Genomic DNA, 144,179 nt, shown 5'->3' on the forward strand with positions numbered 1-144,179 from the left:
AATTTTAGAGAAGACACAGAGAGCTCTAACCAAAAATGGAGAACAAAGGGGAAGAGGAGGAGAAAGAGAAGAAAAATGGGATTTCAAAACTTTGAAAACTTTAGTTCATCAAAATACACCTTTAAAAGAATGCACAGCAAAGCCTGAGATTGAAAGAAAATGTAAGTTGAGCTTTTACATAATAATGCATATTGGACGTATAATGAAAACAATACTCCATTCAAGCATAACATATACAAATCTGAAAAATACTCTTCATCTAGAGTAAAACGTTGTGTCATGTAGAATCGTATCTTGCTAAATTTCAAAGATCGAAACATTTCTGCACTTGGAAACAGCTATGTACACTACTTAGGAGGTACATGATGTATAGAAGCACTACCGAAAACCTGCACTCGGGGTTTGTGACAAAAGGGCCAAAATATTCTCCCGAGCATCAGAAACAGTCTTTCTCTGCTGGAATCCATTTTTGAAAACTCAGAAAGACGCAACAGCTAAAATTGGACTCTTTCCTTCTGAAATGGTAGATTAGAAAAATAGTAGATACTTTTTCCACTAGATGCCAAAATTACGTAGTGATTAAGGAGAAGTGATTGCTAGTTCATAGCATTTTAGGTTCAAATGTATATGCAACTTAAAAGCACAAAAACCTAATAGTAGCCTTAACGTGTTGTAATGTAAGGGTTTCATCCCAAGAAAGTTGTCAAAGCTATTATTGGTTTATCCTTGATTTTTAGCTATAATCTTCCATGATTTATTTCTAATGATTTATATATTTTCTTTAATTTGTTTCACTTGACGTAAGGATGTTTCTCAGACTGTCTAATGATGTCTAGGTTTAATAACTGTATTATGTCTGTATGATCTATGCTTCTGGGTATTGGTAAATTCATTTTTATATTTCCTACTGTTTTATAAGGACAAAAAGATGATTAAATACTCAAATATTGGCAAAATCATTGTACAGACAAGTGTCGTGACACTGCCAAAAATGAACAGTCAGCAGTGTGGTTAGTTATGAACCGATTAACTTAATGCGAACTCACGTTTGGAAAGACAGTTGAAGGATTTAAGTGACAAATTTAAGGTGGGTTTTTAAAAAAGTGTTTGAAAATCAAACATCGGCTATAATACTACTGGTCCAGTTGTCACAAATTGACAAGTGAATATAATACCAACTAAAAGGATTGGAAAGGTGGATCTTTTCTGGCCATTCTAGACTGAATAAATTGGTGAAATCCTGAGGCAAAAGGAGCAAATTTCCTTTCTTTCTTGACATATATACTGAAAAGAGAAAGAGATTTCTAGTTCCACAGGCCTTATTCACAAAGCAGATAAGTACAAAGTATACCCCAATTTTTTAAAGTAGATTTTTGGGTCTAAGGTGATAGATATTGAGGTTGAAAGTAAAACATTTCAAAATACAGAAGAGTTATCTCTGGGAATCAAGCTTTTAAATGCTTGTCTGTTTTATAAATCGAGATTATTAGATTTCAGTTTAGGGTACATAAAGTTGTTTTTTTCCCTTCTCTCATTTATGGTTTTTGCTTCTCCCAAGTTCTCTGCCTGTTACATCTCTGCTTTCTTAATTCAGGAAATGAAATGTCCTATTTCATTTTGCTCAGACCACCCAGCAAAAGACTGGGCCAACGCCCACCAAGGTCAGAATGGAACTCAGCGCTGCCCACGAGCAATCTCTGAAACTTGAGACACCTGGGCCTTGCACGAGTGCTCTGGGTACCCTTGACCTCAGCCACGGGGCTTCTGTGCGCATGCGCAGTGACATCAGTCTCTGACCTGTGCACCGTTGCTTGGTTACAGCCATTCTCTGGGCTGAGAGATTCCAAACTTCCTAACTGCCCTGCTGGGATAGTGTGGCGACAGGGAGTTGGCTGCTCTAGAGTCTGCTGTTGGTTGGGCTCGGGAGAAAAAAAGCGTAAGAAGTGCTGAGGAGGTTCTGAAGCCCTTAGGCTTGGCCATGAAGAAGGTTATTGGCTTCGGGCTTCGGAAGGTTTTCGGAAAGAGATCACAGAGCGATGGTCTTGGCAGGCAGCCTTGGACTGGAGATGGTGTCTCCTTGCGGTCCGGGTACCACATCCAAGACAGAGATCTCCCCCAAATCCACAAAGCTGCCTGCAGGGGCGACGTATCAGAAGTGAAGAGGCTTCTCTCGCGCCATCCAGAGAGATTGAATGACAGAGACAAGCAGAAGAGGTGAGAGGGCCTGCGAGGCCAGTGGGCACGGGCGGGCCTGGAGGAGGCTGGGGGACCTGGCAGAAGGGCTCAGCGGCCCGGGCTCATCCAGGTGGAGCTCAGCCCTCCTGTCACCTAGGGCGCTGTGCTGTGTTCCCTCGCGGGTGGGGACCTTACCCGGGTGCCAGTGCCCAGGCCGACTTTGTGAGCACCAGGAACAAAATCTCAAGGACCCGTCACTCATAATTCCCCTTATAGAGCACTTTACTGACAATGTTAAAGCGATTTAACTAAATATCAATAATAGAAATGAAAAGAAGTATATGCAGCATTTTATTTTTGATGTCCACAGTTTTAGACCATATTGTTAAATACTATAGAAAAGTGCTTAATGAGAAAACGAATTCCCATAGTAGATCAACTTGTGGGCTAAAAATTCTTCAGCTAAAACCCAGTATCCGTTTTCCATCAGTGTCCACCCAGGTATGTACGGTGTTCACTGAGGGGCCTTAGAAGGGAAGCTTCCAGGGGCACATGCTGTGGGCTTGCCTAGGAAGACTCGTTTTCTCCCCGTGTGTGCTCTTCCTCTAGGTATCAGTTTTACATAAGCCGGCTAAACTCAGGGCTTTACAAGTTTGGGTTGCACGTGCTGTCTCTTTGATTGTGGTGATGACATTAAGAATCGTTTTGCACAGTAGACAAAGATTTGCCCTTCTAGGTGTCAACAGGTGCTCTATTGCCACAATTTCTTTACTAAGAGCTGAAAAGAGAGATAAATGATTGGAATATAGCTGAAAATGCCCAAACACCCTAATATAGGTAGGATGTTAGAGCTTGATAGTGACGGCATTTCACGTTAGTAGAAAAGATGAATTACTCATGAATGATGGAGAAATACCTGTTAAGTATTTGGAGAAAATTCGTTAGATTTTCATATCACAAAAATAAGTTCCAGATGTACTATAGATAAAAACTTATAAATATACGAAATGAGGAACGTACCAGAAGAAAACAGAAATGCCTATTTATACATTTTTTTATGTTGGCGAAGACTTCAAAAGCAAGAGTTCAGAAGGTTGGTTGAGCAATATAAGAAATCAGTAGTCTCTGTATATCAGAAAATAATATTAACAAAATAAAAGAAAATGTACTTGCAAATTATGTACGGCATAAGTATATCAGGGAAAAGTGTATCTTCGTTTTATAGAGAAGTGTCTGAAATCAACAGAAAAAACGCACTCGAATTTTGAATGGGACCAAGTTCTTTCTGTGTATCTATAAGTGACCAATACTTAGTGTCCCAGGTGAAAAAAGGAATTCAAGTTGAAAGAGAGATGACAACTTCTTTTCCATCCTCAAAGGTTGAGAAGATGAGGAGCCATGGTACTTGTACTGCTGCTTCAAGTTTAAGTTGCTTCTGACTTTTCAAACGGGCAGTTGGTGATAAGTACCACATTTAAAAATGTGTGTTCCCTTTACGCATCAATTCCAAGTACTAAAATATCTTTATGAAATAATTAGATAAATCACATACAATTTGTTTTTCTCAGCACTGCTTACAATATCAATGTATTGTGAAGAACTCACATCAAGGGATTTCGTAAATAAATTGCAGTGCATCCGTAGGATGGAATTACCTGAGACCGTTGAAGGTGGTATGGATGATACATACATGCTCACATGCAAAGATGTACTCTGGTAGATCGGAAAAGGAGAAAAGCATTCCTTTGATTATAGACACACACAGACTACGATATTATTTTAGCCAAAAATATGTGCAAACTTGATATCTGAGTATTTGTACTGTGACATTTTCTTTTTAAAAAAATCTGATCTCTACACTGAACATATACAGAAATTCTAGTAATGGTTTATTATTAATAAAGTAATCCCAGGTAATATTTCATTATTCCCAGGTATATGAATCTTGTTCAGATTAAAACAATTTCTCACTTCTATTTTTTAATATATATTTTTTAAAGATTGGTATTTTTGGCAACTTTTAGCCTCTTCAGAAGTAAAGGCAGTCTTTTTATCTGTGTCTGTAGAAGTTCATGTATCTATATTTCTGTACACACTTAGTTTTTTTTTTATTATATAGTGCTTCATTACCTATAATATTAAATGATTTTTGATTAATCATTTTGGTTCTGTCTTTGTGGAGATCAAAAAAGCACATATAAGTGATTATTACTATTGCAGAAGTACTGCTTTACTATAAAAATGTTGTTTACAAATGTTGAAATCTCCAGCTATAGTTATCCATTCTTTCAATCCATTTATTCATCAAATATACACTGAATAACTGTTACGGAGCAGACACAGTCTACCCAGGACTCTCAGAATCTATCTCTCAGGCCCTTTTCATCCTTAAAAACTTTATGTTGCCCAGTAGGAGTGAAATGAAAAATTGTAAATGGAAGTATTTGTACCTAATCTCAATTGAAGCTTTTCCTCCCCCATTTCAAACAAAAGGATTTCTACAGTTAGGACGTTGTGAACAGTGACCAAATTTGCTGTTCAGCTAGTGTGCAATAGTATTAAATATGAATATTGATCATTGGAAATCATCTGATTTTCATATAATCTTTGAATCTCCACAGTCAATGAAATGAGCCATCCCTAGTCACTTGACTCCTGAGTCTCCTTTGGCGTCAAGTTTCTTGAAAATCAAAACAAGAATTACTTTGTGATTTTAGTCCTCTTTCCCCGTGATGCTCTTAAGAACGAACATTTATTTAGATGCCAACTTACGAGGAGAACTGCGGAAGGTCTGGTGTGTTTCCATTATTTCACTTCACGTCAGGCACCACGGGTGGTAGGATGCCCGTTCTTGTAAGTACCAGTAAGAAATTATTTAAATGCTGCCAACTATACTTTCAAGGCATTCTGAATTATGCATTGCCTTCCAGTGTCAGAGGTGTTAAAATATGAGAAAAGAAGCATCTTAGAACCACTGCAATGCAGTGTTCTTTCTTAATCCTTAAAACACAGCTGCAAAGTAGGTAGAATGATATCATTTTACTTAATTGAAATGTTGTCTTGTAAAGTAGTAGTGATGGTAATAATTCGGATAATATTACCAAACAGTTATTGAGTGTGTGTTTTGTGCTAGGAACCTAAGTAAACACTTTGCATAGATTCCCATTTAAGCCAACAACAGTGCCCTGTGATGTTAAGTACTATTTTTATCCCCATTTGTTGATGAGGAAATGGAGGCACACAAAGGCTAAGGGACAGCTATTAAGTGGTAGAGTTAAGTTAGGATCAAACCCGAGTTGAGCTGATTCCCCAGGGCATGCTCTCTGTAGTCGCTTAGGCTGCTCTTTCATTAGTGTGGCGAGTAACAAGAGCTCGTGAATGTTGTCCTTTGTGCAGAAGAAAACTCTGTGTTGGTTCTGAAGGCATTGGAGTAGTGTGTCATGTTTACAATTGCATGCAGAACTGCATGTTTGAGACGGTGCCCTGTAATGTCCTAAATGTCCTCTCACCCTCATAGGACTGCTCTCCATTTGGCCTGCGCCTTTGGCCGTCTGGAAGTGGTGACTCTTCTAGCAGAGAAGAAATGCCAGATGAATGTCGGTGACAACAGAAACAAGACAGCTCTCATGAAGGTATGTGGTAGCCAGCTCTGTCAACAGGAGATGGATTTGGTTTAATTATTTAGAATAAAAATGAATTTCTCTCAATTAACTATACCTAATTTTGGAAACTTGTGGAATGCTTACTTTGAATTCCCATAATTTACCGTTTATTTAATGACGTAATCCTGACAGGCCGTGGAGAGCCAGGAAGAGGAGTGTGCAACAATCCTACTAAAACACGGAGCGGACCCACATATGAAGGACTTCCTTAGCAACACGGCTCTCCACTATGCGGCCATGGGGCACAACACGGCGATAGCTGAACAGCTCCTGCAACACCAGGCAGATATGGAAGCAACCAATGAGGTATAGATCCACAGATGTATGTATTTATACACTATTTATAATACATGTGTTTCAGCCACAAGCATTTTATTTCTAGTCGATATATACTGCATGCTGTACATCAGGCCCTGTCGCCACAGAAACAAGTCAAAGCCAAGTCAGGAAGGGGAAATGGGTTGGCCACAGAAAGGGCCCAGCTCTGGCCTGTAACAGTCCTGTTACTGCGTGGGAGTGGGTGCAAGGCTCAGAGCCCACCGAGGACTGAAGACCTGGTGGGCTGGAAGTATGTGGGGGTGGCTGCTACAGGGCAGGGCCTAGGAGATGGGTGCTCCTGGGGGTGGGTGGGAGGAAGGGTGGAACTTGGGTCCCGGCCGGGGAGCTGGCGATATGCAGGTGGGGAGGGGAAGCAGCAGGACACAGGCCCTGAGCAGCCCAGGCCTCGGGGGTTCTGAAGATTGGGGCAGGAGGGCCAGTCACGTTTGGACATCCAGCCGGGGCATCCACCTGTGCTCCTAGCCACTCTGCCAGCCATGGCCCCCCTTGGGGTCTCTACCTCGGAGTGGGGCTCCTGCTCAGCCTCGTGGAGACGCTGGGCGGGTTGTCGTACAGAGGGAGCAGGTGATGGGGTTGCATTCACCCCTTTTTGTTCCTGGACGTACATCACCGCTCGCCAATGCAACCCCAGCAGGAATGCCCTTGGTTGACACAGGAAGGGTCAATTTTACATCTTTGGAAGCTCAAGCGTCCCCTGAATGCAAACAGTTGGAACTCAATTTTCTAAAATTTTACTTTACATGATCATACCTCTAAAGTAGCAGTAGAGGGCACAGCTCTCCTTTATGCACTTGTGACAAATTACTTGTGAAAACACAACTTGTTAGAGGCAACACTTCCTTTTTTAAGTGTTTTTTCACGTCCGAGTTGTTTTCCAATTAATGCAAAACAATGCAGGAAAGCACAATTTGCCTTTGAAATCGGCTTCTCCTTAAAACTCAAACGAACAAAAGCATTTTACAATATCATTGAAATCTTCCTGCTGTTGACAAGTTGCTATTTATAAACAAGTGATTTATATAAAGCTATTTAGCTCCCATTGGCCAAAGCCTGAGAGGGAAAAAGGAAAGGGAAAGGAAATAACTGTGAGAAATACGCAGGGGAATTTGGAAATTGAACTATTGAGAGGAAATAACAAGAAGAGATTTTTCAAAAACTCATGGACACAGACAACAGTTCGATATTTTCCAGAGGGTAGAGAGGGGAGGGGTGATAGATGAGGAAAAAGGGTCAAATATATGGTGATGGAAGGGGAACTGACTCTGGTGGTGAACACACAATGCAATATACAGATGATGTATTATAGAAATGACACTTGCAACCAACTACTAACCAATGTCACCCCAATAAATTTAATTAATAAAAGTGTTTTTTTATTTTTGTTTTCCTTCAGTTTATATGCTTAGTCAAGGTCCTCTGCAGTTTTGGGGGATAATAATCCTTAGCTTGGGAGAGAGAGTCAGTGAGTTTTAAACTCCCCCGAGACCACTTCTAGGAAGGCTCCGAATCCTCCAAATTACAGTGAACAGGTGGCAATTAAGTGGGAAACGAGGGAAGGACAGATAATTAAGTGACATATCATCCTGTTCTGGCAGAAAGAGCCACCTAGGTAAGAGTCTAAACTCTGCTGTGAAATCTAGACTGTCCCATGAGAAGAAAGGAGTTTAGCTTTAACGAAATCAAGTTGCATTTTGAGTTATTAATCCCGTTTCCTCTCCTACCCAGGAAATTAAGTGTGCTTTTCATAAGTGACATGTCTCTTCCACTTTTATTTGGCCTAATCCTCAATGTCAGAGGAAATTGGTGACATAGGCGAGAGAAGACACTGAAGTGATCGTCTACTGGACTAGTTCTCGGCTAGAATTGTGCTGGCAAATCAAAGTCACCCTAGGAACTTTAAAAACATTTACAATCATTCACAAGCTAGGCTCTTCCCTGAAGGTTTTGACTGAGTAAAGCTAATAAGGCCTGGACATGTGTTATTTAGAAATATTTCCCTGAGATTCGGATACAACTCTTGGTGAAGAACTACTAGTGCAATATATCAATTCGCAGATCTCAGATACTTAAATATCTCTAGAAGAGGTGGAGTTTGGGAGGTGATTACCCTCCAGCTCTCTCCTTCCCAACACTCTTCGCCTGACTTTTGAACTGTCTGTACCTCTGGGCTCGAGAAGTGGAAGGAAATATCATTGGCGGTATCTACTGGCTTAAAGAAGAACACCTTTTTCCTTTCAGCCATCAGTCATTCACTGGCGCTCAGAGAATCTTCAGAAATTTGCTGATGGGTGGTCTCCTAATGCGCAGAATCGGGCCCTTTAAGAATTTTGCATGTTTGTTTGTGCTCCGCTTGTTAGATCAACAAATGCTTACTGCAAGCAGGGTTTCCTGCAGTAATAGGAAATTGTGAGCCTACTTTTTTGCCTGTTGTTCTGTAAATCTCCAGTTTTCTTTTCTTTGTTTTTTAGTTAAATTTATTGGGATGACAGTGGTTATTGTATTTAAATAGGTTTCAAGTGTACATTTCTTTTCTTTTTTTTTTTTTTATTAAATTTATTGGGGTGACAATTGTTAGTAAAATTACATAGATTTCAGGTGTACAATTCTGTATTACATCATCTATAAATCCCATTGTGTGTTCATCACCCAGAGTCAGTTCTCCTTCCATCACCATATATTCGATCCCCCTTACCCTCATCTCCCACCCCCCACCCCCCACCCCCCTTATACTCTGGCAACCACCAAACCATTGTCTGTGTCTATGAGATTCTGTTTCTCATTTGTTTGTCTTGTTCTTTTTGGTTTATATACCACATATCAGTGAAATCACATGGTTCTCTGCTTTTTCTGTCTGACTTATTTCGCTCAGCATTACACTCTCAAGATCCATCCATGTTGTCACAGATGTTCCTATATCATCTTTTCTTACTGCCGAATAGTATTCCATTGTGTATATATACCACAACTTCTTCATCCATTCATCTATCGAAGGACATTTTGGTTGTTTGCATGTCTTGGCCACCGTAAACAAAGCTGCAATGAACATTTCTATAATGCGTCATCTATATGTCATATTATGTGCTCACCACCCAGAGTCAGTTCTCCTGCCTTCACAGTATATTTGACCCCCCTTACCCTCCTCTACTATCCACCGTCCCCCCTTACGTTCTGGTAAGCACTCAACTGTTGTCTGTGTCTATGAGTTTTTGTTTCTTTGTCTTGTTCATCTGTTGCTTTCAGTTTCCTATCCCTCATATGAGTGAAGTCGTATGGTCCTCGACTTTCTCTGTCCGATTTGTGTTGCACAGCATAATAATGTCATGATCCATGCGTGTTGTCCCAAATGGCAGTATTTCATTTGTTCTATGGCACAGCAGTATGCCATAGTGTATACATACCACATCTTCTTTATCCAGCCATCTATTGAAGGACAGTTTGGTTGTTTCCGTTTCTTGGCCACCGTAAATGATGCTGCAATGATCGAAAGTATGTGATAAACTCTCCCAGTATGTCTGGGAAATTCATAGAGCCGTGGCATAATCACAATGGTAGGTTTAAACATGAAATCCCATGAAGTTAGTAGCAATACAGATGGGAAGTGTCAATAATTTAGTGTCAGCAGTCCTCTAATGTAATTATCCATTGGATTAACAATCTGAAAAATGAATACAGATAGATTATGGTTTGAATAAGAATGGGAAAAATTCTTGAAGTGGGTGTAATGAGTCTAAATGACAGTTTTGTTGCATGTTGGGGCCCAGGTTTTTAATGAAGCTTATGATACTAAAAAACGGAAAGATTTTACATACAAATATTCACATTATACACAAACATTTGGAAAAGGCAGATAAAAAATCCCAAGTGGGCCATAGACTAGTTGTGGCTCCTCGATATGTTTAGTTTGCCCCCCTATGTTGAGCCAACATCGAGAGTTTGGGGACCGATGAAGAAACAACGATGTCAAGCTTCTCTTAACGAATCCAGCCTGGTCCCCTTGAGCCCTGACTACAGTGGGTGTCCTGTGGCGAGGCTGCGCCTCTTCTATGAGACATGTGTTCCCCAGAGTGCTGCTGTCCCCACCTGGGTTCTTCACTTACTTGGGTCCCCTTCTTTGCCTCCAGAAGCACTGGAGTGTGCGATTCCTCTTGTACAGAGTATTTTGATAAACATTTCAAGATTTTCAAGACAGTCCATGTTGATTTATTATATGTGTTCTATGTTAATCTCCTTAGAATGAGAGTAAGTTTTTCAAGCTAGAATTCCTAAGTTGTTTTTCTTTTAAAAAAAGAAAAAGAAAAAGAAAAAAAACTTCCTTTTTCATTATACGTCCTATAAATGATCATACCCATGGAAATGGCTTTAAGTCTTATGAGGTCAGTGATGGCTATAGTTGTAGGTGTCATGCATATTCCAGTCAGCATTCTATCTTCCTCCTCAACAGGGTTCCTTAAAACTGCAAGTGATTTAGTCGCTTTCATGATGCTAAAAGATCAGTATTAAAACGTTAACTGATAAGCCATGATATTTTATTTCGGAGTTATATTTTGCCTGAGCCGTAAAATAATTTTAAGTAGCAATTAAAATAGACCCAGAATAAAAACAGATTTTTTTCAAAAATTAGATTGGCATTGGGGTCCCAAGATTATCATTGTAACTGAGAATGAAATTTCACATTGAGCTTACCAACAGCCCAGATAAAAACCCATCATCTTATAATGGGAGAAAACCCATGGACCATTTAGCGATAAACAATCAAAGGTCATTTGAAGCCTAACTCTTTTTAATTTAGAGTCCATTTCTTTAGTGACCCTTTTGGAGCAGGAGAGCCTGAAGTTGACATCTGGGATCCTGAGAACATGGATAGAAGTGAAGCAAGCATGTTTGCATAAGCTGCAGAAAACCTTCACCTCTGTTGGAAAGCTCTCCAAACTATATCCCTGAAATTCCATGATATTTCAAACGTTAATGTTTGCCACAGAAAAGTATTGTCAAATCGGGAATAAGCAACCTGAAACACTTCTTTAGTAATAGCCATATAAAGCACAGTTTTATAATACTTCTCAAACACAGGTGCTCTTTCTGGAATCTTCCTACTGGGCCACAGTAGTTAATTTCTGGTAAAGTACATATTCTTTGGAATACAATGTAACAAACACTGCCCCAGAAACAATTATTTAGGTTTTCAATTCAATAAAACGACTTAAAGCATTTACGTCTATGATTTCGAACTTGGAGACACAGGGATGAAGAATAGCCCCTGCCCTCCAAAAGCTCCGGGTTCAGACGGGAACGATGAAATCACTGCAGTGCAGTGCGGTAGAGACTGTGATAGGAGCAAAGATTTTGGAACCAGGGCTGTCAGTGTTTGAGGGGAGTTCTGGAGAATGAGGTGGAAGTTCATCCGTTGGAGAGGAAGAAGGAGGATATTTTAAAGGGAAGAGCAGCAGATGACAGCACAGAGGGCTACTTTGTATTTACTTTCTCTAGTGTATGTTCAAGTTTAGAGGATCTTTTATGAGTTTTCAAATTCGATGTAGAACTATGTAGTTTTTAAGCTGTAAAATGTTTTCTGTTTTACAGTTTGATTTTACACCACTTTTATTTGCTGTGCATCGGAAGAGCCAGGAAATGGTGGAGTTTTTACTCGAGAGACATGCAAACATACATGCAGTTGATAAGTGGAAAAGGTACAGTGGTTTGTTCTGTTGTTTTTAAACTTAGAACTGTTTTAGAGCGGTAACAGTTACTCAAGTCAGAAAGATTAATAAGAAGAGGATTAACCTATGATTACAAAGTGAAAAATATCAGCACATCGTCCGTTAGGTAGAAAAGCAATTATTCTGACTGGTGAACAGGAAGAACCGTATCCTGCAGGATTCATATTCCTTTATGATATCGACTGATGTCATTTGTCATTGCAGTTTGGGGTCACATGGTAGTATATTAGCTAAAGGGTTTTCACTGTAATTTTACTAGTTTTGTATAGTATGGAGTCTAACTTAGTTTATGATACAATATGGGATTTAGTCTCTCTGACAGTTTTTTTAAGCTCTGCCGTGTATTCAGTTTTCCTTAAAAGATGCACGTTAAAGGTAAATAGGATTTGATTTTGTTGTTTGGATGACTCTGCTTGAAATTGTTTTCTTCAAGGAATGCTGATGTCATAGGGATTTCCCTAAGTGACTGTGAATTACTACTACCAGATATTCCTCCGTTTTTATCCTTTTTCATTTCTAGTCTATTTTGATGTGTTTTTGTTTTATCATTTTTAATTGGTATGAGTAGAAGGGAGAAAGACAACATTAACTGAATAAACTTCTTCTTTAATGAAGCAAGTCATGGATGGGTGATAAAAAAAGAGATGGGCTTTCAGTTCACTCAGGACTGGGTTCAATGCTCAGCTTTCCTACGTGTCACGTGTGTGACCATGGGAACATTACTGTCATCACCACACATGTTTCCCGATGTGGAAACGAGGAAAATCATATCTCCTTCGAGGATGGTCGTGTGTCACGACCTGGCGTGTAATTCGGTGCCCAGCACGTGCTTATGCGCACCATTAACTTCAATGATGACAATGATTGCTAGAATTATTATTAATACTATTGTTTTGAGCCTGCCAACTAGCTTTAATTTACCTGACTTCTAGCTGACTTTGGATGTAACGTATATAAGACTAAGGAAGAAACGGGAAATTCTTCATTGAAATCTTCACCTACTTCAGATAAGTGACCTCAGCAGAGTTACTTGTCTATTAAAGAACTTTAAATTAGCAACTTCTAGGTAGTACCCAAGTGGGGCAAGAGGCTTTTTGTTTTTGTTGTTTTCATGTGCCTTCATTTTAGCTTTGGACATAATTTACAAAGATGAACACTTAAGCATGTAAATGGTCAATTCTATACAGATAAGCAATATATTGAACTCGGTAGAGTCTCTCAATGTTGCTGTTTAGGTAACTTACAGTTCCTAAGGGTGAAGTTGTCTGTCTGTTATTTCAGAACAGCCCTCATGCTTGCTGTAAAGGCTAAATCCTCAAATACAGTCCGGCTGCTGCTTCAGGCAGGTGCAGATGTCTTTGCTCAAGATGACAGTGGATTCACTGCAGAAGAATATGCTTTATCTAAAGGTTTGAAGGAGTAAGTGTTTACATTGACATGCTAATTATCACAAAACTGAACTTCCAAATACTTTAACTGTTACTTCTTAGGTAACAGGTGAGACTTCATAACTGGGTTCAGGCAGTGGGGGCATGGCAGTGAGTTAGTAGACATCCTCAGCCAGAAACCAAACAAACGGTCAGACGTGGAAGACGTAGCAAAGGGACAGATTCCTTATCCCAGAACTTTGAAGACCTTTATCTCTAGGGATCCCAACATTCTCCATTTCATTCCAAGCATAACCCCTGTGTGTCAGGTACCAATAATGTCTCTTCTCTGACTTTTTCAACTAGTTATTTGGGGGTGTAAAATGTACAGTTTAGCAGGAAATTCTCTATTTTCTGGAGGCTATCGGCTATGCTCTCCCCCTTGAAATTTTCAAGAAGCCAAAGTGTTCCCTAAGTCCAAGGGGGACCATCCTCTTTCACAAGTCAGATGGAGAGGGAACGAAGGTCATTCTGGTGATTCATTGGTTTCCATTGATTGTGTTGCTGCAGGCTTGCTGTAGCAACGGGTCCTGTCGTCATGACTACCTGTGCTCCCAGGTGCCCTTGCTGATCCCGAGTCCTCGGTGTTCGTGGTTTTCCACACTTGGACTTCCAAGTGACGATATTTTTTACTTGACACGCATGTGTTTGTTTACATTCTCAGCCCCTATTCCAGAGCACCAGCACCCTGTCCCGGGAGCTTGGACTTCTAGCTTTAGCCACACACACCCTTCCCCAACACTGAAAAACAAAACTATGCGGGGCCCACATCTTAGCCCAGACCTCATGATGACTTACCCTTTTGAGTGTCTTGTTTTGTCTTCTGCTAGCACATGTTAGTTGGAACATTCTGAGCTGTCAGAGAGGTGCCAGTAATGCTGCAGGAAAAGATCAGACTTTCCTTTCTCCTTTGTTACCAGATCTGTACGCCAAGGCCACTTGCTATCCCATGGAGTATCTTTCCTTAGGTCCTGGAAGGTCCCATAACGCCTTTCCCACAGTAGCAGGCACTAACTTGCCTGTGATTCCTTAGTTAAGATGAGGCTCAGTGATCTGTTTTCCAAAATAATGAAAATCTGTCAAGTGACTTGACTCTCCCTCAAGTATCAGAATATTTAAAGTTTTGCCTGACATGGAAGCCAGTAAACAGGAAGCTCTGGATCTAAAGGAGGTTACTTGGTGTTAGACTAGCTGCACCCCTTCCATGCCTCATGAATGTGCATGTGTTATATCTTCCAAGTCAACTGGGGATGCCTAGGAAGGTTAGAAAGATCTGATAGTTCAGAGTTTCAGGAGGTAGTCATGAGACAGAAGTAGTCCAAGCCAGGTCTTGACTTCTATACGTTTTCTGCCACTGGTGTGATTAGCTACGATAATAGGGGGCAACTACGTTATCTGACTTATTGAGGTAACATATTTCTAAATGCCTTTAATTACAAATTACATAATAGCTGAGATGTACTGAATTACAAACCACAAAGAAAGAATAGCTAATAACCAACATTTAAAACTTTTTCTGTAAACTGCAGCATTTGAATGTTAAATAGAACCTATGAAAAGCACACATTAGATTTATTTGGAATTCCAAAACAATTTCAAAAACTAAAGCTCAAAAAAACTTATTCCATTGCCTTCCATTTTGTTGTATTATCTATTTGATCCTCTGACAACCTGTAAAATAAGGCAGTGAGCTGCTTGGTTTGTAGAGGAAAACTCTGAGCCTAACAGCAGTGACTTCTCCGACAATGGATCTTGTGGACTATGGAACTAGGATTTCTCAGTTCTCGCCACTTGCCCCTGCTAATTCTAATTAACTGACTGAACTATTCTGCCCTCACCATGACTGGTTCACCTTGCTTTTTTGTCTTCTTTAATCACATGCTTAAGAAAAATTTTGTACAACTTACCATGTTGTTGTTTTTTTAACTTAAGTTGATAGGGGTGACAACGGTTAGTAAAATTACATAGGTTTCAAATGTCCAATTCTTTAATATATTGTCTGTATATCACATTGTGTGTTGACCACCCAGAGTCAGTTCTCCTTCTGTCACCATGTATTTGACCCCCTTTACCCTTTTCTACTATCTATCCCCTCTTCCACTTACTCTCTGACAGCCACTGAACTGTTGTCTGTGTCTATGAGTTGTTTTTTCTTTGTTTGTCTGTAGAACTTACAAAATTGAAGCGTATGGGATAATTCAAGTTTTTATATTAGCTCAGACATTACCTGAAATACTCTAAGAATTCCATGTTTTGATAAATGTGTTCCTGTCAGTTATACCACAGTAATATTATCACCTCTTTTACACATAGCGACGCCAAACTAATTTCTGATTGTAAAAAAGAGAGGAGATGGAAAAAGTCTTCTGACAATAACAGTCGAGGTAAGACTCCTAATAGTGAAGTATACTTTGTGGTCCTACCAGACATACAGTAAGACTAAGAAAGTTTTGCTATTGAAAGAGCTGTTAAAGCAAAATGTGTATATTGCATGTATATTTTTTCTTTCTTAGTTAATGTCTTTCTTAATAGTCTAGTATTCAGAATTATTATAAAAGTGAATTGTCGGTATTTAAAATCTGAGAGCGTATTGTGTGAAAAGAAAGTCATTTATCTAGTCATGACCCCTACAATCCCATATGATATTTGTGTAAATACGAAAAATGATTTTTAAATCAGTATGTTGTATGTTTCTTCTATAATCACCTTGCAACAAGTTGGACTTGTTCTAAAAATGGACCTTTGTTTAAATTTTACATCAAATGGCTTACAGGTAGTGAATGAATTCTTGTGATTACATTGTGGTTTGTCTCACCATAATGTAACTAAAACTAGGAACTCAACAATACCTTCCTAGTCCCATAAACAAATGGCAAACAGTAAGAACTGCAAAACTTAGCCAGTGTGAAGGAATCGCAGTGAGACTGTTTTTGAAAGGTATCTCCTGATGCAAGTCAGTAAAGCTGTGCCTTGCTGAGAATCATGGGTTATTTTCCATGTGGCTATGCCAACAAGTTCTCACTAGTATCACCTTTTTTCCTCATAAGTCAAAACAGAGTGAGACATGTTGACCTCATTAGAAGAAGCTGTTTTCTTCTGTTCGTTGGATAGTTGTCATGACAGTGTAATTTCTCTAGAACAAGATGCTCTGTAGCCATTAGTCAAAAGATAATCACAATAAATGTTCCCATAGCCCAACTTAGGACTCGAAAGATGATAATAAAAGTACAGAAAAGTTTCACAATGACAAAAACGCTATTCTACTCACTGGATGTGGCACCTTGTGCATTGTACAACATGAAATGCCCGAGGACCCCTTAAACATAGTAGACCTCTATCAAAGCACTTGTGTCGGTGGTTTTGCAAGTTATAGGAAACACAGAGATGAGACGGAATTTGATCTTTAATGTGCCCCTAATACTTTAGAGCTGTCCCTGGTTTATTTCTGGGGTTTCTTAAAACAGAATTTTCAAGGGCAATCTTTTCATTCATTTATTTATTTGCCTCTGCAGCCGTTTGCTATGTAAGCATCAGGTGTCTTTTAGGTACTAAGTATTATTTTGATGTTGCAGAAGACAAGCGTTTTAAAACCACAGTCCCTACCCTCCAAGAGCTTGTTCTTATCGTTGTCATTTCTATTATTTACTATACGTTACACAGTGCTTACTAGGTGCCAGAGCCCACTGAGAGCTTATCATTATCATTATTGTTTTTCATTGGGTGTGTAGTATGAGATCTGACAATTAAGTTCGAGAACTTGCCAGCGTGCACTTACATTATTAGCAGCACTGTACAAACAGCTCAGTAAGGTTTCATAACCTTGGTATATCAGTGTCTCAGAGCTGTGTTCGTGTTGACGTGTGGCAGTGTCTTGCTGAGTGGCACTCGTTATTGTTGTTGCATGTTTTTGTGTGCCATTGCGAGGCTGTCTGAGCTTGAATTAGAGCTATGATCAAACATTAAATTTCTTGTTAATCTTGGCAAGAGTGGAAGTCAAATCAGAAACATGTGAGTCCAGGTTCATGGGGATAATGTCGTGAAGAAAACGGCCATGTACAAATGGATTAAACGTTTTTCTGAGGGGAAAGATTGCGTCACTGATGAAGAGACGTCAGGGTGGCCAATAACGACCAGAACTGAGGAAAACATTGCAAAAGTTCATCGAATTGTGAGTCAAATGCATCGGCTGACTGTGAGAAGCATAGCAGACCAAGTACACATCGATAGAGAAACAGGAAAATTTTAACTGAAAATCTTGGCATGAGAAAGGTGTGTGCAAAAATGGCTCCAAAGGAGCTCACTGATGAACAAAAGCAAAGGAGAGTCAAAGGTTGCCAAGACCTTTTGGATAGTCAAGACAATGTTTTGAGCCGTGTTTTCGCTGGTGATGAAACATGGGTGTACCATTATGATTCTGAAACAAAGCATCAAAGTGCACAATGGAAGTCAGCCAATTCTCCACGACCAAAAAAGTTCTGTCAGTCCAAATCAAGAGTCAAAACAATTTTACTAACCTGTTTTGATATCAGAGGGATTATTCATGATAAATTTGTACCAACTGGACAAACAGATACCAATGTTTAGTTTTGGGAAGTTCTGAAAAGACTGCATGAAAATGTTAGAAGAAAACAACCTCAACATTTGGCCCACTATTCATGGCTGTTGCATGACGGCAACGCATCAGCTCACACGGTACCGTCTGTGAGAGAGTTTTTAGCCAGTAAACAAATAACTGTATTGACACACCCACCCTACTCATCTGATCTGGCCCCCAATGACTTCTTTCTTTACCCGAAGATAAAGGAAATATGGAAAGAAAGACATTTTGAAGACATTCAGGACATCAAGAGTAACACGACAACAGCTCTGATGGCCATTCCAGAAAAAGAGTTCCAAAATTGCTTCGCAGAGTAGACTAGGTGCTGGCGTCAGTGCACAGCTTCCCCAGGGGTGTCCTTCGAAGGTGGCCATAGTGATACTCAGCAGTGAGGTATGCAGCACTTTTTCTAGGGTGAGTTCGTGAACGTAATTGTCACACCTTGTGGGCCAGACACTCGATGTCCATGCTGACGATTTCGGTTGTAAAAATCTGGGTAGGATTTTAGGGAAGTGTGCAGCGTGAGTGGCAGTTGGCCAGATAAAGAGCAGAAGGACCGTGTTGGGCAAGGGAAGAATAATCAAGATCACAGGTTTGGCAGAAGGAACTGCAGACATAGGCTAAGACACACAGTGACCTTTGCAGATTTACGAGCAGTTCAGTTTTGATGGTATGAAAAGCGTGCTGTGGGAATGATTGAGAAGGTGGTGAATACCTAGGTAAGGCAAGCTTAGGAAAGTCTTTAGTTCTAGACAAAGGAGTTGCTCTTATCCTGTAGGCCTTGGGAAGTATATCAGTTAGAATGTTTTAGCCGCAGGTAATAGGTGACCTAATTAACAGTGGTTACCACAGGAGGAACCAGGATGGTTTTGGTGGGTCTGTGATGCCATCAGGATCCCTGTTGTTCTCCCTGTTTCAGTTGTGAGGTCGTCAGTGTTTTGTTTAGGTCCCATTTGCTGGCTGGTTAATTAGCAACGGCTCCAAGCATCATATTCTCACATGACGATATCCAAAGACTGAGGACTGCGTTTCTGCAGGGGTTTCTATTTTCCTTTTATGTTTTATGAAAATATAGTTGGCATACGATATTATATCAGTTCAGGTGTAGAACATAGTGATTTGACATTGCTATAACTCGTGACGTGATCACCACAGTATGTCTAGTAAGCATCTATCACCCTTCAAAGTGACTGCGATATTTTTGACATGTTCCCTGTGCCGTTAACTGCATCCCTGTGGCTTAGATATTTCATCACTGGAGTTTGTACTTCTCATTCACTTTCCTTTTCATTCATCTCTTCAACTCCCTCTCATCTGGGAACAGTCAAGGTGCTTTTTCTAGCTATCGGTCTGTTTCTGTTTTGTTTGTTTTGCTTTTTTAGGTTCCACATGTAAATGAGATCATAAGGTATTTGTCTTTCTCTGTCTTCTTTCACTTCACATAATACCTCTAGGAACGTCCATATTGTTACAAAGGGCAAGATTTCATCTTTTATGGATGAGTTATTATTATATCAGTTATATTATGGATGAGTTAATTATTCTAATATCAGTCATAGTATTACTGTATACACACACACACACACACACACACACACACACACACACACACACACCTCCCACAGACACACATATCAAATCCTCTTCATCCAGTCATCTATTGAAGGACACCTATGTTGCTTCCATATCCTGGCTACTATATATACTGCTGCAATGAGCATAGAGGTGGAGATATCTTTTCAACTTAGTGTTTTGGTTTTCTTTGGACAAATACCCAGATGTAGAATTGCAAGATCTCATGGCAGTTCTATTTCTAACTTTTTGAGGCATCTCCTTACTGTTTCCCACAGTGGCTATAACAATTTACAAATCCAAAAACAGTGCAGGCTCGGTTTTCCCTTTCCTCCACTTCCTCGCCACCATTTGTTATATGGGACCATTTTGATGATAGCCATCTGACAGTCATGAGGAGGTATTGCACTGTGGTTTTGATTTGCCACAAGCCATGATAAACAGTGATGTCCAGCTGTGTGATTCTTTTAATAGAAAGAAAACTGAGAGGCTGCCAGTAGACCCACGTGACATTTACAGGCTGGGGTCTGGCACATGCTGGTACCCACACCAGTTAGTGGTAAAGCAGTCACTGATTAGCTTAGTATCATCATTTTTCTCTGTGGAGCTGGAGAGAGGCCATGCTCTTTGTGTATTGGGACAGGAAATATCCACAGAGCATTGTGGTTCTCCAGTGAGAATGAAGACGAAGAAATGGCAAGTGGGCAGGGACTCAGCAGTGGTTACTGCAGGGATCATGGGAGAGTTTAGAGCAGACTAGGAAAAAGATGAGATGGCATTCGGACACTCTGGTTGTGGTATAAAGCAGGGACCAGCAAGCCTATTCTGTAAAGGGCCTGATTTTAGGCCATGTGGTCTCCGTCATACCTACTCACGTCTGCCATTATGGTGTGAAAGCAGTCGTGGGCCAACTGAATGGGCAAGACTGTGCTACAGTAAAGCTTTATCTACAAAAGCTGACGGCAGGATGAAGTTTGCTGGCCCCCTCACATAGAGGCTAGTTTGTAGAAAAGCGCCTACAAATAACTGGCAGACAAAGGAGGCTTTTACTTCCTTGAACTAGTATCAGTGCGCTATGATGTTTTCAGCCATCCATTTTGAGAGAAAAAAAGTCAGGAAGGTTAATTTATTCCATTTAACATGTTGGTGTTTGCTGGCTTATATCTTTCTCATTTGTTTTGCTGACAATAAATCCTATTCATTTAGGAAGTAACCATAACACTAGGTGGTGTTTCATTTTTTCCCCCCCTGTGAAAGCCATCTGCTCAGAGCCCCTGTTTGACTAGGGCAGTGGCTGTGGCAAAACAAAGCAGAGCCTGGAGAGTGTTATGGTTAATACGATTTAGTGATGATTGAATGTAAAAAGATAGTGGAGAGAGAGAAAGTCAGATGATTCCTAGGTTTCCAGATTGTGCACTAGCATTTCAATGGGACATGAGAAGAGTGACTAGGACATTATCAGATGGAGAGCGAAGAGCAGCAGGTCAATAGGGAAGCACGTTTTTTTCTCTGAATGTTGAGTTTCTTGGTATATCCATGGGTAACTCATCCTACATGTTGGATATAATTTTTTGTTTCATTTTCACTTACTCTGTTAACCACTGCCTTTTCATACGAGAGCTATGTTTTTAGTTTTAGAAGAAATGAAGAAATTTAGAAACCAAAGGAACTCTGTAATCAGTGTACATTATTATACTACAAGTGATAGTTATTTGTTTTGGGGGGGTTTTGTTTGTTTGCTGTTATTCATTGGCTTAGGATCTGATGATATATGACTTACAAGGTAAAAAACCATGATTTCTATACGCATTTGCCACTATGGTGAGGGATGAGAAAAATGGCATCACACGCTGCTATACAGCAATGACTCTTTGGACCTTCCTGCTCTATGAGGTGAGTCCGGATAGACTCTCAAGCAATGAGGGAAACAGTCTCAGGGGTTGTACTTGATAAAACTGGAATCACAAAGTCTTTCATACTTGCCCTACATTGGAGAGATGGCCGGAAAGAGTCTGTTTCCATGTTTTGCCGTGCTGCAAATTAGACTGCCTCTTGACTAAGCTGCTAATAACAGGGTGTTTCATCCTAAGCTGAACACCCTTGACCGAAGAGCGGCACCAGTGGTACTGTGTAAGAGCAAAAAAGGGTTCAAACTGCTCTTCATGACGGAAGTCCAGAAACATCATGCTATTTAAATTTCACCTTGTTAGCTTATGATACTAATTTTTCTACTGATACCATTTTCGTTCATTCTGATGAGTCTGGTTAGGATTACAATCATTGTAAGTAGCACTTGACTTGTAGCTATCAAATTTTTGCACATCCCGTTTATTTTTCTTTCATTTGATATAAATATATAATACAGACAAACATACATAAGGACATACATATACATATATATGTGTGTGTATATATGTATGAACATATAAATATAAATATATATACACACATATAAATAGGAGAAATGTAAAGGATCTGCATGTATTAATTGCCGACCAATAGTATCATTACTATTCATTCTACTATAGCCTTCAGGGGTTGTCCCAAAGAAATGTTTTTACATCACTTCAATCTGACGCTTTCAAAATTCTGTGTTTTTCTGTTGTGTATTTACACTTTATTTGAATTTTTTCTTTAACAGTGGATGAGTGTTCTACATGCAACAATGCGAGGAGGTAGGATTTTATGGATTTCTAAAATTGCATGTTAACTAAGAGACTGCAGAGAGAAGCCAGTAAGCTTTAATGAGTGTTCTGCTCTGGATTAGGCCCTGTACTATGTGCCTAACATTGGTTCTCTCAGGTCGTCGGCACAGTAACTTCGCAAAGGAGCTGTGCTGTTCGGCCTGGTTTTTATTCATTAGACGTGTGTGTTCCGGGAGGTGGATTAGTTGACCCCTGTACCATAGTTACAAGTGGCTGACCCGTGATGTGACCTTCGGCCTGCTTGGCTTCCCAAGTCCCTTCTCTTGTCCCTCAGCCTGTACTGAGAAGTGTCTGGACAGGTCTGGATTCAAGGTACAGGTGCAAGTCAGGTGGACTCAGAGAGTCCCGTTTAGTGACGTGTTAACACTGATTGAGAAGTGTCCTCCCAAGCCCAGTGAGCGCAAGCTCTTGTGTTAATGTACTCCACAATTGCAGCAGTCACGAGAACCTTGTTTTCACCATCAGTGTTTAAGGCAGATCTCAGTTCGCTGTGGCCACAGAACCACAGGTTGTGCATAAGCAAGACCTAATCAGGCAAGTGTTTTCAGGTATAATGCGATGCAGCCTTCTTGGGACGAATCGTTGTTCTGTAAGTGAAGAACATGTGTGTATAGATCATGTTGTGTTACTGCAGCACAAATTGAGATGATATTTCCAATTGATTTCTCTACTTACTCACTCCCCAGCCTGTGTTTCTCTTCTGGCTGATACCTTTCCCTTGTTCTTGGAAGTTCTTTCCTTTTTTCCAGAGTCTTTCTTCCTTCTTCCATGACTTTTCTTGATTTTTTACCTGTGTCTCTGCTTTTCTCGGGGTTTTTGTTTTTTTCTGTTCTGTTACTTTTTTCCACTTCTGCCAGCTAAGTGTTCTCCATTTTTCTAGACAGAATCAAAAGTCCATAGAATTCCAGGTGTTGAAGGGATGTTAGCAATTAATTATTCAAACACCCCCTAGTACTTCATGCTGCCGTTAATGTTTTGGTCAAGTGGTTGATCACGAGTTTGAACTCAAAGAGATTATGTGACTTATTTGAGTACAGTGAGTGATGAAATGAGATGAAGTGTAGGTGTCTAAGCCCAGTACGCGTCCTTCTTTATCATCATTTGGGTGAGTGTTTTAATTATGGAAAGGTCTAGTGACTGCAGTGGAAGAGGATAAGAATGGAATTAGCAGTTGAATCCAAGTTTCAAGAGGAACAACACAGGTTGGGATAGGAATAAGGCTTTTAGAGCAGAGATTAGAGATCAGATAAGGGAAAAGAGATCAGAATAGTAGGGTATGACAAGGTAAAGAGAAATTACAAGAAGGAAGGACACAGGATGTTGGTAATCGTCTGAAAAAGCAGATTAAAATAAGGGGTGCAAGAGCGTCCTGAAAATCTTGCTGCTTTTGTTTGCTAAATTGGAAAAGTAGCAAAATGTAAGTTTTGTATCAAAACACATTATACTAATTTGAGCCCTTGGAAACATTCTCTTAATAGCAAGTAGGAATGTGGAATCATCCACCTGCACCCCAGCTTACTTAGGGGGCTTATGTCCCTCGAGTGCTAAGGCACTGGAGATTGCTGAACTACATAGATCACTCGCCCAAGGCAGGTGTCTCGTCACCTCCACCTCTTTTCCCAATGTGCTAATGTCCTTCCCATGGATATGGAGGGTTGGGCAGAGATAGGACTGATTGTGAAAACAGTAATGGAGTTGGGTCGGTGGTAACATGCCTGTGTTAGGACTGGATGACCGAGGCTCCATTTAGCTTATTTTCCAGGAACAGGGAAATGGAGAACTCCTACTGTGGGTCATTTGAGCCCATCCTTGTTTCAGGAGTCTGTGCTTTCGTAGGCTGAAGTTTTGGAGGTTGGAGATTGCCAGGAAGCTGTGAGGACAAGTGGTCTGGGAGTGGGGAGGCTAAGAACATACATATTTGTTCTTTGACTTTTGTACGTGTGACTTGCAAACATTTCACACATTTCAGGGAACTGACTGTAGTGTTTCAGGGTGAAAGGAAGGAATGGCGCGATTTAATAACTGCTTTCTACGTTAAAGCAAGACTGCCATTTTTGACTGACGCAGATTAATCTTTGAACCAGGGACAGACCATGGAGAAGGGTCAGTGTATCTTTCTACCTTGATTTAGGTCCTCGCTTTTGTCCCAGTTCAGGTTCCAGTTATGTCAGCTATTAGTTGCGTTTCAATTCAGCCTTCAGGACTTTTGGTGAAAACAAGGTACTCTCAGGTGTTGCCAACATATTGGCTGTCATTCTTTGTTACGGAAACTTAGAGTGTATCTTCATTAAATATTGCATGAGTTGGGAGTGGTGGAGGCAGAAATAGGTAACTAATAGCTTTTCTAGCACATCATACAAATTTTAATCATATCAAGAAACTTCATTTCATATGCAGATAGCTGACCTTTTACGCCCTTTGTTGTTGTTGCTTTTGTCAAGAAATGAACTCACTTGTTTTTGTTGTGTGTCTTGACCCTAAAGTGTTTCCCGCGAAACTTGCAAGAATGATTCCTGGTCTGTATCAGCGGAACGGCTAGTCGATGTTGATACCAAGGTAAAGTGCTCCTTTGTGAAATTAACTTTTTTACTCTGAATTTAGTTTTTGTAGCACTTACTTGTAAAATTTAGTAGTGTTCCAACTATCATTGTTTTATGTTTGTAATGGAAAATTTGTCACTGTGAACCATTTTATAAAATATCACCATTCGAGGGTTGTTGTTTTTTTCCTTTAAATTAAAATTTATTGGGGCGCAATTGTTAGTAAAGTTACATGGATTTCAGATGTACAATTCTGTAATACATTATCTATATCTCACATTGTGTGTTCACCAGCCAGAGTCAGTTCTCTTTCCATCACCACATATTAAACCCCATTTACCAATGGTCCTATTTCATCTTTTCTTACCACCCAATAGCATTCCATTATTTATATGTACCACAACTTCTTTATCCATTCATCTATCGAAGGACATTTTGGTTGTTTCCATGTCTTGGCCACCATAAGTAAAGCTGCAATGAACATTGGAGCACACTTGTCTTTATGGATAAATGCTTGCAGATTTTTGGCGTAGATACCCAGGAGAGGGATTGCTGGGCCATATGGTAATTCTATTCGTAACTTTTTGCGGAACCTCCACACTGCCTTCCATAGCGGCTGCACCAGTCTGCATTCCCACCAACAGTGTATGAGGGTTCCTTTTTCTCCACAGCCTCTCCAACACTTGTTACTATTTGTCTTGTTGAACATAACCATTCAAACTAGGTGAGGTGATATCTCATTGTGGTTTTTATTTGCATTTCTCTGATGATTAGTAATGTTGAGCATTTTTTTCATATGTCTATTTGCGATTTGTATGTCCTCTTGGGCGAAATGTCTCTTCAGGTCCTCTACCCATTTTTCAATTGGGTTGTTTGTTTTTTTGTTGTTGAGTTGCATGAGTTCTTTGTATATTTTGGATATTAGCCCCTTATCAGAGGTACTGTTGGCAAAAATCTTCTCCCATTCAGTTGGTTGCCTCTTTATTTTGTCGATGGTTTCTTTTGCTGTTCAGAAGCTTTTAAGTTTGATATAGTCCCATTTGTTTATTTTAGCTTTTACTTCCCTTGCCTATGGAGTCAAATTCATAAAATGCTCTTTGGACCCAAGGTCCACAAGTTTAGTAACTATGTTTTCTTCTATGCAGTGTATTATTTCAGGTTTTATGCTTAAGTCTTTGATCCATTTTGAGTTAATTGTGGTACATGGTGACAGATAGCAGCCCCGTTTCATTCTTTTGCACGTGGTTTTCCAATTCTACCAGCACCATTTGTTGAAGGGGCTGTCTTTTCTCCATTGTATGCTTTTTTGCTTCTTTGTCAAAAATTATCTGTCCATGTTTATGTGGGTTTATTTCTGGGATCTCAATTCTATTCCATTGGTCTATGTGTCTTTTTCTGCCCATACCATGCCGTTTTGATTATTGTTGCCCTGTAGTACGAGCTCAAGTCAGGGAGTGTGATACCTCCGGCGTTGGTCTTTTTGCTTAGGATTCCTTTGGCCATTTATGTCTTTTGTGGTTCCATACAAATCTGATGATTTTTTTGTTCTATTTCTTTAAAAGGTGCTATGGGGATTTTGATGGAGATTGCATTAAATCTGTATATTGCTTTGGTAATACGGCCATTTTTAATTATGTAGATTGTTCCAATCCATGAGCATGGAATGTCTTTCCATTTCTTTGTGTCTTCTTCAATTTCTTTTAAAAATGTCTTATAGTTTTCAGCATGTAGGTCTTTCACTTCCTTGGTTAAGTTTATTCGTAGGTATTTGATTCCTTTTGTTGCAATTGCAAAAGGAATTGGTTCTTTTCCTTTCTTTTTCTGAGGTTTCATTGTTAGTATATAGGAATGCAATGGACTTTTGTACGTTGATTTTGTAGCCGGCAACTTTATTTACTGTATTCGTTGATTGTTTTTAATAGCTTTTTGGTGGAGTTTTAGGCTTTTCTATATCTACATCTGCAAAGATTGACAATTTAACTTCTTCTTTCCCAATTTGGATGCCTTTTATTTATTTGTCTTGCCTGATCGCTCTGGCGAGGACTTCCAACACTGTTGAAAAGCAGAGGTGATAGGGTACAGCTCTGTTGTGTTCCTGAACGTAGAGAAAAGGGCTTCAGTTTTTCACCATTAATTATGAGATTAGCTGAGGGTTTGTCATATATAGCCTGTATTATGTTAAGGTAGTGTCCCTCTATACCTATTTATTAAGTGTTCTAATCACAAATGGATGTTGCAGCTTGTCAAACGCTTTTTCTGCATCAATTGATATAATCATGTGATTTTTGTCCTTTATTTTGTTTACGGGATGAATCACATTGATGGATTTCCGAACGTTTAACCATCGTTGTGCACCTGGGATGAATCTGCTTGGTCATGATGACTAATCTTTTTAACACATTGTTGCATTCGATTGGCCGAAATTATTGATTTCATTCCCCAAATTGACTCTCGTATCCCCGTGGCACTCTTGTGGTTACCAACTGTGCATTCTAATCCCCTCACTTTCCCCCTTATCCCCACCCCCCATCTAGCAACCCTCAGTTTTTCCTCTATGTGTTTGAGACCGTTTCTGATTAGTTCATTCATTTATTCTTTTCTTTAGATTCCACATATAAGTGAGATCATATGGTATTTGTCTTTCTCTGTCTGACTTATTTCACTTAACATAATGTTCTCTGGGTCCATCCATATTGTCGCATGGTAAGATTTCATTCTTCTTTATGGCTGTATACTACTCCATTGTATAACTGTACCACAGTTTCTTAATCCAGTCGTCTACCGATGGGCATTTCGGTTGTTTCCATGTCTTGGTTATAGTGTATAGTGCTGCAGTAAACATAAGGGTGTATAAATTTTTTTGAATTAGAGTTTTAGATTTCTCCGGGTAGATACCTAGGAGTGGAATTGCTGGATCATATGGTAGTTCCGTTCTCAGATTTTTGAGATACCTCCGTACTGTTTTCCATAGTGGCCGCACCAATCTGCAATCCCACCAACAAAGCACGAGGGTTTCCTATTCTCCACGTCCGCGCCAGCACTTGTTCTTTGTTGATTTGTTGATGACGGCCATTTTGACTTGGGTGAGGTGGTATCTCATTGCAGTTTTTATTTGCATTTCTCTAATGATTGGTGAAGTGGAGCATTTTTTCATATGTCTGTTTCCCATCTTATGTCCTTTTTAGAAAAATGACTTTTCATGTGCTCTGACCATGTTTTAATTGGGTTGTTTGTTTTTTTGGAGTTGAGTTGAGAGAGTTTTTTATAAATTTGAGATATTAACCCCTATGGGATATGTCATTGGCAAATATCTTCTCCATTCAGTAGGATCCCTTTTTGTTTTAGTGATGGTTTCCTTTGCTGTGAAAAAAACTTTTTAGTTTGATGTGATCCCACATGTTTATTTTTTCTCTTACTTCCCTTGCCCGAGGGGATATATCAGTAAAAATCTTACTCCAGGTAACGTCTGTAAAGTTTCTTCCTATGTTTTCTTCTAGGAATTTTATGGTTTCAGATCTTACACTTATGTCTTTAATGCGTTTTGAATTTATTCTTGTATATGGTGTAAGGAAGTGGTCAAGCTTCATTTTTTTGCACGTGCCTGTCCAGGTTTCGCCAACACCATTTATCGAATAGACTGTCTTTACCCCACCGTAAATTCTTGCTTCCATTGCCGTAGATTGAATGGCCATATAGGCATGGATTTATTGCTGGGCTCTCTATTGTGTTCCATTGATCAATGTGTCTGTTTTTACACCAGAACCACGCTGTTTCGATTACTGTAGCCTTGTAGTATAATTTGATGTCAGGTATCGTAATACCTCCCACTTTGTTTTTATTTCTCAAGATTGCCGAGGCTATCCGGGATCTTTTGTGGTGCCATATAAATTTTAGGATTATATGCTCCATTCCTGTGGAAACCATCCTTGGTAATTTGATAGAAATCGCATTGAATCCGTATATTGCCTTAGGCAGTATGGACATTTTAACTCTATTAATTCTTCCTATCCATGAGCATGGTATGTGCTTCCATCTATTTGTATCCTCTTTCATTTCTTTCTTCAGTGTCTTATAATTTCCTGAGTACAGATCTTTTACTTCTTTCGTTAAATTTATTCCCAGGTATTTTATAGTCTTTGAAGCAATTGTAAATGGGATTCTTTTCTTAATTTCTCCTCCTGATATTTTATTATTGGTATATACACACGCAACTGATTTCTGAATATTAATTTTGTATCCTGCTGCTTTACTAAATTCGTTTATCAGTTCTAATAGTTTTCTGGTGGATTCTTTAGGGTTCTCTATATATTGTATCATGTCATCTGCATATAATGACAATTTTACTTCCTCCTTACCAATTTGGATGCCTTTTGTTTCTTTTTCTTGTCTGATTGCTGTGGCTAGAATTTCCAGCACTATGTTGAATAGAAGTGGAGAAAGTGGGCAACCTTGCCTTGTTCCTGATCTTAAGGGGAATGTTTTAGCTTTTCCCCATTGAGTGTGATGTTAGCTGTGGGCTTATCATATATGGCCTTTATTATGCTGAGATCTGGTCTCTCTATTCCCATTTTCTTAAACGTTTTTATTGTAAATGACTGCTGGATTTTGTCAAATGCTTTTTCTGCATCTAATCGATATGATCATATGATTTTTATTTTTCATTTTGTTAATGTGGTGTATCACATTAATTGATTTGCAGATGTCGAACCATCCTTGCATGCCAGGAATGAATCCCCCTTGATCATGGTGTATAATGTTTTTAATGTATTGCTTAATTCTGTTCAGTGATATTGCTTAATTCTGTGTAGAGGGTTTTTGCATCTATGTTCATTAGAGATATCGGCCTATAGTTTTTTTGTTTCTTTTTTGTAGTGTCTTTGTCTGATTTGGGGATCAGAGTGATAGTGGCCTCGTAAAAAGTGTTTGGGAGCCTTCCCTCCTTCTGAATTTTTTGGAATAGCTTGAGGAGAATGGGGGATAATTCTTTTTTGCATGTTGTGTAAAATTCACCTGTAAAGCCATCTGGTCCAGAGCTTTTGTTTGTTGGGAACTTGTTGATTCCTGACTCAACTTCTGTGGTGGTAATCAGTCTCTTCAGGTTTTCCGTTTCTTCTTGAGTTAGCCTTAGAAGGTTGTATGCTTCTAGAAAATTTTCCGTTTCTAACAGACTGTCTAATTTGTTGGCATATAGATGCTTATAGTAATTTCTTAAATAGTTTTGTATTTCTATGTGTCTGTTGTCACTTTTCCTCTTTCATTTCTGATTTTATTAATTTGGGTTCTCTCTCTCTCTCTCTCTCTCTCTCTCTCTCTCTCTCTCTCTCTCTCTCTGATGAGCCTGGCTAAAGGTTTGTTGACTTTGTTTATTTTCTCAAAAACAAACTCTTGGCTTCATTGATGTTTTTTATTGTTTTCTGGTGTCTATTTCATTGATTTCTGCTCTGACCTTTATTATCTCCCTCCTTATACTCCCTTTGTGGTTATTTTGCTGTTCTTTTTCCAGATCCCTTAAGTGTGAAGGTAAACTGTTGGTTAGTGATTTTTTTTGTTTCTCTATGTAGGCCTGCAATGCTGTGAATTTCCGTCTTAGGACTGCTTTCGCTGGATCCCATAGATTTGGTTTGTCGTGTTTTGATTTTCGTTTGTCTCGAGACATGTTTTGGTTTCTTCCTTGATCTCATAGTTAACCCATTCATTATTTAGTAACATGTTAATTCAGGCTCCATGAATTTGTGTGTCTTCCAGCTTTTTTTCCTGTAGTTGATTTCTGATTTTATAGCACTGTTGTCAGAGAAGGCAATTGGTATGATGACTCCTCTGTAATCTGACACTACTCTTCAGTTCAGGGGCCAGCTTGAGTGTCTGGAAAGGCAGGGGTAGGATTGGGAGAGTGGGCAGAGGGGCCCAGGTGTTGTGATCAGGTCCTTTGTCTGACCTAGGGCCCAGCTGGAGGTCTCAGCTGAGGTTACTGCCTCAAATGCTGGATATGCTGGTCTCTCGGCAGGAGAGACCACCTTCACGTAATCCTCGAACGAGTCTCTTAGCTGTTCTATGTGATGAGCAGAGTCCTTTGATGGGTTCAATTTGTGGTAAGTTCCGGAGGAGAACTCAAGGAGACCACCTCGCTGCTGCCATTCCTATGATGTCACTCTTCTATGTATCCTTTGATCTATCCTCTTATTTCTTCTTTGACCAGGTCGTTCTTTAAAAGTATGTTGTTCAGTCTCTATGTATTTGTGGTTTTTCCTGCTTCCTTTTTGCAGTTGATATCCAATTTCAAAGCCTTGTGATCAGAGAATGTGTTTGGTATGATTTCAATCTTCTTAAATTTGCTGAGGCTAGTTTTATGTCCCAATAGATGATCTATCCTTGAGAATGTTCCATACACTAGAAAAGAAATGTATAGTGTGATGTTTTAGGATAAAGTGCTCTATAAATGTCAATTATGTCTATTTCATGTAATGTGTCATTTAGGGCTGCTATTTCTTTCTTTATTTTCTGTTTGGATGATCTATCCATAGCTGTCAATGATGGATTTGGGTCCCCTAGTATAATTGTGTTTTGGTCAATTTCTCCCTTTAGTTCTGTTAGTAGTTGCTTGGTATATTTCGGTGCTCCCTGATTGGGGGCATAAATATCGATGACTGTTTTGTCTTCTTGTTGTATAGTCCCCTTTATCAATATGAAATGTTCATCTTTGTCTCTTGTTACCTTTTTTATCCTGAAGTCTGTTTCATCTGATATCAGTATGGATACACCTGATTTTCTCTGGATAGCATTTGCTTGGCGTATCAATTTCCACCCTTTCACTTTGAGTCTACGTTTGTCCTTGTAGCTGAGATGTGCCTCTTGGAGGCAGATATGATTTGGTTTAGTTTTTTGATCCAATCAGCTGCTCTGTGCCTTTCTGTTGGTGAGTTCAGTCCATTTACATTTAGGGTGATTATTGATATGTGAGGATTTCCTATCATTCTATCTCTACTTTTCTGGTAAGACTGTGTCTCCATTGTTTCTTTGCCTTTTTGTTGTTGTCTCTTATTTCTATGTGGTGGTAGTCTATGATTTTTCCCTCCTCTTCTTTCATTACATTATATATTTCAGTTCTGAATTCCTTTTGAGTGGTTACCATTAAGTTTATGTGAAAGAAAGTTTGATATTTAGAGTATTCCATTTTCTCAGCATGCTTACTTTCTCCATTCGCATATTCCGGTTGAGGCCTTTACTTTCCCCCCTTTTATGTTTTGGTTGCCACAAATTGTCCCTGTTGATCTGGTCGAATAGCTTCCTTCGGTATTTCTTGTAGTGCTTGTCATGTGTTAGAAAATTCCCTCAGCTTCTGTATGTCTGGAAAGGTCTTTATTCCTCCTTCATACCGAAAAGATACCGTTACTGCATATATTATTCTTGTCTCATAATTTCTCTCTGTCTATTGTTTGCATATTTGGTTCCACTCCCTCCTGACTTGTAGGTTACCGTCTTCTTTTTCCTGGCTGCCTTGAGGATTCTTTTTTGTCATTGATTTTTGACAGCTTCAATACAATGTGCGTTGGAGAAGGCCTGTTGGAGTTGAGGTCATTAGATGTTCTATTTGTTTCTTGGATTCAAGGATCCAGTTCTTTCCACAAATTTGGGAAGTTCTTATCGACTATTTGTTTGAATATATTCTCTGTTCCCTTCTCTCTTTCTTCCCCTTCTGGTATGCCCATTATTCTTATATTGCTCTTTCTGATGGAGTCACAAAGTTCTTGTAGTCTCACGTCTCAGGTCTCTTTCTCCTTCCATCCTTGTCATTTCCAGATTTCTAGCTTCGATGTCACTGATTCTTTCCTCCACCTGGTCAACTCTACTACCTAAACTGTCTCTTTCATTCGTCATTTCTTTTGATTATGTTTCTGAGTTCATTAAACTGCCTGTCTGTGTTTTCTTGCATCTCGTTGAGTTTTTCAAGAACTGCAGTCTTGACTTCTCTGTCATTTAAGTCACATATTTCCATATCTTTAAGTTTATTTTCTGGAGACTTTTCATTTTCTTTCTGAGCTGTCTTGTTGCTTTGGTTATTCATGGCAATTGATGATTTATTATGTGTCTTCCTAGATATCTACAGGAGTGAGTTCTGCAACAGGTTGATAGAAAGAGGTCTTTCTTTTGTTTTCCAGTCGGTGTTGGGATAATGTTTTATTTTCTCTCCGACTGCAGCCTTTTATTGTCTCTCACACTGTAGTGTTATGTTTCCTCTGCACTATTCCGGCTTCTCACATAGTGGTGGGATTCCCTGGAAGGCGGGCGTTTCCTCTGTGAACAGTTCACTGGGGTCATAAGGCACTGCCTCCGTGGGGGGATGTGGGGAACTTCTGAAGTTCCAAAGCTCTTTCTGCACCAGATTCAGAGCCCGTGCATTTCAGCAGTTGTGTTCACTCCTGCAGGGATCCGCCCAGATAGGTGGGGACAGGGGTGGGGTGGGTTGTGAAAGGTGGCCCAGAGCAATGGCGGTGACGACCACCTCAGCCAGTCCTGTTTCCACAGCTCCCTGCCCTTTGCTGGAAGTACTTGGGCTGTGAGTCCTTGACTGCCAACCGCAGTTCTCAGAACTGCAAATATTCTGTTCGTTTGATCTGACACTGCTACTGTTCTGCTTCTAGCACTGGACAGGTGGGGACGGGGCGAGCTCTGGGAGGGTAGGGAGGAAGCAGCTAGTCTCTGTGCCTAAGGCTTCCATTCTTTACTCGGCAGTGAGGGCTTAAACCACTGTTTTCAGCCTTCTTCCCTCAGTCTTTGCTCTGACGTCCCTGCTGTTAGCAGTGGGTTCAGCTGTGTTGTATGCTTTCCCCTCAGCCCTGTGGGCCATAATCAGAGCCCTAGCAGTCCAAGTTCTTCCCACTCCTGCAGCTGCACTAGTTCCGGGATGAAGGGAGCTCGGAGCACCGAGCTAGGTCTGCGTCCTGAGCCCACACGGCCCCGTGTGCCCACTTCTCCCCTCCCTCCTCCACCGCTCGAGCAATTTGTCCACCTTTAGGCTATTGCAGTAGTGCGGCCCTTAGTCTCGCCGGTCTTCTGCGCAGGGAGTCCTTTGTGAAATTATAGTTGTTCAACTTGTTGTAAATTCCAGGGAAGATATCAAAAGGCTCACCTCACACTGCCGTTTTTACGACGTCACTCTTTCTTTTTTCCCCTTCACTTTAGGAAGTATTGAACATGGGGAATGAAAAAAAGAAGAGGCTGGGAAATATAGAGTGATAGTAAAATTTTATTGGGAGGTTTCCCACAGTGATGGAGATATGCAATTTGGTTAAGGGTAAGGAATCTTAATGTGATTTTACATTACATCAGCGGGACTTTTAGAATACTCGTGCGTACACGAAATCTGTAATGGATTCATTTACTTATTGTAATAGTCATGAAATCTTCCTGGTACATTTCAATTTTAAAACTATGTGGCATATAATATATAGTTCTATTTTATTACACTTTGTATTTTGGTATCACATAGTTGGTAGGCGTGAGTGTCTTCTCTATACTTTTTTCTTTTTCTTTTTTTTTCAGTTATATTCAACTGACATTCAATATTATTTTATATTAGTTTCAGGTATCCTGGGTTCATCATTTTGACTTAAACAATGGTAATTTTGAAAATTGAGAATTCAAGTTCTCTATCTCAAAACCCGTATTACAAACGGATTCCACTATGTCCTCAATCAGTACATTATGAATATATTTAAATGTCTTCATCTAATTGAAGAGTACATGTTTTGCATAAAATAATAACCAATTTTAGAAGCAGAGATTCTTAAACCATATGGTGAAATGTCAAATTTCAGAAAGTTTTCAGTTTTCTTTATAAATGTAAAATGTTTCATTTCTGTTACAGTTGACATTCAATATGATGTCAGCCTCAGGTGTACAGCATAGTGGTTAGGCATTTATATAATGTGTAAACTGGTACTCCGATTAGTGTGGAATCCCTGACACCATACTTAGTTATTACAATGTTATTTCCTGTATTCTGCGTGCTGTCCTTGACAGCTACATGACTGTTTTATAACTGCCAGTGTGTACTTCTTAATCCTTTTACCTTTTCAAGCATCCCCCAACACTCCTCGAATCATGCCACGATCAGTTAGTTCTCTGCATCTATGAGTTTGTTTCTCTTTTCTACGTTTATTTATTTATTTTTTTACGTATCACCAATAAGTGAAATCATGTGGTGTTTGTGTTTCTCTATCTGACTTATTTCACTTGGAAAAATACCCTCTAGGTCCACCCACGTTGTCATAAATGGTAAGATTTTATTCTTTGTTACAGCCAAGTCGTATTTTGTTGTATCTATGTACCACTTCTTCTTTATACAAGATGATGGATACTTCGGTTGCTTCCTTATCTGGATTAATGTAAATAATGTGTCAATGACCATAGAAATGCATATGTCTTCTCAAATGAGTGTTTTGGATTTCTGTGGAGGAAAACCCAACGTGGGATTGCTTCCCCACATGGTAGTTCTATTTTTAAAGTTTTGAGGAACTTACATATTGTTTCCATTGCGGCTGGCCGGATTTACAGTCTCAGCAACAGTGCACAAGGGCTCCGTTTTCTTCACATCCTCACCAACACTTGTTATTTGTTGAATTATTGATGATGGCCATTTTGATAGGTGTGAGGTGATAGCTCATTGTGCTTTTAATTTGCATTGCTCTAATGATTAGTGACGCTGAGAATCTTTTCTTATGTCTCTTGGCTATCTGTGTGACCCCTTTGGAGAAAAGTCTATTCAAGTGCTCTTCTCATTTTGTAATTGCATTGTTTGTCTTTTGGTGCCGAGCTTTATGACTTCCTTATATATTCTTGATATCAACCCTTTCTCAGATATATCATTGGCAAATATCTTCTCCATTCATCCGGTCGTGATTTCATATTGTAAATGGTTTCCTTTGCTGTGCAAAAATTTTTTAGTTTGATGTCATATATATATGGGTCTTGTATTCTTAACTATTCAGCCACCTTATGTCTTGACTGGAGCATTTAACTTATTTACATTTGCACTAACTATTTGTAGGTATGTACAAATAGTACATTTTATTATTAGTATTTCGTCTCCTCCTCCTCCTCCTCGTTCTGCTTCTGTTTTTTCTTCTTCTTCTTCTTCAAGTTGTGGTTTTACATTTCTTGTAATACTGGTTTGCTGGTGCTCAACTGCATTACCCTCTTTTTCTTGGCAAGTTCTTTACGTCTCCTTTGATTCTAAATGAGAGCCTTGCTGGATACAGTCATCTTGGTTGTCGATTATCGCTTTTCATCACTTTCACTATTTCTTGCCAATCCCTTCTGACCTGCAAATTTTCTGTTGAGAGATCACCTGACAATCTTATGGACGCTCCCTTGTTCATAACTAACTGCTCTTTTCTTGTCGGTTTTAATATTCTCTGTGCGTCTTTCCCCTTTGGCATTTTAATTATGACATGTCTTGGTGTGGGCACATTTAGGTTCATTTTGTTTGGAACGCTCTGTATTTCCTAGGCTTGTGTGTCTATTTCCTTCTCAGGTTGGGGAAGGTTTCTGTCACTATTTATTACAAGAGGAGTTCAATTCCTTGATCTCTCTTCTTCTGATAGATTTACAAATGTTACTACATTTGATGTTGTACGAGAGGTCTCTTAAAGGATTCTCTGTCTTTATTTTATTTTGCTTATTATTCATTTTTTTCTTTTTGTGTTCTATTTGGGTGCTTTCTGCTACCGTTTCTTCCAAATCACTGATTTGAACCTCTACTTCACCAAATGTGGTGCTGATTCCATCTATAAATTATTCATTTCAGACTTTTTTTTAATGATTTGTATGTCTTCTTTATGTATGCTGTCTCTTTGTTGAAGTTTTACTGAGTCTATTTATTCTTCCCCTAATTTCATTGAGCATCCTCATAACTAGTATTTTGAGCAGTGTATCTCATAGATTATTTGTCTCCATTTGGTTTAGTTCTTTTTCTGGAGATTTTTCCTGGTTTTTCATTACATAAATGTTTCTTTCTCTCTTCTTTTTTCACTGCCTCTCTGTGTGTGTTTCTATGTATTATGTAGATCTGCTAATTCTCCTCATCTTGGCAGCATTGGCTCATATAACAGGTGTCCTGTGGGTCCAGTGGTACAGTCTCCCTGGTCACCTTAGCCAGGTTCTCCAGAAGCTCGTGTGGGTGGTGTGTGCCCTCCTGTTGTACTTGAGCCTTGATTGTTGTTGGCGCATCAGTGTGTGGAATTGACCCTCAGGACGACTGGCTGTGACTACAGTAGATGAGCTGATGTGTGTGGGCTGACGTCACAGAGTGGGATCGGCTGTAGCACGGCTCCGGTGTCTGCTCAGTCCATGGCTTGGGCGTGTCATTTGTGGAGCTAATTGGGTGTTGTTCTGGTGTTGCTGAAGCTGATCACCAGGTGTGTTGGATTTGGGGCCTCTTGGGAGGGGCTGTGGGGCAGGCCCAGGTCAGCTGCTGCTTGTGCCCAACCCGGAGCCGCCTAGTAGAAGCCAGAAAGTGACCTACTCTTGGTAGCTGCCTTTGTGGGTTTGGAGGCCCCTGGGAGAGGCTATGCTGTGACGCAAGACAGGATGATGCATAGGATACTAGAAAGAAACGGAGGTCCTCAATAGCAGCCTTAGTGACTGTCTTAAATTGCGGCCTTAGTGACTGTCTTAAAACAGAATTGTGATGATGCAACACCTCTGCTTACTGGGTGACTCCCCAGTATGTGAGGGTAAAATTCATATGCTAGCATGACACGTGCCTTCTTTGATTTGGTTCTGAAGTTGCAGCAGTATCTCCATCCCATTCTCAGTGTTCCAGGCTTACCCCATCCCTTTGCGGCCCTCACTTGCAACATGTTGTTTCATCCTCAGGCTTTTGCTCCCTCTGCCCTTCTGGATTCCCCTTCATGGTTTCTGTCAGCACCTCGTATATCTTTCAAGATGCAGCCCTATCTTTGCCGCATCTGCTGAGCTTCCCTGGTACAACTGATTGTTGTCTCTTTTATGATCTAACTGTACTTTATTCATTTGGGGTGTTGAAGTGGAGAGCAGTACTTTTCTGTTCTTGTTGTTTTTATTTATTATATCTACCCCTACTAGAGTATAGGACCAAGTCTTTCATTTACATTCCCAGCTTCCACTGGGTCTATGCCTATGATATGATGGCTACAGTAAAGTTTTGTTATCTTACTGACTGATGATTGAGTGAGTGAACGAGTAAATGAATATGATGTTTTCTGAAGTTGGGTTTTTGTTGTTGATTTTTATTTGTAGTAATAGAAGTACAGTGTAATGATGAGCTAATGTGAGGTGACAGCTGTGGAAAGATATAAGAAAGGTGTGATCTTCTGATATAGGCAACTGCTGCCTACTGGTATAGACGCTGTCCTTGCAGAGTAGCACAGATTAGAATCCTGGATGGTCAGTTACTAGCTATGGGGTCTTGGGGAAACTTCTTTTTAAGCTGTCGGATGTAAGTGGCCTCATTCGTCATAATGGTGCTAATGCCTACCTTTCATGTATGTGGAATGCACAAATATGGTAACAAATGTGAAAACACTTCGTAAACTGTAAAGGGAGCTATAGAATGTAAAACACCATGATCACAGTGGGATGTAGTGACTTACTAAATATCGGGACAATTTTTGTAAACCTGTAGGACAATCAAATGGCAATACTGTCAAGAACAGAAAGGAAAAGTTAGATGGGCCATGTGGATTTCTAATCTTAGGGATGTTAAGTTGCAGGAGACTATGATTGGCGATACACTATAGATGTGTACCGTTTTGGTACTTGAGGCTTTGTTGGTGCGATCTCAATGTTTCGACCTGAAGTAAATGTCTGTGTTGGATACCAACTGTGTGCTGGGCAGATAGACAGTGAATGGAGAAGTTCAGGGCTTCAGCTGTAGCTTTAGAAGCAGAAATACAAGTTAACAAGAGTCCGTTATAAGTCACTATGAGTGCTTCATTTAAAGAGAATGGAGAATGCTGGGGGGAGGGACATGGTTGTAGTTGGAATAGGAGTGGGAGTGGAATTTCGGTGGTCAGGAAAGATCTTTGTGAGTGTGACAAAAACTGCCAAGTGAAGCATGAGAAGGAGCCAGTCGTGTGAATATCTAGGAGCAAAACCTCCTGGACAGAGACAATACTGGATCGCATCTGTTCATCATTTTATTCTAATGTCTTGGAATGGCCACCAAGCAGGAAGTGGGGTAACCATCATCAAACTGTTTTCACATTTGTCGTTTTGGGTGGAAAACAAATGAAATTTGGATAGTAAGTTCCCCGGGACATTTTAGTTGGTTAATAAATAAATGTTCTTATTTAGCCTGATTAGAAATTATTATACTTTTTTGAAAATTTGCATAATTATATATAATATTTTTCCTATGATTTATTAAAACAAAATTTAATGAAAAGATTTTCTTATCACTTCGCTATGTTATTCCATCATTTTTCCTATCAAAATTTTTATCAAACTAGAGTTCGGTTTTTCTAAGCTCTTGCTGACCTACATGAAGCGGGTTCTAAAATGTTTTGTTTAGACTCAACAGGACATACACCAAGGTTTCTTACCATATCAAGCAAGTAGCTTGTTTTAACACTAAAAAAAAAAAAAAAAAAAAAAAGAATGTGTCATTAGAAATATTTCAATGGTATATGAAGTACACTTTTCAAGGTGTTAGGTCAGTTCAAAAGTAATCGCGGTTTAAAAGGTTAAAAAAAATGCACAAACTGCAATATAATTTATACCAACCTAATATTTGCTTAAATACCTATTTTTCAAAAAGTCCTTTTCTTGGAGGTTATAACGTTAATATTGTTATCCTGAATTGTTAACTAGAGATTGCATGAAATGTCCAATAGTTACTAATCATCTTGTTTCCTAACCCCTTCAGCCGACAATTGAAGAGAAAGATCCTGTTCCTGACGAAGCTGTAGGAATGGACGAAGTGCAACCCTTCAGACCAGGTACACTTTGTAACACCAATTTAATTTTGGGAAGGAGTACGCGAGGACTTTTGGCATGCGTGCAGTCTTCTCTTCCTCATTCCTTTTTTTTTGTTACAAATTTAATTGAAGGATTTGACATAAATAACATGATGTCACTGTTGGTATCGATGTTTGACAAAAGGTATTTACAGGAATAAGAAAATGAGATTTAAAAACTGTGACTCCACTAAGCTGTTCCTCCATTTGTTCGATACCCTAAATGTCCCAGTGTGGAATCCCGGTACTTAATAGTGGTTACCAGAGGTCAATTATCACACTGGAAGATATTCCCAGTGTTTTCAAATGGTTATTTGAATTTTTATGTTTACCCAAGTAAGCCTCAATTGCTACCATGTCAATTGTTTCTTAACTTTACTTCTCCTCTTAGTGTTTTAACACTGATGGTCTTAAGACATCCAGATATTCTACCGAGCAAACACTGGCTGTGTGTGTACGTGCGCCTATGGTGTCTTCGATTATTAAAAATGGGAGAAGTAATTAATGTTAATGAGTATTTGACAGACACAATCTTTGCAAACAGGAATTCTGAAGCTTTTGTGCCTTGGGATGCTTTGATGCTATTAAAAATTTTTGAGAATTCCAAAGAACATTTTTAAGTCAGTAGTCTCCATAGATAGTTACAATCTTAGAAATAAAAACCGAACAAATTAAAATACGAGCACACACAGGCATGCATTCCTTGAGCCATTAGAGCTACGAGCCAGTCACCATCAGACCTATGATGTTACCATCAGAGCTGTGATATCACGGCTGTGGAGAACTCTACTGTACACTTAGAAGAGAATGAGAGTGAAAATAGCAAATGACAGTCAGTGTTTCTGTGAATATAGTTTTGACCTTTTCGGGCCCCTCGACTGACAGACTTTGGGATTTCACACATTCTCACATGACATTGGAAACCACTATTTTAAATGATGTACGAGCTTCCAGGATGTGAAGTGATAAGAGGCTTTAAAGCTTCACTTCTACAGTTGTGGTTTTCTTTCACTTGTCTTAAACGTTTAAGCTGAGATTTTGTTTAAAAAGCAAAAGGATTCTTTTGCTGTGCAGAAGCTTTTAAGTTTCATATAGTCCCATTCGTTTATTTTAGCTTTTACTTCCATTGCCTTTGGAGTCAAGTTCATAAAATGCTCTTTGAACCCAAGGTCCATAAATTTAGTACCTATGTTTTCTTCTATGCAGTTTATTGTGTCAGGTCTTATGCTTAAGTCTTTGATCCATTTTGAATTAACTTTGGTACATGGTGACAAATAGCAGTCCAGTTTCATTCTACTTATAGACACAGATAATAGTTTAGTGGTTGCCAGAGGGTAAGTGGGGTGGGGGGTGGGGGGTGGGAGATGAGGGTAAGGGAGATCAAATATATGGTGATGGAAGGAGAACTGACTCTGGGTCATGAATACACAATGGGATTTATAGATGATGTAATACAGAATTGTACACCTGAAATCTATGTAATTTTACTAACAATTGTCACCCCAATAAATTTAATAAAATTAAATTAAAAAAAAAAAAGATAAAAAGCAAAAGGAAAATATTCGTTTTCTGTCTCATGGTGCCCTGTACTCTTTGGAGCTGACGTGGACCTAGTTTGTTCGTATTTTTACTTGGAAACAATAAGGTCACCCAAGTCTGTCATTTGTCATTTGAATTTCAATTATCTAAAGCTTACAAAATGAATTCTGAAGATATTGAAGCATTCAGAAAAGACCATTTTCTTGTAATAAGTAGCTTCTTCTTTGAAATAGTATGATTCATTAAAAGTTGTTTTAAACCCATGTTTGTCACGCATATTTAAACGTCAGCGATTAGACATAACTTTTGATATTGACAAAAAAATTCACACCCCACACCATTTTAACTATTGAGAAGGAAAGCTTTAATCGGGAACACATTATATAACAGAAATTGCTGAGTGACAATAGTTAATTAAACTTACCTATGTGAATGGCAAGTATAGGACACCTAAAATAATATGTACTCTGAAGGAGTAGTGTGTTTGGGAGAAAGAGGGTGTGGGGCTGCTTCTCTGAAGAAGGAAGTTTTACACGATGGTCGACTTTGTGTTATTTTTACCTCCTAATAAATGAAAACTGTATTTTCAGATTCTTCCAGCTGGAATGCTACTTCTTTGACTTTCAATCATGGAACTTCTCAAAGATCCGGGGATTCGAAATTTGGTGATAAACGGCCATTTGCCACACACTCAAGGAGCAAACCTCTGTCAGCATCCACAGAGTTTGGACAGATGACCGTAATAGACAAACGAAAGACTCAGATTGGAGGTGTGTTTTTCTTACGTACTTCTACGCTCCATGAATTGCGTGAATCATAGCTACAAGAAAACAGAGAAAGCAAAGAAGGAAATGAAAAAACAAAGAGTTCAACCCTAGCCTACCTCTGTGTAGGTTGATCGTAGTTCTGAATTTCCCACAGTCATTTTGTAGCAAAATGTGCTTTATCTTTACTCTGTTTAGGCAAGTTACAGCCAAATAGAATAACTTTTAGCAAGACATTAGCTTTCTTCCTCAATCTCAGTAACATAAGGAAATAAGAAAGGGAATAAGGAGAAAGTGTGGTTCCATTTAGACTAGTATTTAGCATACACTGGGGAGTGTATATGCATACATACACACATATATAGGTACATAAATATATGTGTATATATATATATATATATATATATATATATATATATGTCTGTGTATGTGTGTATGTGTACGTATATACCTGAATATATAAATAAAATATATATATGTATGTATAGATATATAGATATATAGATATGTATTTATATACACACACACACACAAATATATAGCAGGGGAAGTAAAAGTTCTTTATGTATTAATTGCCAACCACTTGTATCATTAATATTCATTCTACTATAGTCTTCAGGGGTTGTCCCAAAGAAATGTTTTTACATCACTTCAATCTGCGCTTTCAAAGTTCTGCGTTTTTCTGTTGTGTATTTACACTTTATTTCAATTTTTTCTTTAACAGTGGATGAGTGTTCTAAATGCAACCCTGCGAGCAGGTAGGATTTTATGGATTTCTAAAATTGCATGTTAACTAAGAGACTTCAGAGAGAAGCCAGTAAGCTTTAATGAGTGTTCTGCTCTGGAATAGACCCTATACTGTGTGCCTAACATTGGTTCTCTCAGGTCATCAGCACAGTAACTTTGCAAAGTAGCTGTGCTGTTCGGCCTAGTTTTTATTCATTAGACATGTGTGGTTCCGGGAGGTGGATTAATTGACCCCTGGTACCATAGTTACCAAGTGGCTGACCCGTGATGTGACCTTCGGCCTGCTTGGCTTCCGAAGTCCCTTCTCTTATCCCTCAGCCTGTACAGAGAAGTGCCTGGACAGGTCTGGATTCAAGGTTCAGGTGCAAGTCAGGTGGACTCAGAGAGTCCCGTTTAGTGACGTGTTAACACTGATTGAGAAGTGTCCTCCCAAGCCCAGTGAGCGCAAGCTCTTGTGTTAATGTACTCCACAATTGCAGCAGTCACGAGAACCTTGTTTTCACCATCAGTGTTTAAGGCAGATCTCAGTTCGCTGTGGCCACAGAACCACAGGTTGTGCATAAGCAAGACCCAATCAGGCAAGTGTTTTCAGGTATAAGGCGATGTAGCCTTCTTGGGACGAATCGTTGTTCTGTAAGTGAAGAACATCTATGTATAGATCATGTTGTGTTAATGCAGCACATATTCAGAGATATTTCTTATTGATTTCTCTACTCACTAACTCCACAGCCTGTGTTTTCCTTCTGGCTAGTACCTTTCCCTTGTCCAAGGAAGTTTTTTTCTTTTTTTCCAGAGTCTTTCTTCCTTCTTCCATGACTTTTCTTGATTTTTTACCATTGTCTCTGCTTTTTGGGGGGTTTTTGTTGCTGTTCTGTTACTGTTTTCCACTTCTGCCAGCTAAGTGTTCTCCATGTTTCTAGACAGAATCAAAAGTCCATAGAATTCCAGGTGTTGAAGGGATGTTAGCAATTAATTATTCAAAACACCCCCTGGTACTTCATATTGCCATTAATGTTTTGGTCAAGTGGTTGATCACATGAGGAGTATTAATTCCAAGAGATTAAAGTGACTTAGTTGATGCAGTGAGTAATGAAATGAGATTAAGTGTAGGTTTCTAAGCCCTGTACACTTCCTTCTTTATCATCCTATGGCTGAGTGTTTTAATTATGGAAAGGTCTAGTGACTGCAGTGGAAGAGGATAAGAATGGAATTAGCAGGGGAATCCAAGTTTCAATAGGACCAACACTGGGATGGAGTAGGAGTAAGGCTTTTAGAATAGAGATCAGAGATCAGATAAGGGAAAAGATCAGAATAGTAGGGTATGACAAGATAAAGAGAAATTACAAGAAAGAAGGAAAGAGGATGTTGGTAGTTGTCTAAAAAAGCAGATTAAAGTAAGGGGTTCTAGGGTGTCCTGAACAGGTTGCTGCTTTTTTGTTTGTTGACTTGGAGGAACCAGCATTCTTTAAGATTTGTATGAAAACATATTAAACCTTTGAGCCTCTGGAAACATTCTCTTTATAGCAAGTAGGAATATGGTATCATCCACCAGCACCCGAAATTACAGAGCGGGTCCCCTCGAGTCCAAAGGCACTGCAGATTGCTGAACTATATAGACCCATGGCCCACAGCAGGTGTTTCGTCACCTCCACCTCTTTTCCCGATGCACTGATGTTCCTTCCCATGGATATGGAGGGTTGGGCAGAGGGAGGACTGATTGTGAAAACAGTAATGGAGTTGGGTAGGTGGTAACATGACTATGTTGGGAGTGGATGACTGAGGCTCCACTTAGCTTATTTTCCAGGAACAGGGAAATGGAGAACTCCTAGTGTGGGTCATTTGAGCCCATCCATGTTTCAGGAGTCTGTGCTTTCGTAGGCTGAAGTTTTCAAGGTTGGAGATTGCCAGGAATGTGAGGACAAGTGGTCTGGGAGTGGGGAGGCTAAGAACATACATATTTGTTCTTTGACTTTTGTACGTGTGACTTGCAAACATTTCACACATTTCAGGGAACTGACTGTACTGTTTCTGGGTGAAAGGAAGGAATGGGGTAAGTTTAGTATGTGCATCCTACGTTAAAGAAGTAAGACTGCCATTTTTGACTCACACAGATTAATCTTTGAACCAGGGACAGACCATGAAGAAGGGTCAGTGTATCTTTCTACCTTGATTTAGGTCACTGGTTTTGTCCCAGTTCAGGTTCCATTTATGTCTGCTATTAATTGAGTTTTGAATTCAGCCTTCAGGACTTTTGGTGAAAACAACATACTCTCAGGTGTTGCCAACATATTGGCTGTCATTCTTTGTTACGGAAACTTAGAGTGTATCTTCATTAAATATTGCATGAGTTGGGAGTGGTGGAGGCAGAAATAGGTAGCTAATAGCTTTTCTAGCACATCATCTAATTTTTTATTATATCAAGAGACTTTATTTCAAATGCAGATAGCTGACCTTTTACTCCTTTTGTTGTTGTTGTTGCTTTTGTCAAGAAATGAATTCACTTGTTTTTGTTATCTTTACCCTAAAGTGTTTCCCGCGAAACTGGCAATAATGATTCATGGCCTATATCAGAGGAATGGCTCGTGGATGTTGATACCAAGGTAAAAGGCTCCTGTGTGAAATTAACTGTTTTGCTCTGAATTTAGTTTTGTGTATCACTGACTTGTAAAATTTTGTTGTCGTCTACCTATCATTGTTCTATGTTTGTCATGGAAAATTCCTCAGCATGAACCATTTTAAACATATGACCCTTTGATGCTGCATTGTTTTGTTGTTGTTTTTTTAACTTCAGTAAGTATCAAAGATGGGGGCTGAGAAAAAGAAGGGCTGGGAAATGTATAGTGATAGTAAAATTCGATAGGGAGTTTTCCCACAGTGACGGAGCTATGCAATTTGGGTAACGGTAAGGATTCTCAATGTGACTTTTACGTTATACCAGCATGAGTTTTATCATACTTGTGCCTGAATGAAATCTTGAATGGATTCAGGTACTCATTGTAATAGTCATGAACTCTTCCTGGTACCTTTCAGTTTTAAAACTAGATAGCATATGACATATAGTTTTATTTTATTACACTTTGTATGTTGGTATGGTATGCTTGTTAGGAAGGAGTGTTTTCTCCATTTTGTTTGTTTTTTTCACTTACATTCCGTTGACATTCCATATTATTTTATATTAGTTTCCGGTATCCTATGTTCATCATTTAGACTAAAATAGTAGTAGAATTTTTGAAAGTTTAGAATTCACGTTCTCTATCTCAAAACCCGTATTACAAAGCGATTCCACTGTGTTCTCAATCATTGTTTTGTGAATATATTTACATGTCTTCATCTAATTGAAGAGTAAATGTTTTGCATAAAATAATAACCAATTTGAAATGCAGAGATTCTTTTTTCTTTTTTTTCTTGTTTGGGGTTTTAATGGCCTGTGTGATTACATGGTATTTGATAACGTGGGCTCCTGGGCCCATATAAGCAAGAGCAACACAGATTTTCTTTCAACTGATATTCTGACATACTGCATCGTGAAATCAACACTTGTTGAGTACCTATTCTGTAACAAGCACGATCTCATTTACTTCTCAGAATAGCCTTGGCAAGGAAGGGAATCCTCATCTTCAGAGATAAGGAAGTGGAGACCAAGTCAGTCTAGGTAGCATGTGTTGCAGTAGCCAGGGAGAAGGTTGAGGGTTTGATCCAAATGCACTTGGCTCCAAAGCTGATGATGCTCTCGTCTGTTCCCTATAAAAACATGTCCGTGAGATTCTATGCCCATTGTCCATGATGCATTGACCAAAGTAAAGAAAGGATCCGTGTCTGCAAAAGACAGGATGCTTTCTTTACTCTGGTCAAAAGCAGAGATTCTTAAAAACGAAATAATTAAATGTCAAATTTCAGAATGTTTTTAGTTTTGTTTTTTAAATGTAAAGTTTTTCTTTTTTTTTCAATTTATTGGGGTGACAATTGTTAGTAAAATTACATAGATTTCAGGTGTACAATTCTGTATTACATCATCTATAAATCCCATTTTGTGTTCACCACCCAGAGTCAGTTCTCCTTCCATCACCATATATTTGATCCCCCTTACCCTCATCTCCCACCCCCACCCCCCTTTCCCTCTGGTAACCACTAAACTATTGTCTGTGTATATGAGTTTCTGTTTCTCATTTGTTTATCTTGTTCTTTTGTTGTTTTTGATTTATATACCACATATCAGTGAAATCATATGGTTGTCTGCTTTTTCTGTCTGAATTATTTCGCTCAGCATTACACTCTCAAGATCCATCCATGTTGTCACAAATGTTCCTATATCATCTTTTCTTATGCCGAATAGTATTCCATTTTGTATATATACCACAACTTCTTTATGCATTTATCTATCGAAGGACATTTTGGTTGTTTCCATGTCTTGGCCACCGTAAGCAAAGCTGCAATGAACATTGGAGCACACGTGTCTTTATGTATAAATGTTTTCAGATTATTTGCGTGGATACCCAGGAGAGGGATTGCTGGGTCATATGGCAATTCTATTCGTAATTTTTTAAGGAACCTCCACACTGCCTTCCATAACGGCTGCACCAGTCTGCATTCCCACCAGTTGGAGAGGCTGTGGAGAAAATAAATGTAAAATGTTTCATTTCTGTTACAGTTGACATTCAATATGATGTCAGCCTCAGGTGTACAGCATAGTGGTTAGGCATTTATATAATGCATATACTGGTACCCCGATTAGTGTGGTATCCCTGATACCATATTTAGTTATTACAATGTTATTTACTGTATTCTTTGCGCTGTACTTGACATCTTCATGACAGTTTTAGAACTCCCAATTTGTACTTCTTTCCTTAATCCTTTAACTTTTCAAGCATTCCCCCAACAATTCTCGAACCTGGCAACGATCAGTTCGTTCTCTGCACCTATGAATTTGTTTCCCATCTATGTTCATTTTTTTTTTTTTCATATCACCAATAAGTGAATTCAGGTGTGTTTTTCTCTTTGTCTGACTTTTTTCACTTAGAATAATACCCTCTAGGTCCACACACTTTGTCACAAGCGGTAAGTATTTATTCTTCGTTACAGACAAGTAGCATTTTGTTATATATATGTCCCACTGCTTCTTTATCCAAGACGATGGATCCTTTGGTTACTTTGTTATCTGGACTATTGAAAATAATGTGGCAACGACCATAGACATGCATATTGCTTTTCAAATTAGTGTTTTGATTTCTGTGGAGGAAAACCCAGAAGTGGGACTGCTGTGCCACGTGGTAGTTCTGTTTTTAAATTTTTGAGGAACTTCCATGTTCTTTTCCATTGTGTCTGGTCGGATTTGCAGTCTCACCAACAGTGCACGAGGACTCTGTTTTTTTTCACAGCCTCACCGACACCTGTTGCTTATTGATTCATGGATGATGACCATTCTGACAGTTGTGAGGTCGTATTTCATAGCGTTTTTAATTTGCATTGCTCTGATGATTAGTGACACTGAGCATGTTTTCGTATGTCTCTTGGCTATCTGTGTGACCTCTCTGGAGAAAAGTCTATTCAGGTACTCTTCTCGTTTTGTAATGGCATTGTTTGTCTTTTGGTGTTAAGATTTATGATTTCCTTATGTGTTTTGGATGTCAACCCTTCATCAAATATATCCTTGACAAATATCTTCTCCGTTCATCCGGTCGTGACTGCATGTTGTTGTTGGTTTCCTTTGCCGTGCAGAAATTTTGTAGTTTGATTTTCGTGTATATGGGTCTTGTATTCTTAACCATTCAGGTACCTTATGTCTTTTCTGGAGCATTTAATCTATTTCCATTTAAAGTAATTATTTGTAGGTATGTAGTTCTTGGCATTTTATTGTTCATTTTCCTTCTCCTCTTCCTGCTCTTCCTCCTGCTCTTTTTCCTCCTCCTCCTCCTCCTCCTCCTCCTCCTCCTCCTCCTCCTTTTTTTTCTTCTTGTCGTGGTTTTACATTTCTTGTGCTAGTGGTTTGCTGGTGCTGAACTGCATCACCTTCTTTTTCTCTGGCAAACTCTTCACCTCTCATTTGATTCTAAATGAGAGCCTTGCTGGATACAGTCATCTGGGTTGCACATTATTGCATTTCATCACATTTCAATATTTCTTGCCCATTCCTCTGGCCTTCAGATTTACTGTTAAGTGATCACCTGCCAGTCTTATGCGAGCTCCCTTGTATATAACTAAGTGCTTTTCTCTTGCTGGTTTTAATATTCTCTCTGTGTCTTTCCCCTTTGGCGTTTTAATTATGGTATGTCTTGGTGTGGGCCTGTTCGGCTTTCTTTTGTTTGGAACGCTCTGTGTTTCCTACGCTTGTGTTTCCTTCAACAGGTTAGGGAAGATTTCCGTCATTATTTATTCAAATAGGTTTTCAATTCCTTTCTCTCTCTTCTCTTTTTGATAGCCCTACAAGTGTTGTTACACTTTATCTTGTCCAAGAAGTCCTTTATAGTATTCTCTCTCTCTCTATCTTTTTATTTTTTATTCATAATCATTTTTCATTTCTTTTTTTCTGTTCTGATTGGGTGTTTTCTGCTACCTTGTCTTCCAAATCACTGATTTGATCCTCTGCCTCAACCAAGTCTGGTGCTGATTCCATCTATTGATTACTCATTTCAGATGTTGTATTTTTCATATTTGACTTTTGTTAATGATTTCTATGTCCACTTTTTATGTTTGCTGTCTCTGTTGAAGTGTTACAGCGTTTATCTATTTTTCGCCAAAGTTCATTGAGCATCCTTAGAAGTAGTGTTTTGAACTCTGTATCTGGTAGATTGCCTGTGTCCATTTGGTTTACCTCTTTTTCTAGAGTTTTGTCCTGTTCTTTCATTAGGGAAATGTTTCTTTCTCCCTTGTTTGTTCACTGCCTCTCTGTGTGTGTTTCTATGTATTATGTAGATCTGCTAATTCTCCTCATCTTGGCAGCATTGGCTCATATAACAGGTGTCCTGTGTGTCGGGTGGGACAACCTCCCTGGTCACCGGAGCCAGGAGTTCCAGAAGCTCGTGTGGGTGGTGTGTGCCCTCCTGTTGTACTTGAGCCTTATTGCTGTTGGCGCATCAGTGTGTGGAATGGACGCTCAGGACGACTGGCTGTGACTACGGTAGATGAGCTGATGTGTGTGGGCTGATGTCACAGAGTGGGATCGGCTGTAGCAGGGCTCCGGTGTCTGCTCAGTCCATGGCTTGGGCGTGTCATTTGTGGAGCTAATTGGGTGTTGTTCTGGTGTTGCTGAAGCTGATCACCAGGTGTGTTGGATTTGGGGCCTCTTGGGAGGGGCTGTGGGCAGGCCCAGGTCAGCTGCTGCTTGTGCCCAACCCGGAGCCACCCAGTAGAAGCTACAATGTGACCTACTCTTGGTAGCTGCCTTTGTGAGTATGCACCTGCGAGGCCCTATGTTGTGAAGCAAGACAGGCTGATGGGTAGGATCCTAAAAAAAAATGGAACTCCTCTGTATCATAAATTGCAGCCTGAGTGACTGTTGTAAACTATGATCGTGATGGTGCAACACCTCTGTTTACTGAGTGACTCCCCATTACGTGAGGGTAAAAGTCATATGCTAGCATGACACGTGCCTTCTTTGATTTGGTTCTGGTTCTGCAGTTGTCTCCCCATTCCATTTTCAGTGTTCCAGGCTTACCCCATTCTTCTTCTGCCCTCACTATGATATGTTGCTTCATACCTTAGGCTTTTGCGCCTGCTGCTCTTTCTGGACTCCCCTTCCTGGTTTCCCTCAGCACCTCGTGTGTCTTTTAAGATGCAGTCCTCTTTTCTCAGCATCTGGTACGACTGATTGTTGTTTCTTTTGTGCCGTGCTATACTTGATTCATGTGAGGTGTAGAAATGGAGAGCGGTACTTTTCTGTTCTTACTGTTTTGATGAATCAGAATACATCGAGCCCTAGTAGAATATAGGACAAAATCTTTCATTTATATTTCCAGCTTCCCCTGGGTCTATGCCTATGATTTGATGGTTACGATAGCAGTTTGTCGTCTTACTTACTTGAAGGACTGAGCGAGTGAGTGAACGAGTCAATGACTATGATGTTTTCTGAAGTTGGGTTTTTATTTTCTTTTTTCTTTCTTTTTTTTTAATAGAAAGAAGCAACCAAGCCGGCAATTGGAAAAAGAGAAAATGGTGTGGATATTATTGAAAGTGCTCCACAAGAGCAAACAAAAACTGATATTTTCACTTGTGTTGATGGAGCACACCAAAATAATACAAGTGATAACTTAGTGACTATCTATGAATTCTTTCTAGCTTGGGTGCTGCTATAAGCAAATCTAACATGTGTAGATCCAACTGTGATTTTCATTTCTTATAAGCATTTTTTCCTATCTTTTTTGCAAAAGTACTACTAACAACTTCTTCTTGCAAATGATTTGACCCCCTGAAATTCTTTTCTGCTATTACTTTTATTGAAATGTTCATGACTTGAATGTGTATTTAAAATGCATAGTAATATATGTTCACATTAATGTTCTGTGACTACATTTTATAGTTAAAACATCCGCATTAAGATTAGAAGAAGCAGCTGTAAAATCATGTTGGGATTCTGAGGTACTGTCATTCACTACTATTATTTTTATCATTATTATTTTAAATATCACCATTCAGTGATGTTGAAACTTAAAAGGTATGCTTTGACTGTACTTTCTCACCTCTGCGTTTCCCCACACAAATTATTTTCTTACGGTTTAGCCTATAATTAATAAAAGACATGCGTGCTTAGTATAATGAGGCAGCGTAGTAGAATTCTGCTAACTTGCGAGGTTCACTTAAGGCGGTCGGTGTAGAATAGTATAAAACAAGAAGGCTTCCAAGTCATAAGGAATCAGTTGGGTTCTGAAGTGAAGTTTACCTAAAAGCTAAAGAATTATTCCAGCTTGAAGTATGCCCAAATGCATGATTCTGTGGTTTTTATGGTTGTGTAAATGTCCTAATGAGATTCAGAAAGAAAGAATTTGGAAGTTAGGGTTTTTTATACCTTGGAACTTGAAAAGATAATGCCTGATACATGAAAGTATTATTACATTTGTATTCTCAAATAGATCTGCAAGGAACTTTTCCCAGGAAGGAAGAGCATTGTTAATAGAAATAATATGTAGAATTATACTAACAGCAATCCCCTGAGCGCTGCTTTAATGCATAACAACTGTCTTGTTCAGTTAAAACAGCATGCATTGAGTATCTTGATGGCAACCGTACTTGTAGTAATAGAAGTACAAAGTAATGATGAGCCAATGTGAGATGACAGCTGTGGAAAGAGACAGGAGGAGTGTGATCTTCTGATATAGGCAACTGCTGCCTACCGGTATATACACTGCGTTTGACGATAAGAACACACTAGAATCCTGGATGGGTCACTTACTAGCTATGGGATGTTGGGGAAACTTCTTTTTAATCTGTCGCATGTCAGTGACCTCATTCATCATAAAGGTACTTATGCCTACCTTTCAGGTATGTGGACTGAACTAATGAGGTAACAAATGGAAAACACTTTGTGAAGTGTAAAGGGAGCTGTAGAAATGTAAAATCTATGATCACAGTGGGCTGTAGTGACTTACTAAATGGTGGGGACACTTTTTGTAAACCTAAAGGACAATCAACTGGCAGTAGTGTCAAGAACAGAGTGGAAAAGTTAGAAGGGGCACGTGGATTTCTTATCTGGGGGATGCTAAATTTCAGGAGACTGTGATTGGCGATACCCCATAGATGTGTAGTGTTTCGGTACTTGAGGCTTTGTTGGTGCGAGCTGAATGTTTTGACCTGAAGTAAATGTCTGTGTGGGATACTGCCAAGTGAAGCATGAGAAGGAGCCAGTCATGTGGAGATCTAGGAGCAAAACCTGCTGGGCAGAGACAACAATGGATCGTACAGGTTCCTCATTTTATTCTAGTGTCTTGGAATGGTCAGGAAGTAGGAAGAGGGTTAACCACCATCAAACCATTTCTATATTTGTCATTTGTGTGGAAAACAAATAAAATGTGCATAGCAGAGGCCTGGTACATTTGAGACAGTTAATAAATAAATGTTCTTATTTTTTCCCTGATTAGAACTTATTATACTTTTTTGAAAAGTTGCATAACTATATATAACATTTTTCCTATTATTTTTAAGTATATTTTAAAGAAAAGCTTTTCTTACAACTTTGCCATTTTATTTAATCATTTTTCCCATCAAAATTTTTATCAAATACGAGTTTGTTTTTTCCAACCTCTTGTTGACCTAGATGAAGTAGGTTCTAAAATGTTCTGTTTAGACTCAACACGACATACACCAAGGTTTCTTACCATGTCAAGCAAGTATCTTGTTTTAACACTAACAAAAGAATAAAAAAAAAAAAGAATGTGTCATTAGAAATATTTGAAAGTTATATGAAGTACACTTTTCAAGGTCTTAGTTCGGTGCAAAAGTAATTGCAGTTTCAAAGGTTAAAAAAGTTGCACACACTGCAGTATCATTTGTACCAACCTAATATTTGCTTAAATACCTATTTTTCAAAAAGTCCTTTTCTTGGAGGTTATAACGTTAATATTGCTAGCCTGAATTGTTAACTAGAGATTGCATAAAGTGTCCATTAGTTACTAATCATCTTGTTTCCTAACCCCTTCAGCCGACAATTGAAGAGAAAGATCCTGTTCCTGACGAAGCTGTAGGAATGGACGAAGTGCAACCCTTCAGACCAGGTGCACTTTGTAACACCAATTTAATTTTGGGAAGGAGTATGCGAGGACATTTGACATGCGTGCAGTCTTCTCTTCCTCATTCCTTTTTTTCTTTGCTACAAATTTAATTGAAGGATTTGACATAACGTGATGTCATTGTTTGTATCGATGTTTGAGAAGAGGTATTTACAGGAATCAGGAAATGAGATTTTAAAACTGACTTCACTAAGATGTTTCTTCCATTTGTTCGATACCCTAATTGTCCCAGTTTGGAATCCCTGTACTTAATAGTGGTTACCACAGGTCAGTTATCACCCTGGAAGATTTTTCCAGCATTTTCAAATGGTTCTTTGACTTTTTATGTTAACGCCAGTAAGCCTCAATTGCTACCATGTCAATTGTTTTCTAACTTCACTTCTTCTCTTAGTGTTGTAACACTGATGGTCTTAAGACAACCAGATGTTCTGCTGAGCAGACACTGGCTGTGTGCGTACCTGCGCCTCTGGTGTCTTCGAGTATTAAAAATGGGAGACGTAATTAATAGTAATGAATATTTGACAGACACAATCTTTGCAAACAGGAATTCTGAAGCTTTTGTGCCTTGGGATGCTTTGATGGTATTAAAAATTTTTGAGAATTCCAAAGAACATTTTTAAGTCAGTAGTCTCCACAGATAGTTACAATCTTAGAAATAAAAACCGAACAATTTAAAATACATAACTTTTGATATTGACAAAAAAATTCACACCCCACACCATTTTAACTATTGAGAAGGGAAGCTTTAATCGGAAACACATTATATAGCAGAAATTGCTGAGTGACAATAGTTAATTAAACTTACCTATGTGAATGGCAAGTATAGGACACCTAAAATAACATGTACTCTGAAGGAGTAGTGTGTTTGGGAGAAAGAGGGTGTGGGGCTGCTTCTCTGAAGAAGGAAGTTTTACACGATGGTCGACTTTGTGTTATTTTTACCTCCTAATAAATGAAAACTGTATTTTCAGATTCTTCCAGCTGGAATGCTACTTCTTTGACTTTCAATCATGGAACTTCTCAAAGATCCGGGGATTCGAAATTTGGTGATAAACGGCCATTTGCCACACACTCAAGGAGCAAACCTCTGTCAGCATCCACAGAGTTTGGACAGATGACCGTAATAGACAAACGAAAGACTCAGATTGGAGGTGTGTTTTTCTTACGTACTTCTACGCTCCATGAATTGCGTGAATCACAGCTACAAGATAACAGAGAAAGCAAAGAAGGAAATACAAAAACAGAGAGTTCAACCCTAGCCTACCTCTGTGTAGGTTGATCGTAGTTCTGAATTTCCTACAGTCATTTTGTAGCAAAATCTGCTTTATGTTTACTCTGTTTAGGCAAGTTACAGCCAAATAGAATACCTTTTAGCGAGACATTGGCATTCTTCCTCAATCACGGTAACATAAGGAAATAAGAAAGGGAATAAGGAGAAAGTATGATTCCATTTAGACTAGTATTTAGCGTACACTGGGGAGTATGTATGTATACATATACACATATATAGGAACATACATACATATACGTGTATATGTGTATGTATGTATGTGTGTGTGTGTGTATATATATATATATATATATATATATATATATATATATGTATTTTTATATACACACAGATGTATAGCAGGGGAAGTAAAAGCGCTTCACGTATAAATTGCCCACCACTTGTATCATTAATATTCACCCTACTATAGCCTTCAGGGGTTGCCCCAAAGAAGTATTTTTATATCACTTCAATCTGACGCTTTCAAAGTTCTGTGTTTTTCTGTTGTGTATTTACAATGTATTTGAATTTTTTCTTTAACAGTGGATGAGTGTTCTAAATGTGACCCTGCGAGCAGGTAGGATTTTATGGATTTCTAAAATTGCATGTTAACTAAGAGACTTCAGAGAGAAGCCAGTAAGCTTTAATGAGTGTTCTTTCTGCTCTGGATTAGGCCCTATACTATGTGCCTAACATTGGTTCTCTCAGGTCGTCGGCACAGTAACTTTGCAAAGTAGCTGTGCTGTTCGGCCTAGTTTGTATTCATTACACGTGTGTGGTTCCGGGAGGTGGATTAATTGACCCCTGGTACCATAGTTACCAAGTGGCTGACCCGTGATGTGACCTTCGGCCTGCTTGGCTTCCCAAGTCCCTTCTCTTGTCCCTCAGCCTGTACTGAGAAGTGCCTGGACGGGTCTGGATTCAAGGTTCAGGTGCAAGTCAGGTGGACTCAGAGAGTCCCGTTTAGTGACGTGTTAACACTGATTGAGAAGTGTCCTCCCAAGCCCAGTGAGCGCAAGCTCTTGTGTTAATGTACTCCACAATTGCAGCAGTCACGAGAACCTTGTTTTCACCATCAGTGTTTAAGGCAGATCTCAGTTCGCTGTGGCCACAGAACCACAGGTTGTGCATAAGCAAGACCTAATCAGGCAAGTGTTTTCAGGTATAATGCGATGTAGCCTTCTTGGGACGAATCGTTGTTCTGTAAGTGAAGAACATCTATGTATAGATCATGTTGTGTTACTGCAGCACAAATTGAGATGATATTTCCAGTTGATTTCTCTACTTACTGATGTCTCAGCCTGTGTTTCTCTTCTGGCTAATACCTTTCCCTTGTTCTAGGAAGTTTTTTTCTTTTTTTCCAGAGTCTCTCTTCTTTCTTCGATGACTTTCCATGATTTTTTTATCTTTTTCACTGCTTTTCTCAGGGTTTTTTGTTGCTGTTGTTCTGTTGTTGTTTTTCCACTTCTGCCAGCTAAGTGTTCTCCGTTTTTCTAGAGAGAATCAAAAGTCCATAGAATTCCAGGTGTTGAAGGAATGTTAGCAATTAATTAATTCAAAACACCCCCTAGTACTTCATGCTGCCATTAATGTTTTGGTCAAGTGGTTGATCTCATGAGGAGTTTGAACTCAAAGAGATTATGTGACTTACTTGAGTACAGTGAGTGATGAAATGAGATGAAGTGTAGGTTTCTAAGTCCAGTACGCTTCCTTCTTTATCATCCTTTGGGTGAGTGTTTTAATTATGGAAAGGAATGGAATTAGCAGCGGAATCCAAGTTTCAATAGGACCAACACTGGGTTGGAGTAGGAATAAGGATTTTAGAATAGAGATCAGAGATCAGATAGGGGAAAAGAGATCAGAATGGTAGGGTATGACAAGATAAAGAGAAATTACAAGAAAGAAGGAAAGAGGATGTTGGTAGTTGTCTAAAAAAGCAGATTAAAGTAAGGGGTTCAAGGGCGTCCTGAACAGGTTGCTGCTTTTTTGTTTGTTGAATTGGAGGAACCAGCATTCTTTAAGATTTGTATGAAAACATATTAAACCTTTGAGCCTCTGGAAACATTCTCTTTATAGCAAGTAGGAATATGGTATCATCCACCAGCACCCGAAATTACAGAGCGGGTCCCCTCGAGTCCAAAGGCACTGCAGATTGCTGAACTATATAGACCCATGGCCCACCGCAGGTGTTTCGTCACCTCCACCTCTTTTCCCGATGCACTGATGTCCTTCCCATGGATATGGAGGGTTGGGCAGAGATAGGACTGATTGTGAAAACAGTAATGGAGTTGGGTAGGTGGTAACATGACTATGTTGGGAGTGGATGACTGAGGCTCCACTTAGCTTATTTTCTAGGAACAGGGAAATGGACAACTCCTACTGTGGGTCATTTGAGCCCATCCTTGTTTCAGGAGTCTATGCCTTCTTAGGCTGAAGTTTTCAAGGTTGGAGTTTGCCAGGAAGCTGTGAGGACAAGTGGTCTGGGAGTGGGGAGGCTAAGAACATACTTATTTGTTCTTTGACTGTTGTACGTGTAACTTGCAAACATTTCACACATTTCAGGGAACTGATTGTAGTGTTTCAGGGTGAAAGGAATGAATGGCGCGATTTAATAACTGCTTTCTACGTTAAAGAAGCAAGACTGCCATTTTTCTCACACAGATTAATCTTTGAACCAGGGACAGACCATGGAGAAGGGTCAGTGTATCTTTCTAACTTGATTTAGCTCACTGCGTTTGTCCCAGTTCAGGTTCCATTTATGTCAGCTATTATTTGCGTTTTGAATTCAGCCTTCAGGACTTTTGGTGAAAACAACATACTCTCAGGTGTCGCCAACATATTGGCTGTCATTCTTTGTTATGGAAACTTAGAGTGTATCTTCATTAAATATTGCATGAGTTGGGAGTGGTGGAGGCAGAAATAGGTAGCTAATAGCTTTTCTAGCATATCATCTAATTTTTAATTATATCAAGAGACTATATTTCATATGCAGATAGCTGACCTTTTACTCCTTTTGTTGTTGTTGTTGCTTTTGTCAAGAAATGAATTCACTTGTTTTTGTTATCTTTACCCTAAAGTCTTTCCCGCGAAACTGGCAATAATGATTCATGGCCTATATCAGAGGAATGGCTCTTCGATGTTAATACCAAGGTAAAAGGCTCCTGTGTGAAATTAACTGTTTTGCTCTGAATTTAGTTTTGTGTAGCAATGACTTGTAAAATTTAGTTGTGGTCTACCTATCATTGTTCTATGTTTGTCATGGAAAATTCCTCAGCATGAACCATTTTATAACATGTGACCATTTGCTGCTGCATTGTTTTGTTGTTGTTTTTTTAACTTCAGTAAGTATCAAAGATGGGGGCTGAGAAAAAGAAGGGCTGGGAAATGTATAGTGATAGTAAAATTCGATAGGAAGTTTTCCCACCGTGACGGAGCTATGCAATTTGGGTAACGGTAAGGATTCTTAATGTGACTTTTACGTTATACCAGCATGACTTTTATCATACTCGTGCCTGAATGAAATCTTGAATGGATTCAGGTACTCATTGTAATAGTCATGAACTCTTCCTGGTACCTTTCAGTTTTAAAATTAGATAGTATATGACATATGGTTTTATTTTATTACGCTTTGTATGTTGGTATGGTATACTTGTTAGGAGGGAGTGTTTTCTTCATTTCATTTTTTTTTCACTTACATCCCGTTGACAATCCGTATTATTTTATATTAGTTTCCGGTATACTAGGTTCCTCATTTAGACTTAATAATTGTAGAATTTTTGAAAGTTTAGAATTCATGTTCTCTATCTCAAAACTCGTATAACAAAAGGATTCCACTATATTCTAAATCATTGCTTTGGGAATATATTTAAATATCTTCATCTAATTGAAGAGTACATGTTTTGCATAAAATAATAACCAATTTGAAAAACAGAGATCTTTTTTTTTTCAAGTTTTGTGTTTTAATGGCGTATTTGATTACATGGTATTTGATCCGTGGGCTCCTCGGCCCATATATGCAATAGTGACACAGATTTTCATTCAACTGATATTCTGACATACTCCATCGTCAAATCAACACTTGTTGAGTACCTATTCTGTAACAAGCACGATCTCATTTACTTCTCAGAATAGCCTTGGCAAGGAAGGGAATCCTCATCTTCAGAGATAAGGAAGTGGAGACCAAGTCAGTCTAGGTAGCATGTGTTGCAGTAGCCAGGGAGAAGGTTGAGGGTTTGATCCAAAATGCACTTGGCTCCAAAGCTCATGATGCTCTCGTCTGCTCCCTATAAAACATGTCCGTGAGGTCCTATGCCCATTGTCCATGATGCATTGACCAAAGTAAAGAAAGGATCCGTGTCTGCAAAAGACAGGGTGCTTTCTTTACTCTGGTCAAAAGCAGAGATTCTTAAAAACCGTGTAATAGAATATCAAGCTTCAGAAAGTTTTTAGTTTTCTTTATAGATGTAAAATGTTTCATTTCTGTTACAGTTGACATTCAATATGATGTCAGCCTCAGGCGTACAGCATAGTGGTTAGGCATTTATATAATGTGTAAACTGGTGCTCCGATTAGTGTGGAATCCCTGATACCCTACTTAGTTATTACAATGTTATTTCCTGTATTCTGTGTGCTGTCCTTGACAGCTACATGACTGTTTTATAACTGCCAGTGTGTACTTCTTAATCCTTTTACCTTTTCAAGTTGCTCCCCAACACTCTTCCCTCTGGGCAATGATCAGTTAGTTCTCTGCATCTATGAGTTTGTTTCTTTTTTCTATGTTCATTTATGTTTTTATTTATTTTTACATATCACCGATAAGTGAAACCATGTGGTATTTGCGTTTCTCTGTCTAACTTATTTCACTTCGAATAATACCCTGTAGGTGCACGCACGTTGTCACAAATGGTAAGATTTTATTCTTTGTTACAGCCAAGTAGTATGTTGTTGTATATATGTAGCACTTCTTGTTTATCCAAGACGATGGATACTTCGGTTGCTTCTTTATCTGGAGTATTGTAAATAATGCGACAAGGACCATACAGATGCATACATGTTTTCAAAGGAGTGTTTTGGATTTCTGCGGAGAAAAACTCAGAAGTGGGATTGCTGTGCCACATGGTAGTTCTATTTTCAAATTCTTGAGGAACTTCCATATTGTTTTCCATTGTGGCTGGCCGGATTTGCGGTCATACCAACAGTGCACGGGGGGTTCCCTTCATATCCTCACCAACACTTGTTGTTTGTTGATTTATTGATGATGGCGATTCAGACAGTTGTGAGGTGATAGCTGATTGTGTATTTAATTTGCATTGCTCTAATGATTAGTGCACTGAGCATGGTGTCGTATGTCTCTTGGCTATCTGTGTGAGCTCTTTGGAGAAAAGTCTATTCAGGTACTCTTCTGATTTTGTAATTGCATTGTTTGTCTTTCGGTGTTACGTTTTCTGAGTTCCTTATATGTTTTGGATATCAACCCTTCCTCTGATATATGATTGGCAAATATCTTCTCCCATTCGTCCGGTCGTGTTTTCATTTTGTTGATGGTTTCTATTGCTGTGCAAAACTGTTTCAGTTTGATGTCATATATATGGGTCTTGAAGTCCTATCCATTCAGCCACGTTAGGTCGTCTCTGGAGCATGTAACGTATTTGTATTTAAAGTAATTGTTATACGTATGTAATTATTGCCATTTTATTATCCATATTTCTTCTCCTCCTCTTCGTCCTCATTCTCCTGTTCCTCCTCCTCCTCCTCTTTCTTTTCTTCCTTCTTCTCCTTCTTCTCTTTCTCTTCCTCCTCTTTCTCCTCCTCCTCCTCCTTCTCCTTCTTCTTCTTCTGTGTCTTGTTCTTTTTTCAAGTTGTCGTTTCACATTTCTTGTAATATTGGTTTGTTGGTGCTGAACGCCATCATCTTTTTCTCTGGCAAGTTTTTACCTCTCCATTGATTCTAAATGAGAGCCTTGCCAGATACAGTAATAGTAATCTTGGTTGTAGATTATAGCTTTTCATCACTTTGAATATTTCTTGCCAATCTCTTCTGACTTGCAGATTTTCTCTTGAGAGATCACCTGACAATCTTATGCGATCTCCATTGTACATGACTAACTACTTTTCTCTTGACGGTTTTAATATTCTCTCCGTGTCCTAACCCTTTGGAATTTTAATTATGATATGTTTTGGTGTGGGCCTATTTGGGTTCATTTTGTTTGGAACTTTTGTGTTTCCTACGCTTGTGTGTCTATTTCCTTCTCCAGGTTAGGAAAGGTTTCCATCATTATGTATTCTGATAGGTTTTCTTTCTTTTTTAAATTTATTGCGGTGACAATTGTTAGTAAAATTACATGGATTTCAGGAGTACAATTCCGTATTACATCATGTATAAATCCCATTGTGTGTTCACCACCCAGAGTCAGTTCTCCTTCCATCAGCATATATTTGATCCCCCTTACCCTCTCCTCCCAACCCCCACCCCCTTACCCTCTGGTAACCACTAAACTATTGTCTGTGTCTATGAGTTTTTGTTTCTCATTTGTTTTTCTTGTTCTTTTGTTGTTTTTGGTTTATATACCACATATCAGTGAAATCATATGGTTCTCTGCTTTTTCTGTCTGACTTATTCGCTTAACATTATACTCTCAAGATCCATCCATGTTGTCACAAATGTTCCTATATCATCTTTTCTTACCGCTGAATAGTATTCCATTGTGTATATATACCACAACTTCTTTATCCATTCATCGATCGAAGGACATTTTGGTTGTTTCCATGCCTTAGCCACCGTAAACAAAGCTGCAGTGAACACTGGGGCACACGTGTCTTTATGTATAAATGTTCTCAGATTTTTGGGGTAGATACCCAGGAGAGGGATTCCTGGGTCGTACGGTAATTCTGTTCATAATTTTTTGAGGAACCTCCACACTGCCTTCCATAACGGCTGCACCAGTCTGCATTCCCACCAACAGTGTATGAGGGTTCCTTTTTCTCCACAGCCTCTCCAACACTTGTTAGTGTTTGACTTGCTGATGATAGCCATTCGGACTGAAAGAAATTGAAGAAGGCACAAAGAAATGGAAAGACATTCCGTGCTCATGGATTGGAAGAATCAACATAGTTAAAATGGCCATATTACCCAAAGCAATATACAGATTTAATGCAATCCCCATCAAAATCCCAATGGCATTTTTAAAGAAATAGAACAAAAATATCATCAGATTTGTTTGGAACCACAAAAGACCCCGAATAGCCAAAGCAATCTTAAGAAAAAAGAACAATACTAGAGGTAAGACACGCCCTGACTTTAGCTTGTACTACAGGGCTACAATCATCAAAACAGCATGGTCTTGGCAGGAAAACAGACACAGAGACCAACGGAATAGACTTGAGAACGCAGAAATAAAACCACTTAAATGTGGACAGACAATTTTGACAAAGAAGCTAAAAACATACAATAGAGGAAAGACAGCCTCTTCAATAAGTGGTGCTGGGAGAATTGGATAGCCACGTGCGAAAGAATGAAACTGCACTGCTATCTGTCACCATGTACCAAAATTAATTCAAAATGGATCAAAGACTTAAGCATAAGACCTGACACAATAAACTGCATAGAAAAAAGCATAGGTACTAAACTTATGGACCTTGGGTTCAAAGAGCATTTTATGAATTTGACTCCAAAGGCAAGGGAAGTAAAAGCTAAAATAAACGAATGGCACTATATGAAACTTAAAAGCTTCTGCACAGCAAAAGAAACCATCGACAAAATAAAGAGGCAACGAACTGAATGGCAGCAGATTTCTGCAAACAGTGCCTCCGATAAGGGACTAATCTCCAAAATATTCAAAGAACTCATGAAACTCAACAACCACTAGGTTTTCAATTCGTGCTCTCTCTCCTTCTTCTCCTTTCGATAGCCTTACGAATGTTGTCACACTTGATATTGTCCCAGACATCCCTGAAAGTATTTTCTGTTTTATTTATTTTTTATTTATGTTCATTTTTTTTCTGTTCTGATTGGGTGTTTTCTGCTACCTTGTCTACCAAATCACTATTGGAACCTCTGCTTCACCAAATGTGCTGCTGATTCCATCTATAAATTATTCATTTTAATACTGTATTTTTCATTTCAGACTTTTTTTTTTAAGGATTTCTATGTCTTTTTTATATTTGCTGTCTCTCTGTTGAAGTTTTACCTACTTTATGGATTCTTCCCCTTATTTCATCTTGCATCCTTATAACTAGTATTTTGAACTCTGTATCTGGTATATTGCTTGTGTCCATTTGGTTTACCTCTTTTTCTAGAGTTTTATCCTGTTCTTTCATTAGGGAAATGTTTCTTTCTCTCTTGTTTTTTCACTGCCTCTCTGTGTGTGTTTCTATGTATTATGTAGATCTGCTAATTCTCCTCATCTTGGCAGCATTGGCTCATATAACAGGTGTCCTGTGTGTCCAGTGGTACAGTCTCCCTGGTCACCGGAGCCAGGAGTTCCAGAAGCTCGTGTGGGTGGTGTGTGCCCTCCTGTTGTACTTGAGCCTTATTGCTGTTGGCGCATCAGTGTGTGGAATGGACGCTCAGGACGACTGGCTGTGACTACAGTAGATGAGCTGATGTGTGTGGGCTGACGTCACAGAGTGGGATCGGCTGTAGCAGGGCTCCGGTGTCTGCTCAGTCCATGGCTTGGGCGTGCCATTTGTGGAGCTAATTGGGTGTCGTTCTGGTGTTGCTGAAGCTGATCACCAGGTGTGTTGGATTTGGGGCCTCTTGGGAGGGGCTGTGGGGCAGGCCCAGGTCAGCTGCTGCTTGTGCCCAACCCGGAGCACCCAGTGGAAGCCAGAAAGTGACCTACTTTTGGTAGCTGCCTTTGTGGGTTTGGAGGCCCCTGGGAGAGGCTATGCTGTGACGCAAGACAGGATGATGCATAGGATACTAGAAAGAAACGGAGGTCCTCAATAGCATAAGTTGCGGCCTTATTGACTGTCTTAAAACAGAATTGTGATGATGCAACACCTCTGCTTACTGGGTGACTCCCCAGTATGTGAGGGTAAAATTCATATGCTAGCATGACACGTGCCTTCTTTGATTTGGTTCTGAAATGGCAGCGGTATCTCCATCCCATTCTCAGTGTTCCAGGCTTACCCCATCCCTTTGCGGCCCTCACTTGCAACATGTTGTTTTCATCCTCAGGCTTTTGCTCCCTCTGCCCTTCTGGATTCCCCTTCACGCCTTCCCTCAGCCCTCGTATAACTGTCGAGATGCAGCCCTATCTTTGCCGCATCTGCTGAGCTTGCCGGGTACAACTGATTGTTCTCTCTTTTATGTTATGTCCTTACGATACTTTATTCACTTCAGGTGTACAAGCAGCGAGCGGTACTTTTCTGTTCTTATTTTTTCATGTATTATAATATCTCTACTCCTACTAGAATGTAGGACAAAATGTTTCATTTGTATTTCCAGCTTCCCCTGGGTCTGTGCCTATGATTTGTTGCCTACAGTAAAGTTTTCTTGTCCCAGCGATGGATGGACTGAGTGAGTGAGTGAACGAGTAAATGAATATGATGTTTTCTGAAGTTGGGTTTTTCTTTCTTTTTTTTTTTTTACTAGAAAGAAGCAACCAAGCCGGCAATTGGCAAAAGAGAAAATCGTGTGGCTATTATTGAAAGTGCTCCACAAGACCAAACAAACAATGATAATTTGACTTGTGTTGACAGTGCACACCAGGATAATATACGTGGTAATTTAGTGACTATCTATGAATTCTTTCTAGCTTAAGCTCTGCTATAAACAAATCTAACATGTGTCGACCCAAATGTGATATTCACTTCTTTTAAGCATTCTTTCCTATCTTTTTTTGCAAAAGTATCCCCACTATTAACAACTGCTTCTTCTTGCAAACGCTTCGACCCCCTGAAATTCTTTTCTGCTATTACTTTTATGGAAATAAGCATGACTGAATGTGTATTTAAAATGCACAGTAATATACGTTCACATTAATGTACCTGTGACTCCATTTTATAGTTAAAAAGTCATCATTAGGATTAGGACAAGATGAAGATGAAGAATCACCTTGGGATTCTGAGGTACTGTCTTTCAGAATTATTATTATTATCAATGTTATTTACAAAATCACCATTCTGTGATGTTAAAACGAAAAGGGTGTGCTTTGACTTTACTTTCTCACCTCTGCATTTCCCCATACAAATCATTTTTTGATGGTTTATCCTATAATTAATAAACTAGCTATGTGGTTAATCTAATAAGACAGCGTAGTACAATTCTGCTAACTTGCAAGTTTCACTTTAGGAAGTCGGTGTAGAATAGTATAAAACACTAAGGCTTCCAAGTCTTAAGGAGTCAGTTTGGGATCTGAAGTGAAGTTTACCTAAAAGGTAAAGAATTATCCCCGGTCGACCTATACCCAAATGCATGACTCTGCGGTTTTTGTAGATGTGGAAATGTCCTAATGAGTTTCAGAAAGAAAGAGTTTGGATTGTAGGGTGTTTTTATAATTTGGAACTTGAGAAGATAATGCCTGGGACTCCAAAGTATTATTATATTTGTAATGTCAGATAGATCTGCAAGAAACCGTTGCAATGAAGGAAGAGCATACTGAATAGTACTAATACGTAGGATTATACTAACAGTAATCAGCTGAGCGCTGTTTTAATACAGGACAACTGTCTTGTTCAATTAAAACAGCATGCATTGAGTATCTTGCTAGGAACCATACTTGTAGTAGTACAAGTACAAAGTAATGGTGAGCTGATGCGAGGTGACCGCTGTTGAAAGAGATAAGAAAGGTGTGATCTTCTGATATAGGCAACTGCAGCCTAATGGTATATGCACTGTGTTTGAGGAAAGAACAGAATGGAATCCTGGATGGGTAACTCAATAGCTACAGAATCTTGGGAATAGTATAAAACACGTAGGCTTCCAAGTCATAAGGAATCAGTTTGGGTTCTGAAGTGAAGTTTACCTAAAAGCTAAAGAATTATTCCAGCTCGAACTATGCCCAAATGCATGATATTGTGCGTTCTGTGGATGTGTAAGTATCCTAATGAAATTCAGAAAGGAAGAATTTGGATTGTAGGGTTTGTTTGTAACTCGGAACTTTTAAGCATAATGTCTGGGACATCAAAGTATGATTATATTTGTATTGTCAAATAGATCTGCAAGGAACTTTTCTATGGTAGGAAAAGCATGGTGAATACTAATAATATGTTGGATTACACTAACAACAATTTGGCTGAGCGCTGCTTTACTATGTAACAACTGTCTTGTTCAGTTAAAATAGCATGCATTGAGTAACTTGATGGCAACTGTACTTGTAGTAATAGAAGTACAATGCAATGATGAGCCAATGTGAGGTGACAGCTTTGGAAAGAGACAGGAGGAGTGTGATCTTCTGATATAGGCAACTGCTGCCTACTGGCATAGACACTGCGTTTGACGATAAGAACACAGTAGAATCCTGCATGGGTCACTTACTAGCTGTGGGATCTTGGGGCAACTCCTTCTTAACCTGTCGGATGTCAGTGCCCTCATTTGTCATAATGGTACTAATGACTACCTTTGAGGTACGTGGAATGCACAAATGTGGTAACAAATGTGAAAACACTTCGAAAACTGTAAAGGGTGCTATAGAATGTAAAACACAATGATCACAGTGAGATGCAGCGACTTATTAAATATCGGGGACACTTTTTGTAAACCTGTAGGACAATCAAATGGCAGTAGTGTCAAGAACAGAGTGGAAAAGTTAGAAGGGGCATGTGGATTTCTAACCTGGGGGATGTTAACTTTCAGAGACTGTGATTGGCAATACCCTGTAGATGTGTAGTGTTTTGGTACTTGAGGCTTTGTTGGTGCGAGCTCAATGTTTTCACCTGGAGTAAATTTCTAGTTGGATACCAGCTGTGTGCTGGGCAGTTAGACACTGACTGGAGAAGTTCAGGGGACAGCTGTAGCTGTACAAGCAGAAAAACAAGTGAACGACAGTCCATTATAAGTCACTATATCTGCGTCATTTAAGGAGAATGGAGAATGCTGGGTTAAAGAATATTGTCGGGGGTCGGGCATGGTTGTAGTTGGAATAGGAGTGGGAGTGGAATATCAGTGGTCAGGAAAGATCTTTGTGAGTGTGACAAAAACTGCCAAGTGAAGCATGAGAAGGAGCCAGTCGTGTGAAGATCTAGAAGCAAAACCTGCTGGACAGAGACTGCAATGGATCGCACCTGTCCATCATTGTATTCTAACGTCTTGGAATGGCCAGGAAGAGGAAGTGGGGTAACCATCATCAACCCATTTTTATACTTGTTGTTCTGTGTGGGAAAGAAGTAAAATGTGCATGGTAAGTGTCTGGTACATTTTAGATGATTATAATAAGTAAATGTTCTTATTTTTCCCTGATTACAAATTATTATACTTTTTTGAAAAGTTGCATAACTATATATATCATTTTTCCTATTATTTATTGACACATAATATAATGAAAAGTTTTTCTTATCTCTTTGCCACTTGGGTCAATGATTTTTTCTATCAAAATTTTTGTCAAATAACAGTTCGGTTTCTCCTAGCTCTTGTGGACCTAGATGAAGTAGGTTCTAAAATGTTCTGTTTAGACTCAGCTGGACATACACCAAGGTTTCTTACCATGTCAAGCAAGTATCTTGTTTTAGCACTAAAAAACAGAGCTGTGATTAGAAATATGTAACGGTTATATCAAGTGCACTTATCAAAGTATTAGGTTGTTGCGAAAGTAATTGGGGTTTCAAAGGTGAAGAACAAATTGCAAAATTGCAATTACATTTGCACCAACCTAATATTTCCTTAGATACATATTTTTCAAAAAATGCTTTTCTTGGAGGTAAGAACTTTTTAACATTTTCATCCTGAATTATTAACTAGAGATGGTATGAAGTGTCCATGAGTTACTAATCATCTTGTTTCCTAACCCCTTCAGACCAGCATTGAAGTGGAAGATCCTGTTCCTGAGGAAGCTGTAGGAAAGTACGGTGCGCAACCCTGCAGACCAGGTGCACTTTGTAACACCAATTTAATTTTGGGAAGCAGTACGCGCGGACATTTGGCATGCGTGCAATCTTCTCTTCCTCATTCCTTTTTTTTGTTACAAATTTAATTGAAGGATTTGACATAAGTAACGTGATGTCATTGTTGCTATCGAAGTTTGAGAGAAAAGACATCGACAGGAATAAGAAAATGAGATTTTAAAAGTGTGACTTCACTAAAATGTTTCTCCTCTTGTTTCGATACCCCAAAAAGTCCCAGTTTGGAACCCCTGTGCTTATTAGGGGTTCTCAGGGGTTAATTATCACACTGGAAGATATTTCCAGGGTTTCCAAATGGTTATTTGAATTTTGACGTTTGCCCAGAGTAAGCCTCAGTCGCTACCATGTCAATTGCGTTTTAACTTTACTTCCTCTTAGTGTTGTAACACTGATGCTCTTAAGCCAACCAGATGTTCTGATGAGCAGACACTGGCTGTGCGTGTACATGAACTTATGGAGTCTTTGATTATTAAAAATGAGAGAAGTAATTAATAGTAATGAATATCTGGTAGACACAGTCTTTGAAAACAGTATTTCTGAATCTTTTGTGCCCCGGGATTCTTTTATGCTATTAAAACTTATTGAGAATTCCAAAGTATTTTCTTTTGTCGGTGGTCTCCATTGATAGTTACAATATTAGACTTAAAACCTGAAAATTTTAAAATACGAGCACACACAGGCATGCATTCCTTGAGCCATTAGAGCTACGAGCCAGTCACCATCAGACCTATGATGTTACCATCAGAGCTGTGATATCACGGCTGTGGAGAACTCTACTGTACACTTAGAAGAGAATGAGAGTGAAAATGGCCAATGACAGTCAGTGTTTCTTTGAAATAGTTTTGACCTTTTCGGGCCCCTCGACTGACTGATCTTGGGACTTTAGGGATTCTCACAGGACATTGGAAACTACTGTTTTAAATGATATACGGGCTCCCTGGTTGTGAAGTGATAAAACAGTTTTAAAGCTTCTCTTCTACAGTTGTGGTTTTCTTTCACTTGTCTTTAAGATTTAAGGTGAGAATTTTGTTTAAAAAGCAAAAGGAAAATAAGTTTGCTATATATTCATTTTCTGTCTCATAGTTCACTGTACTCCTTGGAGCTAGTGTGGACCTAGTTTGATCGTATTTTTACTTGGAAACAACAAAGTCACCCAAGTCTGTCATTTGTCATATGAATTTCTGTTTATGGAAGGGTTAAAAAATGAATTCTGAAGATCTTGAAGCATTTAGAAAAGACTATTTTCTTATAATAAGTAGTTTCTAATTTGTAATAGTACCACGCTTTAAAAGCTTTTTTTCTAATCCCATGTTTGTCACACATATTTGAACTTAAGATAAGTGGTTAGACATGACTTTTGAGAACGACAAAAAAATTCACATCCGGCACCATGTTAACTATTAAGGAAAGCTTTAATTGGAAACACATTACATAATAGAAATTGCTGAGTGACAATAATGAATTAAACTTGCCTATGAGAATGGCAATATAGGACACTTAAATAAAATGTGCTCGGAAGGAGTAGTGTGTTCGGGGAAAAGGAGGACGTGGGACCGCTTCTCTGAAAAAGGAAGTTTTTCAAGATGGTCAACTTTGTGTTATTTTTACCTCCTAATAAATGAAAACTTTATTTTCAGCTTCTTCCAAATGGAATGCTACTTCTTTGACTTTCGATCATGGAACTTCTCAAAGATCCGGGGATTGGAAAGTTGGTGATAAAAGGCCGTTTGCATCACACTCAATGAGCAAACCTCTGTCAGCATCCACAGAGTTTGGACAGATGACCGTAATAGACAAACGAAAGAGTCAGATTGTAGGTGTGTTTCTGTTAGGTAATCATAGGCTCCATGACTTGTGTGAATCACCGCTGCCAGAAAACAGAGAAAGCAAAGAAGGAACTAAAGATACAGAAAGTGTTCAACCCCAGCCCACCTCTATGTAGCCCCATCATAGTTCTGACTTTCCAACAGTCATTTTGTGGCAAAATCTACTTGACGTTTACTCTGTTTATGCAACTTACAACCAAACAGAATGACTTTTAGCAAGACATTGGCATTCTTCCTGAAGCACAGTAACATATGGAAATAAGAAAGAGAATGAGGTGAAAGGGTGATTTCCTTTAGACTAGTATTTAGCATACACTGGGGAGTGGGCAGCAGGATTATATGTACCACATAGGGACCAGATGGGCAAACTTCAGAAAGATCTAAAGATTGCCTAGTGAAACAAAACAGTTTTTTAGCTTTAGTTTTATAGCTCGGCATTCACAAGTATTGGTTATAACTTTATTCGATGTAACTGAAAAAGCACCTTTGAAACCAACAACCAAATATTTCTTGGATTTTCTATGGCATTATATAGTTTAGAATTGACTTTTGCAGCAGTATTGGGATTCATTGAGAATTTAGTGCATAGCACTTCCTTCTCAGCTGTGTCCGCAGTCTGTCTCCTCTTCTCTCCCTTCTTCCTTAAACCCCAGTGCTGAATCCTCAATGGTGAAAAGAAATTTTCAGAATAGTAGAGGAAAACATTTCAGCTATAAGGAAGGGTGTACACAGATAAATGCATCAGAAGTAACAGTCATTGTGGAAACAATGAATGACGTTGCAGTTGAATCTTAGGGTGTTGTTCAAAAGGTACAATTACGAGGTAGAGAACAGAGTATATAGTGCGATTCGATATGTTTGTCCTGTATTTCTAAATTGCGTTTTGTTTCTGATTGTTTTTCCATCGATGTTCAATGAATGAATTGGTGGATTCATTTTTGACACGTTTGTATGCCTTTTACTTTGTGACGTATTACCCAAATGGTTTGTTGAAGTGTGAGCTAATTAGAAGTATTTCTTAAGTAAAGTAAAGTATTCAGGAAAAGATTACGCTTAATTTGAACTCTCAATTGATAAGATGTTATTTTCTGTATCTATAAAGATGATAGCTTTTATCTGACTGTTCTAAGTAGTTCGTTTTAACTAATATGTAGACTTGTCAGCAGGACAACACCTAGGAATGACATCGGAGGAAGGGCAAGCGAGGCTTGATGGAAATGAAAAGAACTACACACGTGTATGTAAAAATTAAGCTTAAATTTCTAGTATAATATGGTTTTCTGTGCTTTAATAATATAATAGAGTCCAATTGAAATTACCTTTCAAGCTAGCCTTTTCGAGTCACACGGTCATAATTGAATGATATGTATAACATTTGAACTAGTTAGAAAACTTAAAATATTGTTAGCATCTATACATATTCACAGCTCAACTTTATCCTTGAATTGAGGCAAAAAATAATAATAATAAAGTCCTGAATATTGTTTGCTCCTTTAATTTTTATAACTCCCTTACATAACAAAGAAAGTAACATCAAATATTGAATCACGTGATGAGACAGTTGAAATTATGAACCATGTGAAAATGATGGCCACTGATTCGGGCTCACGTGAAAGGAGTCAGTGGTTCAAAATGTGCAGTTCCCTATGGCTTGTCACTAAGGCCAAGGTTAGAGATGGATTCTTCCTTGTGACCTCTGTGTAATGGACGTCTGAGTCTACATTCAGAGAGAGAATGGGGTCATGCAATCAACTCAACTGACTTTTAAGAGAATCACGCTTTCCAGGATGGGACCTTTGGTTATTAGGGCACAAACAATAACTTTCTAATTTCTTTCATTTCAGTGTAGGAAATCAGTAAATGTGACTTAATTTTTGATCTGCTCTTATTAGTGGGTGTTGAATAAGTTAGAATTGGATGCAACAGATAACTATGTCAATGTATAACACTATCATAGTGTATAATTTGTATTAATATGTAGGAATTTACTTCTCTTACTGATTGATGTTAATGATGTGGGCTCCTAATTAAAGTTTGCCTATTCTCCAGTTATTAATCTTTAAAAGATATTCTTAAATTCACTATAGGGGCTCACTATTTAAGATGTGGTGTGGTGAACTATTTTAAGTGAGGAAGCCTCTGTGACATTAAAAATCATTTATTATTTCATTTTTGGGGTGGGTTTAACATATAAGCGATTGTTTAGTGCAAACGGTGACAAAATTAGTTTTGCGGGTTCATGTTTTTCTTCTAATTTAGACTAAGGCAACTTATTTTTCACTCTCTACTTACAGTCCAATAATTTAGGAATAAGTAAACGTAGATTAAGATTTTTAACAGTTAAATTTTAGTTACATTCTAATTTTTCTTTGTTCCTATTCGATTCTCTAGGTTGTACAAAAGGAAAACGACACGCAGAGGCCACTTTCTCAAGAACAGGACAACAGAATATTAGAAGATGCAATTCTGACCAATTGCCTTCAACAACAAAAGGAGACAAAAATAAATCTTAAGAAAATGAATTCTGAGGTATTTTGTTTAGTTATTTTCAAATACGTGTGTGCGTATTTGTGTATGGACATATTTTGAAAACCAATGTTGTACCTATGGGAATTCTAGAGGATGTTAAAGGTGTGTGTGTGTGTGTGTGTGTGTGTATTTTAGGGGAAGTGAGATTTTCCGTCCATTGCAATAAATGATATTCTTGACTGAAATCCATTTATGTCCAACAATCAAGTAGTGACGTTCCCAATGTCTCATCTATAGGGGAGGCTTTCAATACTTTTTACGTGGTTCAATGAGCTTTTTACAATCTCAAATCTATTGCTACTGAGAACAGAAGTTTCAGTTTGAGGCAGGGATTTCATCCCCTTGCTGTGTTAGCAGAGAGGTTAGTTTTCACTTCCACTGATTGTAAGGAGTAGAAGCATAGCCAGGTCAGAGACCGTCTTTTAGATCTCCTTGTCCTGCTTTTGAGAAAAGGAACAATTTGCTCCCAGTAGAGTCCTACTTCAGTACTAGGAACTTTTGAAGATATTGGATGCCACGATACATACTTAGTGATAATTTAGCGGTGAGTATTTTATTCAAAGAAGTCAGTGTATTTTCCCCTATTTCACATTTATTTCTCCTTTCAACATCATGAAAGGGAAATAACACTTATTGCAGCAGCAAATAATCTCACTATTTTCTAAGAAGAGCTCTATAATTTTTAGCTTATTTTCCCTGAGTATTTTGAAATCTAAGGCGTCTTTTGAATTTATATGTTTACACTAGAAGAGCAGCAAGCATACTATTGTAGAGTCCAAAGTCCTGGGGAAAATCCTGACTTGCTCATCTTTTTAATCATTCTGTTCGAGATTGTGATAACGAAATGAGTTCATTGATGTATAAAGAAGTGCTTAGCGCAATGCCTAGATTTATCAGTGATTAGTAGATTTAATCTCATAGGTGACTCTGAAAATATTAGAAAGGTAAAATATATTTTGAGTATTCTTGGAAAAAGAATTCTAGGAAATGTAATCAGTCCAAATATATGCAGAGTGAATACTCTTACTGTGGGATAGGTGTATATTCAGACGGTAACCTCTATTTTAAAATGTAGTCAAACTTCTTACTCTTTTATTTCATGCCTTCTGGGTTTGCTGCCTTTCCAGTTCTGAGACTCTTAAAATTCTCTTATGATTTTAAAATTCTCTTTTTCACTTTCATGGATTCAGCATCTTACATTAAATTTTTTTTAACTTTGGGGAATTTATGCTTGTATAAAGTTGGAGGTTTGCATTCAATGTTGCACAAACTGCAGTATCATTTGTACCAACCTAATATTCGCTTAAATACCTATTTTTCAAAAAGTCCTTTTCTTGGAGGTTATAACGTTAATATTGCTAGCCTGAATTGTTAACTAGAGATTGCATAAAGTGTCCATTAGTTACTAATCATCTTGTTTCCTAACCCCTTCAGCCGACAATTGAAGAGAAAGATCCTGTTCCTGACGAAGCTGTAGGAATGGACGAAGTGCAACCCTTCAGACCAGGTGCACTTTGTAACACCAATTTAATTTTGGGAAGGAGTACGCGAGGACATTTGACATGCGTGCAGTCTTCTCTTCCTCATTCCTTTTTTTCTTTGCTACAAATTTAATTGAAGGATTTGACATAACGTGATGTCATTGTTTGTATCGATGTTTGAGAAGAGGTATTTACAGGAATAAGGAAATGAGATTTTAAAACTGACTTCACTAAGATGTTTCTCCATTTGTTCGATACCCTAATTGTCCCAGTTTGGAATCCCTGTACTTAATAGTGGTTACCACAGGTCAGTTATCACCCTGGAAGATTTTTCCAGCATTTTCAAATGGTTCTTTGACTTTTTATGTTAACGCCAGGAAGCCTCAATTGCTACCATGTCAATTGTTTTCTTACTTCACTTCTTCTCTTAGTGTTGTAACACTGATGGTCTTAAGACAACCAGATGTTCTGCTGAGCAGACACTGGCTGTGTGCGTACCTGCGCCTCTGGTGTCTTCGAGTATTAAAAATGGGAGACGTAATTAATAGTAATGAATATTTGACAGACACAATCTTTGCAAACAGGAATTCTGAAGCTTTTGTGCCTTGGGATGCTTTGATGGTATTAAAAATTTTTGAGAATTCCAAAGAACATTTTTAAGTCAGTAGTCTCCACAGATAGTTACAATCTTAGAAATAAAAACCGAACAATTTAAAATACATAACTTTTGATATTGACAAAAAAATTCACACCCCACACCATTTTAACTATTGAGAAGGGAAGCTTTAATCGGAAACACATTATATAGCAGAAATTGCTGAGTGACAATAGTTAATTAAACTTACCTATGTGAATGGCAAGTATAGGACACCTAAAATAACATGTACTCTGAAGGAGTAGTGTGTTTGGGAGAAAGAGGGTGTGGGGCTGCTTCTCTGAAGAAGGAAGTTTTACACGATGGTCGACTTTGTGTTATTTTTACCTCCTAATAAATGAAAACTGTATTTTCAGATTCTTCCAGCTGGAATGCTACTTCTTTGACTTTCAATCATGGAACTTCTCAAAGATCCGGGGATTCGAAATTTGGTGATAAACGGCCATTTGCCACACACTCAAGGAGCAAACCTCTGTCAGCATCCACAGAGTTTGGACAGATGACCGTAATAGACAAACGAAAGACTCAGATTGGAGGTGTGTTTTTCTTACGTACTTCTACGCTCCATGAATTGCGTGAATCACAGCTACAAGATAACAGAGAAAGCAAAGAAGGAAATACAAAAACAGAGAGTTCAACCCTAGCCTACCTCTGTGTAGGTTGATCGTAGTTCTGAATTTCCTACAGTCATTTTGTAGCAAAATCTGCTTTATGTTTACTCTGTTTAGGCAAGTTACAGCCAAATAGAATACCTTTTAGCGAGACATTGGCATTCTTCCTCAATCACGGTAACATAAGGAAATAAGAAAGGGAATAAGGAGAAAGTATGATTCCATTTAGACTAGTATTTAGCGTACACTGGGGAGTATGTATGTATACATATACACATATATAGGAACATACATACATATACGTGTATATGTGTATGTATGTATGTGTGTGTGTGTGTATATATATATACATATATATATATATATATATATATATATATATGTATTTTTATATACACACAGATGTATAGCAGGGGAAGTAAAAGCGCTTCACGTATAAATTGCCCACCACTTGTATCATTAATATTCACCCTACTATAGCCTTCAGGGGTTGCCCCAAAGAAGTATTTTTATATCACTTCAATCTGACGCTTTCAAAGTTCTGTGTTTTTCTGTTGTGTATTTACAATGTATTTGAATTTTTTCTTTAACAGTGGATGAGTGTTCTAAATGTGACCCTGCGAGCAGGTAGGATTTTATGGATTTCTAAAATTGCATGTTAACTAAGAGACTTCAGAGAGAAGCCAGTAAGCTTTAATGAGTGTTCTTTCTGCTCTGGATTAGGCCCTATACTATGTGCCTAACATTGGTTCTCTCAGGTCGTCGGCACAGTAACTTTGCAAAGTAGCTGTGCTGTTCGGCCTAGTTTGTATTCATTACACGTGTGTGGTTCCGGGAGGTGGATTAATTGACCCCTGGTACCATAGTTACCAAGTGGCTGACCCGTGATGTGACCTTCGGCCTGCTTGGCTTCCCAAGTCCCTTCTCTTGTCCCTCAGCCTGTACTGAGAAGTGCCTGGACGGGTCTGGATTCAAGGTTCAGGTGCAAGTCAGGTGGACTCAGAGAGTCCCGTTTAGTGACGTGTTAACACTGATTGAGAAGTGTCCTCCCAAGCCCAGTGAGCGCAAGCTCTTGTGTTAATGTACTCCACAATTGCAGCAGTCACGAGAACCTTGTTTTCACCATCAGTGTTTAAGGCAGATCTCAGTTCGCTGTGGCCACAGAACCACAGGTTGTGCATAAGCAAGACCTAATCAGGCAAGTGTTTTCAGGTATAATGCGATGTAGCCTTCTTGGGACGAATCGTTGTTCTGTAAGTGAAGAACATCTATGTATAGATCATGTTGTGTTACTGCAGCACAAATTGAGATGATATTTCCAATTGATTTCTCTACTTACTGATGTCTCAGCCTGTGTTTCTCTTCTGGCTAATACCTTTCCCTTGTTCTAGGAAGTTTTTTTCTTTTTTTCCAGAGTCTCTCTTCTTTCTTCGATGACTTTCCATGATTTTTTTATCTTTTTCACTGCTTTTCTCAGGGTTTTTTGTTGCTGTTGTTCTGTTGTTGTTTTTCCACTTCTGCCAGCTAAGTGTTCTCCGTTTTTCTAGAGAGAATCAAAAGTCCATAGAATTCCAGGTGTTGAAGGAATGTTAGCAATTAATTAATTCAAAACACCCCCTAGTACTTCATGCTGCCATTAATGTTTTGGTCAAGTGGTTGATCTCATGAGGAGTTTGAACTCAAAGAGATTATGTGACTTACTTGAGTACAGTGAGTGATGAAATGAGATGAAGTGTAGGTTTCTAAGTCCAGTACGCTTCCTTCTTTATCATCCTTTGGGTGAGTGTTTTAATTATGGAAAGGAATGGAATTAGCAGCGGAATCCAAGTTTCAATAGGACCAACACTGGGTTGGAGTAGGAATAAGGATTTTAGAATAGAGATCAGAGATCAGATAGGGGAAAAGAGATCAGAATGGTAGGGTATGACAAGATAAAGAGAAATTACAAGAAAGAAGGAAAGAGGATGTTGGTAGTTGTCTAAAAAAGCAGATTAAAGTAAGGGGTTCAAGGGCGTCCTGAACAGGTTGCTGCTTTTTTGTTTGTTGAATTGGAGGAACCAGCATTCTTTAAGATTTGTATGAAAACATATTAAACCTTTGAGCCTCTGGAAACATTCTCTTTATAGCAAGTAGGAATATGGTATCATCCACCAGCACCCGAAATTACAGAGCGGGTCCCCTCGAGTCCAAAGGCACTGCAGATTGCTGAACTATATAGACCCATGGCCCACCGCAGGTGTTTCGTCACCTCCACCTCTTTTCCCGATGCACTGATGTCCTTCCCATGGATATGGAGGGTTGGGCAGAGATAGGACTGATTGTGAAAACAGTAATGGAGTTGGGTAGGTGGTAACATGACTATGTTGGGAGTGGATGACTGAGGCTCCACTTAGCTTATTTTCCAGGAACAGGGAAATGGACAACTCCTACTGTGGGTCATTTGAGCCCATCCTTGTTTCAGGAGTCTATGCCTTCTTAGGCTGAAGTTTTCAAGGTTGGAGATTGCCAGGAAGCTGTGAGGACAAGTGGTCTGGGAGTGGGGAGGCTAAGAACATACTTATTTGTTCTTTGACTGTTGTACGTGTAACTTGCAAACATTTCACACATTTCAGGGAACTGATTGTAGTGTTTCAGGGTGAAAGGAATGAATGGCGCGATTTAATAACTGCTTTCTACGTTAAAGAAGCAAGACTGCCATTTTTCTCACACAGATTAATCTTTGAACCAGGGACAGACCATGGAGAAGGGTCAGTGTATCTTTCTAACTTGATTTAGCTCACTGTGTTTGTCCCAGTTCAGGTTCCATTTATGTCAGCTATTATTTGCGTTTTGAATTCAGCCTTCAGGACTTTTGGTGAAAACAACATACTCTCAGGTGTCGCCAACATATTGGCTGTCATTCTTTGTTATGGAAACTTAGAGTGTATCTTCATTAAATATTGCATGAGTTGGGAGTGGTGGAGGCAGAAATAGGTAGCTAATAGCTTTTCTAGCATATCATCTAATTTTTAATTATATCAAGAGACTATATTTCATATGCAGATAGCTGACCTTTTACTCCTTTTGTTGTTGTTGTTGCTTTTGTCAAGAAATGAATTCACTTGTTTTTGTTATCTTTACCCTAAAGTCTTTCCCGCGAAACTGGCAATAATGATTCATGGCCTATATCAGAGGAATGGCTCTTCGATGTTAATACCAAGGTAAAAGGCTCCTGTGTGAAATTAACTGTTTTGCTCTGAATTTAGTTTTGTGTAGCAATGACTTGTAAAATTTAGTTGTGGTCTACCTATCATTGTTCTATGTTTGTCATGGAAAATTCCTCAGCATGAACCATTTTATAACATGTGACCATTTGCTGCTGCATTGTTTTGTTGTTGTTTTTTTAACTTCAGTAAGTATCAAAGATGGGGGCTGAGAAAAAGAAGGGCTGGGAAATGTATAGTGATAGTAAAATTCGATAGGAAGTTTTCCCACCGTGACGGAGCTATGCAATTTGGGTAACGGTAAGGATTCTTAATGTGACTTTTACGTTATACCAGCATGACTTTTATCATACTCGTGCCTGAATGAAATCTTGAATGGATTCAGGTACTCATTGTAATAGTCATGAACTCTTCCTGGTACCTTTCAGTTTTAAAATTAGATAGTATATGACATATGGTTTTATTTTATTACGCTTTGTATGTTGGTATGGTATACTTGTTAGGAGGGAGTGTTTTCTTCATTTCATTTTTTTTTCACTTACATCCCGTTGACAATCCGTATTATTTTATATTAGTTTCCGGTATACTAGGTTCCTCATTTAGATTTAATAATTGTAGAATTTTTGAAAGTTTAGAATTCATGTTCTCTATCTCAAAACTCGTATAACAAAAGGATTCCACTATATTCTAAATCATTGCTTTGGGAATATATTTAAATATCTTCATCTAATTGAAGAGTACATGTTTTGCATAAAATAATAACCAATTTGAAAAACAGAGATCTTTTTTTTTTCAAGTTTTGTGTTTTAATGGCGTATTTGATTACATGGTATTTGATCCGTGGGCTCCTCGGCCCATATATGCAATAGTGACACAGATTTTCATTCAACTGATATTCTGACATACTCCATCGTCAAATCAACACTTGTTGAGTACCTATTCTGTAACAAGCACGATCTCATTTACTTCTCAGAATAGCCTTGGCAAGGAAGGGAATCCTCATCTTCAGAGATAAGGAAGTGGAGACCAAGTCAGTCTAGGTAGCATGTGTTGCAGTAGCCAGGGAGAAGGTTGAGGGTTTGATCCAAAATGCACTTGGCTCCAAAGCTCATGATGCTCTCGTCTGCTCCCTATAAAACATGTCCGTGAGGTCCTATGCCCATTGTCCATGATGCATTGACCAAAGTAAAGAAAGGATCCGTGTCTGCAAAAGACAGGGTGCTTTCTTTACTCTGGTCAAAAGCAGAGATTCTTAAAAACCGTGTAATAGAATATCAAGCTTCAGAAAGTTTTTAGTTTTCTTTATAGATGTAAAATGTTTCATTTCTGTTACAGTTGACATTCAATATGATGTCAGCCTCAGGCGTACAGCATAGTGGTTAGGCATTTATATAATGTGTAAACTGGTGCTCCGATTAGTGTGGAATCCCTGATACCCTACTTAGTTATTACAATGTTATTTCCTGTATTCTGTGTGCTGTCCTTGACAGCTACATGACTGTTTTATAACTGCCAGTGTGTACTTCTTAATCCTTTTACCTTTTCAAGTTGCTCCCCAACACTCTTCCCTCTGGGCAATGATCAGTTAGTTCTCTGCATCTATGAGTTTGTTTCTTTTTTCTATGTTCATTTATGTTTTTATTTATTTTTACATATCACCGATAAGTGAAACCATGTGGTATTTGCGTTTCTCTGTCTAACTTATTTCACTTCGAATAATACCCTGTAGGTGCACGCACGTTGTCACAAATGGTAAGATTTTATTCTTTGTTACAGCCAAGTAGTATGTTGTTGTATATATGTAGCACTTCTTGTTTATCCAAGACGATGGATACTTCGGTTGCTTCTTTATCTGGAGTATTGTAAATAATGCGACAAGGACCATACAGATGCATACATGTTTTCAAAGGAGTGTTTTGGATTTCTGCGGAGAAAAACTCAGAAGTGGGATTGCTGTGCCACATGGTAGTTCTATTTTCAAATTCTTGAGGAACTTCCATATTGTTTTCCATTGTGGCTGGCCGGATTTGCGGTCATACCAACAGTGCACGGGGGGTTCCCTTCATATCCTCACCAACACTTGTTGTTTGTTGATTTATTGATGATGGCGATTCAGACAGTTGTGAGGTGATAGCTGATTGTGTATTTAATTTGCATTGCTCTAATGATTAGTGCACTGAGCATGGTGTCGTATGTCTCTTGGCTATCTGTGTGAGCTCTTTGGAGAAAAGTCTATTCAGGTACTCTTCTGATTTTGTAATTGCATTGTTTGTCTTTCGGTGTTACGTTTTCTGAGTTCCTTATATGTTTTGGATATCAACCCTTCCTCTGATATATGATTGGCAAATATCTTCTCCCATTCGTCCGGTCGTGTTTTCATTTTGTTGATGGTTTCTATTGCTGTGCAAAACTGTTTCAGTTTGATGTCATATATATGGGTCTTGAAGTCCTATCCATTCAGCCACGTTAGGTCGTCTCTGGAGCATGTAACGTATTTGTATTTAAAGTAATTGTTATACGTATGTAATTATTGCCATTTTATTATCCATATTTCTTCTCCTCCTCTTCGTCCTCATTCTCCTGTTCCTCCTCCTCCTCCTCTTTCTTTTCTTCCTTCTTCTCCTTCTTCTCTTTCTCTTCCTCCTCTTTCTCCTCCTCCTCCTCCTTCTCCTTCTTCTTCTTCTGTGTCTTGTTCTTTTTTCAAGTTGTCGTTTCACATTTCTTGTAATATTGGTTTGTTGGTGCTGAACGCCATCATCTTTTTCTCTGGCAAGTTTTTACCTCTCCATTGATTCTAAATGAGAGCCTTGCCAGATACAGTAATAGTAATCTTGGTTGTAGATTATAGCTTTTCATCACTTTGAATATTTCTTGCCAATCTCTTCTGACTTGCAGATTTTCTCTTGAGAGATCACCTGACAATCTTATGCGATCTCCATTGTACATGACTAACTACTTTTCTCTTGACGGTTTTAATATTCTCTCCGTGTCCTAACCCTTTGGAATTTTAATTATGATATGTTTTGGTGTGGGCCTATTTGGGTTCATTTTGTTTGGAACTTTTGTGTTTCCTACGCTTGTGTGTCTATTTCCTTCTCCAGGTTAGGAAAGGTTTCCATCATTATGTATTCTGATAGGTTTTCTTTCTTTTTTAAATTTATTGCGGTGACAATTGTTAGTAAAATTACATGGATTTCAGGAGTACAATTCCGTATTACATCATGTATAAATCCCATTGTGTGTTCACCACCCAGAGTCAGTTCTCCTTCCATCAGCATATATTTGATCCCCCTTACCCTCTCCTCCCAACCCCCACCCCCTTACCCTCTGGTAACCACTAAACTATTGTCTGTGTCTATGAGTTTTTGTTTCTCATTTGTTTTTCTTGTTCTTTTGTTGTTTTTGGTTTATATACCACATATCAGTGAAATCATATGGTTCTCTGCTTTTTCTGTCTGACTTATTCGCTTAACATTATACTCTCAAGATCCATCCATGTTGTCACAAATGTTCCTATATCATCTTTTCTTACCGCTGAATAGTATTCCATTGTGTATATATACCACAACTTCTTTATCCATTCATCGATCGAAGGACATTTTGGTTGTTTCCATGCCTTAGCCACCGTAAACAAAGCTGCAGTGAACACTGGGGCACACGTGTCTTTATGTATAAATGTTCTCAGATTTTTGGGGTAGATACCCAGGAGAGGGATTCCTGGGTCGTACGGTAATTCTGTTCATAATTTTTTGAGGAACCTCCACACTGCCTTCCATAACGGCTGCACCAGTCTGCATTCCCACCAACAGTGTATGAGGGTTCCTTTTTCTCCACAGCCTCTCCAACACTTGTTAGTGTTTGACTTGCTGATGATAGCCATTCGGACTGAAAGAAATTGAAGAAGGCACAAAGAAATGGAAAGACATTCCGTGCTCATGGATTGGAAGAATCAACATAGTTAAAATGGCCATATTACCCAAAGCAATATACAGATTTAATGCAATCCCCATCAAAATCCCAATGGCATTTTTAAAGAAATAGAACAAAAATATCATCAGATTTGTTTGGAACCACAAAAGACCCCGAATAGCCAAAGCAATCTTAAGAAAAAAGAACAATACTAGAGGTAAGACACGCCCTGACTTTAGCTTGTACTACAGGGCTACAATCATCAAAACAGCATGGTCTTGGCAGGAAAACAGACACAGAGACCAACGGAATAGACTTGAGAACGCAGAAATAAAACCACTTAAATGTGGACAGACAATTTTGACAAAGAAGCTAAAAACATACAATAGAGGAAAGACAGCCTCTTCAATAAGTGGTGCTGGGAGAATTGGATAGCCACGTGCGAAAGAATGAAACTGCACTGCTATCTGTCACCATGTACCAAAATTAATTCAAAATGGATCAAAGACTTAAGCATAAGACCTGACACAATAAACTGCATAGAAAAAAGCATAGGTACTAAACTTATGGACCTTGGGTTCAAAGAGCATTTTATGAATTTGACTCCAAAGGCAAGGGAAGTAAAAGCTAAAATAAACGAATGGCACTATATGAAACTTAAAAGCTTCTGCACAGCAAAAGAAACCATCGACAAAATAAAGAGGCCACCAACTGAATGGCAGAAGATTTCTGCAAACAGTGCCTCCGATAAGGGACTAATCTCCAAAATATTCAAAGAACTCATGAAACTCAACAACCACTAGGTTTTCAATTCGTGCTCTCTCTCCTTCTTCTCCTTTCGATAGCCTTACGAATGTTGTCACACTTGATGTTGTCCCAGACATCCCTGAAAGTATTTTCTGTTTTATTTATTTTTTATTTATGTTCATTTTTTTTCTGTTCTGATTGGGTGTTTTCTGCTACCTTGTCTTCCAAATCACTATTGGAACCTCTGCTTCACCAAATGTGCTGCTGATTCCATCTATAAATTATTCATTTTAATACTGTATTTTTCATTTCAGACTTTTTTTTTTAAGGATTTCTATGTCTTTTTTATATTTGCTGTCTCTCTGTTGAAGTTTTACCTACTTTATGGATTCTTCCCCTTATTTCATCTTGCATCCTTATAACTAGTATTTTGAACTCTGTATCTGGTATATTGCTTGTGTCCATTTGGTTTACCTCTTTTTCTAGAGTTTTATCCTGTTCTTTCATTAGGGAAATGTTTCTTTCTCTCTTGTTTTTTCACTGCCTCTCTGTGTGTGTTTCTATGTATTATGTAGATCTGCTAATTCTCCTCATCTTGGCAGCATTGGCTCATATAACAGGTGTCCTGTGTGTCCAGTGGTACAGTCTCCCTGGTCACCGGAGCCAGGAGTTCCAGAAGCTCGTGTGGGTGGTGTGTGCCCTCCTGTTGTACTTGAGCCTTATTGCTGTTGGCGCATCAGTGTGTGGAATGGACGCTCAGGACGACTGGCTGTGACTACAGTAGATGAGCTGATGTGTGTGGGCTGACGTCACAGAGTGGGATCGGCTGTAGCAGGGCTCCGGTGTCTGCTCAGTCCATGGCTTGGGCGTGCCATTTGTGGAGCTAATTGGGTGTTGTTCTGGTGTTGCTGAAGCTGATCACCAGGTGTGTTGGATTTGGGGCCTCTTGGGAGGGGCTGTGGGGCAGGCCCAGGTCAGCTGCTGCTTGTGCCCAACCCGGAGCCACCCAGTAGAAGCCAGAAAGTGACCTACTTTTGGTAGCTGCCTTTGTGGGTTTGGAGGCCCCTGGGAGAGGCTATGCTGTGACGCAAGACAGGATGATACATAGGATACTAGAAAGAAACGGAGGTCCTCAATAGCATAAGTTGCGGCCTTATTGACTGTCTTAAAACAGAATTGTGATGATGCAACACCTCTGCTTACTGGGTGACTCCCCAGTATGTGAGGGTAAAATTCATATGCTAGCATGACACGTGCCTTCTTTGATTTGGTTCTGAAATGGCAGCGGTATCTCCATCCCATTCTCAGTGTTCCAGGCTTACCCCATCCCTTTGCGGCCCTCACTTGCAACATGTTGTTTCATCCTCAGGCTTTTGCTCCCTCTGCCCTTCTGGATTCCCCTTCATGCCTTCCCTTAGCCCTCGTATAACTGTCGAGATGCAGCCCTATCTTTGCCGCATCTGCTGAGCTTGCCGGGTACAACTGATTGTTCTCTCTTTTATGTTATGTCCTTACGATACTTTATTCACTTCAGGTGTACAAGCAGCGAGCGGTACTTTTCTGTTCTTATTTTTTCATGTATTATAATATCTCTACTCCTACTAGAATGTAGGACAAAATGTTTCATTTGTATTTCCAGCTTCCCCTGGGTCTGTGCCTATGATTTGTTGCCTACAGTAAAGTTTTCTTGTCCCAGCGATGGATGGACTGAGTGAGTGAGTGAACGAGTAAATGAATATGATGTTTTCTGAAGTTGGGTTTTTCTTTCTTTTTTTTTTTTTACTAGAAAGAAGCAACCAAACCGGCAATTGGCAAAAGAGAAAATCGTGTGGCTATTATTGAAAGTGCTCCACAAGACCAAACAAACAATGATAATTTGACTTGTGTTGACAGTGCACACCAGGATAATATACGTGGTAATTTAGTGACTATCTATGAATTCTTTCTAGCTTAAGCTCTGCTATAAACAAATCTAACATGTGTCGACCCAAATGTGATATTCACTTCTTTTAAGCATTCTTTCCTATCTTTTTTTGCAAAAGTATCCCCACTATTAACAACTGCTTCTTCTTGCAAACGCTTCGACCCCCTGAAATTCTTTTCTGCTATTACTTTTATGGAAATAAGCATGACTGAATGTGTATTTAAAATGCACAGTAATATACGTTCACATTAATGTACCTGTGACTCCATTTTATAGTTAAAAAGTCATCATTAGGATTAGGACAAGATGAAGATGAAGAATCACCTTGGGATTCTGAGGTACTGTCTTTCAGAATTATTATTATTATCAATGTTATTTACAAAATCACCATTCTGTGATGTTAAAACGAAAAGGGTGTGCTTTGACTTTACTTTCTCACCTCTGCATTTCCCCATACAAATCATTTTTTGATGGTTTATCCTATAATTAATAAACTAGCTATGTGGTTAATCTAATAAGACAGCGTAGTACAATTCTGCTAACTTGCAAGTTTCACTTTAGGAAGTCGGTGTAGAATAGTATAAAACACTAAGGCTTCCAAGTCTTAAGGAGTCAGTTTGGGATCTGAAGTGAAGTTTACCTAAAAGGTAAAGAATTATCCCCGGTCGACCTATACCCAAATGCATGACTCTGCGGTTTTTGTAGATGTGGAAATGTCCTAATGAGTTTCAGAAAGAAAGAGTTTGGATTGTAGGGTGTTTTTATAATTTGGAACTTGAGAAGATAATGCCTGGGACTCCAAAGTATTATTATATTTGTAATGTCAGATAGATCTGCAAGAAACCGTTGCAATGAAGGAAGAGCATACTGAATAGTACTAATACGTAGGATTCTACTAACAGTAATCAGCTGAGCGCTGTTTTAATACAGGACAACTGTCTTGTTCAATTAAAACAGCATGCATTGAGTATCTTGCTAGGAACCATACTTGTAGTAGTACAAGTACAAAGTAATGGTGAGCTGATGCGAGGTGACAGCTGTTGAAAGAGATAAGAAAGGTGTGATCTTCTGATATAGGCAACTGCAGCCTAATGGTATATGCACTGTGTTTGAGGAAAGAACAGAATGGAATCCTGGATGGGTAACTCAATAGCTACAGAATCTTGGGAATAGTATAAAACACGTAGGCTTCCAAGTCATAAGGAATCAGTTTGGGTTCTGAAGTGAAGTTTACCTAAAAGCTAAAGAATTATTCCAGCTCGAACTATGCCCAAATGCATGATATTTTGCGTTCTGTGGATGTGTAAGTATCCTAATGAAATTCAGAAAGGAAGAATTTGGATTGTAGGGTTTGTTTGTAACTCGGAACTTTTAAGCATAATGTCTGGGACATCAAAGTATGATTATATTTGTATTGTCAAATAGATCTGCAAGGAACTTTTCTATGGTAGGAAAAGCATGGTGAATACTAATAATATGTTGGATTACACTAACAACAATTTGGCTGAGCGCTGCTTTACTATGTAACAACTGTCTTGTTCAGTTAAAATAGCATGCATTGAGTAACTTGATGGCAACTGTACTTGTAGTAATAGAAGTACAATGCAATGATGAGCTAATGTGAGGTGACAGCTTTGGAAAGAGACAGGAGGAGTGTGATCTTCTGATATAGGCAACTGCTGCCTACTGGCATAGACACTGCGTTTGACGATAAGAACACAGTAGAATCCTGCATGGGTCACTTGCTAGCTGTGGGATCTTGGGGCAACTCCTTCTTAACCTGTCGGATGTCAGTGCCCTCATTTGTCATAATGGTACTAATGACTACCTTTGAGGTACGTGGAGTGCACAAATGTGGTAACAAATGTGAAAACACTTCGAAAACTGTAAAGGGTGCTATAGAATGTAAAACACAATGATCACAGTGAGATGCAGCGACTTATTAAATATCGGGGACACTTTTTGTAAACCTGTAGGACAATCAAATGGCAGTAGTGTCAAGAACAGAGTGGAAAAGTTAGAAGGGGCATGTGGATTTCTAACCTGGGGGATGTTAACTTTCAGAGACTGTGATTGGCAATACCCTGTAGATGTGTAGTGTTTTGGTACTTGAGGCTTTGTTGGTGCGAGCTCAATGTTTTCACCTGGAGTAAATTTCTAGTTGGATACCAGCTGTGTGCTGGGCAGTTAGACACTGACTGGAGAAGTTCAGGGGACAGCTGTAGCTGTACAAGCAGAAAAACAAGTGAACGACAGTCCATTATAAGTCACTATATCTGCGTCATTTAAGGAGAATGGAGAATGCTGGGTTAAAGAATATTGTCGGGGGTCGGGCATGGTTGTAGTTGGAATAGGAGTGGGAGTGGAATATCAGTGGTCAGGAAAGATCTTTGTGAGTGTGACAAAAACTGCCAAGTGAAGCATGAGAAGGAGCCAGTCGTGTGAAGATCTAGAAGCAAAACCTGCTGGACAGAGACTGCAATGGATCGCACCTGTCCATCATTGTATTCTAACGTCTTGGAATGGCCAGGAAGAGGAAGTGGGGTAACCATCATCAACCCATTTTTATACTTGTTGTTCTGTGTGGGAAAGAAGTAAAATGTGCATGGTAAGTGTCTGGTACATTTTAGATGATTATAATAAGTAAATGTTCTTATTTTTCCCTGATTACAAATTATTATACTTTTTTGAAAAGTTGCATAACTATATATATCATTTTTCCTATTATTTATTGACACATAATATAATGAAAAGTTTTTCTTATCTCTTTGCCACTTGGGTCAATGATTTTTTCTATCAAAATTTTTGTCAAATAACAGTTCGGTTTCTCCTAGCTCTTGTGGACCTAGATGAAGTAGGTTCTAAAATGTTCTGTTTAGACTCAGCTGGACATACACCAAGGTTTCTTACCATGTCAAGCAAGTATCTTGTTTTAGCACTAAAAAACAGAGCTGTGATTAGAAATATGTAACGGTTATATCAAGTGCACTTATCAAAGTATTAGGTTGTTGCGAAAGTAATTGGGGTTTCAAAGGTGAAGAACAAATTGCAAAATTGCAATTACATTTGCACCAACCTAATATTTCCTTAGATACATATTTTTCAAAAAATGCTTTTCTTGGAGGTAAGAACTTTTTAACATTTTCATCCTGAATTATTAACTAGAGATGGTATGAAGTGTCCATGAGTTACTAATCATCTTGTTTCCTAACCCCTTCAGACCAGCATTGAAGTGGAAGATCCTGTTCCTGAGGAAGCTGTAGGAAAGTACGGTGCGCAACCCTGCAGACCAGGTGCACTTTGTAACACCAATTTAATTTTGGGAAGCAGTACGCGCGGACATTTGGCATGCGTGCAATCTTCTCTTCCTCATTCCTTTTTTTTGTTACAAATTTAATTGAAGGATTTGACATAAGTAACGTGATGTCATTGTTGCTATCGAAGTTTGAGAGAAAAGACATCGACAGGAATAAGAAAATGAGATTTTAAAAGTGTGACTTCACTAAAATGTTTCTCCTCTTGTTTCGATACCCCAAAAAGTCCCAGTTTGGAACCCCTGTGCTTATTAGGGGTTCTCAGGGGTTAATTATCACACTGGAAGATATTTCCAGGGTTTCCAAATGGTTATTTGAATTTTGACGTTTGCCCAGAGTAAGCCTCAGTCGCTACCATGTCAATTGCGTTTTAACTTTACTTCCTCTTAGTGTTGTAACACTGATGCTCTTAAGCCAACCAGATGTTCTGATGAGCAGACACTGGCTGTGCGTGTACATGAACTTATGGAGTCTTTGATTATTAAAAATGAGAGAAGTAATTAATAGTAATGAATATCTGGTAGACACAGTCTTTGAAAACAGTATTTCTGAATCTTTTGTGCCCCGGGATTCTTTTATGCTATTAAAACTTATTGAGAATTCCAAAGTATTTTCTTTTGTCGGTGGTCTCCATTGATAGTTACAATATTAGACTTAAAACCTGAAAATTTTAAAATACGAGCACACACAGGCATGCATTCCTTGAGCCATTAGAGCTACGAGCCAGTCACCATCAGACCTATGATGTTACCATCAGAGCTGTGATATCACGGCTGTGGAGAACTCTACTGTACACTTAGAAGAGAATGAGAGTGAAAATTGCCAATGACAGTCAGTGTTTCTGTGAAAATAGTTTTGACCTTTTCGGGCCCCTCGACTGACTGATCTTGGGACTTTAGGGATTCTCACAGGACATTGGAAACTACTGTTTTAAATGATATACGGGCTCCCTGGTTGTGAAGTGATAAAACAGTTTTAAAGCTTCTCTTCTACAGTTGTGGTTTTCTTTCACTTGTCTTTAAGATTTAAGGTGAGAATTTTGTTTAAAAAGCAAAAGGAAAATAAGTTTGCTATATATTCATTTTCTGTCTCATAGTTCACTGTACTCCTTGGAGCTAGTGTGGACCTAGTTTGATCGTATTTTTACTTGGAAACAACAAAGTCACCCAAGTCTGTCATTTGTCATATGAATTTCTGTTTATGGAAGGGTTAAAAAGTGAATTCTGAAGATCTTGAAGCATTTAGAAAAGACTATTTTCTTATAATAAGTAGTTTCTAATTTGTAATAGTACCACGCTTTAAAAGCTTTTTTTCTAATCCCATGTTTGTCACACATATTTGAACTTAAGATAAGTGGTTAGACATGACTTTTGAGAACGACAAAAAAAATTCACATCCGGCACCATGTTAACTATTAAGGAAAGCTTTAATTGGAAACACATTACATAATAGAAATTGCTGAGTGACAATAATGAATTAAACTTACCTATGAGAATGGCAATATAGGACACTTAAAATAAAATGTGCTCGGAAGGAGTAGTGTGTTCGGGGAAAAGGAGGACGTGGGGCCGCTTCTCTGAAAAAGGAAGTTTCTCAAGATGGTCAACTTTGTGTTATTTTTACCTCCTAATAAATGAAAACTTTATTTTCAGCTTCTTCCAAATGGAATGCTACTTCTTTGACTTTCGATCATGGAACTTCTCAAAGATCCGGGGATTGGAAAGTTGGTGATAAAAGGCCGTTTGCATCACACTCAATGAGCAAACCTCTGTCAGCATCCACAGAGTTTGGACAGATGACCGTAATAGACAAACGAAAGAGTCAGATTGTAGGTGTGTTTCTGTTAGGTAATCATAGGCTCCATGACTTGTGTGAATCACCGCTGCCAGAAAACAGAGAAAGCAAAGAAGGAACTAAAGATACAGAAAGTGTTCAACCCCAGCCCACCTCTATGTAGCCCCATCATAGTTCTGACTTTCCAACAGTCATTTTGTGGCAAAATCTACTTGACGTTTACTCTGTTTATGCAACTTACAACCAAACAGAATGACTTTTAGCAAGACATTGGCATTCTTCCTGAAGCACAGTAACATATGGAAATAAGAAAGAGAATGAGGTGAAAGGGTGATTTCCTTTAGACTAGTATTTAGCATACACTGGGGAGTGGGCAGCAGGATTATATGTACCACATAGGGACCAGATGGGCAAACTTCAGAAAGATCTAAAGATTGCCTAGTGAAACAAAACAGTTTTTTAGCTTTAGTTTTATAGCTCGGCATTCACAAGTATTGGTTATAACTTTATTCGATGTAACTGAAAAAGCACCTTTGAAACCAACAACCAAATATTTCTTGGATTTTCTATGGCATTATATAGTTTAGAATTGACTTTTGCAGCAGTATTGGGATTCATTGAGAATTTAGTGCATAGCACTTCCTTCTCAGCTGTGTCCGCAGTCTGTCTCCTCTTCTCTCCCTTCTTCCTTAAACCCCAGTGCTGAATCCTCAATGGTGAAAAGAAATTTTCAGAATAGTAGAGGAAAACATTTCAGCTATAAGGAAGGGTGTACACAGATAAATGCATCAGAAGTAACAGTCATTGTGGAAACAATGAATGACGTTGCAGTTGAATCTTAGGGTGTTGTTCAAAAGGTACAATTACGAGGTAGAGAACAGTATATAGTGCGATTCGATATGTTTGTCCTGTATTTCTAAATTGCGTTTTGTTTCTGATTGTTTTTCCATCGATGTTCAATGAATGAATTGGTGGATTCATTTTTGACACGTTTGTATGCCTTTTACTTTGTGACATATTACCCAAATGGTTTGTTGAAGTGTGAGCTAATTAGAAGTATTTCTTAAGTAAAGTAAAGTATTCAGGAAAAGATTACGCTTAATTTGAACTCTCAATTGATAAGATGTTATTTTCTGTATCTATAAAGATGATAGCTTTTATCTGACTGTTCTAAGTAGTTCGTTTTAACTAATATGTAGACTTGTCAGCAGGACAACACCTAGGAATGACATCGGAGGAAGGGCAAGCGAGGCTTGATGGAAATGAAAAGAACTACACACGTGTATGTAAAAATTAAGCTTAAATTTCTAGTATAATATGGTTTTCTGTGCTTTAATAATATAATAGAGTCCAATTGAAATTACCTTTCAAGCTAGCCTTTTCGAGTCACACGGTCATAATTGAATGATATGTATAACATTTGAACTAGTTAGAAAACTTAAAATATTGTTAGCATCTATACATATTCACAGCTCAACTTTATCCTTGAATTGAGGCAAAAAATAATAATAATAAAGTCCTGAATATTGTTTGCTCCTTTAATTTTTATAACTCCCTTACATAACAAAGAAAGTAACATCAAATATTGAATCACGTGATGAGACAGTTGAAATTATGAACCATGTGAAAATGATGGCCACTGATTCGGGCTCACGTGAAAGGAGTCAGTGGTTCAAAATGTGCAGTTCCCTATGGCTTGTCACTAAGGCCAAGGTTAGAGATGGATTCTTCCTTGTGACCTCTGTGTAATGGACGTCTGAGTCTACATTCAGAGAGAGAATGGGGTCATGCAATCAACTCAACTGACTTTTAAGAGAATCACGCTTTCCAGGATGGGACCTTTGGTTATTAGGGCACAAACAATAACTTTCTAATTTCTTTCATTTCAGTGTAGGAAATCAGTAAATGTGACTTAATTTTTGATCTGCTCTTATTAGTGGGTGTTGAATAAGTTAGAATTGGATGCAACAGATAACTATGTCAATGTATAACACTATCATAGTGTATAATTTGTATTAATATGTAGGAATTTACTTCTCTTACTGATTGATGTTAATGATGTGGGCTCCTAATTAAAGTTTGCCTATTCTCCAGTTATTAATCTTTAAAAGATATTCTTAAATTCACTATAGGGGCTCACTATTTAAGATGTGGTGTGGTGAACTATTTTAAGTGAGGAAGCCTCTGTGACATTAAAAATCATTTACTATTTCATTTTTGGGGTGGGTTTAACATATAAGCGATTGTTTAGTGCAAACGGTGACAAAATTAGTTTTGCGGGTTCATGTTTTTCTTCTAATTTAGACTAAGGCAACTTATTTTTCACTCTCTAGTTACAATCCAATAATTTAGGAATAAGTAAACGTAGATTAAGATTTTTGACAGTTAAATTTTAGTTACATTCTAATTTTTCTTTGTTCATATTCGATTCTCTAGGTTGTACAAAAGGAAAACGACACGCAGAGGCCACTTTCTCAAGAACAGGACAACAGAATATTAGAAGATGCAATTCTGACCAATTGCCTTCAACAACAAAAGGAGACAAAAATAAATCTTAAGAAAATGAATTCTGAGGTATTTTGTTTAGTTATTTTCAAATATGTGTGTGCGTATTTGTGTATGGACATATTTTGAAAACCAATGTTGTACCTATGGGAATTCTAGAGGATGTTAAAGGTGTGTGTGTGTGTGTGTGTGTGTGTGTGTGTGTGTGTGTGTATTTTAGGGGAAGTGAGATTATCCGTCCATTACAATAAATGATATTCTTGACTGAAATCCATTTATGTCCAACAATCAAGTAGTGACGTTCCCAATGTCTCATCTATAGGGGAGGCTTTCAATACTTTTTACGTGGATCAATGAGCTTTTTACAATCTCAAATCTATTGCTACTGAGAACAGAAGTTTCAGTTTGAGGCAGGGATTTCATCCCCTTGCTGTGTTAGCAGAGAGGTTAGTTTTCACTTCCACTGATTGTAAGGAGTAGAAGCATAGCCAGGTCAGAGACCGTCTTTTAGATCTCCTTGTCCTGCTTTTGAGAAAAGGAACAAGTTGCTCCCAGTAGAGTCCTACTTCAGTACTAGGAACTTTTGAAGATATTGGATGCCACGATACATACTTAGTGGTAATTTAGCGGTGAGTATTTTATTCAAAGAAGTCAGTGTATTTTCCCCTATTTCACATTTATTTCTCCTTTCAACATCATGAAAGGGAAATAACACTTATTGCAGCAGCAAATAATCTCACTATTTTCTAAGAAGAGCTCTATAATTTTTAGCTTATTTTCCCTGAGTATTTTGAAATCTAAGGCGTCTTTTGAATTTATATGTTTACACTAGAAGAGCAGCAAGCATACTATTGTAGAGTCCAAAATCCTGGGGAAAATCCTGACCTTGCTCCTCTTTTTAATCATTCTGTTCGAGATTGTGATAACGAAATGAGTTCATTGATGTATAAAGAAGTGCTTAGCGCAATGCCTAGATTTATCAGTGATTAGTAGATTTAATCTTATAGGTGACTCTGAAAATATTAGAAAGGTAAAATATATTTTGAGTATTCTTGGAAAAAGAATTCTAGGAAATGTGATCAGTCCAAATATATGCAGAGTGAATACTCTTACTGTGGGATAGGTGTATATTCAGACGGTAACCTCTATTTTAAAATGTAGTCAAACTTCTTACTCTTTTATTTCATGCCTTCTGGGTTTGCTGCCTTTCCAGTTCTGAGACTCTTAAAATTCTCTTATGATTTTAAAGTTCTCTTTTTCACTTTCATGGATTCAGCATCTTACATTAAATTTTTTTTAACTCTGGGGAATTTATGCTTGTATAAAGTTGGAGGTTTGCATTCAGTGTTGTATTTTTCCAATGGGATATCCACTTACTACAACCTTTTCATTATATAAACATTTAGGTTCTTCTTTAATTTCAGACGATATCATGATATGCCATTTCATTGAGTGCTAGCTACAAGTCTCCTTTGTTTTACTTAGGTTTCTGAGAGTTACGAAAAAGAAAAAGACCTGTTGCGTGAAAATCAGATGTTGCGGGATGAAATCGCCATACTAAGACTGCAACTGGACACACTGAAACCTCAGAATCAGGAAATGGAAAAAAAATACTTTGAGGACACTGCAAATGTAAAACAAAAGGATGACCGTCTTCAAAAGACGATAAAACTGAATGACAAAACACTAACAAAAACAGTATTTGAATATAACAGACAGCTTAATGTTCCAACAGCCGAGAATACAATGCTGAACTCTCAACTGGAGAATGAAAGTCGAAGCAAAGAAAGATTGAAAATAGAAGCGGAATCCGACCTTTATATGCTGGCTAGTGCTTCTCTCCATCATTATGAGCTTTGTAAGCAATTAATAAGACACCTACGAAATGCTTTCCAGGGATTAAGAGATGAATGCTTGCATTTCATGGACAAAATCAGGTTTGCTAGGTGTAACCTAAAAGAAAACACTGAGATTCTTTTTCAGCAACTTTCTAAAGCTCAAAGTAAATCCAATAGCTTAGACACAGAGCTCCCTCACACTAGATATGCTGTCAGAGACAGGACATTGGTTTTTGAACCTGTACTGAAAGACCCAAACCAAACTCAGTGTCAAGAGGAAAAAATTGAACACGTGCATCAAAGGAAACAAGGAAAAGTGAGCACATATACTGGAGAGCCGGACTCCCCAAAGGAGAAAGGTTCTGACCTGCAAAGTGGAAAGATGCTTCTTCCACGGCAACTGGGTGATGCGTTCAACAAAAGTGACAATAAGGAAAACTCAGGAATGAATATTCAAGAGCAGCTTCAGCAGCTCAAAAAAGCGCTTCAAGCTGTATTTGAAAAACAAGATCGTATGTTGAAAGAGGAACATCAGGATTTTGTCAACAAATTGAATCACTTGAATGGAAGAATGTGCCAGTATAAAAAGGATAAATCAGAAAAAGAAGTAAGTATCCAGAAAGATAGTTTTCAAATTTCCTGAAAGAAAATTCAGTGTTCAAATATTTGATGATGGCTAAATGTTGCAAACTAGCTGAATATTAAACATACATAGATTACAAATGTATTTGCTCTAACAGCTTAAAAGCATACATTGTATCCAGCCAATAAAACTTAGACCTGTGAGGTGCTTTCCTGTGAGTAAGGCATTGTGTTGACTATGAAATTTTAAGGTATAAATTATTAATAGATACACATTGATATGAATGATTTAGTCTTAGACCGCTTCACTAATAATTTTCATCTTTCTGTTACCACATTGCAGTACCATTATGAAGCAGATAAATGGAAATGCTCCTATGCAAACAGAGTTTTTAGAGATAAGGGTTCAATTAAGTGGATTACCTAGACAGTTAATTCTAGATTTCCCCCATGAACTGAAGTGTAGATGCTGTCCCTTTCCCTCAGTAGTTTCTTCCACATTTTAGTTGGTATAATTTTGTTTTTATTCATGTCAATTTGATATAAATTGGAACTATTTCAGTCTCAAATAATGTATTCTTATGAACTGTGACCTCTTTAAAGGCAGCTAATTTTTCATTAAATCATAATTTGGGACAAATGTGAGGAGTTCTATCAAAACTCTACTTGATTTAATCTTCCCACTGCTATGAATAATAGTCTCTGAATATTTTTACAAATTCATATTTCTCATCGCAAGGCCCATTTACTATCATTTGGACATAAGTTTGTCCATTTCAAAGAGAATTGCAGCGGTCTCTGATTTATTAATTTGGCATTGGGTCTCCATTTTCAGACGAGTGAGGGGTGGCAGGATTCATGTGTAGCAGGAAGGGAGGTCCAGGCCGTGTTACCTGGGGCCCTGAAGACCAGTGGAATGAGTCGCTTTTCTTCTAAGATACAGGAATCTGTTGGAAGGTTGTGAGCAGTGGACTGCATACGTGAGGACCTGTGAAGTCAATTTAAACCTGTGGTAAAAAAGGGGGAAAACATTCCACAATGTAGAATTGACTACCACTAGTCCCACCGACATACCTAGCTCCCCTTGAGATGTCAGGAGATTGTTAAGCTTTGCAGCTTTATCAGGGGAAGTGGAGAGTGGGGCTGAATCTGTTGTTCAAGTAACCTACGTAATAGTGAGTGGGCAGCAGGATCACACCTTCTGTGTCTTACCCAGATTCAGTAAACAGAATTTGTCCAAAAGAAGAAAAGAAGGTGAACTGATGCGTGGGGTGATCTTTTTCAAGCTATGTATTGTATTAATATGTTAGAGTTAGCAAATTTTAACGTAATTTAATAGATGGGATTATAAAATCACTAACAGAATCATCTTCCTAGGTGGTTGGGAGACAACTTCAACGAGAGCTACCGGACACCATAAAAAAACTGCCTAAGTCAGAGGCTTCACTGCAGGTTAGATCACATCAGCATATGAATTCAGAAGCTGAGACGCAGGATTTCAAGACATTAGAGCAACTCCCAAGTCAGGTATGTGTGAAATGTAACCTGTCAACAGTTCATCGATAGTTGATTAATATAAAGTGTTTTAGGATGCTGATTTTCAAGGCAGCTCTCTTTTGTGTTTTCCTTGTACTTAATTTATTATAATTTTATTATCTTTATAATGCACTTCTTCCTTAAATTCTGGCTTCCATCCTGCTATTTGCATTGTATGTGTTTGTAGTCTATACCCTTGGTAACGTTGAGAAATAGGCAGAGTTCCTCATAGAAATCGAGAGACTTTTTTCCTACTAAACAATCTTTTGTAGTGATAGCTCCATGACCACGATGAGCAGCCATTTAAGATCAGAAGATAATGTTTACTAGCACAATTCAGACATTTGTCTTATTTCTTATCATCGCTTTTGTGAACGGTTACAGCATTGGCATATGTTTCATGGACTTCAGACTGACTTGTACAGAAAGTTCATTATACAAACCAGTTGAAGTAGGCATTTCCTTCATTTTGTTTTCATTTTAGAAATATTTTAAAAGTATAGAAATACGTAGATCATTATATTATGCACACCCACAATAGAGAATTAAGAAAATAATCTAGATTTACTATTGTTTTTTTTCTTTTTAATCTTCATTGGGATGCAATTCCCATATCATATTTCAGCCATTTAAAATATACAATTCAATGTCTCTTGTTACATTCAGAGAATTGTGGAACTATCACCACAATTATAGAACATTTCCATGACCCCCAAAAGAAACCCCACATCACTTAGCTGTCACCCGTCTTCCTGTCTCTCCCAGCCTCAGGCAACCACCAATCTACTTTCTGTCTCTATAGATTTGCCTATTTTGGATGTTTCATGTAAATGGAATCACAAGATACGAGGTCCTTTGTGACTGGCTTCTTTCACGTAACATCTCATTTCCAGGGTTCAACCGTGTTGTGGCACATATCAATTGTTAGCTATTTCTTCCTATTGCCCAACATTACTTCACTTTGTGGACAAAATACTTACCCATTCATCAGTTGATGGGACTTTGTGTTGTTTCCACTTTTTGACTGTTGATAATTCTGCTATGAACACGAGTTTACAAGCTATGGGGGAGCCAATGTTTTGATTTCTTTCCCTGCCCCCGGATTTCTCGCTCCCAGTCTCACCTCTCCGTGAAGCTTTCTCTGACTGTTCCAATTCTCATTGAACTCATGTTCCTCAGAACTTGTCAGATAGTCTGTGCAGAGCAATCAAGCCCAAAATTTGACATAGTTTTAATTTTTCATGAAAGAGAATTCTGTCTTTCTAAGTATAAGTTTGTCTAAGGGGAAATAGTATTTGATATGATGGCACCTATCCTTGCATAAATTGAAAATGTTTTCTTTAACAGTTGTTAGGATAAAATTAAATATTTTATACCAAACCAATACTTCCCCTTGGAGACATTGATATAATTAAACTTGTATTCTGAAAGTATTTCTCACAATTATGTACAAAATTGAAAGCACGAATCTAATAGAAAATTGTTCAATGAAATGGTCGTTTTCCCCCCTCCATGAAAATAAAAAAAATAAAATAACAGGGAACCAGCCCTTCCTCTCTGCAGCCAGACAGGGTGTACAGATTGATAGCACGTTCTTACTGTACAGTTCTGAGGATGCCTTTTCTGATCTGCCAGAGCATGGTGCTTTCATCTACTCTTCTGAGTGCTTGCTAACACATCCCAACCTAATCAGTTGCTGGGAATGAATTGATTTGGGAAGTTGGGTTTGGCACTAGAGTCCGTTATTTCCATGTCAGTGGCTTTACCCTGCCTCTCATGGTCATGTAAATTGTATGCTCAATCCAGGAGGTGGTATTTGCATTGCAGTCCTTACTCATTACCCACTGAGTGGTACAGAGACATAGTAACGTATAAATTATTACAAGCAGAGAAAATGTACTGTTGGCTAGTGGAATTGGTAAAAGGATTTTAGTACTGGGGTTCTATTCCGGGCTTAATGCTCCCCATTTGCTGACATTGCCAATAGTTTGATGAATGATTTCACTGTAACTGGTGTAACAGACCACTTCCATTGGCATCCCATCCATGTAAATATCAAATTGTATTAGAACTTAAAATACAGCAACACTAATAATGCTAACTGCAAACCCTTTGATTTTACTGTGTGCCGTGTCCTTTTCTATTACATATGTTCCCTAATTTAATCTTCCCCATATCCCAGTGAGGTAGATGCCACTATTGTCTCATTTTATACATGAAGAAACTGAGACCCAAAAAATTTAAGTATTTTGCTCAAGGTCACCCAGCTAATAACTGATGGACTTGGGATAAAAGCCCAGGCATTTTGCTCTTGTTTAATTACTGCCCCTCAAACTATTCCATGAACTGTCTGACTGCCCCCAAGAGTAGCCTGTTAGCTTTCAAACTCCCTGGAATAGGCTGGTAATTCACGTATGTGAATATTTAAAATTAGAGTTGATGGGATGCTTGGAATACAGTATGTGTGACTTCTCAGGTCATTTGTACTACAAGGTATGATAATTAAGTGTGAGAACTCATTCTAGAAAAAGTGCTACATACCTCCTTGCTGAATATGACTACAGTCACAAAGGTCCCTTTGGGAAGCTATGCACCGCTGCCACCACCTAGTTAACAGTTCAAAGCAATTTGGGAACTCTTTTTCTGGAATGGCCATCATTGCTGTCATCATATTACCCTTGATGTCCTGAATGTCATCAAATAGTCTTCCTTTCCATATTTTCTTTATCTTTGGGTAATGACATATTTAGTCATTGGGGCCCAGATCAGGAGAGTAGGGAGGGTGTTGTAATACAGTTATTTGTTTACAGGCTAAAATCTCCCTCACGGACAGTGCCATGTGAGCTGGTGCATTGTCGTGATACAAGAGCAATGAGTCGTTGGCTAAAAGTTCAGGCCGTCTTAACTTTTTCACACAACCGTTTCAGCACTTCCAAAGAGTAAACTTGGTTAACTGTTTGTCCAGTTGGTGGAAATTCATAATGAACAATCCCTCACACATATAAAAAAAAAGGGGAGCAACATCATGCAACAAGTTTGCGAACTTAATTGTCAGATGTCATAGATCATCAGTACTTCAACATCACTTTTTCTTTATTTTAGCAGCAAGAAGCAAGTGCCCGACATGCAGAGGATGCGCAATGTACCAAGAAGATCCAAGATCATGTGCAAAGGTATAATTTAAAGCAGCACAGAAAGTACCTTGAGTATTTATAAAGCAGACGTGTAGTGTATTATGACAATTAGATCAGTTATAACAATAAACACATGAGTGTGAAGCTGGGTCAAAATGTCAGCTTTGAGCTACCTTGAAAAGAGTAATTTGTGTACATTATCTCTACTTTTGCACATTATCCACAATTCACAACTAGAAAAATGGCACAATTGCCAAATCATGCGCTTTTGAATTTGTAAGATTTTATGTAGTTGCACCTTCAGATATTTGTTCAGAGATTATGTGGTATGCTTTAAAGTCAATGTGTGAGAATAATTATGTCAAAATATTCACTTTAGGCTTGAAACTCAAAATGCTGTCATAAAAACGATAAATAAAAAGCTAGAGGGCATAATCGAACACCTTCACAGGAACCTGTCAGGTACAAGCTTGGTAAGTTAGTCTCTTCATTTCTGTCATACTGCAAAGGAATTTTTATGTCTGTCATAGTAGCATATAATACTATTTTAGACAATAAGAACAGTCTCGTTAATAAAAGTACCGTATCCATGTTGATACTACTTGCTGGGAGTAATGTAATTCCTCTCCACAGAGAAAGAAATCTCAGTTCATAAAATTAATGATTTTTGTGGTAAGAATTTTATAAAAAAAGATTGCGATAGTCTAAAGGCAATATTTGATGTATACCACGTTTCATTTATCGTTTCGTTTGTCCAACATTGGGGTTTTTCCAACTTTTGGCTGTTGCTAATTATGCTGTCACAAACATCGGACTACAAATATCTGTTTGAGTCCAGGCATTTGAGTAAGGATTTGATCCAGAATTCTGAATTTCCCTTGAAATGTAAACCCTTTAGTGAGATTTGGAGAACAAATTACTTTTAATGTTCTAATTTGTTTTCTTCATCATTAAAGAATACTGGGTCATTGTGCAAATGTTTCCTGAAAAGAATATACTTTTCTCTTTGTTGGATTTTGAAAAAGAAAACAGATGCAAGTGTAAAAGTAGAAATGAATGTCCAATCAAGGCCTTACATAGTAACATAGTGCTCCTAGCTTTGCAAGTTTAGAAACTAATCTTTTTCCATTCACTTGAGTTAATCATACGCTTTTAAAGATTTAACAGTTCGATGTCAGAAAAGATTGATGTGTCATCCAGGATGACAATTTCCCGATGGACAGGGAAAACTGTATCACTATTTCCTAAGCAGAGCAACATTCCCCTGACATCCTCCTGTCCTCTGGAGGAGAGGCTCCCTAGGATTTCCCATCCTAAGATCGCATTGCGACCCCTGTGGTGGACCAATGACGTAGATGTACCTTCCAGCTGGTGTATTTCAGTCACAGTAGCCAGGTCTAAGCAATTTCATTAGACAGACATGCCCATCAAGGGAAACAGAAGATTGTGCTGATGGTCCTTTTTGTGGCCAAAGAAACTTTGAAAAAAATTTTTGTCTAGACTTCTTGTCAATTAAGTCACATTACGTTAGCATACTTTTCATATGAGTGACATGATAATGTGTTGAAAAGGAGTCTTACGTGAATGTTAGTTCCAGGAGTTGTCACATGGCAGTTTTATAAAGAAATCTATTAAGGTATCGAAAATTGAAAAATTGGGGATTTGTGGTCTAGATAGCAGAGTAGGTAAATGCCATGCTTGCCTCCTCTCATGACCACATCAAAATTACAACTAAACTACAGAACAATCATCACTGAGCATCACCTGAAGTCTAGTTCAACCAAAGTCGTCCTACCACTAAGGACATACAGAAGAAGTCACCTCGAAACTGGTAGGAGGGGCAGAAAAACAGAACAAGCTGATGCCAGACCCCTGTTTGACTGTTAAAAATCGGGAGGGATATCGTGGATGCGGTGGTCCACCTGGAGGTGCAAGTGGTCCCAGCTCCACACCAGGCATCCTAGCCCAGGATTCCAGTGCTGGAGAGAGATGTCCCCATAACTTCTGGGTGTGGAAAGCAGTGGCTGGGTGAGATGAAGGATGGCTAGAGTCCCAGTCAATTCTCTTAAAGGACTTGGGAATGGGATTACTAACTGAGGGACTCACTTGCTCTGAGCTCCAACTCTGGGCAGTAGTTCAAAAGATGTCAGGGACATAAGGAAAGGAAATACGTTTTCTGGCTTTAGGTTGACGGCTGGAGGGGAGCTTTCTCCCACACAGAGGTGCTTGTAGAATCCATTCTTTCTGAACTGATCCATCACCCGTTGCGGTGTGAGACATGGGAGCCGCCATCTCTTGAGTCTACATCAACGTGGCTAACAATGTCCATCCCACCCTGGTGAATCCCTGAGAACCTGCCCCACCTAACTAGGGAGCAAACCCAAGCTGCTTCCAGTGTTGTTTCCAAAAAAAAAAAAAAAACATCCTGTCTTGGCTCGTGCTGCAGACTTTCCTAAAACCTCTCAAATTTTCACAAAACCCAAACAAGCAGTGTGTGGCTTCAGCTGACCTTTACCTCTTGCTGTGCAGACCCAAGATGGCACTAGTGGAAGCTGGCTGTGGTTCACAACTGGAACTCTTCAGGCACCTCCAAAGCCGGTGCGGGTGGCAGCCATCTGCATCCTGCTTTGTGGTCAAGCTAGGTAGCCCTGGGCAGGACACAGGCTGCAGCTGAACTAGGCCTGTGGCCGGGCCGCTTCCAGGAGTCCCTAGGGCTGACATACTTGGAGGCCATCTTTGGACAGAGCGGGAGCATCACCGGGGTGCCTGCCAGGAAGATACAACCAAAGTGTATACAGGGTAGACACCAGTGCCATGCTACAGCGAATCCTGCTCTATAGGGGCAGCCCCTGCAAAAACAGCTCCTCCACTGTAGTCATGGTCAGTCCTCAACCAAACAGTCTGACAATCAATACCTCCCATTGACATGCAAACAGCAACCAAGGCTGCACTACAACGTGAGAGTACAGACAACCCACACAAAGGACACTCCTATAGCACCCGGCTCTAGTTAACAGCTAGTACGTGCCACTGGGCCCCACAGGACACCTACTACATGAGGACACTCCAATAGGTCTGGGAGACACAGCAGCCCTACCAAATACATAGAAACAAACACTGGGAGGAAGCCAAAATGGGGAGTCAAAGAAACGTATGCCAAATAAAAGAACAGAGCAAACCTCCAGAAAAATACTGAGCAAGATAGAGAAGAGCAATCTAGCAGATGCAGAGTTCCAAACACTGGTTGTTAGGATGCTCAGTGACCTCAAGGAGAACTTCAACTAACAGATAGGAAACACAAAAATGAAGATAGAAAACAAAAAAATTGAACCAGTCATAAGTGAAGAATAAAATAACTGAAAAAGCGAATGTCTTCAAGGGAATGAAAACTGATTAGATGAAGCAGAGAATCGCATGAGCGATTTAGAAGCTATGGTAGCAGAGACTACCCAATGAGACCAGCAAAAAGAATCCAAACTATGAGGATAGCTTAAGGGAACTCTGAGAATGTCAAGCATAACAACAGTCTCATCATACGGGTAGTACGAGAAGAAGAAAGAAATGAAGGGGTTCAAAATGTACTTGAAGAAATAATGTCTGAAAACTTCCCTAACTTGGTGAAGGAAATGGACATATAAGCCCAGAAATCACAGAGTTTCAAAGAAGATGAGCCCCAACAGGCCCATACCAAGATACGTCAAAATTAAAATGCCAAAGTTTAGATGCAAATAAAGACTTTTGAAAACAGCAAGAAAAAGGCTCTTAGTAATCTGTAAAGGAGCACCCATAAGAGTAGCAGCTGATTTCTCAAGAGCAACTTCGTGGGCCTGAAGGGATTGGCAGAAATATTCAAAGTGATGAAGACATGCCTACAACTAAGATTTCTCTACCCAGCAAAGCTATAATTAAGTGTCATAGGACAGATAAAGAGCTTTCTGGAGGAAAAAACAAAACAAAACAAAAACTAAAGGAGTTCATCAGTACCAAACCAGTATTACAAGGAACATTAGAGGGACTTCTTTAAAAGGAACAAAAAAGGAAAAACAAAAATATCAATCATAAAATAGCAGTAACTATGTATCTACGCACAATTATTTTACGTGTAAATGGATTAAATGCTCCAGTCAAAACGCAAGGTGGCTGAAAGATAAGAAAATAAGATCCTTACATATGTTCCCTACAATAGACTGGCTTCAGATCAAAAGACACAGAGACTGAAAATAAAGGGATGGAAAAAGATATTTCACGAAAACAACATGAAATTTAAAAAGCTGTGGGACTAATGCTTATATCACACAATATAGACTTTTAAACAAAGGCTATCACAAGAGTCAAAGAATGACCCAGATATCCTACTTCAGAGTATTTATCCAAAGAAACCGAAAAATGCTAATTCGAGGCGATGTGTACATCAGTATGTTCACTGCAGGATTCCTTACAATGGCCAAGATGTGCATGCGGCCTATCAATGGATGAATGGATGAAGAAGAGATGATACATACATGCAATGGAATATTGCTTGGCCATGGAAGGAAATGGGTTCTGGTCATCTGTGGCGGTATGGATGGACCTGGAGGGTGTTGTGCTGAGTGGAGTGTGTCAAATTGAGAAAGACAGATGCAATGTGATTTTGCTTATCAGTGGAATTTAAGAACAGAACAAACAGAAAAAAAACTCATACATACAAAGAATAGTTTGTTGGTTGCCAGCTGGAAGGGGGTTCGTGAAGTGGGTTAAAAGGGGAGAGATTAAAAAGTACAAATTGGTTGTTACAAACTAGTCATGGAGATCCAGGGTATAGTATAAGGAATATATTAATAATATTGTAATAGCAACGCATGGCATCAGATGAGTACTCGATAATTTAGGGTGATAGATGGGAGAGGAGTTAGGAGCAGGGTGCTAAAGGTGAAGGTAGTAAGAAGTACAAATTGGTAGTTCCTAAATAGTCATGGGGATGTAATGTAAAGCATAGGGAATATAGTTAATACTGTCACAATAACTCCGTACAGTGCCAGGTGGGTGCTGCACGAGTCAGGGGGATCACTTTCTTAAATTATATAAATTCTAACCACTGTGCAGTACACATGAAATTAATGTAAAATAATACTGAATGTCAAAAAATCGAAAAATTTGTTGTAAGCATACCTAAAACTGATTAAGCTTATACTGTTAAGTCCTGGAATCGGCCCCCCTCAGACAGACAGAGGACACGATAATGCAAGTTACACAGCGAGGTTTATTTCCAGCTAGCTGGGGTCCCCGTCTCTGCCCGACGCAGCGGGTTTTAACAAGGACCCCCAGCCCTTAAAGCTAAGGGTTTTTATATCGTTTCTAAGGCACTCAGTACTTTTCCGTAGTTTTAGGGAGTACAGGTTAACCTACAATTCTCACATAGCTAAGGCATTAAGTAATTTTTTTCAGTCTTAGGGAGTGCAGGTTGAGCTATGCTTAGAGAGTGCACGTTGAGCTGTGCTTCAAAGAGTTAGTTTATAGATAAACTACAAAAGCCTCCATTGCTTCTTCAGAGAACAGGAGATAAGCTGTTAGGCATCTGGTCTCACATAACAATTAGGCCATTAGGTTATTTTAAGCTCAGGGCTGTTAACCCTATCTTAACTTTAAGGTAGCAGTTCTTATGCTAAAGTAGCAGTTCTCATGCTAACAGTCCCTTACAATACCAAAATAATGAGCGACTATAGATTCCTAGGGGAAGTAATTAGCATCGCCACAGAATTATCAGCCACCATAAGCTCTACCGTGTAAATCGAAAGTTTAATTACGACAGGTTTCAACGAATTCGATCAATAGCCCTCTTTCTCTAGAAGACTCTCATCTCAGGATTCCCCCCAGGTGAGATATTACCGGGGTTAAGATATTTGATTCACACAATGTTGAGAGGAAGCATCTGGACTGGGAAGAAAGGGTAGTTCCAGCTGACAAGCCTTCCAACAAGACAAGGGGTGTACTTTTGAAAGGAATTTCAGAACACTTCCATAGGTCAGGTCAGGTCAGGTCCGAAGCAATAGGAAGTTATTCAAAAGAGCAAACAAACATGGCAAGGCGAATAGCGGACAATGTGAAGCTTATGAAAAACTTATGCATTCTGAGAGAAAAGCAGGACAAAGTATGCTGGTCAGCATCCTAAGGGTGAGGAGCTGCCAAGATCTGAAAATAACGCTACGCTCACAGTAACAGTGGTAAGAATCCCCGTAAAATGTACAAGATGAGCCGATCCATAGCAAGTCATGGTTTATGAGTGTGTGGTTGAGGGCGCTGTCTATGAGGGACTCGAGGGGAAAAAGGAACGTACAGAAGACCTCAGTAAGGGGGTGAGGGCTGCCACTGTAGATGAGGGAATGTGGTTTGAAGCACTGGGATGTAGGGAGCTGAGAGCATTTAAAAAGAGGAATAGAAAAGGGTCAAGGACTGACTATCAGGGCTGCTGTTTAGAAAAGAGTTGGGCTGAGAAGACCACAGAAAGGGTGTGGGCATCCTCATCAGTTGCTGCGAAGAAGTAAAGCAGGATAAGGACTAAAGAAAGAGATGACCCTGAAAACTGTTTTAGCGCAGTTATAAGGGCAGAAAGTCAGATTCTTCTGTAAAAGAAGAGAATAAGTGGCGAAAATATGGACCTGGGGATGAGGCCACACATTAAAGAGGGTTAGAGTCCAAGGAGAAAAACAGGATGACAGAAAAAGTCACAGGAATCAAGAAACAGTTTTGTTTTCATATAACATAGAGGAGATGAACTTGAGTTAAAGAGAAAAATATTTACTAGAAACGGAGAAATTGAAACCTATGGAAGAACGCTTACAGAGAATGAGAGTCTTCATCTGATGCTCATGTCAGATGATCACAATAATGTAAGGTGGACTGCAGGGAAGTTTCAGTGATTATCGTAGAAAAATGTGATTCCATAAACCCTGGAAAATCTTGAGCTGTAGATGAAAATGTCTCTGGGGGTATTTCTACAAACCGAAATGTAAATAAGCCACTATTTAAATCAGGTTTAACACTTAGTATTTTTACATGTGTAAACCTCTGTTTTTAAGAAAGTTTGGCAATTTAAATTCCAGGAAACCAATGATGACACTGTAAAATCAATTTGAGCTGTTTTAAGAAAAGTCATTGTTTTTGAAATCTGTCCTTACTGGCATCAGGTTTATAAACTACATTTTATACACCTGTCTACACATATTACTAATGAACTCATGAGGAATAATATTTTAAAGAAAGAAGTGAGTCTCTAGATTTTCAAAACTAACTTTCTTTAAAAATGTTTTTCAAAGTCTCAGGATGGAAAGAAACAATTAGAGTACTATAAGAAGTTAACAGAATCTCTGCAATATGATTTGAATCCACAAAAGAAGACAAATGATGGATTAGAGAAAGAGGTTACCAGGTAAGGTTTTGATATTTCAGATCATGTCAACCATTAATTACTATTTAACTGTAACTCTTCCTTGATGAAAACCTAAGTACAAATGTATTTCATATCTGTAATTTTCATAGTTAAACACATTATCCTACTTAAAAATTTACTTCAGAAACTCACAGCACAATCAAACTTGTGTGAATGCCAAAATGTTATACCTGCTCTTTAATGATTCCTATAACTGTAATGACAGTGTCTTTTGCATATACTGTCAACTGCGCTCTTCCTGGTCTCCCTTGAATCTTTATTTCTGCAAGATGTCTTTGCTCTCTTTGGTAATCTTTCCTTCTTTAATAGTGTTCTTCCCTTCGGCATTCTAACAGTTTAATGTCTAAAAACCTATCTGTGGTTTTGTTTAACATCATCAGAAGTGTTATTGATTTGGCTTCTATGTTCTTTCTACTTTTTTCAGTTATAAAACATGTCATACATACCAAACCAGATGTATAACCTAAAGAAGAATGAGATGAGTAATCGTCTCACTCAGATAATAATGGAAGTTTCCCAACATCTGGGAAGCCCGCACGTGGCGTGCCCTTGCTGCAAACTGAATGAAGTTTTTTCTCTGATTCTCCTCAGTGTTTATTTTCCCTCATGTCACTGTCTTTCTCTGCATTGTTTTGGATTCTTCTCATTTTATTAAATTGTGCTGGCAAAGATCTCTTCTTAAAACAGACTTGAAGAGACTGTTACACCTTATCTCTCCAGTGTCCTTTCTTCTAAAGCCCTTCCCCTTTCCTTTCCACTCTGACCAGATTTTTCCTTCCGGTTTCTCTTTCTATTTTGAATGATTTCTTTTCTTCCTGTAGACTGTGGTCAGTAGGCTCCGAATGGTATTTTTCTGTCTTTTCGAAACACCCACATATATTATACTTTCCTTCTTCACCTTTGATACTGATCTCTGCTTTATAGCTGATATTTAATAATAGGGTAACGTTTGATACTAACAATCTTAAGCGGATGTTAATAATACTTTAATTATAAGAACCTTTCATCGTTACAATATGATGTCTGTGTCATATGTATTACAATTGTTTTATGTTACTTACCTAAGATACAATTTAATTAGTATGCTCTCAAACTATTATACTGGAATAAATAGGAGAGGTTCATAATTTATAGGTTTGTTTATTTTGTATGATAGACATAATCTCTCTTTAAATAATTATTAAATATTTGTCTTAAAGAATTTGACTTACTCATTTTCTGCAATTCTGCAGACTGAAGACACTCTTTCAGAATACAAGGATGCTACATGACAATCAAAATGGAGAGGTTAGTGTCCTTGGAGATTTAGAACCCAATCAATCTGAAATGGATATTCAGAAAAATAGGTTAAAACAGAAGGTAATTTATAATCCGTTTGGAACCCAGAAATCACTTAATTTGGGGAAATATAAACCACTCAATGCTTTTAGCAGTATGATATAGATTTTTCCTTAATTTCATAGACAGAAGCAGTGAAAAAGACCGCTATTTTTCTATATAATTTTTCTTTAAAAGGGCATTCTGTTACCTCTCCTATGTCTCAACCCTGGCTAGTTATCTAAAGCCAAGAAGGACTCTGTTGCATGACCCCCAAAGCACTGGCTCCAAATCAGCTTCTTTCTTCTTTCTTTCTTTCTTTGTTTCTTTTTTCCTTCCTTCCTTCCTTCCTTCCTTCCTTCCTTCCTTCCTTCCTTCCTTCCTTCCTTCCTTCCCCTTCCTCCCTTCCTTCCTCCCTTCCTTCCTTCCATTCATTCGTAACAGCGTGATTGAGATATAATGAACATAGCATGCAGTTCACTCATTTAAACTGTCCAGTGCAGTGCTTTTAGTGTGTTCAAAGCTTTATGCAGTCGTCATCACAATCAGTTTTAGAACATTTTCATGACCCTGGAAAGTATCCTTGTACCTGTTAGCTTTCACTGTGTGCCAGTCTGCCCTTCCCACTCTTCCTAGCCCTAGGGAACCACTAGTGTACTCTCTGCTCCATATTGTGGTTTTGATTTATTTTTTTCTGATGACTAACGATCCTGAGCAATCTTCTCACAGGCGTATTATCCATTCATATATCTTCCTTGAAGAATTGATTATTCAATTCCATTGCCCATTAAAATTGGATAGTCTTTTTCTTGCTGAATTGTAAGAATCTTTGTATAACCTAGATACAAATTAGTTATCACATACAGGATTTTCAAATATTTCTCCCTTTCATTAGCTTGCTTTTTAGTTTTTCAATGTGTCCTTTAAAGCATAGCATTTTTTTATGCATGATTATTACAAGCTTTCAATTTGTAAAACATAATAATAATAATAATAGTTGCAAAACGCATTACAGCAAAGTGCAATAAAAGAAGATATGTCTGTAATTTATACTGCATAAGTTATGTTGCTTATTATATCTTTTTATAATCCAGAAGTTGTGTCTATTTTTTCCTTAACTCCCCAATGAAGTGGCTGAAATAAACCACAGTTATTTGGTTCACAAATCCATACTTAAGAAGAGTGTGGCCAGGGCCGTCTGTCTCTGTTCCCCTCAGCTTCAACTGGGACAGCTCCATGGCTGGTGGCTGGAATCATTTGAAAGTCTGTTCAGCAATGTGTCCGGTTGTTGGTGCCTACTGTTGGTCAGCACTCTAGCTGGGGCAGACAGCAGGGACACCCACACCTGAACAGCCGGCTCGCACTGTGGCCCGAGCCTCCCCACAACACGGGGCTGGGTTCCAAGGTTCAGATCCTCAGAGACATAACCAACAGGAGCAGTGTTGCCCTTTGTGAAGGAGTCTTGGCATTCACACGGAATCTCTTTCAACATATTCTGTTCATTAGGAGCGAGTCACTAATGTTGACCCATATTAGACTGTTTTTATGCAATGAATATTTCAAAATTTACGGACACATTTAAAAACCAGCTTGATCTATCCACTGTCCACAATTCTTTATATTCCTCCCACATGGAAAATACACTCATCCCTACACAATACTCCCCACAAGTCTCAAGTTTATGGCATCAGGCTCAGGTTCGAGTCTAAGATTTTACCATGTGAGTCTGGTGCAAATGGGGATGAAGGGCCTGGCTTTTGGTTTCTAGGATAAAGCCCCTTGAGGACAATTCCTTTCAATATGAAAACATGAGAATGGAAGGGACAAGTTACCTACCACCCACACACCCAACATTCTGCTCGACTGCTGAAGTTTCCCCTGCAGAAATGGAAAGTGGAAGGCACCTTAGTCCATAGCAATTCTGAAATACAGCCTGATGTGTGCTGTCCGTTCTTGGATTAGGACTCAGTGGTAACCTTGCCAGTGCTTCTCCATGGCCCTTTGCTGGGCCCTGTGAGCTCTTTGTTCTGTGCTTTTCATAAGAAACGACCTGTGCTTGCAGCCCTTTCCTCAGCATCATTCCTCCACGCGAATGCCTAAGCCCCACAGGCCTCCTCTTAGTTTTCACTCTCTTGGTTTTTATTAGTCCAAGGTAACAAGCTGGTTGTTTGCTACTTGATCATCCTAAAAGCTTGGCGTTGCGTGTGAGTTATTGGGGTTCGTGCCATTAGAAAAGCCACCGTCATAAATCGTTTTGAGAGAAGCTCTTGGGCTTCCTGTAGCTGTTGCAGGACCATGCCTTTAAAATTCTTATACTCTGTAGATCCTTCCAGGAATTTAAGGCCCCACCTTAACCCTTTTGAGGTCTCGAGGAAGAGTTTTACAGTCTTCTCTTCATCCTTATATCATGTCTTCCTGGGAGCACAGGGAATTTGATCTTCACCCAGAAGCCATTTCTTTCTTTTAGCATGATTTGCCCTGTGGGGACCTTAGGAGAGGCTGTAAATGGGAAACAGAAACGGACCTGTGGGAGAGGCTGTAAATGGGAAACAGATATTTGAACACAATATGTCCTGGTTCCTTTACAGTTCATAGTCTTTCGTTAGCTCATGTATCTCATGGATTTTACTTTGTTACTTCATAGCAAGAGTCCCCTTTCATCCAGATTTCAGACTCATTTTCTTCACTGGCTGAGAAGTTCTTGCTGTCAGCCTCTTCAGGGGCCAGCAAGCCCCCAAGAAGCGTCTCTTGGAGGCCCTGTGGTTGTCATTCTCACTCTTCTCCACATCCTTTCGGGTTCCACGTCCCTCCTGGTGCAAAGGCACTCCTACAGGCTTTAGATGGCATTCCTTGTGGCCTCACACCATTTTGAATATCAGTAACAATGCCAGTTATTTATTGCTGCTCAAGAAACCAACTCAAAAGCTAGTGGCTCAAAACAGCATCTGTTTTGTTCCAAAGGAATGCAGTTGGATGAAGGTCTGTGAGACCAGCTCATTTCTTTTCCACTTGGCATCAGCTGGGTGGCCATGAAGCTGCGAATGAGAATCATCTAAAGGCTGTAACACACACATGTAGCAGTTGAAGCGGCCTTTTGCCCGGGACATCCGCTGGGCCCGTCTCAGCGCAAACATCTATAGGAGGCCTGACTGTGTGGCCTGGGCTTCTTCATTCTGCACAGCTGGTGGCTGGGTTCTCAGGCCGAGCTTCCCGAGAGAGAAAGTCACATGGAAGCTGTATCACATTTCCTGCCTCAGACATACATAGCATTCTCACAGCAGTTCTGCCCTATTCCATGCACTAGAATCCAGTGACTCACTAAGGCCAGCACATATTAAAAGAGAGGGAATTTCATGGAGAAATGTCAAGAATTTGTAGGCATGTTTTAAAAACACTATATCCACTCACCTCGTCTTACCAAATAAGCATTGTATCTACAGGAAAGTAGTTCTACCCTGCTCAGGTCCACTGAAATTCCAGGAGATTTGTTGTTGTTACTATTGCTGTTTAGGATGTTCTCGTATATCTTGGAAAGAAAGAGAGGATTACGAGACAGCGTTATCGAATTAAGACTTTTGTTGTGGGTGAAAAAAATGTAGCGCTCATCTCACTAAACATTCACAGTGTGAGATGTGATTTCTCCTTAACCTTGGGAATCATTTCTTCTTGGAAAGCAATTCAAATTGCCATGAAACATTTGTAGCTGACAGAGGCCGAAGTAACTCGGATGAGTTACTTGTAACTCCCTACAACTTCTTAAGAAATTATGGAGAGTTAAAATGGGGAACAGGTGAGAGACTATCAACTGGGAGGTGACTTATAGTCATTTTATAGAAGAAAGACATGAAACAAGCATTCAAGAAATAGTAGAAAATCAAGTGCAGATGTCGTGTGGCAAAGTCGATGACAGTAAAGGATGCATTTTTGAGACTCCTGGTGCTTTTATGTTCGTTCTTCATTCTGAGTAATTCAAGGTTCCACATTCTAAGACTCTGCTACAGTATCGATGACATTTTATTGCAACTGAATTGATTTCAAAAGTTGATACTGGTTTGGGGTTAGACTATTCTCAGTCAACTTCCTTCGTAACCAAATTATACTATGTTACTCATTCAGAATGACGATCTCACAGCAAAACTGGAAACTGCATCTTCAGAATGTCTCCATCTGTGGGGTGGCCAGTTGGCTCAATGGTTAGAGCATCGTGCTCATAACACCAAGGTCGCTGGTTCGATTGCCACATGCACCAGTTAGGTACACCCTCCACAGCTAGATTGAAAACAATGGCTGGAGCTTGGAGCTGAGCCCCCGGTGGGTGCGTGGCCGGTTGGCTCAGTGGTTAGAGTGCAGTGCTCATAACACCAAGGTTGCCGGTTCGTTTCCCGCATGGGTCAGTGAGCTGGACCCGCCATAACTAGTAGATTGAAGAGAACGATTTGACTTGGAGCTGAGCTGTGCATCCCACAACTAGATTGGAAACAAACACAATTTGTTTTAAACAGTTTTTTAAAAAGGATGTCTACATCTTGTTGAAGAAAATCAATCTTAACAGGAGTTATTATCTATAAAGGAGTACAAAAGTCATGTGAAAAACTAGAGAATAAAAAGAAGAGGAGATAAAAATTATTGAGCCTCAAAATTCATATAGTCACGAATGAGGTAAAAAGCGTGAAGCAGAACACTAAAAATTCTGGGATATTGAAGACTGAGCAAGACAGGATGTAGTAGAAAACATTTTTTAAATCTGTTTTTACAGGTTAATTCACTGATTACCATGCCTTAGTTCATTTCACTGCAGATGACGTTTGGATATACGTATTGTACGTCATTCCCCTATTCCGTTCACAGCGGGTACTTTTTTATTTTCAGATTTCTGGAACTAAGGTGGGATTTGCCTCTCCTTCTTGATATTTCAGTTCCCATCACTATTATCACTCAGTTGATCTTTGAGAATCATTCTTTGTGGAAAATGATTTTATTTTGAAGGCCAGTTGATATAAAACGAGACTATTAGGAAATAAAGAAAAAGGGTGATTTAAAAACTGCACCATACTCTTAGATTATTAAGTCATATTGTTCAATTTTTAAAATTTCAAATTGATTCTCTTATTGGAACAGTCAGATGAGATGATTCGAAATATTTTCATAATTCAGATGTATTTCATTCCATATTGATGATAAGTATTTTAAACTTCAGCTTTTTTCACATTTAAATTGCCCTCCAAATCATTGACTTAAAACTAAAGAATACAAATAGACTATAATTATTCAGGTTATAATTATTTTTAAAATGTATCCTTTCCGTTGGCTTTAGGAACAAGCAGCATGTCAAGAAAACGTAGACCCGTTAAATGACCGTGGTGACAGAATTCAACGTCTGCAGGTCAGAATTCAACGTCTGGAATCTGAACTCTCCAAAGCGAAACATTTTAAAATAGAATTGGAAGAATGTAAGCGCCTCTACCTAGAGGAATTAAAAGTTACAGCATCTTTGGAAAAGAAACTAAACAAGTAAGTCCAAACAAAGAGAAAAATCAATCAAGCTCATTAATTTGCCTCTAAAGTCTAATTTTTATCCAGGCAGATTCCCGAGATTAATAGGAAGTGAAAGCTTACTAAATAGTATAATTTTGGAAAATGATGTTAGTGAATAAATTACTTTTAAAATGTTAGTTCAGGATGCATCTCTCCCATTTTTGGTTTTACATGACTGTATTTTTCCTTCTCACGCTTTTCATAGCCTTAATCTGATCTACCAGTCTCTAAGCAAAGTGTTTTTGAAGCTTTGTGATTTAGACAGCGCTATTTATTATAAAATTTCTTGTCAAAATTTCCCTAAATATGAGGTAACTATTTACTATAACAACTTAAACCCAAAGGGTTAAGTACTCTGCATATTCTGGCACTTGGTAAATGTACTTTCTCGATTGTGCTCTGTGTTTTTGTCTCTAGAGGTCGCTTTCGGACAAGCTGTTTTTTCTAGTCTTTTGGATGTACACAGAGGCATACATGTGAAATATAGGAGAAGGTTAACATAGGGGTGAAGGGTAGTGTAACTGACTAAGTGGCTATAAAAATAAGGCGGTCAGCCTGAGGGGGTGTGTGGAAGACAGAAAGGGCAGATCCCACCTCCAGTGCCTTGGTAACAGTGTCATAAGCTACATGCCCCTGGAGCTGTTTCAGTTCAGTATGATCACCAACCAGGCTCTCTTGTTCTCCCCCAGAGGCTGTTGTTCTAAATGACGCCTCAGTGCCAAATGGTTAATTTCTTCAGGGTAATGAGGGGATTACCCAAGGGCAGTGAAAGCAAATGCTTGAAAATAGCTTTGTGGGATTTCAACAAATTTCTAAACTTGTTTACTATGTATGTCTCTTAGCAATCCTCAAGAATCTTATGGGTTCAGCCATTTCAGAAGGCAGAAAGGATTATCTGTTAAGCCGTCAACATCACTGATAGGCCTTTTCCTCCCCTCCCTACTTTGAATTACTTCTTAGCCTGGCTTCCCCACAGAAACATATGTACCGGTTTAAAACAATTTGAAACATATCCTTGTACTTGGTAGGTCTGCCCTGACATATTTTCAGTGTTCGTTTCATGGGCAATTCCACTTACTATTATGGAAACATTAAGAACTGCAAATCATTAAGGAGAAAATAAAATACTAAGTCTTTGCTCTTACAATCTTCACAGGATTAAGGACACGCTGGCAGAGATGAGAACCCAGCTTCTCATGAATGCACCACAGAACTCTTTACTCAGCACGGCTCCCAGGAGGCCAGACCTGCACCTCCCTTGTGTTGGAAGGCTAAATGATTGGTTCCGACCTCAAGGAAATCTCGCTCCAAGAGAGCAGTTGGTGAATGCTACGTCAGCCCCACAGACTTCTAATAATGGCACGTGCACCAACTTGATGAAGGTTAGTTATATTACCTTCTTTCCTTTGGGTTTCAGATTTGCGATGTAATTCTTGTTCTTAACTTGGTGAGATTCTGAGTTGTTTCATTGACTAATGCACACAACGTAAAGGGCATAATTGTGTGTGCTAATGTAGAATGGAGACAGAAATTTGACCATCTTTTGTAAGTCCCTGCATCTCCCATGTTTTAAGAGCTACCTGTCATTAACTGTATTCAATAAATGTAATTAACTGACACATTTTAAATTTCTGGAAAAGCTGCTTTTCAATTAGATTTTACAAATGAAATATTACTACCTAACAACGAACGGTATGCTTTGAGATGCTTTGGCTTACTTCTGCATTGTTTTTAATTTGGCGATGGTTTATAACAATTTTAGTTTTCCTACAGCCCAGTTTCGCCATCCCTAAGCGTAAGTGAATGATTGACATTTACTAACTAAATGTGGATGTTTCTTATTTCAATGAAACCGAGGTAAATCCTTTTTATGAATTCGGCAAACGTGTAACCCTGGAAAGATTAACTTCTCTTTCCAAGTTAAAAGTTGTCATCTTTTTACATGATAGTACATCCTTAATTTCTGTTTTACTTATAGCATTTTTATTTCGATGATTTAAAATGTCTTGCTTAAAAAGTAATAATAAAATAAAATGTCTTGCTAAGCCACAGTACATTTTCGAAAGAGGTAAATTGAGCAAATATTTGAATTTTTAAAATGAAGTTCACTTATATCTGTATATCTCGGCATCACTTGAATAATTGATGACTGAGATGGCAATGAAATGGGGTCGTTACTAGCAACTTGTTTTCTTTGTGCAATACTGTTATTAAAATGTCCATTTTGATCTCATTTCTTTACTTCTTCACCGAGCCAGGATTTCTGTTTGGACCTTTTTTATAGTTTTCATACCTTTGGTAAAGTAGTCCTTCTGTGCATTAATTTTACTCCTGAACTCATTGAACTGCCTCGTGAGTTTTCTTGTATCTCATTGAGATTCTTCCTGGCTGCTATCTTGAAATCTCTATCACGTAGATCACAATCTTTCGTGACTTTGACTTGGTTTCTGGAGAAGTGTCGTTGTCTCAGTGTTACCCTGTTACCCTGGTTGTTCATGCTGCTGGATGGCTTGTTCCTCTGCAGGCTCATTTGAAGTAGTGAACACTTTCTTATTGATGTACATTTTGATGTGAGCAATTCAGCAGGTAGATAATTAGACGTCTCTGTTTTGTTTTTCAGTAGCTGATGCAATAGCACAGTTTCTGTTTTCTTTCACTGGTGCTACTTGTGCCTAGGGGGTCCAAGTGTGGGGGCTTAGCTGTGAGTGTGGGAGTGCTGGCCTGGGTGACCAGCATGATGGGTGTTGCCGCTGTATCCAGATCACGACGTTCGCTGGGCACCAGCACCTTGGGAGGGAACAGGGGAAAGCGCTGGTTGAGGAGAGCCTGTCTTGAGCCCACTGAGCTCACCTGGTTCCCTGTGGCCCTGGTAGGACTGTGCTGTGGTTGGAGGCTGGAGAAGTATTTCTGCTGCTGCTACTGGTCTCTGGTGGTGCCAGCACTGCTGCAACTGGGGAGGGTTGGGATTCTTGTGGAGGTGGGGGGATGCTGCTGCTGCCCCTCTTACCCTCCATTGGGCTGTGATGTGGGGGTTGCGCCCCAACCCCTCCACTGCTACTGCCTTTGCTGGGGCTTCAGGCTCAGCCTGTCCACCTGGAACCAGGTGTGGGCCTGTTCCTGTCCTTCCCCCCATCCTGCCTCCCTTTCACTTCCCATACACCCTCCTTCCCTTTACGGCTGTGGGATCTTTTAGGCGTCCTAGTGTGTGGGACAGAGGAACCTCTTTTGGGCTAGAGATGTCCAACTAGTTATAGATGTTAGAGGAGATGCAACGTTGTTGTGTCATTTGCCATAATGTTGACATCACCTTCTAAGATAGCCATTTCTGTCAATGCAGATTGGTTTGTAATTTGATGGTATTTTTATGGCCCGCTTAATGACAAGCAAAATAGCGTAGGCCTGTGCTAAATGAGGTTTCAACCTTGTTTTTTCATTTAATTTCATCATAACATAGCATAGCAGAGCCAAGTATTTTGAGACAGCCTTTTGGTCGTATAGGATCTCAGTGCTTCGAAGTGCTGACATTGGAATACTGGGTACAAAAGGAAAGTGTATGTCTAATGTTTTGTAAGTTGTTCAGCATGATACGTACTTCAAATGGTCTCTTTAGTCGTCTCCAGAAAAATCAGAAGATGAAAGAGTGTAAATGCAGAAGCTATGCAAGAGAATATGCTTGTGGACATTTTTTCTTTAATTAATTTTTGGTAGGAAAGATGTGTTTAGTTTTTCAGTATTTCTAGATAAACGAGAAATGGTTTATTTTAAACTCAATACCGTTTTTCCAAGTTAGCCACTATCCCCCTGTGGGGCGTTGTTTTGCCCAATCGTGCAAGCCTGATTAAGAGAGATGAAAAAGCGCTACTCCGTCAAGATACAGAGATACGTCTCCCAATCACGACAGAATGCTGGAAAGACTTATGGTCCAGCTGTGATGATGTGAGGTTGGACAGAAGTGTGCTAGGAGATAAAGAGAAATCTCTTTTGTGGTATAAGTTTTGCTTGCTACAGATTACCACAACATGGTTAACGCATTTGTTGGTTGATATCGGTCAACCAAGTTTTATTTTCAGGAAAAGAAAGGTTCCTTTAAGGAAGAATTTCCTCAGTTCGAGTTTGCTTTCTATCATTAAAGATTTTCTCCTTCAAGTTCTCGGTCCTGTGTTGAGGAATGTTTGTGCTTTATATATTGAGTGTATTGACTGCTATTAATCGGAGTTTTGATATCAGTCTCAGTTTCCTTATTTTTTTTCATGACTTTAAAGCTTCCAATTATTTAGAAAGTTACTATTTTGTTTCTCATGCCTCAGTATTGTTGAACTACATGACAAAGTTTTAGGTATTCATTTTGTCTGAGTCAGAAATTGATGGCAATTTCCTGAATATGAGGAAGTAGCTGGCATGTTACTCTAGCCTCAGTAAGAAGTCCTAAAGCCCATTCCTGGCCCGCAGCTCATTGGTTTTGTGCCCTAGGTGACCTCTGATCTCTCTGAGCTTGATTGCCTGTTATGTACAATTACGGACTTTGACTAAATCAGTGACTTTCTGACTTCAAAAATATTTATTTTTCAGTCTAATACGAGTCTTTAAAAAAAATTTTGAACGAAACTATATGATATAAAATATAGACAAGTAGAGCTGCCTAGCTAACGGAGACATGGAGACTCTGAGATTTTGTGTTCCTGCGGGGTCCCCAGTGGAACCTTAGATTTCTATGGGACAGAGTCTGAGAAGTACCAGTTATGAGAAAACCCTTCTAGTGAAACTCCTTTGAATTAAAGTTCGTGGATACATTCTTTTCCTGTGTATAATTTTCTCACCTGTCTATATTTTTGAGTAATGGAAAGGTATAAATAAACTTGCAGAAGCATTCTCCTTCTGAATATTGGACTACAAGCTACTTCTACATTCTGAACACAATCCTCACCTACAAATAAACATAAAGATAATCGAAGTAAATATCTAGGAAAAGGGCTCTGGGGAAAAGAAAATAACGTTACATTTGCAGTTCCCTAATTCAAGTCACAGAAAAATGTGATTTGCATTTTATATATTGTTGATTAATTGGAATTAAAACTGTTTCATGACAGGCCTCTCCCTTCACCTGGTATTGGGTTGTTGTTTTTACAAGACCGTCTAGTAATGTTGTCACATTATTCATTTTATAAGCCCCTTCTATGAAGCTATTGACAAAAAGGTGTTATGGAAAACAGTCTCTGCAAATATTGGAAACCATGATGGCCAACAGATTTGTCTTCACCCCTGAATTTGTAAAGGCATTGGATGTCATATTATCGTTGTCACCACACTGTCTATTATGTTCTGGACATTATTGTAAGCCCCGTTTCGGTCATGTAGTGAGAGGATACCTTTCAGAAGGAAGGATTAAATAAGAAAACTTTAGACTGGGACACTTGCAGTATAGAGTTTGAAATATTCCCATACATTTCGTAATTAAGTAGACTAACTACAACCACTCAAATACTTCAAAAATTGGGCCTCCCTCATTTGTAGAAAGAATACGAAGTTACAATTAAATAATTATGTATTCTTTTCGTTGTTACTAATTCTTTAGTCATGAATCAGAAACTAAATTTGAAAACTGGGTCTAGGCCATACTTTCTAAGTCAGATTTCCTGTAATCTTTGTGTCCATACAAATATAAATGTTTCAGTCATAATACAGACAAGAAAACAGTTTTTGTGATTGTTGCAGCCAGCAGAATTTTCACGTGACGTGACAGGGCCACAATCATCATTTTATGTATTTAAGGTTCTATGCTGAGCAATAGCCTAGAACACACCGTAAGATTAATTTTAAAAGTGCAAGAAACCATTAAGATAAAAAATCCATAAAGGAAAAAATCCATTAAAGTTACAAAAAAACTGGTTAAAATTTTATAAAGGGCTGTTTTTCTAAGGATTGAAAAGTAATGCTTTCACTGTAAAATATGACTTGTTTGATTCTTTGTAGGAATCAGATCACACCTCATCCTTCTGAAATTGTGTGTATTCAGTAGACGAATTTCAGCTGCACTATGGTCGGATTAGTCTAAACAGCATCACCTATATATGTTCTCTATTAAATTAAAATGAGTAGAAATTTATTTTATTTATGTGATTACTTTTGTGTGTATTTACACAATGCCCAAGCAAGGTCTACTCTTTAAAGGTGTTATGTAAAGGCCACATTCCTACATTAAAGCCTCTTGTTTAACTTAAATACTGTAACTAAGATTTGATTTATTTCAGGAGCAGCAGAAGTTGGTGGAAAGCATAACTAGAGATGTAGAAGAAGGTAGGTGGCCAAAATGTATTGATTCCAGTTAGATACCATTAATTTCTGAAATAAACAATAAAGAATATGGCATCCTTCTCCATGTTTTGATAATAGATACTACAATAACTATTTTCTCATGCATTGCAAGTGGGAAAGTTGAAAGCATAAACAAGCATTATGAAGAATACATTTCTTCCTCATTTATTCATCACGTGTAGCTTTTCGAAAACCTCAAAGTCCATGTATCTCTTTTTATTTCTGGCCGTCCCCTTCCTTTCCTCTACCACCCATATGGAACTTTTAACTTGCACATTGAAAACTGGGCTTCATCAACCTATCCTGTTTTTGCTAGTGATATAAGGCCCAGTAACCAGGCTCATCTAGTAATACTTAGGCAATTACAGTCCATATAGCTGTCACCTGATCGGTGACATTTAAACCTCCAGTCATTGACTTTGTCATTGGTTTACCTTTTACCTTCAGGAGAAACATCACATACTTTTGCATGGTTAAAACCACCCAAATCAATTTACTTCTTGCCAAATAATTCGGCCTTCTCTCTTGCTACTAACTCTAGTCTGCCCCTTTGCTCTAGCATCTATTGATAGCTAAACTAGACTACTTCTCATTCCACGCGTGTTCTTCCCCACTCTAGTCTTTGCATCTGCTTCTTCCTTCTATGTGGCATGCTTTTTCCTTGTCCTTCAGATACGAACATACGTATCACCGCCACCAAAAGGCAGACAATATTGACACAAAGCCAGGAGGTCCCTTCTATGTGTTCCGATAATGCCCTGCTTTATATTTGTATGGTATATGTGACTCTGAATGGAAATGGCCTGTTCACCTGTTTTTCCAGTTTAGAGTAGGTGATGGTTCGGGGATGGACCATGTCCTCTTCACCTTGTAACTTCAGTGCTTGTTGTACTAACTTAGCACATGCTTGTTGAATAAATGAATGAAGAATGAGACAATCAGAAGCTCTGAAACTTAGCAGGAAGAGCAGTTAATTCAGTGTGCAGCCATGGGCAAGTGATATGTAATAGTAATCTCCTATTGGGTAGTGGAGTCTTCATAGGTTTTTTTCATTCTTCTTAACATGTATACTTACATTTTAGATAAAGAGTATGATTCTTTCTTTTTTTTTCTAGCTGATGCTGAACTTCAATCTGAACACCGTCTACTTTGCTTTAATATCTAGTGATGATCTAGTTTTGAATGCATCACAAGAATATATGTCGTTTTTGAGTAAGAACTATATGATCTGAAATATAAATAGTTCGCCTTTACTGGGCTGTTTACATAGCATTTTCCTTCTTTCCCATTAAACATATGGCATGTGAAAATCCTTATTGAAGGAAAATATTTTCGTTTCATATGTGTATATGAAAATCTATATAGTATTCAAACTGTGTTTCTTGGCGTCTAACTAGCTTTGGAGCAGATTTTGTGGATGAAAACAAGCAGTGTTAAGTTTTACATACTCATGCTGCCCAAATACTAGCTGTTTATCCAACACCCAAACAACCAAGTTGTCATTAATACTGCAGTGGTGTAAACTGATAGCTATTTTTCAATTTTCCAATATTTATCACTGTGTATGAACCTAAAAATTTTCACAGACATCATTTTGATATCTGCTGTTATGGTTACGATCAATGTTTGGATGTATTACAATTGTTATAGTGCCATAAATCTGATTATATTAATATATAATTTTAAACACAGATTCATAAAGCTGTCCTCTTACAGAAATAAAATTTGTCTAAGGTTTTTCACCTTTTCTAGTCATTGATTTATCGATTTGTTTTTTGGAAACAGTCTTAAAATTAAGAAGCTTCTGGTTACGCCGACTTGGCAGAAATGTCACACAAGTGATGCTGAGTTCTTCCCAGTGCAGCAAATCTGGAGGCAGGTGCTGGGTTCCGTTACTGGCAATGTTGACTTTGATCGTGTGGTTAAGAAGCGTCGCCGAGTTTGTCCACCATAAAATTACTATTTCCCCTTGGTTATTCCCTTATCTCTTGTGTGCAGATACCCTGAGACTCTGTAAATATATCGTCAATCCTCAAAATCTCACCCACTAGATGGAGCACCCATTGATGACTCTTGCTGAATCAATGCCTTGATGGTTGCCAAATGATTATAGTATGATTGTGTCATCCCTCCTGCATTGATCAATACATCCAACGAAACACGCAAACAGATGAGGGAGGAAGGAAAGCTTATTACTTTGGTGCTTAAATGCTCCTGATTTGCCCAGTGGTAGCCATTTCAAGCTCACGGCATATCTTTTTGACCTGTCCCCATTATTCTTTGAGCACATCCTTCCTCTCTCGACAAGTTGTTCCAAGCTCATCTTGCAGTTGTCCGCCCCAGCCCTGCCATCGGACATTTTCTATAGAAGCCCTGAATCCTCTTAGGGGAGAGTGACATCGGGAGACCTGGATCTGGACACCAGATGCGGTGGGTATGCATGTTGCTAGTGGTTGTCGTTGCTCTCGGGCTCCCTCAGTGAACAACAGGGATTATGTGTGTCAACAGAAACGCACGCATACACGCACGCGTGGGTTCAATATCAAATATAATGAAAACTATGAATTCCTACCAATTCTTCTAATTCCAGTCAAATTCCACAGGGATCATTCCACAGGGTTTTTTCTTCACTCTCTGTTAAGTCCCTTTTATGGCAGTAAGCTGGCTCCCATCATCTGTATCTTATTTGTTTCATCTCCTTGCTGTGCCCACGCACATGTCCTCCTCACTGCCTTGGATTCCAACGCCCCACATTGAGTGGTGACCACTGTTGACCTCACTGTGCTCTCCCAGTGTGTGCCCTTGCCCTCACGTGCTTTCTCAGATCCCCTGTACCAGGCCCCTTCCTCTGCAGGTGATGTTCCCCCTTCAGGCTCTGAAAACCCGCGCTGGCTGTCCCTGTGTTCCTGTGTTGACGCCTCCTGACCTTGCCCAGTCTCTGACCCTTCATCCCAGTCCGTGTCTTTCAGGGATGCTCTGACTTGCGCTCCAGCACTGTCGTGGTGCCCTCCCACACCTACGCCTTCCTCTTCCATCCGGGCTCCGACAGCTTACTCTGAGCTGTCACAGCTCCGTTTTTGTCCCCATGCTTTTGAGCTGAAATGATTGGGAAGAGAAAGAAGAAAGGGGGGGAAGGGCTCTATGTACCTTTTATAATCCGCTTGTCAAGCTCTACAAATACAAGCAAGGATTTTGATTGGAATTGCGTTAAATCTATAAACAAACTGTGGAGAAAAGACATTTGTAATACTGAGTTTTCCAAACTTAATATTTTAATTGTCTGATGAAGTCTCAATGTTTAAAATATTTCCCATAGCGGTCTGGCATATATATTTTTTATTTATTCCCTATTATTTGATACTTTTGATCCTATTAAAAATGTTATTTTAAAAATCAACTTCATTTCCTCTTTGTTGCTCACTTACAGGCATACAATTGATATTTTGCACTTTGAGCTTGATATCAGCTATAATGCTGAACTCTCATATTTTTCTTACTCGATTGTTCTTTCTGTGGATTCTTTTGGATTTTCTACTTGTACAGATAATATATTTTATAAATGGGGACAATTTTGTTTCTTCCTTTCCAATTCGTAGAGTTTTCATTTCTTTTTCCTTCTTACTGCAGGAATATTCTTGAATAGAAGGTGAAATATTTCTGAAATTCCATATATTTCTGAAATTCCAAAGCACAATCAAAATATCTTTCTCTAATTCTGTAAATAGTGGTGGTTTTTAAAAGGAAATGTCGTCTATTAGTGTATTAGTGTTCTATTGCTGAATAACAGATCACCACCAACTTAGCACCTAACAAACACCCACATTATTATTTCACATTCTGATGTGCCCGGCGTCTGGGCTCAGCTGGTCCTTGCTCAGGATCTCACAGGCTGCGGTCAGGGTGTCAGCATTAGGAGGCTCCACTGGGAAGAAGCCGCTTCGAAGCTCCTTTACTTTGTTGGCAGAATTCCCTGTGACTGTTCAACCATATATTTATATTCCCAGCGATTCTCTGGCTCTCAGCGGGAGGCTGCCTTCAGGTCCTAGGGGTTGCCTACAGTTCTAAGAGGCGTGTCTGAGTCAGGGTGGGCTGCGATAACAAAATACCATGGACTCATTAACAACAGACCTTTCTTCCTCACCGTTCTGGAGGCTGGGAAGTCCAAGACCAAGGCATTCGCAGATTCAGTGTCTGGTGAGGGCCCACTTCCTGATCCATCGACACCGGTCTTCTTGCTGTGACACGTGGCAGAGGGGCAAGTGATCGCTCTTAGGCCTTTTGTGTTTTTTGTTTGTTTGTTTGTTTTGTTTTAAATTTATTGGGGTGACAATTGTTAGTAAAGTTACATAGATTTCAGGTGTACAATTCTGTATTACATCATCTATAAATTCCATTGTGTGTTCACCACCCAGAGTCAGTTCTCCTTCCATCACCATATATTTGATCCCCCTTACCCTCATCTCCCACCCCCAACCCCCTTACCCTCTGGTAACCACTAAACTATTGTCTGTGTCTATGAGTTTCTGTTTTCATTTGTTTGTCTTGTTCTTTTGTTGCTTTTGGTTTATATACCACACATCAGTGAAATCACATGGCTCTCTGCTTTCTCTGTCTGACTTATTTCGTGTCAGTATTACACTCTCAAGATCCATCCATGTTGTCACAAATGTTCCTATATCATCTTTTCTTACCGCCGAACAGTATTCCATTGTGTATATATACCACAACTTCTTTCTCCATTCATCTATCGAAGGACATTTAGGTTGTTTCCATGTCCTGGCCACCGTAAACAAAGCTGCAGTGAACATTGGAGCACACGGGTCTTTATGTATAAATGTTTTCAGATTTTTTGGGTAGATACCCAGGAGAGGGATTGCTGGGTCATATGGTAATTCTATTCGTAATTTTTTGAGGAAACTCCACACTGCCTTCCATAACGGCTGAACCAGTCTGCATTGCCACCAACAGTGTATGGGGTTCCTTTTTCTCCACAGCCTCTCCAACACTTGTTACTATTAGTCTTGTTGATGATAGCCATTCTGACTGGGGTGACGTGATATCTCATTGTGGTTTTGATTTGCATTTCTCTGATGATTAGTGATGTTGAGCATTTTTTCATATGTCTATTTGCCATTTGTATGTCCTCTTTGGAGAAATGTCTCTTCAGGTCCTCTGCTCAATTTTCAATTAGGTTGTTTGTTTTGTTGTTGTTGAGTTGCATGAGTTCCTTGTATATTCTGGATAGTAGCCCCTTATCAGAGGCACTGTTTGCAAAAACCTTCTCCCATTCAGTTGGTGGCCTCTTTATTTTGTCGGTGGTTTCTTTTGCTGTGAAGAAGCTTTGAAGTTTCATATAGTCCCATTCGTTTATTTTAGCTTTTACTTCCATTGCCTTTGAGTCAAATTCATAAAATGCTCTTTGAACCCAAGGTCCATAAGTTTAGTACCTATGTTTTCTTCTATGCAGTTTATTGTGTCAGGTCTTATGCTTAAGTCTTTGATCCATATTGAATTAACTTTGGTACATGGTGACAAATAGCCGTCCAGTTTCATTCTTTTGCACGTGGTTATCCAATTCTCCCAGCACCATTTATGGAAGAGGCTGTCTTTCCTCCATTGTACGTTTTTAGCTTCTTTGTCAAAAATTATCTGTCCATATTTATGTGGTTTTATTTCTGAGTTCTCAATTCTATTCCATTGGTCTATGTGTCCGTTTTTCTGCCAATACCATGCTGTTTTGATTATTGTAGCCCCATAGTACAAGCCAAAGTCAGGAAGTGTGATACCTCCATTATTGTTCTTTTTTCTTAAGATTGCTTTGGCTATTCGGGGTCTTTTGTGGTTCCAAACAAATCTGATGATTTTTTGTTCTATTTCTTTAAAAAATGCCATTGGGATTTTGATGGGGAGTGCATTGAATCTGTATATTGCTTTGGGTAATATGGCCATTTTAACTATGTTGATTCTTCCAATCCATGAGCACAGAATGTCTTTCCATTTCTTGGTGTCTTCTTCAATTTCTTTCAAAAATGTCTTATAGTTTTCAGCATATAGGTCTTTCACATTCTTGGTTAAGTTTGTTCCTAGGTGTTTTATTCTTTTTGCTGCAATTGCAAAAGGAATTGTCTTTTGTATTTCTTTTTCTGAGATTTCATTGTTAGTATATAGGAAAGCAATGGACTTTTGTACGTTGATTTTGTAGCCAGCAACTTTACTGTATTCGTTGATTGTTTCTACTAGCTTTTTGGTGGAGTGTTTAGGGTTTTCTATATATAGCATCATGTCATCTGCAAAGAGTGACAATTTAACGTCTTCATTCCCAATTTGGATGCCTTTTATTTCTTTCTCTTGCCTGATTGCTCTGGCAAGGACTTCCAACACTATGTTGAAAAGCAGAGGTGATAGGGGACAGCCCTGTCTTGTTCCTGAATGTAGAGCAAATGGCTTCAGTTTTTCACCATTAATTATGAGATTAGCAGAGGGCTTGTCATATATGGCCTTTATTATGTTAAGGTATTTTCCTTCTATACCTATTTTATTAAGTGTTTTAATCATAAATGGATGTTGTATCTTGTCCAATGCTTTTTCTGCATCAAATTTATATAATCATATGATTTTTGTCCTTTATTTTGTTTATGTGATGTATCACATTGATGGATTTGCAGATGTTGAACCATCCTCGAGCCCCAGGGATGAACCCCACTTGGTCGTGATGAATAATCTTTTTAATGCATTGTTGTATTCAATTTGCTAGAATTTTATTTAGGAGTTTTGCATCGGTATTCATCAGAGATATTGGTCTGCAGTTTTCTTTTTTTGTGCTGTCCTTACCAGGTTTTGGTATCAGCGTAATGTTGGCCTCATAAAATGAGTTAGGGAGTACTGTCTCTTCTTCAATTTTTTGGAAGAGTTTGAGCAGGATTGGTATTAGATCCTCTTTGAAGGTTTGGTAGAATTCACTAGTGAAGCCATCTGGTCCCGGACTTATGCTTTTGGGAAGGTTTTGGATGACTGATTCAATTTCGTTACTGGTGATCGGTCTGTTTAGATTTTCCACTTCTTCATGGTTCAGCCTTGGAAGGCTATATGTTTCTAAGAACTTGTCCATTTCTTCTAGGTTATTGAATTTGGTGGCAAATACTCCTTCATACTATTCTTGGATGATCCTTTCTATTTCTGTGATGTCCGTGATAACTTCCCCGTTTTCGTTTCTGATTTTGTTACTTAGTGTCTTCTCTCTTTTTATCTCAGTGAGTCTAGCCAAGGGTTTGTCAATTTTGTTAATCTTTTCAAAGAACCAGCTCTTTGTCACATTAATTTTTTCTATTGTCTTTTTGTTCTCTATTTCGTTTAGTTCTGCTCTAATTTTTGTTATTTCCTTTCTTCTGCTGACCTTGGGTTTCACTTGTTCTTCTTTTTCTAGTTCTTTAAGGTGTATCATGAGGCTATCTATTTGGGAGTTTTCTTGTTTCTTGAGATAGGCCTGTAATGAGATAAATTTCCCTCTTAAAACTGCTTTTGCTGCATCCCAAAATTTTGGTAGGATGTATTTTCATTGTCATTTTTTTCTATGTATCTTTTGATCTCTGCTCTAACTTCTTCTTTGACCCAGTCGTACTTAAAAAGTATGTTGTTTAATCTCCATGTATTTGTGTTTTTTCCTGCTTTCTTTTTGCAGTTGATATCCAATTTAAAAACCTTGTGATCAGAGAATATGCTTGGTATGATTTCAATCTTCTTAAATTTGCTGAGGCTGATTTTATGTCCCAACATATGGTCTATCCTTGAGAATGTTCCGTGTACACTAGAAAAGAATGTATAGTCCGATGTTTTAGGATGAAGTACTCTATAAATGTCAATTATGTCCATTTCATCTAATGTGTCATTTAGGGCTGCTGTTTTGTTATTTATTTTCTGTTTGGATCATCTCTCCATAGCTGTCAATGATGTAGTTAAGTCCCCTGGTATAATTGTGTTTTGGTGAATTTCTCCCTTTAGTTTTGTTACTAGTTGCTTGGTATATTTCGGTGCTCCCTGATTGGGGGCATAAATATTGATGACTCTTATGTCTTCTTGCTGTATAGTCCCCTTCACCGTAATGAAATTTCCATCTTTGTGTCTTATTATCTTTTTCACCCTGAAGTCTGTTTCATCTGATATCATTATGGCTACACCTGATTTTCTCTGGGTACCATTTGCTTGGAATGTCAATTTCCACCCTTTCACTTTGAGTCTGTGCTTGTCCTTGTAGCTGAGATGTGTCTCTTGGAGACAACATATGGTTGGGTTTCATTTTTTGATCCAATCTGCTACTCTGTGCCTTTTTATTTGTGAGTTCAGTCCATTTACATTTAGGGTGATTATTGATATGTGAGGGTTTCCTGTCATTCTATCTTTAGTTTTCTGGTAAGGCTGTGTCTCCATTGTTTCTTTGCCTTTTTGTTGTTGTCTATTATTTCTGTGTGGTGGTATTCTATGATGTTTCCCTCTGTTTCTTCTTTTATTGCAGTATATATTTCAGTTCTGGATTTTTTTTTTTTTTTAGTGTTTACCCTTAAGTTTATGTAAAAGAAAGTTTGATATTTAGAGTATTCCATTTTCTTCAGCACGCTTACTTTCTCTATTCCCGTATTCCACTTCAGGCCTTTACTCTCCCCTTTTTTATGTTTTGGTTGCCACAAATTGTCCCTGTTGATGGTGGTCGAATAGCCTCCTTTAGTATTTCTTGTAGTGCAGGGTGTGTATTAGAAAATTCCCTCAGCTTCTGTATGTCTGGAAAGGTCTTTATTCCCCTTTCAGATCTAAAGGATATCTTTGCTGGATATATTATTCTTGGCTCATAATTTCTCTCTTTTAATAGTTTAAATATTTGGTTCCACTCCCTCCTGACTTGGTGAGTTTCTGCTGAGAAATCTGATGATAATCTAATGGGCTTTCCTTAGTAAGTTACCGTCTTCTTTGCCCTGGCTGCCTTGAGGATTCTTTCTTTGTCGTTGATTTTAGACAGTTTCAATACAGTGTGCCTTGGAGAAGGCCTGTTGGGATTGAGGTAATTAGGTATTCTATTTGCTTCTGTCTAATGGGCTTTCCTTTGTAAGTTACCGTCTTCTTTTCCCTGGCTGCCTTGAGGATTCTTTCTTTGTCATTGATTTTAGACAGTATCAATACAGTGTACCTTGGAGAAGGCCTGTTGGGATTGAGGTAATTACGTGTTCTATTTGCTTCTTGGATTCGAGGGTTCAGTTCTGTCCACAAGTTTGGGAAGTTCTCATCGACTATTTGTTTTAATGTATTCTCTGTTCCCTTCTCTCTTTCTTCTCCTTCTGGTATGCCCATTACTCTTATATTACTCTTTCTGATGGAGTCAGAAAGTTCTTGTAGACTTCTTTCATTTCTTTGAAGTCTCAAGTCTCTTTCTTCTTCCATCTGTGTAATTTCCAGGTTTCTATCTTCGATGTCACTGATTCTTTCCTCCATCTGGTCAACTCTACTACCTAAGCTGGTTATTTCGTTCTTAATGTCTTCTATTGAGTTCTTAATCTCCAGAAATTCTATTTGGTTCTTTTTTAAAATTTCAATCTCTTTCGTAAAATGCTCATGCTGTTCTTTGATTGTGTTTCTGAGTTCATTTAACGGACTCTCTGTGTTTCTTGCATCTCGTTGAGTTTTTTCAGAACTGCAATCTTGAATTCTCTGTCATTTAAGTCACATACTTCTGTATCTTTAAGTGCCTTTTCTGGAGATTTTTCACTTTCTTTCTGAGCTATCTTGTTGCCTTGGTTATTCATGGCAATTACTGATTTACGATTTCTCTTCCTAGACATCTACAGGAGTGGCTTCTGCAACAGGTTGATAGGAAGCGGTCTTTCTTTTGTTTTCCAGTACTTGTTGGTAGAATGTTTTAATTTTTTTTCAACAGCAGCTTATTTTTCTTCTCCCACACGGTGGTGCTATGTTTTCTCTGCACTATTCCAGCTTCTCACACAATGGGGGGATTCCCTGGGAGACGGGCTTCTCCTATATTAATAGTTAGTCTAAGTCACAGGGTGCAGTATCCCTGTGGGTATGCGGAGAGCTTTTGATGTTCCAAAGCTCTTCCAGCTCCAGATTCAGAGCCCGTATGTTTTAGCAGTTCTGTTTACTCCTGCAGGGATCCGCCCAGATAGGTGGGGCCAGGGGCGGGGTGAGTTGTGAGAGGTGGCCCAGAGCAATGGCGGTGACCACCACCACAGCCCGTCCTGCTTCCACAGCTCCCTCCCCTTTGCCAGAACTAGTTGGGCTGCGAATTTGTGTCTGCGGTCTACCGTTCTCAGAACAGCAAATATTCTATTCTTTTGATCTGACATAGCTGCTGTTCAGCTTCTAGCACTGGGCAGGTGGAAGCAGGGCGAGCTCTGGGAGGGTAGGGAGGGGGCGGCTAGTCTCAGTGCCTAAAACTTCCGTTCTCTGCTCGGCAGTGAGGGCTTAAACCACCGTTTTCAGCTTTCTTCCCTCAGTCTTTTCTCCGAGGTCTCTGCCATGAGCGTTGGGTTGAGCCGTGTTATATGCTGCCCCCTCAGCCCTGTGGGCCATAATCGTCCCACTCATGAGAGCAACATCCTCCCACTCTAATCATCTCCCAAAGGCTCTGTTTCCAAAGACTTTCACGTGGGGCATCAGGACTTCACCTATGAATTTCAGGGGGACATGACATGAGCATTCAGCCTATGGCAGAGCCCTTCACGGTTCGTGGCCATGTGCGCTCACTCAGGATGGCTGAGACTTCAGGAGGCAGCCAGGGGAACCTCTCACTTCCCAGAGCAGGGCTCTTCTTCTTTTAAAGGTTTTCAGCTGATGAAATCAGGCTCACTCAGATTCATTCCCCTTTTGATTGACTCAGAATGATCTGAGTTACTTACATGTGCAAAATTCCTTTACTTTTTGCCACATTCTGAGGGTTAGAGGCAAGGGACAGATCCTGCTCATTCTCAATGGGAAAGGATTATGAAAGGTGAGCACAGCAAAAGGCAGATGTTATGAACTGACCTGAGGGTCTATGTTCTTCAGTTGTGTGATGGAAGTTTTCTTACAATACCAATTCTATCATGAATGAATGTTGAATTTTACTCGATGCTTATTTTGCATCGATGGAGATCATTTGCTTTTAATTGTTCACGTGCGTTACCGTGTTTCCTTTGTCAAATCAGTCAAGCATTTCTCAGGTCAGCCGAACTTGGTTATGGTATTTTCTTGCTTTGTTTTATACATTGCTACACTTGGTATGCTAATAGCTGGTGAGGACGTTTTCATCTCTCTTCGTGCATAATGATACTACAAAGAATTTTTAACACTTTAACAACATTTACACGTCTCCAAACATGTGCTTATGTTGCTTTGTACTTCAATCCTGTCTTGTATCTTACACAGACACAAGATATGTTCATAACTTTTTCAGGATCTTATCCACGTTCATTGAAGTACCTACATATTTAACCCTTTATTTCCTCTGTTTCTTCCTTACATCTCAGAACTTCCATATGGGGTAGTTTTTCTTCTGTTTGTAGTGGACATCCCTTAGAATTTTCATCAGTGAGAAATGCCTGGTGGTGAATCTCTGTTTTTATTTTGTCTGAGTGTTGGCACATATTTTCACTTCGTAGAGAATTCCACGTTGGTAGTTAGGGTCTTTGATGATATGGAAGATGACATTCTGTTGCACTTTGGCTTCCATAATTGCTGTTGAGTAATTGGTTCTCCAACTGTTCGTTTTTTGAACATAATCTATTCCACCTGTCCCCACAATCTTTGGTTACTTTTAAGGTTTTACTCTTTGCTTTGGTTCATGAATCAGGAACAAAGTAATATTCAGAGATTGGAGCTATTGTAGTGCCAGGCCATTGGGGTTCATGCCCTGACAAGTTTGCAATGGCCTATTTGTGCCCTGTGATCGTGGAGACTTTTATTTTCTTTCTGACCTCCCATGACCCCTGCAAACGCTTTCCGTCTTAGGCTGTGTATTTTGACCTTGGTGACCACTGTAATTCCTGGCCACACTGAGCCCGGGGAAGTGGTGGTCGTTATGCAGCCAGATGCTGTGACACGTGCTGGTCTTTCCTGCTGGTGTTCGCTCACAGTGCCCAGAGGGCTGGCTTTAGAATTTGGATGACTGCAGTTTTATCTTGAACTGCACTCCTGGGTCTCTGGAGACAGTGTGCCATCGGGCACAGGTAACAAGTGCAGCCGGGGCATGGATTCACTTATAAGGACAAGAGCATCTTGGGTGGGGATAATTATTTGCTGCTTACAATCTGAATTTTCAAACAGGTGTGCAGGTGAGACATTTAGTGCAATACATTGCATGTGTGAAGTTAACAACTAGTGTGTTTAAGTTAGCTTTAAACTGTGTGCACAGTTTGTTCCCTTTTGGTGGTGTTTTGAAGCCAAATAACGAGCAAGGGGGGACTCTATGGAGAGGCCAACCCATGGATACACAGTGTTCATAAACAGACTTTTAAGAGTCATTCCCCAATTTGTAGTTTCAAGTTGGCTCTGGATGTATTTAGATACATGCTGGTCTCGGTTGTAGACATCTGAAACCTACAGGTTGGCTTTGACCATAGAAGGGAAGTAGAATTTTATTAACAACAAACTGAAAGATGGGTGCTTTATTACAAAAATAAACCAAAACAAAACATAGCACATTCTTGGTTTGAGGGAAGAAATCATCTCAGTGGAGCTGCAATAGCCCGATGCCCCCAAAAGCAATTCAGAAATCCTGCACCTGGAGGGCTCATTCTCAAGGAAGCAGCTCTTCTCTGGAGGACACATTAAAAGTGTGCTTCAACCTTGCTATATGAATAGGTGCAATAGAATAATAACAGAATAAAGAAATTCAGGTTGATTTAGCTGGAGGAAGTGAAAGTTTTCCTCATGATAATGGTTGAAATTTGGAGGGTCAGACTCAACAGATGTGAGGGGGAATTGAGCTCCATAGTTCAGGGGAGTGAGATGTGGGTGGTCTACCTGCTGTCACAGAGGGTTTCAGGAAAGGGGTGATGCTTTCATTGTTACTAGATCAGAAAGGTGACTGGGCCCCAACAATTTAGAGGGGAGGAGAGGCAGGATGCCAGCTGACTAGCTGATCCCTGAGAGGGTGTGTCTAAAAGCTGCCGAAAGACTCCCTAGGCAGAGCAAGGAGGACCCTCCAATCAAATATTGGGACAGCAGTATGAATTGGTTACAGAATATCAGGGCAGTTTTGAGAGGGGAAGTTGAATCACATCAGTGTAAAAACTCAAAAAACATTAGTGAGTGGCTCTTAAGTTGACCATGTATTGTATGCTGTACTCTGGGAAAGCACGCCCAAGAAATCATGGTTAGGAGTCGTGGTAAGGCACAGAAAACATGAGCTATATTGGAGGGAGGGTAGGAGGTAAGACCATATAGTATTGACTGATTTTGTAATAGTCGTTGGTCTGCTGGAAGGATCTCTTGTGGGAAGGATTATGTAATCCAGGCAAGTCGAATGTGGACAAGATTTATTTAAACATCAGATGCTTTTGGCAGAAACCACAGTTCCTGTTTTCACATATCTCACTATGGAAAACTGCATAAAACAAAATCTAGAGGAATATAAGTGTTAGGAAAACATCTAGGGCAAAAAAAGGGGAAAGAAAAAGTACTCAGAACCGGCAAAAAGCATAGCACGACTTGGTAGAGAAGGAAAGAACTCTGTGAGGTAGGGTAATGAGCTAAGTCTTCCTGAAACTACTGGTAAACTAAAACAATAAAGGCCAATAGCTTAAAGGACATAGCTGATTGAGGTGATAAACAGAGCCAGTGACATCCTACCTAAACCAGAGGAAAATACCTCTCTTGAGTAGTCGTGACTCAGACGGCCGCTAGGGGCGCAGTTCATTTAAAGCAACTTATTTCAGAACTTGCTGTGGTTCTCTCATGGAACCAATAATGGGGACAAAGTGGGCAGCAGAATGTTCCCAGGGAAGCAGGTTTCCCAGATCCAAGCAATTCCATAGTGAGTGGCAGGAACCATAGTTGCTCAGTACCAAAATCACTGGTCCATGGGGGAGAGTGGAATCACGAGTGGAGCCCACAGGCCATGCAGCATCAGAATGCCAGAAAGAGGACACTCAATGCGCTAGTCAGAACTGAGAGACTGAAAATGCTGAATGGAAAGAACTTCTCAGGACCTGATACCTGGAACTACTTCCACTGAAAATTGTAAAGAACAAAAGGCAGGACTACCTTAAACGACAAGCTTGGGAAAGGAGATGAGTGAATTTTGGCCTCTACCACATCCTGGTTCCATATGTATAGAAAACTTTTAGTGTCTAATTTAACCTCTTATGGAAGGTTTCTTCTAATTACGTTTTAGAAATTGGGATATAACATAACATACGCTGTTCAAAAGAGTGCAAATCTGTACTTTTAGTATATTGATTACGTTGTAACACCATCACCAGTGTCTAATTCCAGAGTATTTCCATCGCATCAAAAGGAAACCCTGTACCTGTTAGTAGTCAGTCCCAATTCTCCCCTACCTGCCCTCCTGGCAACGACTAATGAAATTTTAGTGTCTATGGATTTGCCTCTTCCAGATATTTCACATACTTGGAACCATACAGCGTGCAGCTTTTTAGTCGGGCTGATTTCACTTACCATCATGTTTACAATTTTCATCTATATTGTAATGTGTAGCATTACAGATTCCTTAGTAAAGCTGAATGATATTCCATTGTGTGCATATACAGTATTTGTCTATCCATTTGTCAGTTGATGGGCGTGGAGTGTTTCCATTTGGGGCTATTACGCATAATGACGCTGTGAGCATTGCTGTGTGATCCTAAATGGTTTTCAGGGTCATGATCACAGACCCCAGACAAGCATCATGGGTTGACCACTATACTAGCAAAGTTGAAACTAACTGATATTTTTTTAGATACCTCTCAGTCTATTCTGGCCTTTGACTACACAAAGTACTGGGGTTGGGAAAATAATTATGTTTCGGATAACCGTTCTAGGAGTCGGGGATTGCTTTATTTTCTAAAATGTGTAAGTGTGGAAAACAATTGCCGTGTAATTGTTTTGAATCAAAACTTGCTTGACTCCTTAAAAGTGAGGCTCCTGAGCTGCTTAGCAGTGAACACACACAGTTGCAAGGCCCTGAACTGCACCCACTCCTGGCTGCAGCTGCCAAAGGGATGCAGACATGGACAGTTCATCTGATTAAAACTGGCACGATGAGAAGTCTGGGAGAATGGAGTTAGGCTCTAAATGGGGATTTGGGACTTTAATTTCTTTGGATGCATAATGCCCAAGGACAGCAGGGCTTTTTACATTGTAGCTCCAGTGGACTTCAACTGAAAGATTCAGGGTTTTAATGTTTTAAGATTTTAATCTTTTAATCGTAAGACTAGAAATTAACGGGAGGGGTTATACTTAATTTTGGAGTGTCACTATATGCTGACATGTGAGTAGGAGAATATTTTAATTTAATTTGGAATATTTAATTTTAACATTGTTATTTAATATCATTGCAGAAACTCTGAGAGGGTATATTGGTCAATATGGCTGTTCAGAAGTTGGGGTAGAAAATAGCTTTAAATTCAGAGTGGCTATTGAGATCATTCAATTAATATAATACTATTCTGTTCCATTTCAGAACCTAGAGCAAAATCTAATTCTTTCAATACAAAGAAAGGTCCTAGAATGTCCTAGAAATATCGATACCTTAGTACAGAAGTGGAGAGAACTGGACCCTCGAATCCAAGAAGCAAATAGAACACCTAGTTACCTCAATCCCAAAAAGCCTTCTACAAGGCACATTGTATTGAAGCTGTCTACAATCAACGACAAAGAAGGAATCCTCAAGGCAGCCAGGGAAAAGAAGACGGTAACTTACTAAGGAAAGCCCATTAGATTATCATCAGATTTTTCAGCAGAAACTCTACAAGCCAGGAGGGAGTGGAACCAAATATTTATAAACTATTGAAAGAGAGAAATTATGAGCCAAGAATAATATATCCAGCAGAGATATCCTTTAGATATGAAGGAGGAATAGAGACCTTTCCAGACATACAGAAGCTGAGGGAATTTTCTAATACACGCCCTGCACTACAAGAAATACTAAAGGAGGCTATTCGATCACCACAACAGGGACAATTTGTGGCAACCAAAACTCAAAAAAGGGGAGAGTAAAGGCCTGAACCGGAATACGGGAATAGAGAAAGTAAGTGTGCTGAAGAAAACGGAATACTGTAAATATCAAACTTTCTTTTACATAAACTGAAGGGTAACCACTCAAAAAAAATCCAAAACTGAAATATATACTGTAATAAAAGAAGAAACAGAGGGTACATCATAGAATACTACCACACAGAAATAATGCATAACAACAAAAAGGCAGAGAAACAATGGAGACACAGCCTTAACAGAAAACTAAAGATAGAATGACAGGATATCCTCACATGTCAATAATCACCCTAAATGTAAATGGACTGAACTCACCAATAAAAAGGCACAGAGTACCAGACTGGATCAAAAAACTAAACCCAACCATATGTTGTCTCCAAGAGACACATCTCAGCTATAAGGACAAGCATAGACTCAAAGTGAAAGGGTGGAAATTGACATTCCAAGCAAACGGTACCCAGAGAAAATCAGGTGTAGCCATAATGATATCAGATGAAACAGACTTCAGGGTGAAAAAGATAACAAGAGACAAAGATGGACATTTCATAATGGTGAAGGGGACTTTACAACAAGAAGACATAACAGTCATCAATATTTATGCCCCCAATCAGGGAGCACCGAAATATACCAAGCAACTAGTAACAAAACTAAAGGGAGAAATTCACCAAAACACAATTATACTAGGGGACTTAAATACATAATTGACAGCTATGGAGAGGTCATCCAAACAGAAAATAAATAACAAAATAGCAGCCCTAAATGACACATTAGATGAAATAGACATAATTGACATTTATAGAGTACTTCATCCTAAAACATCGGACTATACATTCTTTTCTAGTGTACACGGAACATTCTCAAGGATAGACCATATATTGGGACATAAAATCAGTCTCAGCAAATTTAAGAAGATTGAAATCATACCAAGGATATTCTCTGATCACAGGGCTTTCCAATTGGATATCAACTGCAAAAAGAAAGTGGGAAAAAACACAAACACATGGAGATTAAACAACATACTTTTAAAGTACGACTGGGTCAAAGAAGAAGTTAGAGGAGAGATCAAAAGACCCATAGAAACAAATGACAATGAAAATACATCCTACCAAAATTTTTGGGATGCAGCAAAAGCAGTTTTAAGAGGGAAATTTATCTCATTACAGGCCTATCTCAAGAAACAAGAAAACTCCCAAATAAACAGCCTCATGTTACACCTTAAAGAACTAGAAAAAGAAGAACAAGTGAAACCCAAGGTCAGCAGAAGAAAGGAAATAACAAAAATTAGAGCACATCTAAATGAAATACAGAACAAAAAGACAATATAAAAAATTAATGTGACAAAGAGCTGGTTCTTTGAAAAGATTAACAAAAATTGACAAATCCTTCGCTAGACTCACTAACATAAAAAGAGAGAAGACACTAATTAATAAAATCAGAAACGAAAAAGGGGAAGTTATCACGGACACCACAGAAATAGAAAGGATCATCCAAGAATACCATGAAGGACTATATGCCACCAAATTCAACAACCTAGAAGAAATGGACAAGTTCTTAGAAACATATAGCCTTCCAAGGCTGAACCATGAAGAACTGGAAAATCTCAACAGACTGATCACCAGTAACGAAATTGAATCAGTCATCCAAAAGCTTCCCAAAAGCAAAAGTCCAGAATCAGATGGCTTCACTAGTGAATTCTACCAAACCTTCGAAGAGTATCTAATAACTATCCTGCTCAAACTCTTCCAAAAAATTGAAGAAGAGACAGTACTCCCTAACTCATTTTATGAGGCCAACATTACCCTGATAACAAAACCTGGTAAGGACAGCACAAAAAAAGAAAACTGCAGACCAATATCTCTGATGAACACCGATGCAAAACTCCTAAATAAAATTCTAGCAAATCAAATACAACAATGCATTAAAAAGATTATTCATCACGACCAAGTGGGGTTCATCCCTGGGGCTCAAGGATGGTTCAACATCCGCAAATCCATCAATGTGATACATCACATAAACAAAATAAAGGACAAAAATCATATGATTATATCAATTGATGCAGAAAAAGCATTTGACAAGATACAACATCCATTTATTAAAAAACCACTTAAAAAAATAGGTATAGAAGGAAAATACCTTAACATAATAAAGGCCATATATGACAAGCCCTCTGCTAATCTCATAATTAATGGTGAAAAACTGAAGCCATTTGCTCTACGTTCAGGAACACGACAGGGCTGTCCCCTATCACCTCTGCTTTTCAACATAGTGTTGGAATTCCTTGCCAGAGCAATCAGGCAAGAGAAAGAAATGCGTCCAAATTGGGAATGAAGAAGTTAAATTATCACTCTTTGCAGATGCCATGATGCTATATATAGAAAACCCTAAAGACTCCCCCAAAAAGCTAGTAGAAACAATCAACGAATACAGTAAAGTTGCTGGCTACAAAATCAACGTACAAAAGTCCATTGCCTTCCTATATATTAACAATGAAATCTGAGAAAAAGAAATACAAAAAACAATTCCTTTTGTAAATGCAGCAAAAAGAACAAAATACCTAGGAATAAACACAACCAAGAATGTGAAAGAACTATATGCTGAAAATTATAAGACATTTTTGAAAGAAATTGAAGAAGACACCAAGAAATGGAAAGACATTCCGTGCTCATGGATTGGAAGAATCAACATAGTTAAAATGGCCATATTACCCAAAGCAATATACAGATTCAATGCAATCCCCATCAAAACCCCAATGGCGTATTTTAAAGAAATAGAACAAAAAGTCATCAGATTTGTTTGGAACCACAAAAGACCCCGAATAGCCAAAGCAATCTTAAGAAAAAAGAACAATAATGGGGGTATCACACTTCCTGACTTTGGCTTGTACTACAGGGCAACAATAATTCAAACAGCATGGTATTGGCAGAAAAACTGACACTTAGACCAATGGAATAGAATTGAGAACCCAAAAATAAAACCACATAAATATGGACAGATAATTTTTGACAAAGAAGCTAAAAACATGCAATGGAGCAAAGACAGCCTCTTCAATAAATGGTGGTGGGAGAATTGGATAGCCACGTGCAAAAGAATGAAACTGGAGTGCTATTTGTCACCATGTACCAAAGTTAATTCAAAATAGATAAAAGACTTAAGCATAAGACCTGACAAAATAAACTGCATAGAACAAATCATAGGTACTAAACTTATGGACCTTGGGTTCAAAGAGCATTTTATGAATTTGACTCAAAGGCAATGTAAGTAAAAGCTGAAATAAACGAATGGGACTATATGAAACTTAAAAGCTTCTGCACAGCAAAAAAAACCATCGACAAAATAAAGAGGCAACCAACTGAATGGGAGAAGATTTTTGCAAACAGTGCCTCCAATAAGGGGCTAATATCCAGAATATACAAGGAACTCATGCAACTCAACAACAAAGAAACAAACAACCCAATTGAAAAATTGGCGGAGGACCTGGACAGACATTTCCCCAACAAGGACATACAAATGGCAAACAGACATATGAAAAAATGCTCAACATCACTAATCATCAGAAATGCAAATAAAACCACAATGAGATATCACCTCACCCCAGTCAGAATGGCTATCATCAACAAGACAAGTAGTAACAAGTGTTGGAGAGGCTGTGGAGAAAAAGGAACCCTCATACACTGTTGGTGGGAATGCAGACTGGTGCATCCGTTATGGAAGGCAGTGTGGAGTTTCCTCAAAACATTACGAATAGAATTGCCATATGACCCAGCAATCCCTCTCCTGGGTATCTACCCAAAAAATCTGAAAACATTTATAGATAAAGACACGTGTGCCCCAATGTTCATTGCAGCTTTGTTTATGGTGGCCAAGACATGGAAACAACCAAAATGTCCTTCTATAGATGAATGGATAACGAAGTTGTGGTATATATACACAACGGAATAGTATTCGACGGTAAGAAAAGATGATATAGGAACATTTGTGACAACATGGATGGATCTTGAGAGTGTAATGCTGAGCGAAATAAGTCAGACAGAAAAAGCAGAGAACTATGTGATGTCACTGATATGTGGTATATAAACCAAAAACAACAAAAGAACAAGACAAACAAATGAGAAACAGAAACTCATAGACACAGACAACAGTTTAGTGGTTACCAGAGGGTAAGGGGGGTGGGTGTGGGAGATGAGGGTAAGGGGGATCAAATATATGGTGATGGAAGGAGAACTGACTCTGGGTGATGAACGCACAATGGGATTTACAGATGACATAATACAGAATTGTACACGTGAAATCTAGGTTATTTTACTAGCAATTGTCACCACAATAAATTTAAAAAGAAAAGAAAAGAAAGCAACACACATACAGAGAACATTTTGTTGCTTGCCAGCTGGAAGGGGGTTCGTGAAGTGGGTTAAAAGGGGAGAGATTAAAAAGTACAAATTGGTAGTTACAAACTAGTCATGGAGATCCAGGGTACAGTATAAGGAATATATTAATAATATTGTAATAGCAACGCATGGCATCAGATGAGTACTCGATAATTTAGGGTGATAGATGGGAGAGGAGTTAGGAGCAGGGTGCAAAAGGTGAAGGTAGTAAGAAGTACAAATTGGTAGTTCCTAAATAGTCATGGGGATGTAATGTAAAGCATAGGGAATATAGTTAATACTGTCACAATAACTATGTCTAGTGGCAAGTGGGTGCTGCACGAGTCAGGGGGATCACTTTCTTAAATTACGTAAATTCTATCCACTGTGCTGTACACATGAAATTAATGTAAAATAATATTAAATGTCAAAAAAGCGAAAAATTTGTAAGCATACCCAAAACTGATTAAGCTTATACCAAAATAATGAGGGACTATAGATTCCTAGGGGAAGAAATTAGGATCACGACAGAATTATCAGCCACCATAATAAGCTCTACCGTGTAAATCGAAAGTTTAATTACGACAGGTTTCAACGAATTCGATCAATAGCCCTCTTTCTCTAGAAGACTCTCATCTCAGGATTCCCCCCAGGTGAGATATTACCGGGGTTAAGATATTTGATTCACACAATGTTGAGAGGAAGCATCTGGACTGGGAAGAAAGGGTAGTTCCAGCTGACAAGCCTTCCAACAAGATAAGGGGTGTACTTGTGAAAGGAATTTCAGAACACTTCCATAGGTCAGGTCAGGTCAGGTCCGAAGCAATAGGAAGTTATTCAAAAGAGCAAACAAACATGGAAAGGCGAATAGCGAACAATGTGAAGCTTATGAAAAACTTATGCATTCTGAGAGAAAAGCAGGACAAAGTATGCTGGTCAGCATCCTAAGGGTGAGGAGCTGCCAAGATCTGAAAATAACGCTACGCTCACAGTAACAGTGGTAAGAATCCCCGTAAAATGTACAAGATGAGCCGATCCATAGCAAGTCATGGTTTATGAGTGTGTGGTTGAGGGCGCTGTCTATGAGGGACTCGAGGGGAAAAAGGAACGTACAGAAGACCTCAGTAAGGGGGTGAGGGCTGCCACTGTAGATGAGGGAATGTGGTTTGAAGCACTGGGATGTAGGGAGCTGAGAGCATTTAAAAAGAGGAATAGAAAAGGGTCAAGGACTGACTATCAGGGCTGCTGTTTAGAAAAGAGTTGGGCTGAGAAGACCACAGAAAGGGTGTGGGCATCCTCATCAGTTGCTGCGAAGAAGTAAAGCAGGATAAGGACTAAAGAAAGAGATGACCCTGAAAACTGTTTTAGCGCAGTCATAAGGGCAGAAAGTCAGATTCTTCTGTAAAAGAAGAGAATAAGTGGCGAAAATATGGACCTGGGGATGAGGCCACACATTAAAGAGGGTTAGAGTCCAAGGAGAAAAACAGGATGACAGAAAAAGTGACAGGAATCAAGAAACAGTTTTGTTTTCATATAACATAGAGGAGATGAACTTTAGTTAAAGAGAAAAATATTTACTAGAAACGGAGAAATTGAAACCTATGGAAGAACGCTTACAGAGAATGAGAGTCTTCATCTGATGCTCATGTCAGATGATCACAATAATGTAAGGTGGACTGCAGGGAAGTTTCAGTGATTATCGTAGAAAAATGTGATTCCATAAACCCTGGAAAATCTTGAGCTGTAGATGAAAATGTCTCTGGGGGTATTTCTACAAACCGAAATGTAAATAAGCCACTATTTAAATCAGGTTTAACACTTAGTATTTTTACATGTGAAAACCTCTGTTTTTAAGAAAGTTTGGCAATTTAAATTCCAGGAAACCAATGATGACACTGTAAAATCAATTTGAGCTGTTTTAAGAAAAGTCATTGTTTTTGAAATCTGTCCTTACTGGCATCAGGTTTATAAACTACATTTTATACACCTGTCTACACATATTACTAATGAACTCATGAGGAATAATATTTTAGAGAAAGAAAAGTGAATCTCTAGATTTTCAAAACTAACTTTCTTTAAAAATGTTTTTCAAAGTCTCAGGATGGAAAGAAACAATTAGAGTACTATAAGAAGTTAACAGAATCTCTGCAATATGATTTGAATCCACAAAAGAAGACAAATGATGGATTAGAGAAAGAGGTTACCAGGTAAGGTTTTGATATTTCAGATCATGTCAACCATTAATTACTATTTAACTGTAACTCTTCCTTGATGAAAACCTAAGTACAAATGTATTTCATATCTGTAATTTTCATAGTTAAACACATTATCCTACTTAAAAATTTACTTCAGAAACTCACAGCACAATCAAACTTGTGTGAATGCCAAAATGTTATACCTGCTCTTTAATGATTCCTATAACTGTAATGACAGTGTCTTTTGCATATACTGTCAACTGCGCTCTTCCTGGTCTCCCTTGAATCTTTATTTCTGCAAGATGTCTTTGCTCTCTTTGGTAATCTTTCCTTCTTTAATAGTGTTCTTCCCTTCGGCATTCTCACAGTTTAATGTCTAAAAACCTATCTGTGGTTTTGTTTAACATCATCAGAAGTGTTATTGATTTGGCTTCTGTGTTCTTTCTACTTTTTTCAGTTATAAAACATGTCATACATACCAAACCAGATGTATAACCTAAAGAAGAATGAGATGAGTAATCGTCTCACTCAGATAATAATGGAAGTTTCCCAACATCTGGGAAGCCCGCACGTGGCGTGCCCTTGCTGCAAACTGAATGAAGTTTTTTCTCTGATTCTCCTCAGTGTTTATTTTCCCTCATGTCACTGTCTTTCTCTGCATTGTTTTGGATTCTTCTCATTTTATTAAATTGTGCTGGCAAAGATCTCTTCTTAAAACAGACTTGAAGAGACTGTTACACATTATCTCTCCAGTGTCCTTTCTTCTAAAGCCCTGCCCTTTCCTTTCCCCTCTGACCAGATTTTTCCTTCCGGTTTCTCTTTCTATTTTGAATGATTTCTTTTCTTCCTGTAGACTGTGGTCAGTAGGCTCCGAATGGTATTTTTCTGTCTTTTCGAAACACCCACATATATTATACTTTCCTTCTTCACCTTTGATGCTGATCTCTGCTTTATAGCTGATATTTAATAATAGGGTAACGTTTGATACTAACAATCTTAAGCGGATGTTAATAATACTTTAATTATAAGAACCTTTCATCGTTACAATATGATGTCTGTGTCATATGTATTACAATTGTTTTATGTTACTTACCTAAGATACAATTTAATTAGTATGCTCTCAAACTATTATACTGGAATAAATAGGAGAGGTTCATAATTTATAGGTTTGTTTACTTTGTATGATAAACATAATCTCTCTTTAAATAATTATTAAATATTTGTCTTAAAGAATTTGACTTACTCATTTTCTACAATTCTGCAGACTGAAGACACTCTTTCAGAATACAAGGATGCTACATGACAATCAAAATGGAGAGGTTAGTGTCCTTGGAGATTTAGAACCCAATCAATCAGAAATGGATATTCAGAAAAATAGGTTAAAACAGAAGGTAATTTATAATCCGTTTGGAACCCAGAAATCACTT

General features: G+C 38.8%; 3 protein-coding genes across 5 annotated transcripts; all 3 read left to right on the forward strand.

Moving 5' to 3' along the window:
- Positions 1-1,192: 1,192 nt before the first annotated feature.
- LOC148759155 (ankyrin repeat domain-containing protein 26-like) lies at positions 1,193-106,821 on the forward strand. Its single transcript, XM_088793107.1, has 15 exons — positions 1,193-2,214; positions 5,693-5,807; positions 5,970-6,143; positions 11,757-11,863; positions 13,175-13,312; positions 15,634-15,753; positions 24,678-24,750; positions 89,666-89,855; positions 91,029-91,099; positions 92,254-92,391; positions 93,808-94,767; positions 96,120-96,269; positions 99,381-99,451; positions 99,792-99,885; positions 106,705-106,821. Exons 1-15 carry the CDS (start codon positions 1,979-1,981, stop codon positions 106,819-106,821), a joined length of 2,754 nt encoding a protein of 917 aa, XP_088649233.1. The 5' UTR covers positions 1,193-1,978.
- On the forward strand, positions 39,613-53,475 carry LOC148759156 (uncharacterized). Of its 3 annotated transcripts, none has more exons than XR_016021269.1 (6): positions 39,613-39,712; positions 41,860-42,039; positions 42,758-42,791; positions 45,308-45,380; positions 50,889-51,351; positions 53,408-53,475. XR_016021269.1 is itself a non-coding variant. In XM_088797921.1 (6 exons), the coding sequence occupies exons 1-6, from the start codon at positions 39,685-39,687 to the stop codon at positions 51,409-51,411; spliced, it is 561 nt and encodes a 186-aa protein (XP_088654047.1). In that variant the 5' UTR covers positions 39,613-39,684; the 3' UTR covers positions 51,412-53,350. The 3 variants fall into 3 exon arrangements, 2 of the variants coding, with proteins under 2 accessions (XP_088654047.1, XP_088654197.1); XM_088797921.1 differs by lacking the exon at positions 53,408-53,475 and having other exon boundaries at positions 50,889-51,015; positions 51,293-53,350; XM_088798071.1 differs by lacking the exon at positions 53,408-53,475 and having other exon boundaries at positions 50,889-53,352.
- A 1,254-nt stretch (positions 106,822-108,075) lies between the features above and the next one.
- Positions 108,076-121,744, forward strand: LOC148759157 (ankyrin repeat domain-containing protein 26-like). Its single transcript, XM_088798424.1, has 5 exons — positions 108,076-108,197; positions 113,470-113,666; positions 114,847-115,072; positions 119,939-119,984; positions 121,118-121,744. The coding sequence occupies exons 1-5, from the start codon at positions 108,099-108,101 to the stop codon at positions 121,165-121,167; spliced, it is 618 nt and encodes a 205-aa protein (XP_088654550.1). The 5' UTR covers positions 108,076-108,098; the 3' UTR covers positions 121,168-121,744.
- Positions 121,745-144,179: the final 22,435 nt, after the last annotated feature.

The sequence above is a fragment of the Rhinolophus sinicus genome, chromosome 1, assembly GCF_057876585.1.
Source record: "Rhinolophus sinicus isolate RSI-liver-muscle chromosome 1, RSI-T2T, whole genome shotgun sequence".
In the NCBI taxonomy this organism is placed as follows: domain Eukaryota; kingdom Metazoa; phylum Chordata; class Mammalia; order Chiroptera; family Rhinolophidae; genus Rhinolophus; species Rhinolophus sinicus.

What these genes read in the sequence shown, in the direction of transcription:
- LOC148759157 (XM_088798424.1), top strand. Translation starts at nt 108,099, where the DNA reads ATGCTACATGACAATCAAAATGGAGAGGTTAGTGTCCTTGGAGATTTA. An exon ending in TTGGAAAAGAAACTAAACAA is followed by an intron (nt 113,667 to 114,846) that starts GTAAGTCCAAAC and finishes CAATCTTCACAG; the next exon opens with GATTAAGGACACGCTGGCAG. An exon ending in AACTAGAGATGTAGAAGAAG is followed by an intron (nt 119,985 to 121,117) that starts GTAGGTGGCCAA and finishes TTTTTTTTCTAG; the next exon opens with CTGATGCTGAACTTCAATCT.
- LOC148759156 (XM_088797921.1), top strand. Translation starts at nt 39,685, where the DNA reads ATGGACGAAGTGCAACCCTTCAGACCAG. An exon ending in AAATGCAACCCTGCGAGCAG is followed by an intron (nt 42,792 to 45,307) that starts GTAGGATTTTAT and finishes TTTACCCTAAAG; the next exon opens with TGTTTCCCGCGAAACTGGCA. An exon ending in AGCACACCAAAATAATACAA is followed by an intron (nt 51,016 to 51,292) that starts GTGATAACTTAG and finishes TACATTTTATAG; the next exon opens with TTAAAACATCCGCATTAAGA.
- LOC148759155 (XM_088793107.1), top strand. Translation starts at nt 1,979, where the DNA reads ATGAAGAAGGTTATTGGCTTCGGGCTTCGGAAGGTTTTCGGAAAGAGA. An exon ending in ACAAGACAGCTCTCATGAAG is followed by an intron (nt 5,808 to 5,969) that starts GTATGTGGTAGC and finishes TAATCCTGACAG; the next exon opens with GCCGTGGAGAGCCAGGAAGA. An exon ending in GCAGTTGATAAGTGGAAAAG is followed by an intron (nt 11,864 to 13,174) that starts GTACAGTGGTTT and finishes CTGTTATTTCAG; the next exon opens with AACAGCCCTCATGCTTGCTG.